The sequence below is a fragment of the Monodelphis domestica genome, chromosome 4, assembly GCF_027887165.1.
Source record: "Monodelphis domestica isolate mMonDom1 chromosome 4, mMonDom1.pri, whole genome shotgun sequence".
Taxonomy (NCBI): Eukaryota; Metazoa; Chordata; class Mammalia; order Didelphimorphia; family Didelphidae; genus Monodelphis; species Monodelphis domestica.
In genome coordinates, this window is record NC_077230.1 from 419551600 (window position 1) to 419664159 (window position 112560).

The window sequence follows — 112560 nt, forward strand, 5'->3', positions numbered from 1 at the left end:
TACACACATTTTCTGTCTGTCTGTCTCTGTCTCTCTCCCTCTCCCTCTCCCTCTGTCTCTGCCTCTGTCTGTCTATCTGTCTTCTCTCTGTCTGTCTGCCTATCTCTCTCCCCCCTCCTCAGCCCAACTACATTTATTCTGTCATCTGAGGCTCATGACAATCTGGTGGTGTAAATATTAACCTCAAACTTCCTAGCTCAGTGACTCTGGCAAGTTATTTAACCCCAACTGCCAGGCCTTCAGTGATTTGCCTTAGAACCTATGACATGTGTGTCAGCACTGACACATGTAGCCATTTTCAATGACACATGGCTGCATGTGGCTGCATACAGAGAAGTATGGGCAGCAGAAAATCTGTGTGGCCAGGTCCTACTCTTTGGGCCTTTTCTTCCTGGAGGAGAGACATTAGGAAAAGGACTCAGAATTCCCAGGGGAGGATGTTGTTTTGTTTTTTTTTTCCTCGAAGTGACCCACCACCCAAGTTATGTTCAGTTTTGTGGTAAATTTTGACACTTCAAACTCAAAATGTTGCCCATCACTGCTATACTTAGTATCTGTTCTAAGACAGAAAGTAAGGGTTTAAAAAAACACACATGTAAACAGCCAAGATGACCCCTCCTTGAGTTTTTCGGAATACCTCTCTCTAGATTTGTTTCTTCCCACCCACCCCTTTAAACCCTTGTCTTATGTTTTAAAATCAATTCTTAGTATTGGTTCTAAGGCAGAAGAGTGGTAAGGCAGGCCCTAGCAGAGTAGCCAGTATGATAGTAAGAGAAAATAACAAACGTTGGAGGGGATGTGGTAAAGTTGGGACATGAATGCATTGCTGGTAAAGTTGTGAATTGATCTGACTATTCTGGGGGCAATTTGGAATCATGGCCAAAGGGCTTTAAAAGAATGCATGTCCTTTGATCCAGCAATGCCACTACTGGGTTTGTATCCCAAAGAGATTTTTTTTTAAAACTGGGCAAGGATCCATTTGTACAAAAATATTTATAGCTGCACTTCTTGTGGTAGCAAAAAATTGGAAAATGAGGGGGTATCCCTCAATTGAGGAATGGCTAAACAAAATGTGGTCTGTGATGGTAATGGAATACTATTGTGCTATAAGGAATGATGAATTGATGGGTTCCTATAAGAACTAGAAAGACCTATATGAAATAATGTGCAGTGAAATAAGCAGAACTCAGAGAACATTGAACACAGAAACTGTAATGTTTCAAAAGTAATTGACTTTGGGGGAGCTGGGTGGCTCAGTGGATTGAGAGTCAGGACTAGAGATAGGAGGTTGTGGGTTCAAATGTGACCTCAGACACTTCCTAGCTGGGTTACCCTGGGCAAGTCACTTGACCCCCATTGCCTAGCCCTCACCATTGTTCTGCCTTAGAACCAATATACAGTACTTATTCTAAGATGTAAGGTAAGGGTTTAAAAAAAAAAGAAAAATTATCTAGGACAATTCTGTGGGACTTATGAGAAAGAACGCTATCCACATCTAGAGAAAGAACTGTGGGAGTAGACATCCAGAAGAAAACATGATTTATCGCTTGTTTATTTGAGTAGGTGATTTGGGGCTTCGATTCTAAAGGATTACTCTTCCAAAAATGAATAATATGGAAATGGATTCAAGTGATAATATATATATATATAACCCAGTGGAATTGCTTGTCAACTCTGGGAGGGGGAAGGGATGAGAGGAGGGAGAAAACATGAGTCATATAACCATGAAAAATTTTTTAAATAAAATAAAAAGGAAGAGCAGTGAGGGCTAGGTAAGGGAGGCTAAGTAACTTGCCCAGGGTCACACCACTAGGACATGTCTGAACCACATTTGAACCCAGGACCTCCTGTCTCCAGGTCTGGCTCTCAATCCACTGAGCCACCTATCTGTCTCCCTAGATTTGCTTCTTACAGGGGTGTGCCAAGGTGAGCTCTAAATTTTCATTATGAGTATTCACACCTCAGAAATCCACAACTGCAACAAACAGGGCTTTATATATGGTATTGTGGGTTGTCCAGACTTAAGAAAATGCTAATGTTGTAGTTTAAACTTAAGGGTGTATGCATGCATTCCCCACACCAGTCTAGTTGTCAAATATTTACAAGCTCAGTTCTATATTGCTCTATAAACAAGACTTGAACCCAGAAGGAGTACAGGAGATAGCTCAAGGAATGGAGTCATCACCAGGCTGGGGACCTGGTGACATCATGATGATGGTAACAGTGACAAAGATGATGGTGATGATCAATGGCATTCATATCAGACTTTCAAGATTTGCAAAGTGCTTTTTCTCATTTGAGCCTCACATCACCCCTGGCTGTTGCCCATGACCAGATTCTTCAGAGAGGGACTAGAAGGGCAGGCATTTATTTCCCCTACTTCTAATTTACAGACAAAATGCCTTTGGAAAAGTCTAGCCTCTCCAATTGAGACTGAAGAGTAGTTGGGAGCTACTCCTCAATATAGAGAGAGTCACTTTAAGCATGGGGGTGCTGATGGAGATGGGCCATCGTGGAACAAGAAAGTTGGACTTATTCCCAGTGTGTGGAGTGAGAAATTAGTGAGTTATTCTCAAGTTATTAATCATTATTAAAATCTCCAAGAAGTTAGTAAAAGCTAGTTTCCCACCCCCACCTCTCTTCAAGACAAAATTATCCCACACCCATTCTTATCCCAGTTGGACAAAAGCCTTACAGCTTTAATTGTTTTGGGTTGGGTCTTTGGAATTTGTTTAGGAACTTGCCTTAGGGAGCTGTCCCAGGCTGATCTTTTCTTAGATCCTAAAGTACTCATTGATCAAATTTTAAGTACCCTTTTGTCTTAGAAGTCTCTTCCACTGCATACCAGGTAGTAAATCCCAATGGCTGGAATGATCCTCACATCAGCCCCTTCCAGATAATCCAGTCCTGAAGTCTGAACTCCTCCTCTCTTTGTATCCACTATAAAACTATTCCACTTAATATTCCTGTTTTTTATTTCTGGATTAAAACCTTCATTTCCAACTCTTGACCATTTCTTTAAACTATTAATTTAATGGAAGGCTTAAATGTATAAAATAAGTCTATTATATTTTCCTATAAATTAGGAATGTCTCTGTAAACCTTGGAACATCTTATCAGGAACATTTTATCAGGGTCAGTCATCTCTAGTCCGGTGTTGGTGAAGATATGGCACACATAGAACTATCACTTAGGGAGCTACTCTATTTACCTTCTTCCCAGTGCCTGAGAACATTTTTTGCATGCCTCACCCCTCTGTCCAGGTGCCTAAGGCAAGCACTTTCTCCCTCACCTGTCTCCAGTAATCCAGGGATTTAAAGACAGCTTGAATTTGCTCTCTGGGCACTCAAACTCAGAAAAGGTTTGCCTAGGAGGTCTAGTCAAATGACTTGAGATGTGGCCAGATCTCTTCTCTCTCTCTCTCTCTCTCTCTCTCTCTCTCTCTCTCTCTCTCTCTCTCTCTCTCTCTCTCTCTCTCTCTCTCTCTCTCTCTCTCTCTCTCGTTCTCTCTCTCTCTCTCTCTCTCTCTCTCTCTCTCTCTCTCTCTCTCTCTCTCTCTCTCTCTCTCTCTCTCTCTTTCTCTCTCTCTCTCTTCTCTCTCTCTCTCTGTAAATCTGGGGAACATAGTCTCAGGTGTATGATGTGAGATATTGCTCCACATCTCTCAATAAATACATTCCATTTTAAAGATAGTTTTTCTCAGTCTTCTTTAATAGTGGTTAAAGAGGGTGTACCTTGATATTTTCAAGGTCCCCTTAAACTTCCACTTCCAGAAAATGCAAATCTAGACTGCTCCTTCCTTTTCCCCCTCCCCTTCCTGATCCTGGGGGCTGTAGAGGGTTGTGGTATTTGGGTGGGGAAGGTAGAGATTGGCAGGAATGACTCAGTATTGGTCCCACTCCAGGAAGGAAGTCTTTGACACTTTCACATGATAAGAGAATGGAATCTTACCATCTAAGACTAGAAAAAGTGCCAAAATACAGTACCATTGACCATGGGTTGGAACTGAATGGAACCTGGAGGCCCATTTAGTCTGACCCTCCAGTGATCCTTTCATGACATTGAGAATTGCAGCCAGCCAGCCTCCAGTGAGGAGGAACCCAACACTTCCTGAAGCAGCACATTCCATTTAGGGATGAAACTAGGTTTTAGGATGTTTCTTTTTGTATCAAGTTGAAATCTGTCCTGAAATATCCACCCACAGCCTCTTGTTCTGCCTTCAGGAGCCAAGCATGCCTAGGTCCTTTTCTACAGGACAGATACTTAGAGATAGTCATCATCTGTTCTCTCCCCTTCTCCCAAATCTCCCCTTCTCCAAACTTAACAGTCTTGACCCAGACAACCCTCCAAAGGCATGATTCCTAGTCCACTCAGCTATCTGTTACCCTACCCCAGACACTCATCAGGCTACTGTGTGATTATATCCTAGGACTATATCAACTCAACAGGGGAACAGGAAGGAATGAAATCATACTCCCCCACTTCAAAAAAATCACTGATAATTATAGAGAGCCTTAAAGTTTGTCCTTTATAAATATTATCTCATCAGAGTCTCAGAACACCTTTTAGGAGTCTTAATCTCATTTTAGGAAACTGAGGCATTAGTATTGTGCTAAGGGTTGGAGATACAAATATAAGCAAAGAGAAAAACAGTCTCTGCCTTCAGGGAACTTCCATTTTAATGAAGAAGTAAGGTATAAAAGGTACCAGTGCCTGAGAATGAAGGAGAAGGCCAGAGAAGATCAGTGGAAAATGAAGAGATGGCAAGCCAGTGGCTCTCCTTACATGGAGTCACTAGGAGGGGTCAGGGGCCTCAGGGAGGTACCCCAAGGGCCAGAGAGTTCTTCCGAGGTGTGAATTCCAGGACTTTCAGAATGAAGAGGTTGTTGGGCCCTGCTGGAAATGTTCTGAGAACCTGATGGGAAATGAGGACCATTTTACAAACAAGGAAACTGAGGCTCGGTGGTAAAGGAATTGCCCAAAACAATACTCCTAGTAAGTATCAGAGGCTGGTTTGGAAACTAGAACTTCTTAACTCCAAGTCCAGCACTCTAGACACCATGACTTGCTGCTTCTTATCAGTGTATGATTTTACTAAACTTGGCCCTATCCAGGAACTCCTAGAATTCCTCCAGGGTTGTACCTACTGCCACCTCTGTGCCTACATGGTCCCATCCTCCCCTGAGGCCTTCCTCAGGCACATGGTTCTCTGAAGGAGCTGTGAGGGGAGCTTTAAAAGTTTCTTTCCAGGAAACCCATCAGTGTCTGACTTATCACCTACCACTGGTCCTTTCTCTTGCCTCTAGGTGCACAACCTTCCTCTTAAAGGTCACAATCAGAGGGCTCCAAATGCCCCAAAACTCAATCCATCAATCATCTCTGACGTGTTTCAGGAAAAGGGGGAGTATCCAGAGAAGGTCACAAAAGCCTTCAGTTTTGCAAAACTTCAATTACTGTTTAAATGATAGCTATTATTGCTACTGTTAGTGGTAGCAGAAGTGAACTTTGTTATAGAAACACCATAGGGATTCAAGAAGTCTTAGCAAAAAAAAAAATGGGGTTGAGGGGGTGACAGCTAGGTGGCTCAGTGGATAGAAAGCCAGGTCCTGGGTTCAAATTTGACCTCAGACACTTCCTAGCTGGTTGACCCTGAGCAAGTCACTTAACCCCCATTGCCAATCACTAACTACTCTTCTGCCTTAGAACCAACTCACAGCACTGATTCTAAGACAGAAGGCAAAGGTTAAAAAAAAAAAGGTGGGGAGGAGTAACAGCTAGGTAGCTTGGTGGCTAAAGAGCCAGGTCCAGAGATGGGAGGTCCCTTGTTCAAGTCTGGCCTCAGATAGCTGGGTGACTCTGAGCAAGTCATATAATCCCAGGTTGTCTAGCCCTTGCTGATCTTCTGCCTTGGGAACCAATACTTAATATTCATTCTAAGACTGGAGGTGAGGGTTTAGAAAGAGAGAGAGAGAGAGAGAGAGAGAGAGAGAGAGAGAGAGAGAGAGAGAGAGAGAGAGAGGGAGAGAGAGAGAGAGGGAGAGAGGGAGAGAGAGAGAGAGGGAGAGAGAGATTGAGAGAGAGAGAGAGAGTGAGAGAGAGAGAGAGAGAGAGAGAGAGAGAGAGAGAGAGAGAGAGAGAGGACTTAGCAACTTGTTATTGCTATTGTTGTTGTAGTAGCCTAACTTCCTAACTGAATTCCTGGATTCTAGTCTCTCCCTTGTCCATTCTATCCTAGGCACAGCCTCTGAAATAATCTTCCTGAAGCACTTGTCACTCCCCTACTTTAAAAAAAAAAAGCCTGTGATTAGTCAGTCAATAAATAAACATTTATCAAGCACCTACTATGTGATAGGCACTGTGCTAACTGCTGGGGGTGCTGGGGCATTAGTGAATGACTTCCTATGGTACCAAGGAACTCTTCCTGTCCTGAAGGGAGGAGGAAAGACTGCCTTGTTGGACTTTGGCTACCTCAGCCTGTCTGTGGAGAAAGAAAAGCCCTAAAATCTTGGGAGGTTCTCTGTCTGACTGGAGAACGTCCAGCAAAGGATCTGACTAAACCTGCTGTGTTTTTATCACCTTTCCAGAAGGTTTTGTCTAAAATCCTGTCAGGTTGGCTTTGAGGTTCTACCTCAGGGGTCAGACCCATTGGAGGGACTTGGCCATTTTGAGAGCAATCATAATGGGTTTTGGAGACAGCTTTTGAACTCAATCAAAACAACTACTGAGTCATAGATAGGCAGCTTAGCCAGTTCTTTGGGGGAACCCCTAAGTAGAAATAGGGAGTTGGTAGGTTGGCTTGAAGAAATGGAAGACTCCCTCTTGCAAGGGATATAGACTGGGGTGGGTTGGATAGCTAAGATCCCTTGAGTCAGGGATACCTTCTTCTGATCCTCAGTTTGTACCCTCTCTTTGAATAAAGAGAGATACTGATTTTATACAGCATTGCCTCCGAGGCATTTTGCCAGACTGGCTCAGTGAGAGAAAGTGATTTGCTTTACTCTCACTAACAGGGGCTTAGAATACCCGAAGCACTGGGTATTTGGGTAGTTCTCTAAGTGGGAACTACTTCTATCCACTTGGGTTCTCCTATTAGCCTTCTGGTTTGTTAGTTACTATTCTGTTTTTTTAGGGGATACAAATGTAGCTTTGGACAAAAGGAAGCTGGGGGTGGGGAGGAGAAGAGATGGTACAGAGCCCAGGGCATTAAGGAGAAGTCCAAGAGTAAGAGATGTCCCCTAACCCGAACCAGAACCCGAAATTCACCTTCAAGAAACCCCCTGACTGGCTCTTGTCCCAGATCCCACAATAAAACCTGAAGCCCCCTTTGATCACCCTAGATAGGGTTAGCAGATATTATCAAGCCTTAAGGACTCTCTGTCCTCTTAGTTTCTCTTTTTTATCTAAGCCACTGATCCCAGGTACCCTAGCCCCTGCCTATAACATCTAGACCTCTCCCAGCCATTTTAGACCATGGCTAGGTGCTATTCCCAAGTTGATAGCAGGGCTTATGCCCTTCTCCCTCTCCAAAAATGTACAGAAGCACATGGCATTCTGTAGTCCATTGGAAATCCCAAGTCTAAGGCTTGGTGCCACTTCCCAGATTAATCTTCCTATCTCAATGAAAGATCCTATAATAACTTGGTAGCTCTGTGTACAATGTTCTCCTAGTTACTGTGTATAACTTGGTAGTTCTTTGTTTTTTTTCAAGCTGACATATGTGAATGAAGTTTTTTTCAGGAGAATTATGAACTATAAACAGCCATATGGAAGCACACTCCAAATCACTAGCAGTAAGGGAAATACAAACAGAAACAACTTGAGGTTTCCCTTCAAACCATGAAAATTGGCAAAGAAGACCCTAAAATAGGAATCAGTCAGTGTTAGGGGGTGTGGCAAGACAGGCTGTACACTGTCTAGACTCATGATGGTGAACCTATAGCATATATGCCAAAGATGGCACACAGAGACCTCTCTGTGGGCACCCAGAGTAGGTTACTAGAAAGGCAGAGTCCCTTCACCCTCTCCTCCATGCCTACCTCTCCCTCTGACCACCAATGAAAGTGCTTAATCCTTCCCTTGAGGAGTGCCTGGGCCACTCCCCTCCTTCCTACCCTTCCTACCCTTCCCTGTCTAGGGTAAAGGGGAACATTGTGACACTTGGTCTCTGGGAGGGGCAGGGCACAGCATACAGTAAGTGGGGTGGAGCAAAAGCACAAGTTCTCTAAAAGGTTCACCACCATTGATCTAGACACTAAAGCTAGGTGGGTGGAGTTGGGAATTGGTGCAGACCTTCTGGGTATCAATGTGAAATTATGCAAGAAAGGTGACTAACCTTTTGGGGGGTCCATACCCTTTGACCCAGTAATTCCACAGAAGAACAGTCACAGAATTTGAGAATCAGAAGAGACCTCAGTAGTCATTCTAGTCCAGCCTGTACATAAAAAGAATCCCCACAATATGATCCATCCTTTGTTTCCAGACCTTCAGTGATGGTTAATTTAGCACCTCCTCCCATCTATTTCATTATTAGGGAGCTTTTCCTGTCCCTAATCCTAAATTTTCTTTGAAACTCCTCCTACCCACCACCACCACTATTTCTCTTGATTCTGCTCCCTGGAGCCAAAAGTAAAGATATTAGGTGATAATATTAGCTAGCATTTATATAGTACCTACTATGTGCTATGTGATTAACAAATATTTTATTTGATCCTTACAATGCTCATGAATTAGAAGCTCTTATTATCCCCATTTTACAGTTGAGGAAACTGAGGTAGACAGGCTAAGTGGCTTGCTCACAGGCATATGGCTACTGAGGTCTTTGTAATTTGAACTTGGGTCTTCTTGACTCCAAGAGTCCTTTCATCTCTTCCCACTGTGCCACCTAGTTGCCAATGTCCATGTACCTCTATGACATGGACTCAACCTTCACCATCATGATTGTACTCCCCTGGGTGCGCTCTAGCTTACCAATGTCCTCCTGTTTTTCTGTTCAAGTGATATGAAGTTTGTGAGATGGAAGCCAGACTGTGAGATAAGGACGAGAGTGGAAAAGCTGGTCTGTCTGGAAATCAGTAATAAAAGAAGGGATGGAGAGAAAGTGGAGTCCAGGAGTCTGGAATCTGGAGACTCAGGCTGACTAAGAAAGAAAATGCAAAAGGGAGAATAAACTGTGATCTGGGAAGAGAGTGAAGGGAAGACAGAGAAATAGAAGGGGGGAAAAGGCCAATGATAGTGTTTATTATAGCTCTTCATGTTCATAAAACTCTTTACAGACATTATCCTATTTTAGAGATTACCATTCAAATTTAATAGATGAAGAAAGTAGAACTGATATATTCAGTGACAAGGCCGACAGTAAGTGGCAGGTGTTCCACCTCCAAGGACAGCTTCCTTATGTGTCATGGGAAATGGTCTTCCCCAGAAAGACATTGTACCTTGAACCCTGGGAGCTAGGGACAAGATAAGGCAATGAATGAACAAGAGAAAGAAAGAAAGGAGATCCGAGGGTCTTCTTCAGGTTCTAAGAGGATAGAGAACCTCAAAAAGAGAAGAATAAAAAGCACCTTCCTCCTTTCTTCACCTGGGTGAGGAGTAGGGATGTACTATCAGACTTCAGTGATATGTTCATTTTACAAATTCTCCCTTTCCCCTCCTCCTCCCCCCATTATCTTTCCACTTCTTTGTTCCAGTGGAAAAGGTGTCTGGAAAAGGGAAGGAAGAGAGATAAGCATGGAAATTAAGGTGATATAGAAACAGAAGATGGAAATAAAGTGTTGCTTCCTCTTTTTTCTTTTTTTAAGAGGGGGCTATTCTGGAAAAGAAGGTTTTTGCCCCTGTGGGAATCCATTAGTTCTTGGGCAGAGGGAGCAGGCCCCTAGAACTCTTTGAATAATTATTTTTCCTTACATCACTTAACATCTATCCTGAGTCTTTGTTTGTAGACCATCATCTGTAGGAAAGTCAATGTCTCCACAGCTTTCCATTGTTCATACGCTCTCCTTTGCTCTTGATCCTTTCACCCCTGAAGCACTGAATGGAGGTGCTTTGTCTCTCTGGGCTCACCTCTTCTTCATCAGCAGAGAAGGGCTATCTGAGAAGCCCTACAGGACTTTATCCATCCTTCTGGAGGATCCCAGTTCCACAGCAGAGTATCCTTCTTACTCAATGTCCTTCCTAAACCCTGCTGGCCACAACTGAACAAAATGCCCCAGATAAAGGCTGACCAGAGCAAAATAGAGCAAGGTTATTAGCTATTCTTAATTCCTTGAAACAATGCCTCTCAGTGCAGCCATATTTACATAGTAGGACTGAATTGGCCTATAGGAGCCATGTCTTCAGAGATCCCTGGGAAACTTCTGGGAAGTCCAGAGGCAAAATGACTTAGCACTTGGGTCCTTTGGGAATGACAAACTTCTGGGGTGCTTCTGGCCCTGTGGTGGCTCAGGGATGACACTATGAAATGGCAAAGCAATCTCCCTGTTTTCTCCTGTGGGCAGGAAGAGCTAATGATTCTGTGGCTATTTATAGCTATAGCTGCCAGATCTTGCACTTGTGAGGTTGATTTTTTTTAACCTAAGTATAGGGCTTTACAATTAACTTTTACTGAATCTCATTACATTAAATTCAGCCCGATACTCTCATCTGCCAAGATTTTGAGTCCTGATTCTGTCATTGAGTGTGTTAGCAATTCCTACCAGTACTGTCCATGTAGGTAAAAAACATTAAAGTCAAATATGTCCTGGGGTGTGTCTTATGCCTCAGATTATGAAAATGAGTATCATAAATTAGGACTTCGTTTATTGTTTTTTGAGAGCGTAACTCAAGAAAGTGAAGGATAAAATAGTAATAAATAAACTAAAAAACTGTGCATACTTTTCTCCCCCAATGAGAACCAGTTGTTAACCATTTACCAACACACTCCTGAATAGATAACAAAAGTAATTACAATAGTATTCTTGACAGTAGCAAGGATATTAGAAACAAAGCTGAACTAGGGAGTGACTGGGGGGGAAATTTTCATATTCAAATATAATGGAAGGCTTCTGCTTAGTAAGAAATGATAACTATGAGGAATTCAGAAAAGCATAGAAGATTTTCATGAACTGACACCAAGTGAAATAAACAACAAAGAGAACAAGATAGACAAATAACTGTAAGAATGTGAATGGAAAGAGGAGAGACTAAAAAGACAGCTAATTGAGAAATGACGTCTGGGAGATCAGAAAACCAAACCCAACCTAAGCCTTTCCTCAGAGCAGAGAAGTTGCATATTACAGGCACAAAATATGTTATGTATAGTTTGATGTGATCACTACAGCAAATGTATTGCTTAATCTTCATTCTTTTTCACAAGGACGGGTTCAGTCTGGAGGAAGGTGGGGGAAGGGTTGGGTTGTTGGAAGAAGGGCAGATTTTCTATCCCAGAAATGACTATAAGATAAGGATAAAATGAATAAGTAAAATCTATTTTAAATTTTAAAAACAATCATTTTTTAAAAGAGGTTGGGGGGGCCAGCTGGGTAGCTCAATGGATTGAGAGCCAGCCCTAGAGATGAGAGGTCCTAGGTTCAAATCTGGCCTCAGCCACTTCCCAGCTGTGTGACCCTGGGCAAGTCACTTGACCCCCATTGCCTAGCCCTTACCACTCTTCTGCCTTGGAGCCAATACACAGTATTGACTCCAAGATGGAAGGTAAGGGTTTTAAAAAAAATAAAAAATAATAAAAAAAAGAGGTTGGGATGATGGGAACCTTGGAGATAAGTGACCATGACACTATCTAAAATTTTGGATAGAAGAATAAATTTCAAAGGGTTCAGGAAAAGGATAGGAAGGGTTTGATAGCAAAAAATACTAGAGGGCATTGGTCTGAAAGAGTCAAAGCTCTCAAGAATAATAAAGGTACCTAGAGAAATAATTCCAATAGGGAGTCAGCCCATCAACCAGCACTGATTAAACACTCACTTTGTAGAGTAGGTAGGAGACGGAAGGGTGAGAAAGCAGAGTCTTAAAGAAATTCTATTAGGAAAGCAAGGACCAATGAAACAGAATGGATACATAAGCATAGCAAGATGCTACAAGGGACAGTGGATAGTTTGGAGTCAGGAAGACCTGAGTTCAAATCTAGCCTCAGCCACCTACTAGCTATGTGACCCAGGGCAAATCACTTAACCCTGTTTGCCAGAGAGAAAGAGAGGGAAAAACCCAGAAAGACTACTAAGTTTCGGGCCAAGTACTAAGGACAACCAAAAGGATCTTGTAGGCTCTGTTTGGGAGCTTAGAGGAAGGTCACAGAAGTGATGATGACAATGAGGGACAGAAGTAAGACCTTCACTTCTGTTTTCTGTTCCAATATCAGTCTCCTAAAATGAGAAGGATAGAGCAAACATGACTCACAGGAAATTGAAACTTACAATGAGGGAGGAAAAAGTAAGAGAAGACCTAGAGACCTTTGATGAGCTAGAGGCACTAGGCTAAGGTGAACTGCACCCCAGAGGACTAAGAGGATTAGCAGAAGGGACTGTTGAGTTTCTGTAGTGACCTCTGAGTGATCATGGAGAAAGGGAGAGGGGACTCAGGACTGGGAAGAGTCAACACCATCAGAATTTTTCAAAAAAAGGGAAGAGGGCGGATTCTGCCAATTGTGGTCTGGAAAGCATGACTTTGATTCTTCCTAGAAAAAAATGCTAGAATCTATTATTAGAGAGATGGTTCACGAGTATTTAGAAAGGGAAGTGGAAATGACAAAGCCAGAATGGCCTCATTAAGAACAAGTCATACCAGACTAAATTCATCCCTTTTTATAACAGGATTACTAGATCTGGCACTCAAGGGACTAGTATTAGACACTAGAGAGACTGTAGGCTGAGTAACTGTGATAAGAGTCAATGGTCATATAATATTTTAAGAATGGCAAAGCACTTGATGTGTTATTCTCAACTAAACATTTGAAAAATCTCTCGAATGCTTTCCTCCCTCCACTTATTATCTTTGCAGACTGTGAAAGGGAATTCCCTTTATTCTTTTTTGTCTATTTTAAGCTAATCAATCAGAAACACCCCTACTTAACACTTTGTTAGCCATCAAGTAAGAGAATTCACAAGTCACTTTCTTAGAGGGTTCCACCCTTCTAACTCAATCAGTCAAAAACTTGTGAATCTTTTGATAAGAGTTGACACCTTCAGAGGACGAGAGGTGGATCCCACAGATACTGTACAGTGTTAGGCAATTTGGAAGCTGTGATTGGCCCCTGTGAAGAAAGGGAAAGGAAGGGACATGGAAAAAAGGACTATAAGAAGTACAGAACTTCCTATCCTCGGGACTTCTTTGGAGGACTCCTTGGGACTTCTCCTTTGGAATTCTCCTTGGGACTTCTGACTTGCAGAGATTCCTGCAAGGAGACTCTCTCTGCTCATTGGCACTTTAGTGGAACACTCCCTTCAGCCAATTTGTTAGATGAAAGAGTCAGGATCTAAAACTTCTCAGCAGGCTTGAAAGATGAGCTGAGGGGCCAATGGGCTGAATCTAATAAAAGGACATTTGTCCAATAAACATTTATTGTCTTACTTATGCCAGGCACCACACCAGATATTGAAAACTTAGAGACGTGATAAAAATAATAACCTGAAGGCTATATCATTATATATTTCAAGGAGGATTGAATGAGTTTGATATATACATAGAAATTGCCTTGTTGTTGTTGGAAGAGAATCTTTTGTTCTGATTTTTTTTAAGCTTTTAAAAAGAATCAACAAACATTAAACACAGACTTCCTAACTGTGTTACCCTGGGCAAGTCACTTCACAATACACAATATTGATTCTAAGACAGAAGGTAAGGGTTTAAAACAAGCAAAAATAACTACACACAGTGGAGTCTCAAATTCTCTCTATCTTCCAGTCAATTTTGTGATAGTAAAGATGTGGTCCACTCTGCAATATCAGTTGTGGAAATATTCCTGTTGTCCAGTGGGATGTCCTTCAAACATAGATGATTCTCATCAAAAAGTTTCTGTAAATAGATCAATAATTATACATAGTACTTTAAGGTTTGCAGAACACTTTATATGTTATTTCATTTTCTCCTCACAACAATCTTGGAAGGTAGGTGTTATCCTTCCTAAATTGCAGATGAGAAAACTAAGACAAAAGTGAAGTGACTTGCCCAGGGTCACACAGCTGGTTTCTGAGGCTGCATTTGAACTCAGGTCTTCCTGGCAGCTAGGTGGCAAAGTAGCCAGAGTGCTGGGCCTGGAGTCAGGAAGATCCATCTTTCTGATTTCAAATCTGGCTTCAGGCACTTACTATTTGTATGTCATCTAACCCTGCTTGCCTCAGTTTCCTCATCTGTAAAATGAGCTGGAGAAGGAAATGGCAAGCCACTCCAGCATCTTTGCCAAGAGAACCCCAAATGGGTTCATAGAGACTCAGATGCAACTGAAATGGCTAAAGGAGAACTTCCTGTCCACAAGTCTACCACCCCTAATGGAATACTATTTGTGCTTTAAGAAATAAGCAGGATGATTTGAGAAAAAGCTGGAAAGATCTGTAGGAGCTGACACAGAGTAAAATAAACAGAAATGAGAGAACATTATATACAATAACAGTAATATTAGATGATGGTTATCTGTGAAAACTTGGCTCCTCTCAGCAATGCGCTGACCAGCTCCAGAGAAAGCTGTTGGAGTCCTCTTTCCCATCAGTGTATTTACCGTTGCATTTTGGGGTTTGCTCTTACAACAGCCACCAATATGGAAGTGGGTTTTCCATGACAATAAAAATTGAAAAAAGACAACTACATCCACCACCCACCTGGCTGATTTGGGGAAAGCAGACATGGAAGTTCACTTCTTCCACTTGCTTGGGGGCTTTTTATCCCATATTTTTTCCCATGCCCTTGGTATGAATCCATCCTACAATGACGTCCTCAATCATGGCCCATCCAGAACAGATGTCCTCTAGGTACGTTCTGCCTACTCTAGTCACTTTAGGATTATTGTAATCCTAAAAATCATTAACTCTTTGTTTTTTCAAACCTTCATCTTCCATCTCAGAATCCAAATGAAAGATCTATTCCAAGGCAGAAGAGTGGTAAGGGCTGGGCAGTGAGGGCTAAGTGACTTGCCCAGGGTCATCCAGTCAGGCAGCTTGTCTTTGGTTAGATTTGAACCCAGGACCTCCTGTCTCCCAACCTGATCCTCTCTCTATCCACTGGACCACCTAGCTGCCCCAAGTCATTAGCTCTTGGGGTTGTAAGTTTTGTTCTTAGAGACTGATTTGGACCTGGATTCTAAAGCTCACAGTGACCTTAAGTAAGTCAATCTCCTTCTCTTACATGTCCTCCAATCTAAAATAGAGATAATGCTACGAGTTCTACTTTCCTTATGGGATGGCTCTAGGGCTTGCTTGCCCTCGCTATTGAAACACATATGTAAGCTATGAAGAATGGCAGAAACGGACTATTAAGAATCGAAAGGGGCTTTAGGGGCCACCTTAAACGAGAGTCTAATCTTCTCCCAAAGGTGATTTGGGGTCAGATGGGTGCCTCCTGGGAGTATAGCCTTAAAAACAGCATGGCTTTCTCTTTCTTCTTCTGTTTTCCAAGCTTTGGGACCAAGAAAGTAATATTTTATACACTAGAGGTATTGGGGGGGTTTCACCAGGTAGAGGGTCTACCAGATTGTTAGGTGCTATGAAGCTCTCAGGGTACTTGAGAAGATGCTTTGACATCCCCCAGTTTCCCCAGGTGTCTCCTAGAGGAAATGAGGTAACTGACTGGGAGGTGTGCCCCGCCTCCACCAGAGAGAGAGAAAGAGAAAGAGGGAGAGGGAGAGTCAGACAGACAGAGACAGAGGGGGAGAGAGAGAGACAGAGAGAGGGAGGGAGACAGAGAGAGGAGAGGGAGAGAGATGGGGGGAGGGAGACAGAGACAGAGAGAGAAGGAGGGGAGAGGAAGAAGGAGAGAGACAGAGAGAGGGAGGGAGGGATAGGGAGACAGACAGACAGTCAGAGACAGAGGGGGAGACACAGACAGGCAGAGACAGAAAGGAGAGAGGGAGGGAAGGAGACAGAGAGAGAAGGAGGAGAGGGAGAGAGACAGAGACAGAGGGAGGGAGGAAGAAAGAGAGATAGAGGGAGGGAGGGAAGAAGAGTTGGAGAGAGAGGGAAAGAGGAGAGGGACAGAGAAGGGAGGGAAAGAGACAAATAGAGAAACAGAGAGAATTGGGGAGATGGTGGGAGAGGGGAGGAGAGGGAAAGTGAAACAAGAGGAAAAAGGAAAGAGAGGGAGGGAGAGGGAAAGAGAGAAAGAAAAGGAGAGGGAAGGGAGAGAGCAACAGAGAAACAGTGAATTGGGGAGATAGAGGGAAAGGGAAAGATAAAGAAAGGGAGAGGTGGGAGGGGGAGAGAGAAGAAGGAAAGACAGAAGGAAAGGGAGGGAGAGAGAGAGAGGGAGAAGGAGTTGGGGAGAGAGAGGGAGAGGGAAGAGAGAAGGAAAGGGAGAGGGGAGGGAGGGAGAGATGGGGAGGGAAAGCACCAACCCTTAAAGGTAGAGAGAAATATGGGTTGATAACTGATGAGAGCTTTTTATGGAGTCAAACGAAGGAGATCTGGCTGTGCCTCCAGATCACGGGATCCTGGCTTTAGCTCTTTGAGTTCAACCCACTCATACATGAGGTAGCTAAGACCTAAACAGGTTAAATGACGTTGCCAAGGTCACAAGGGGAACACAAAGAAAGCAAGTGAGGCGGAGTGTAAAGGGCACGGCCAGAGTTCGAACCTGGTCTGAGAGAACTTGGATGGGAGTTTCCTTCCCTAGTCTGGGCCTCAGTTTTTCCATCCGTACAGGGAAGAAATCAGATGTTAAAATCTCCGTCGTCCCAGAAGTGAAATAACCTGACAGTAGCCACCTCCCAGGCCTGAGCAGTGGAATGTGAGACTCAGAGGCTTCCCAGAGACCCACAGAGGAAGACAGCGGTGGCAGGTGGTCAAAGTCCCAGAACTCCCTCCCAGGCCTCGGTTTGTATTCCGGCCAGGGCTAGGTGGAGCTGTGGCAGAGGGTACTCCGAGGTCACGGAACTGCCGAACCTGCAAAGGGGAGTAAACGCCTCCTTGTGCTCGTGGGGAAACTGAGGCCCGGAGTCCCACTGAGAGTTAGCGGCAGAGCCGGGGCGGAGTTGGGTGCTTTAGGAGCAGGTGACGGCGGCGGCGGCGGCGGCGGCAGCGTCCGGGGGGGCGTGAAATTGGGCGGCTGGCCGGGGCGGCAGGTACTGGAGCCTGCAGGCTGCGCTGAGTCAGCCTGGCGACCCCAGGGGCCCCGGCGGCGGGCTCCGGACTTCGAGCCCTCCACTCGGTTTGGCCCAGGGTCGGGGAGGGGCCTAATCCCGGTGGCCTCCCGAGGCGGGGCCCCGCAGGGCCGGCTTTATAAGCGGCGCGGCCCCTCTCCCCGCCCTCCCTGCTGCGGGCTCGGGATGGCGCTGGCCACGGGAGTCGCCTCTCCGCTCCTGGTCCTGGTCCTGGTCCTGGTCCTCCTCCTGGCGCTGCTCGTCCTCCGCCAGGGCCGCCCCCGCTCCTCCCGCCTGCCCCCCGGGCCGCCGCCGCTGCCGCTGCTGGGGAATGTGGGCCAGCTGTGGCCGGGAGCACTGTACCCCGGGCTGCTCAAGGTGCCGGGGCCGCGGGGGGTAGGGAGGGAGGGCTGCCGCGCGAGGGCAGGGATCGCAGCGCTCCTCAGGCGGGGGTGGGTGGGAGGGGTACCCCAAAACAATCGGAGTGGGGTGGAGCCCAGCCATGTGCTTCCCGGTAGCTGGGGCCGGGCTGGATCTCAGAGGGTCCCCGAACTTAAAGGGGGAGCAAGGGACAAGTCGCGATCTCCAAGCCCCTCCAACTGAAGTTTAGTTATCTGAAAGAAAGCTTCTCGGGCTTCCAAGGGGATCCCTGGCGCCTACAAAAGGGAAGAGAGGCCGGCCCTCCTCAGAGGGGGGATCCTGGGTTCCAATGTGGCCTCAGACACTTCCTAGCTGAGTGACCCTGGGCCAGTCACTTCACCTGGCTGCTCTTCTGCCTTGGAACCGATATTTAGTGTTGATTCTAAGCCGGAAGGGAAGGGGTTTGTTGTGGGTGTTTGTTTTTTAAGGGAGGACAGGGGAGGGAATGATGGGGAGTTGGGAAGGACTGAGGCTCGAAGGTGGGGATGCAGAGCCCGTTGGACCCTGGGAGGTGCCGTGGGAGGACTTCTAGAGAAGGGCCGGGGATGGCCTGAGAGGGGGAAGAATGCAATAACCGGAGGAGGACAGGCTTGGAGCCGGCTAAGCCCACTCTTTAACCCCAGCGACTGCTTCTCCCTGCAGCTCAGTGCCAAGTATGGCCCTGTGTTCACCGTGTACCTGGGCTCCCGGCCTGTGGTGGTCCTGAGTGGTTACCGGGCGGTCAAGGAGGCTCTGGTGGACCAGGCCGAGGCGTTCTCCGGCCGGGGGAAGATTGCTGGGCTGGAGAAGACCTTCCATGAGCACGGTGAGGGGCTTGGAAATGTGGAATCCCAGAGCCCAGTGTAGAGTCAGAGGACCTGGGTTTGAATCCTGCTTCTGCTCCTGGGGCACACAAACCACAGCTCTCTGCTGTGAAAGAGGGGCGGCTCCCTTCCAGCTCCGAATCGGATGGTTTGCTCTGAGCTTTGGGATCCTAGAGCATATACTGGGAATCCGCAGCCTAGCCCCCTCTTAAAAGCTGACTCTGATCCATTTGTCAGTCAACAAGCATGTTTTAAGGGATTGAGAATATGCCAGGGATCATGCTAAGGACTAAAGCTACCTTGGAAGGACTAGAACACAGACCCTGCCCTCAAGGAGCTCAGTCTAATGGGAGAAGCTGCATGGAAATGGTTACATACATGCAAGATATAGAAAGAATAAATGGGAAGGAAAGGGAAGGACAGCTGGGTGGCTCAGTAGAGACCCAGGTCTGCCTGGAGAGGGGAAGACCTGGGTTCAAATGTAGCCTCAGGTACTCCCTAGCTGTGTGACCCTGGGAAAGTCACTTAACCCCCATTTCCTAGCCCACCAAAGTATTGATATGGGTTTAATTTTTTTTAAGGTAAATAGAAAGTAAAAGTTTTTGTTGTTTTGTTTTGTTTTTAAACCCTTAGCAGTACTGAGTACTGAAAGGCAAGGGCTAAGTAAATGGGGTTAAATGACTTACCCAGGATCATACAGCCAGGAAGTGTCTTGAGGCCACATTTGAACCCAGAACCTCCCATCTCTAGACCTGGCTTTCATGTCCACTAAGCCACCCAGGTGCCCCCAGGTTGGATTTTGTTTTGTTTTAAGAGTAAATAGGATAGGGGTGTCTAAATTGCAAAGTAGTTAGAGTGTAGGACCTGGGTTCCATTGTGGCCTCAGATACTTCCTGGCTGCATGACCCTGGGCAAGTCACTTAACCCCATTTACTTAGCCCTTGCCTACTATGACCAAAAGTAAGGGTTAAAAAAAAAAAGTAAATGGAAGGTCATCTCAGAGGGGAAGAGGGTGCTGGTTGGCTCCAGACCAGGAAAGTCCTCCAGACGAGATTTGGGCTGAGTCTTGAAGGAAGCCAGGAATGCTGAGAGTCTGAGGTGAGGGGGCAGAAAATTCCAGGCATGGGAGACGGCCAGGGGAAAAGCAGTCAGGAGGAGTCTCATAAAGCTCCATTACCAGGGCCGCCTGTGCCTCTGGCCTGGACAGGAAGCCCGGGATGGTAGGAGAAGACCTTTCCTACCCAGAGGGCTTCATGTTTGAACCTGGAAGTAATAGGGAGCCACGGGAACAGGCTTCAGCAAAATCGCTGGCAACTGAGTGGGCGAGCCTCGAATCATCCATTGTCGGAATCTCAGAGGGTCAGAGTACAGAGGAATCTTCAGGCCCGTCTCAATGGGTAAACTGAGGCCCGGGGAGGGGAAAGGACTCGGACCCCTGTTTCTTTCCCTTCTCCTGGGCAACGTAGCCCAGCCCAAGCCTATCCTCTTGATGTTATCATCTGAGCTTATTAGAGCCTAATCTTGGAGCTGGATTCTCCAGAAACAGGTAATTTTGATAGCTTGGATGAGCCTTTTTTTCCAACCTTGGATATTTTTAACATGCATAATGTGAAACCTTGTGTAATCCCCCCAAGAACAGAGAATTAAAGGGAAGGGAAAAAAAACAACTTGGAGCCAGGAAATCCTTTAACGGAGCTTTACCCTTTCAGCCCGAGCCCCGATTAAGAAAGGGGGAGCAGCCATTCTATCCCTTTTCCCTCCCCTGCCCTTGCCCACCCCGTTGGAAAGCAAACCTTATGTGGTTACTTCTTCACACAGCTGTGGTTCTGTTAGATAGTCTGTCAGGAAATAGAGAGCCAGGCCTGGAGACAAGAGGATCTGGGTTCAAATCTGACTTAGCTGGGTGACCCTGGGCAAGTCACTTGCCCCCCCTTGCCTAGCCCTGACTGCTCCGCTGCCTTAGAACCAGTACCCAGGACTGACTCTAAGAGGGAAGGTCCCTGTGAAGATTGATCCATTTCCTCTAATTCCCTTAAAAGAATCGCGGTGGCCCAAATGGCCTTTTTTAACTTCTTTCCTGGCTCCACACGGCCCATTTGAGAGGGAGCCTCCGCTGGCGAGGCTGGTTCAGAGAGCCTGAGCTCGAAGTCCTCTGGGCTGGCTGGGGCAGGCTTTGGGGCTGAGCGCTGGGTCATCTCTGCGGCCCAGAGGAAGCTCCGGAGAAGGGCGCGCGCAGCAGAACAGGTCCAGGCACGGGAGATCCAGGGAAAGAGGCACCCACGTCCGGGCTTGTCGGCCTCGGAGGGGCGGGGCGCCGGGGTCCCGGGCAGAGAGCCACCAACGACCTCATCCTGTCGGGAAGAGGCCTGCCTGGGGCTGGAGGGCAGGTGGGGAGTGCCTCGTGCTCCCTTGACTCTCTCCCTCTCCTCCAGGCCTCTTCTTTGCCAATGGGGAGCAGTGGAGATCCCTTCGGAAGTTCACCACGCTCTCTCTGAGAGCCCTGGGCATGGGCAAGAAGGAAGGCGAAGAGCACATTCAGGAGGAGGCCCGCTGCCTGCTGGAAGCCTTACGGAGTACCCAAGGTCAGGGGAGCCCCCGGAACTGCCTCCCCCATTCCGCTCCGTCCCTGCGCCCGGCTCCCCTCCTATTCGGTTGCCTGAAGTCTCCCACGCCCAATAGGAGGGCGAAAGGAGCTCGGGGGACACCCTGTAGCCTCTTGGGTCGTGTCCGTCTGTCCGGGGACCCACCCTGCGTCTCTGTGTCCCTCCAGGGTCCCCCCTGGACCCGTCCCTGCTCCTGTCTCAGGCTGTCTCCAACATCACCTGCCTTCTCCTGTTTGGAAAGCGCTTTGACTATGAAGACAAGAAGTTCCAAGCCATGGTCCTTGCCACTGCCGGCATCCTGACGGAGATAAGCTCCCCCTGGGGACAGGTGACTGGCTTGGAATTGGCGGGGTGGGAGGCTTTGGGCTGAACCGGTGTCCAGGGAGGCAGGCTCTTTCCTCCACCCTCCTCCAAGAAGTCCACCTGGATTGCTCTCTTTCCCAGCTCTGGGAAGCTCAGACAAAACACTGAGTCTTTCCCTCCCTTCTCCTCCTCCATCAGGTCTGCGAGATGTTCATGGGCCCCGTCTGCTACTTGTCAGACATCCTTAAATATCTCTCGGCTCCCCATGGCCGGCTCACTGGACACCTGAGCACCCTGGCAGCCTTCGTCTCAGACCAAATCCAGCAGCACCAGGAGACGCTGGACCCTGAGGCCCCCGTCAGGGACTTTATTGATGATTTCCTGCTCAAGATGCGCCAGGTATGGCCAGGGCTGGGGAAGGGGTGTGAGAGGGGGAGAGAGGCCTAGAGGGAGGGTCTGTCTACGCTCGCATCTGGGGGCACCTGTGGTAGGTAGGCTCTCTCCCTCTAGGACCCGAGACTTGAGTTCAAATTCCAGCCTCATTATTTCCTAACGAACAAATGACAGACCTCTCCAGGCCTGTTTTCTCCTTATAAAACTGAACAAAATGGATCAGCTGGGTAACACAGTGTATAGAATCCAGGCCTGGAGTAGGGAGGACCTGGGTTCAGGTCCTGACACATACTGACTTTTCGACAAGTGACTTTCCTTCCCAGGGGCCCAGACAACTCTTAAGACTGTAGGGGCAGCCCTGCGTCGATGGATTGAATCTCTGCACAGAGAATTCCTTACATCACTGAAATTTCCTTTTTGGCTCCAAAAGAAGGAACTGGACAGGAGCCTCAGTCCGCTCCTCCTGGTCTCTCTTTCTCTGAGCGTCTGTCTCTTGCCTTTCCCACCTGGGTAGGCGCCAGAGGCAGCTCGGGGCCAGCCCTTCTTTCTGTCTCCCTCAGACGCCCACCCCAGGGAATCCCCCTCGCTGCCTCTCAGCCCCCTGGGAATTCTGAGTCCTTTTCCTAATGTCTCTCTCCTCCAGGAAGAAAAGGCCCAAGGAGTAGGGCCTGACCACACAGATTTCCTGCTGACCACCGTGAACTTGTTGTTTGCGGGGACAGTAACAGTCTCTGCTACACTGAGATTCGCCTTCCTGCTCCTGCTCAAATACCCAGAGTTCCAAGGTACAGCCCAGCGCAGGGGACCCACAGCCCCAGGCTCAGCTGTCGCAGCGGAGAGAGCCGGGTCCTCCAGTCAGAAAGACCCGAGTTCAAATCCCACCTCAGACACTTACCTAGCTCTGTGGCCCTGGGCAAGTCACTTCACTTGTTTGCCTCAGCCTCCTCGACTGTCAAATGGAAATTAGAACAGCACCTTCTTCCCAGAGTTGTATACCAAGACCAAGTAGGATAGCACATGGAGTACTTCTGCAAACCTTGAGACACTCTTTATTATTCTAGGAGCACAGAAGTCGGGTTAGGATCCTAACTGCTGTGTGTGAGCAGTGAGCAAGTCCCTTCCTGAGAGAGTTGAGCTAAATGTCCCCTCAGGTCCCTTGTGATTCTAAAGCAATTAATTGAATCACTCTACATCAAAGCCCAAGGACCAGCACAGCTGATATTCTGTGGCTCGCTGCTACCTCAGGATGAGCCGATCGATGCCGATTTCAGGTGGCGTCCTTCGGTTTTTCAGTCCTGTCCAACTCCTCCGTGATCCCATTTTGGATTTTCTGGGCAGAGGTACTGGAGTGGTTTGGCCTCTCTTTCTCCGTGTCATTTAACAGAAAACACAGGCAAACAGGGTGAAGTGACTTGCCCAGAGTCACACAGCTAGGAAGTGTCTGAGTCTGGATTTGAACTCGGGGTTTCCTGACTCCCCACCTGGCGCTCTAGCCGCCTTGCCGCGTAATTCAGTACAAATGAACAAACACAAGTTTAGCACTTATTATTGGCAAGGTACTGGAGGCATAAAGACAGAAACAGAACAGTCTTCTCTTTCGGAAAGCTGGTATTCTACTGGGACCAAGAGACGTTGATACAAAGGAATTTGAAGGGAAGGAAATGGGTGTCAGGGGGCAGCAGAGGGGGTAAGAGAGGCCTCCCACAGGAGCTGGGCACCTGGGCTGTATTTTAAAAGACAACAGAGAGAAGGAGTGTGAGGGATGGAGGATGGTGGGGCCAGCGAGCAGGCCAATCTGCTGGGGAGGAAAGGACGTCAGACTTAGGTATTCTCCCCCCGGCTCCCAGGCCCATCAGTATTTTAGCAGAAGGGATGGAGCCGGAGGCATCAAAAGAGATAAAGAGGGAGATGCTGGAAGATAGCTCCCTGGGGCTGAGGAGAGACAGAGAAGGCTGGCCCTGGGGAGGGAGCCAGTGGGTCAGAGTAGAAGGGGCCTGGTCTGGGAGTCAGGAGGTTTGGCTAGAGTCCCTTTATATCTCTGAGCCTTGATTTCCCTCTTTGTAAAATGAAGGGTCAGCCTGATTGGTTTCAAAGGGGCCCTTCTGGCTCTAGACAGCTGCCTGGCCCTTCTGGGTATGGGCAAGCTGGCCCCTAGGATTTGTTAGGGAGAGGTGAAGAGAGCTGCGTGCTTGGTCCTTGGCCCAGCCTAAACATGCCTCTCTCTTCTCTTCTCTTCTCTTCTCTCCTTTCTCCCCCTGAAGATCGCATCCATGAGGAACTAAACCAAGAGCTTGGGCGGGAGAGGGCCCCTAGCCTAGGAGACCGGGGGCGTCTGCCCTACACCGATGCCTTCCTGCATGAGGTTCAGAGGTTCTTGGCCCTCATCCCTATGGGAGTACCCCGCACCGTCACCAAACCCACCATCTTCCAGGGCTATGAATTGCCCCAGGTAAATGTGAGGAGGAGGAGAGAAAAACCTTCTTCAGGACTAAAGGGAGTAGGAGAGCCCTCTCCCAGGCAGCCGGGAGCAGGGCAAGTGAGTTAGATGGAGGAGAGCTGACATTCAGGTGCTCATATAGATGTAGTCTTCTATTCTCCACCTGCCCAAATTCAGACACTCTCCCTTCCTCTATTGCTCCCTCTTCTCCCCCCGCCTTTTTTCTCTCTCCCTCTCCCTCTCCTCTCTCTCCCTTTCTTCTGTCTCTGTCTCTCTCTTGCTCTCCTCTTTATCTCTCTCTCCTTCCCCCTCTCCTCCTCTCTCTCCCTCTGTCTCTGTCTCCCTCTCTCTCCCTTCCTCTCCCTCTCCCTCTCTCTCTGTCTCTCTCTCCCTCTTTCTTTCTCTCCCCCTCCCTCCCTGTCTTCTCTCTCTTCCTCCCTGTCTTCTCTCTTCCCTTCCTCTCTTTATCTCTTTCCTTCTCTCTCCTTCTCTCTCTCTCTCTCTCCCTCTTCTCTTTCTCTGTCTCTCTTCCTCCCTGTCTTCTCTCCCCCTTCCTCTCTTTATCTCTTTCCTTCTCTCTCCCTCTCCTTCTCTCTCTGTCTCTCTCTCCCTCTCCTCTTTCTCTCTGTCTCTCTCTCCCTCTTTCTTTCTCTCCCCCTCTCTCTGTCTCTCTCTAGCTCTCCTCTTTCTCTCTATCTCTCTCCTTCCCCCTCTCCTCCTCTCTCTCCCTCTGTCTCTGTCTCCCTCTCTCTTCTCTTTCTCTCTCCCCCTCCCTCCCTCTCTTCTTTCTCTGTCTCCCTCTCTCTCCCTTCCTCTCCCTCTCCCTCTCTGTCTCTGTCTCTCCCTCTTCTCTTTCTCTCTGTCTCTCTCTCCCTCTCTCTTCTCTTTCTCTCTCCCCCTCCCTCCCTCTCTTCTTTCTCTGTCTCCCTCTCTCTCCCTTCCTCTCCCTCTCCCTCTCTGTCTCTGTCTCTCCCTCTTCTCTTTCTCTCTGTCTCTCTCTCCCTCTTTCTTTCTCTCCCCCTCCCTCCCTGTCTTCTCTCTCTTCCTCCCTGTCTTCTCTCTTCCCTTCCTCTCTTTATCTCTTTCCTTCTCTCTCCCTCTCCCTCTGTCTCTCTCTCCCTCTTTCTTTCTCTCCCCCTCTCTCTCTGTCTCTCTCTAGCTCTCCTCTTTCTATCTCTCTCCTTCCCCCTCTCCTCCTCTCTCTCCCTCTGTCTCTGTCTCCCTCTCTCTTCTCTTTCTCTCTCCCCCTCCCTCCCTCTCTTCTTTCTCTGTCTCCCTCTCTCTCCCTTCCTCTCCCTCTCCCTCTCTCTCTCTCCCTCTCCTCGTTCTCTCTGTGTCTCTCTCCCTCTTTCTTTCTCTCCCCCTCCCTCCCTGTCTTCTCTCTCTTCCTCCCTGTTTTTTCTCCCCCTTCCTCTCTTTATCTCTTTCCTTCTCCCTCCCTCTCCCTTTCCCTCTCCCCCTCCTTCCCTCCCTCCTCTTTCTCTCTTATTCACTTCTTCTTGATTTCTCTGCTCCTTCTGCTAGCTCAGATTCCCTTTCCCCATTTCCCCAAGCTCCTCTGACCAGAGCTGCTTTCTCCAGACCCTAGAGGGGATCCTGAAACTCAGCTCTAGGCACAGTTAGAACCCTAGAAAGAGCCAGATGGAGGAAGAGGGAAAGAGGCCTCCCCACCAGGTCTCCCAGTCCTTCTCAGCCATTCCCATCACCAAGTACCAGCCCGGGGAAGAACTGAGGACAGCATTCAGGATCAGTGCTGGCGGGGCTAAGGGTCCAAGGACTCTGGGGAAGGGGAAGTTGAGAGGAACCACGACTCCTTCCCATCCCATGCCTTCCCAATTTCCTAGGGTATTGAAGTCTTCCCCCTCCTGGGATCTGTTCTCCACGACCCAGAATTCTTTGAGCGTCCAAAAGAATTCTACCCAAGACACTTCCTGAATGCTGATGGCCGATTCATCAAAAACGAGGCCTTCTTGCCTTTCTCCTCAGGTATCTGCCCCCTCCCTCTGGGCAAATCCTTTAACCAGGGAAAGGGTAGGGGAACAAGACGACTGCCCTACCCCTGACTACCCCATTGGAATCGGGCTCACTGCTCCATAGGCTATCAATCAGGAGAAACCTTAAACTGTAGCCTTCTACACCTTTATGGTACAAAGGGGGGAAATAACAGTTGGCATCTATATGGTGCTTCCTCTCTGCCAGGCACTGTGCTAAGGACTTTATATGTGTCATCTCTTTTGATCTTGCTGAGAGATAGGTGCTCCATTTTACAGAGGAAACTGAGGCACACACATTTAGTGACTTGCCTAGGGTCATAAAGCTAGTGAGTGTCTGAGGGTTCAAGCCTACTTTGGAATCCCCTTTGCCTAGCTTGGTCAGGTGAGTGCTGGTAGAGGCAGCCTCTTCAGGCTCCTTCCAAGTGGGCATACCGGCTTCTCAGAGGCAAAGGAGGCAGCAGCCTTCCACTCCCCTATCCTTGGAGCCCTAGGGATGGCTACCCAAGCCCCCCCATCCACACTGGCCTGAGCCCCAGTGCCCGGCGGTCCCCTGCCTATGCCACCAAAGGGAAGCTGGGGGAAAGAAGAAAGGAGCCTCCAAAAGGGGTGCCGAGCGGGAGGAGAGTTCTTGCTATAAACGCAGGATCCTGAGTTCAGGTTCCTGCTGCCCATTTGGTACCTGGAGGAAAGGTGACGTTGATTAGGAGAAGAGGGTGACTCAACCAGGGAAGGGCTTAGGTGGGGTTCATGTGGGCAGGAGATAAGGGGGAAGTGAGGCTGGAGAAAGAAGCCGAGATGTTTCTGACTTGAGAGGGAGGAGGAGAAGAGCCAAGGAAGCCATGGACCCCTTCATCCTCGAAGTCTTTCTTTATTGGACCCCAACACTTCAGGTCCCTCTGCTGGGTTCGGGGCAGGGAGGACATACAAAATACATCGGAGGAGGCCCATCTGGGCCCTCCTATATGATCTTGCATTGGAAATGAGCCAAGAACCCAGATAAACCCAATCCAGATTATGAATGACTACATGGCACAGGCAGGGCGGAGAGCACCAGATAGCGACTCATCAGCTCCATGTTCAACTCTTGTCCCCAGTGCTTACTTAACTCTCTAAGCTCCCTTTCCCTCTCTGGGACTCAGTTCCCCCTCCATGAAATGAAGGAGTTGAGCTAGCCAATCTTCCTCCCGGCGTTGATGCTGTGACGTCTCCGCCATGGGGCCAAGGTCTCCTCATGCCCCCCTCCTTTTCTTCTCCCCAGGGAAACGAATCTGCCTTGGAGAGGGCCTGGCCCGCACCGAGCTCTTCCTCTTCTTCACCACAATCCTCCAGAATTTCTCCCTGGAGAGTCCATCCCCCCTTGGGGCTCTGAGCCTCCATCCAGCCATCAGTGGTTTCGCCAACATTCCTCCCACCTTCCAGCTCCGTTTCCGGCCCCGCTGACTGGCTGAGGGAGAGGGCAGCAGGAGACCCCGGCCCTGGGGGCTGATGAGCTGGTGCCCCAGTTGGATTGGACCTGGGAGGTTCAGAGAGAAGCTCCCTGAAGTCCCCAAAGAGCAAAGACCTAGGAATCGATTCATATATTCCAGAGACTAATTCGACGTACACCCACAGCTTTTCTCAAGGATGCTAATAGAGCAACATCTCCTATTTATTCAACGCATCCTTTATTAGCCATCTCCTATGTGTAAGACATTGTTGCAGTAGAAAAAGTCAATTTGTAGTTAAGAGATTCCGAGTTCAAATCCTGCCTCTCGGACTGTCCTACCACTGTGATCATGGGCAAGGCACTGCTCACCCCTGCCTGGAGGGGACCTTCTCTCTAAACCCACAACCACCCACGACGGCCCACAAGCCAGTGCCTTGCTTTTTCCCTCATGCACCCTAGAGCACCCAGATATAGCCTAGCAGTCTCTTGAGGGACTCCCTCACCCAACCAACTCTTACCTGAGCCAGAGTTCTGCCCCCCCCATCCCTGCCAGGCTCATCTACTGCCCTGACATCCAGGGAGGGAGACCTGAGCCCCCTCAGCACAGCTCAGAGGGCTAGGAAGGCCACGTCCCTTTCCTCCCTCTTGTCCTCCACTAGCCGGGGAAAGGCAGCACCAGCTTGGCCTCTGGCTAATTCCGCCTGCGCTGCACTTTCACCCTGTGTGTAGACTCATCCCCGAAGGGCTGGAGAGCCAGAAGTTTATGGTGGGCCCCATAAACTCTTGGGTCTGCCTCGGGGTGGGCAGGGAATGGTGCAAGAGACCCCACCCCCAGGAGGGAGAGGCTGGGTGGAGGGGGGAGGGAGCCCCCCCCCCATCCAACCCCTTATCTCTTCAGCCCTCTAATCTCTCTTATATGGGATGGAAAACAAGACCCGGATTAGGGAAGGGGCCCGTCCAAGAGCCTCCACTCACACCCCCAATTCTCCATGTCCCTCTCTGGGCCTCGGGCTCCCCCTTTGGAGGACAAGGGGACTGGGCAGAATGTCCCCCAGCCTGCAGACAGACCCCAAAGGAAGCGGAAGGCTAGGATCCCCTTTGTGGACCATCGAGGTGGCTGATGTTCCCAATGGAGCATCCAGAGGAAGAGAGCACCAGGAAGGTGGCCTTCCACAGGGTGGCCACCAGGGGGAGCTAGGATGCCATGACCCCGGAGCTGGCCTCCCCACTGGGGCTGTGCCAGTGCCAAGGAGAGGACCGCGCATCGCGCTCCCTTGGCTGCAGGGGAGCCTGGGGAATGGGGGAGCAAGCTGAGGGGCTCGAGCCCACCGGTGTTTCCTGGGCAGCCACGCTGCATTGATCCCTGGGGTGGGGGGATAAGAGCAGGCAAGCTGGCCCATGCTGCCTTTGTAACTCCTCATTGTCCTGGGATGGTGGAAGGGACCTCACAGGGTTATCAGCTCTGATCCCTCCCTCAGCTTCACAGGCGAGGAAACTGAGGCCCAGTGACTTCTCCAAAGACATACTGCTGGTAGTAGTGAATTAGAGATCTGGGGATCGACCCACACTCTCAATGCAGAGCGTTCTTTTCCTTTTGACCCAAAAAAGCATTGATGAAGTCCCTACAGTGACCCAAGGAGAGCCTACTGTGAAGGGCTGGGCCTCTCTTCTACTTTCCTTGGCCCCCAGCTCCTTCCTAGACTCACCCGTGATTTTCCTGGATTTCATTGTCTCTGGTGCCTTCTTGTACCCCTTTAACTCTTCATACACAGGTCAAGGAGTGTAACAGAGCTACCCACCAGGGAACCCTTAGGGGATTGCCTTCAGTTGGTACAGAGGAGGGGGAAGCTAGGTGGCTCAGTGGAATGAGAGCCTGACCTAGCAACGGGAGGTTCTGGGTTCAAATTTGGATTTAGACACTTCTTAGCTTGTGACCCTGGGAAAGTCACTTAATCCCCATTGCCTAGCCTTTGTCAATCTTCTTCCTTGGAACCATTACATAGTATTGATTCCAAGATGGAAGATAAAGGTTGTTTTTTTTTTTAAATGGTATTGTAGAAGGACCACACTGCCTTTGGAATCAAAGGACATGGGTTCAAAACCTGTCTAGGAGTGCTTATTACAGGTATAACCTCAAATAGGTGGATTGACCTCCCTGAACCTATTTCCTCTCCTGTAAACTGTGAGTCTCTTCCAGCTCTAGGTATATGATCCTGAGTCCTGACCCTAGCCTCAACTAACCATAGGACCCTAGTAGCAAATTGCCAAACTCTTCCTAGGTCTCAGTTTCCCCATCTGTAGATTTTTGACAACATTTTTTTTACAGTCACTGAACTGGTATCTTATTGCTTTCTGTTGCAGTAAAAGCGCTTTTCTGTCTTTTCAAATCCTCAAGCCACCAATGAAATTATCAGGAAGGAAATGCCTGTTCATATGGAGTCTGGTGTAAAGACAGGCATCTGGGCAGGATAGCCCCGGGTCCTGGGCAGTGTGGTGGGGACACTCAGGATAGGGGGCTAGGATGATTGGTCTGACGACACCTCCAAAAATGATGCCAGAGCTAAGTCCAAAGGCAATTGTCTCAGAAGGTCCTTCTGTATACCATCATTTGACTCTAGAACTTGGAGGTCCCCTAAGGGTTAGGCACAAGGGATTTAGAAGGAAAGAGAGAGCTGGGGACTGAGTGTTTAATCCCCACTCCTTCCCTCCCACCCACCTAGCACACACTCAGAAAGTCCAAACTGCAGTCAAGCTTTCCTGGTCTTGACTCCACTTTGTTAAGGGATCCAGAAAGGCAGTTCATTGAGCATTTATTAAGCAACTATCGAAGGCTGACCAGCAGTCTGCGATGTCAGGGGTTCTTTGGCAAGGTGTGATGACAAAGGCAGGTAAGGATGGGTAGACTGCTGAATGTTTCAAGCCTGTTGCTCAGACATCACAAAGAGCTGCTCCGCAAGGCACAGGGTTGTCTTTATTTTTATAGCTCAGTGGTTACATACTTTCTTGGCACACAGTCTCATTTTTCAACATACATTATTTCTTAGAGATAATTGGATATGTCACACATTAACTTTTAACAAATTGTTTAATTAACATTCTTAAAAAAAAACCTTACCTTCCATATTAGAATCAATACTGGGTATTGTTTCTAAGGCAGAAGAATGGTAAGGGCTAGACAGTGAGGGTTACGTGACTTTCCCAGGCTCACACAGCTGGGAAGTGTCTGAGGCCATATTTGAACCCAGGACCTCCCATCTCTAAGCTTGGCTCTCAATCCACTGAGCTACCCAGCTGCCCCCAATTAACATTCTATTACCATTCCACATACCATGTTGCTATAGATTCTGACAACAAACGCAAGGCTTTACTAAAGATAAATGTATTTCTCATCACAGGTAGGGGTCAGTCCCCATTAACCTGTGAGGTGCTTGGACATGCTAAGAAAATCATTGTTGTTTTTAATCAACTTACATCATCGATCAGAATTACTTAGGAGATAAGTAACAAAAACACTGCTGCTAAGTGCAGGGTCAAAAGGTAAAGTCAATACAATCCAGATTTCCAATTTTCATTTTTCTAATATTTCACTCAGGTATCTTAGAAATGTTACTTGAGTTTCAGTAAACACAACAAGCTAGTAAAGTGTGACATGCCAGCCTGTGGTCCCTGGCTTGCAGTGGGGGTAGAGAACCTGCATGTGGTTTTGTTAGAGGATTAGGCCTGGGGAAAAGAAGAGGGATTTTCCACCTAAGTGGGTACATGGGAATCTTTAGGTTTAATTCTATAAGTATGATCTTTTGGTGATATTCTAGGGGGATTAAAGTGGGATTTGTATATGAATCCTGCAAGTATTTTGCTCTCATTTTATTTTTCCTGAAGCTAAATAGAAAACAATAATCATAGCAATTCCAATAATAAAGGATGTTAGTGAGAGAAGTCACACAGAAGGGGGCTGAATGGATGTCTCCATCCTTCCAGGGGGTCACTTTGCAACCTCCAGTTTCCACGAGTGACTGTGTCAAAACATCGTGTCAAAACAAGCTACAACTATGGACCATGCATAGTATTGGACACTGGGGATACAAAGACACAAAAATTAAAAAGTGCTTGTCTTCAAGGAATTCACTGGATCTATCCCTCCTGAGTCAGGGAGAAAGGAAGAGATGGCTTAAAAGGGAAAGAGGCCATGGTCAGGGCCAAGATCAGGAGAGAACAGAGCTTCCTATTCCTGCCCCTCTGGGGCCACCAAACCTTCCACAGGAGGGGTGGGCATGAATACAGTGGAGATGACCACTGCCTGGCAGCCAAGAGACCCAGGCCCCCATCCAGAGATGGAAACTTAGCACTGTTGTAAGAGCATTTAGAAACCATCTGGTACCTCTTCTGTCTTACAGAAGGGAAAACTGAGGCTCAGAGAATTTAAGTGATTTACCTAAAGCCACACAGGAAATTAGGAACAGAAATGGCTCTGGAAACTAGGTCGTCTGACACCAGAACCAACGTTCTTTCCACTGCACCTCATGGCCTCTGCTCTAACCCAGCTGTCCTGGCTCCCAGCCCAGGGCTCTCTCCACCCTCTGGTGCTGCCTTGAAAGTCCATCTTGGAGGGAATGAGGAAAGAGCATCCAATTCCCCTTCTTCTGTATTGTCTTCTACTCCTCCTACCTGTGACCATCGTGGACAAATATTTCCCCCAATAAAAATGTAAGCTCCTTGAGGGCAAGTATTTCATTTGGTCTTTGTATCCCCAGCCATTTAGGTGGTACCTGGGAGGTGCTCAATAAATGCTCATTGACACTGATTAATTGATTTGGGATTCTGGGCTCCAGATTCCCCTTTTAGCATCACAGCTGATGGAAAAAGACTCCATCCAACCCGTGTCTTTCCACAGTGTTAGGACCAGGTATAAGCAGTGTGTGTGTGTGTGACTGTGTGCGATTGTGTCTGTGAATGAGTCTGAGTGTGTGGGTGTGTCTGAGTATGTTTCTAAGTGTGTGTCTGAGTGTGAGTGTGTCAGTGTGTGTGTCTGTGAGTATGTGTCTCTGTGTGTGAGGATCTGAGTGTGTCTGTATGTCTGTGAGTGTCTATGAGTGTGTCTCAGTGTGTGTCTGAGTGTGAGTCTGAGTGTGTCTGTGGGTGTTTGAGTGTGTGTCTCCGAGTGTGTCTGAGTCTGTGTCTATGAGTGTGTCTGAGTCTGAGTGTGTGAGTATGTGAGAGTCTGAGTGTGTGTGTCTGTGAGTGTGTGTGTGTGTGTGTGTCCACGGAGTCCCTTCCCCGTCTCCGAGATCTTTGCTGGCACCTTTCTTTCTCCAGGGTTTCGGGGTATCTGTGGAGGTCTGTTTCCTGCGGAGTGTGCAGGGTTTCCCTTCCTCTGTGCGTATGGCTTCTGGAGTATTTTAATCCTGGCGTCTGTGTGTGTGTGTGTGTGTCTGTTTTGTTTATGTTTCTCTCTGGGTCTTTGGGCATCTCTCTGGGTTCTGTCAGGGGGGCGGAGATTCCTTTGTTTATCTGGGCATCTATGTGAGAGGCTTTGGGGGCGCTGGATACCCCTGACCCGCTGGAGCCCCCTCCCCTGAGGCTGGGTGGGGAGCAGCCCCTGAGTGGCAGAAACAAGGACCCCGCCCCTGGCCCAGGCTGTTGACATCAGCGCCAGATGTGCAGAGCCTGTTTGGAGGCCCAGCCCAGGCTCAGGCCAAGCTGGGAGCACAAAGCCTGGGTTCCTTTGCTGTCCCCAACTCCCCAGCAGGCCCGAGGTCGGAATGTGAAGGGGGTGGGGGAGGATTGCTCTCTTCTCCCATCCCATCCCTGGGACAGAACACAGCGGAGCCACCCAGAGGCGCACCCCTACACACAGCCTCCCAGCCACTGAGCCTCAAACTCCCGGCACTCCTTACAAACCACAGACATCTCGAAAGCGGCAAGTGGGCCAGGAGACAAGGGGGGCCTCTCCCACACCCCCGTGTGGCCTCATGGAAGTCACTGAACTTTGCCGAGACCCCCCAAAGGACGCGGAGGAGGACTAAGGGGGCCCCAAAGTCTTCCCAGCTCCAGGGCTCTCCTATCTGTGACAGGGCTCCAGGCAGACACGCGTGTGGAAACACGCACTCAGACACATATGGCCAGACAGACAAATATAGATGCACACTTCCTCCTTCCAGCGATTGGGCCATCGCCTCTGAATTTCCCAAGGAGGGGGGTGAGGGAGAGGCTCTCGGGGCGGGGGGCCTGGGCTTGGGAGTCATGGCAGGGCCGTTTTTCTGAGAGGTACAAACACAGAGACATGGAGGCAGGCTTAGAGAACAGGAGGTGAGTCTGAGACAGAAGAGCCTGGGAGAAGGGGAGAAGGAGGGCTCTGGACCCAAAGAACGGGCTGGTGTCTCCTCGGCAGGGATGAGGGAGGAAAAATTGCAGCCCAGGGAGGGGAAGGATTGGTTCAGTCATGTCTCGCCCATTTGGGGTTTTCTTGGGAGGGGTTGGCCATTTCCTACTCCAACTCGTGTTAAAGATGAGGAAACTGAGGCCAACAGGCTGAAGTGACTTGCCCAGAGTCACACAGCTAGGAAGTGTCTGAGGCCACATTTGAACCAGTGCACCACCTAGCTGCCAACATGGAACAGGAAAAGAGGCTGTCTAGTCCAGCTCCCCACTTTTTACAGATTAGGAAACACTGACCAAAGAGGGCAAATGACGTGCCCAAGGCCATACGGCTTGCTTGGACCCAACTAGGATTAAACTGGGGTTCCGAGCAGAGTACCGCAGCCCATTCTGCCAGAGGAACTAGACTCTGGGTCTCCGGGCACCTCACCAGGCAGAGCCAGACAGAGGCTCGGGTAAAGGAGAGGAGAAGGCTGGGGGGACAGGCAGCGTGGCCCTGGGAGTCGGGGTGCCAGCCCCAGCCCCGCTCTGGGACCTCCGGACAGCTCCTGTCTCTCTCTGGACTGCAGGGTCTGGAAGTTTGCAGATCTTCCATGGTCCTGTTCCTTTAAGAAGGGGGCCGGGCAGCCCCCTCCCCTCTCCTTAACCCTTTGGGGTCCGGGACTGCTTCCCCCAGTCCAAGGAGAGGGAGGAGGGCGGGGTAGGAGGCGGGAAGGGGGGAGGGAGGAGGAGGCCCGGCCGGCGGAGGGGGCCCAGGGGCGGGGACAGCCTGGGTGCTGAGAGAGAGGGAGAAGGAGGAGAGAAAGTTTGTCCAGGAGGAGTTTGGGCCGGCCAGTCCAGGGAAGGGCTGAGAGCCAGGGGCAGGAGGCAGGCAGCGGGGCGACCCGGGGTGGGCAAGGAGTGCTGGGCGCCGTCCGAGGGGCCAAGACATCGCGCCGAGGCCAGAATCGGGGGGAGGGGGAGAACCCAGGCCCTGCCCCCCTCCCCCCTTCGCCCCCGCCTGACTGAGGCCAGAGCCGAGGGAAAGTTTTGGCCCGGATGCCTGGGTCCACCAGGATGGGCAGAGCGGGGCTGGCGTGGTGCCTGGCCCTCTGGTGCTGGGGAAGTTGGGCCCGGGAAGGTGAGTGGGTCCAGGGGGTGAGGGGAGGATGGAGACTGTCTCCCCGGGGCTGAGGCCTAGAGGGGAGCCCCTAGCTGGGCAGGCACAGGTGCCCAGCCCCCGAGGGGAGTGCGGGGCTCCCCTGCCTCCCCCACGGGCGGGCGGACTCTTCCTGCCCCGGGGTCTGTGCCTGGACCACCCGCGGAGGGCTGGGAAAGCTCCGAGCTGGGCTCCCACAAGTACCTGGGAACAGCCCGGGGGGCAGAAACCGGGGAGGGAGGGAGGGAGCGAGCCAGGGACGGGAGACCCGGGAGCCTGGGGAGGGGAAAGAGAAAGGGGCAGCGGAGGGAGGAAGCCAGGGAGAAGGGATGGATACGGAGCGGGAGCCCAAGTTAGGGAGGACTGAGAGCAGGGCCGGGGAGGGGCCTGGGGGCAGGCGGAGGGGGGCCGCTTGGCCCCGGGGCTTGACTCGGAGTGGGGAATTTCTGTGCTTAGGGAGATGCTGCTTTCCGCTTACCGTTAGGGCCTGTGACTCAGTTGGCATCAGCCCCCACCCCTTCCACCCCTCTCTGCCCTGGGTCCAGGCCAGGAAGAAGAGGGAGCTGTGTCTCAAGGGGATTCCCCTTAGGAAATACCAGGGCAGGGGGGTAGGGTGGCCCGGGCAAAGGGTGCTGGGAAGGTGAACTGGGGAGGGACACGGGGGTCTCTGGGACTGTCCCTGTCTCTTCCTTCAGGGTCTCCGGCTCCATCTCTTTTCTCCAAGTCTCTCCATCTGTCTCCGTCTCCCAGTCTGTGTCCTGTCTCCATCTCTCCCCTCTGTCTCTTGCCTCTGCCTCTGTTGTTGCCTTATCTCAGCCTGGGGCTGCTCCTGCCCTCTCTCTTTCGGGTACCCCTCCTGTTTCTTGGCCCCCAAACCCTGTCTCTCTGTTGGGCTCTCCCTGGCTTCCAGCCTCCAGGCGCCTCTGGGTATGCTGATCCATTCTTGGGCCCTCCTGATGGCAGTGGCCTAGTTCAGGGCGTGGGAGGCTACCCCAGGGCCTGGGACTTGTTCCCATTGGTTGTCTGGGCGACTCTGGGGTCCCCTGGGACTGCCCCTTTTCCCAGAAAGGTCTCTTCTTCCCCCCTCTTTGCCAGCCCTCCCACTACCCAGACTGTAGGAAGGCTTCTGCTCCTCCCTTCCCCTCCATCTTCCCCTGAAGCCACCGGGACCTCAGCCCAGGTCAAAAGCAGAAGAGAGTCCTAGGAGGCATCCCGAGGACCTCTGTCTACTCTGGCTCCCCTCGCACATTCCCATGATCCTCTACTTGTCCTGGCTTCCTCCCTAGGGCCCTCCCATATCTCCACCTGTCTGCCCCGGCTTCGCTCCTTTCTTCAGCTCCTTCTGTCTCCCCACATTCCCCTCTTTTGGCTGCAGCCCAATCCCAGTTTCTCCCCTCGGATCTCTCTCCCTCCCCTGGTGGCTGCCACCTGCATTCTTCTGGGGTGTCCCTGTACAGGCGTTTGGGACCCATTTGTGACCGGACCTGGGAATGTGACAGGGGCCAGGGGCCGAGGGGCTGTCCTTCGCTGTGAGGTGCGAGTGGCCGGGGAGGCCCCAGAGGTGAGCTGGCTCCGAGATGGGCAGGTGCTAGAACTGGCCGACAGCACCCAGACCCAAGTGCCCCTGGGGGAAGACGGCCAAGATGACTGGAAGGTGGTCAGTCAGCTCAGGTACAGTTGGAGCTCCTGCCCTCCTCTGCTGCAGACTTTTCCCCCTCCCCAGCTCCTAATCTGTCCCCTGGCTTGACCCCTGAGCCTCCCAGCTCTACTCCCCTGAAGCAGAATAGAAGCTCCTCTCTAGTTTAGACTTTGTACCTATGGGAGGTGTTTCATGGAGCATTTGAGGGATTCAATTGCCCTGGACCATCTGCCCTGACTTTGCTACCAGCCCCAGCCTTTCCACCCTGGCCCCTGGTTCATCACCTCTATCCCTGCCCTAGCCCCATCTGCTTCCTTGACTTGGTTTCCCTTTCCCGGGGCTCCATCCCACCCTGACTCTGCCTCTTGCTTCCCCTCTGGACCCTGGCCTACACCCCTGCCCCTGACTCCATGGCGTAGCTCTTATCCCTGGTTCTAACCCAGCCCCCTGAACCTCTTCCCCTGTCCGGGCCCCTACTCTGTCTCCCCAGGATCTCAGCCCTGCAGCTCTCAGATGCTGGGAGATATCAGTGCTCTGTGGCTGTGGAGGGGGAGACTTTCCTCTCACCACCAGCCTACATCGGTCTGGAAGGTAAGCCTTAAGAGCAGGGTTCCTGAGGATGGGATGGGATCGAGGGGCCAGGTAGCCTGACAAGGAGGGACCCAAGAAACATGGTAGGTCAGAGAATTTGGGATGGGGGAACCTGGGCAAAATTGTAGGTCAGAGAGCCTGGTTCTGGGAGTCTAAAAAGGTGGTAGGGAGTCAAAGGATCCTGGAAATAGGTTCAGGGATTACGGTGGGCAGAAGTCCTATGCTGAGGGGTAGGGGCTAGAGGATTTTGGAGATCTGGGAAGGTTTAGAGTAGGGTTGTGGATGATTTGGGAAGATCTAGAATAGGAGTTTGGAGTTCATGGATGCTCAGAGGGTCTAGGATAAAGATCTAGAGGGACCCTTCCAATGGGGAGAGGACCTGGGATAGAGATCTGAAGAATTGTAGGGGACTTGAGCATTGAGATGAATGATATTGGTGGTTCTATCGGGTTATAGAACCCAGGATAGGGAACCTGGGGATTGTATGGGGGCAGGAATCTGTAGGAATATGAGATCAGAGGATCTGAGGGGGAGTCTAAAGGACTGTGGATACAGAGCGCCCTCAGCAGAAGGTCTGGGATGGTAAATAAAGGACTTCAGGGATTCCAATTTAGGAGTTAGGAACTATGGAGAGTTAGAACCCTGGCTGGAGACACTCATCTGTGTAGGGTCAGGAGATCCTATTTGGAGAACACTGTAGGTCTAGGAAGGTCAGAGTCTGGATGGAAAGATCTACCAGGCTGGAGGAGAGCAGATGGTCTGGGATTAAAGTTCTGCAAGACTGTGGGAGTATTAGAAGGTCTAGAGTGAGGGACATCAGACAGTCTACAATAAAGTCTGGAGGAATATGGCAGGCATCGGGAGAAGAAAGAGAGCCATGACCCGACGGGACCTTGATCTAGGCACTCCCCACCCCCATCTAGGACTCCCCTATTTCCTGGAGGAGCCAGGAGATATGACTGTGCCTGCTGACACCCCATTCAACCTCACCTGCCAAGCTCAGGGGCCCCCTGATCCTGTAAATCTGCTCTGGCTTCAGGATGGTGCCCCCCTGGCCTCACACAATCCCACAAAGGGCCTGCTCCACCTGCCAGGTGAGTCTCTCCAGGACCTGGGACACTGGGCTAAGATGGGGAAGGAGGGGTGAGGGCTGGCCTGGAATCCCCTTCAACTACAGCCTGGCCTCTTCCTCTGTTTATTTTTGCCCTAGAGCTGGCTCTGTCTCCCTCCCAGTCTCAAAGCCTCAGTCCTTTTGTCTCTCTGTCTCTGTCTCTCTCCTTCTATCTCCCCCATCTCTCCCCTCTCTCTTGCCATCCCACATTCTGTCACTCTCACTTTCCAGCTGTCTATGGGTTTCTATGTCTCTTATCACTTCCTCCCCCATCTCTGTCTCTTATGTATCTCTCTAAATCTTTCTCCATTTCTTACTTTTGTCTCCTACCTCTCTCCCTCCCTCCCTCCCTCTCTCTCTCATTCTCTTTCTCTTTCTCTCTCTCTCAATCTCTCTCTCCCTCCCTCCCTCTCTCTCTCCCTCTCTCTCAATCTCTCTCTTTCTCTCTCAATCTCTCTCTGTCTCTCTCCCTCCCTCTCTCCCTCTCTCTCTGTCTCTCTCTCTCTCTCTCTCTCTGTCTCTCTCTCTCTCTCTCTGTCTCTCTCTGTCTCTGTCTCTCTGTCTCTGTCTCTGTCTCTGTCTCTCTCTCTCTGTCTGTCTTTGTGTCTCCCCTACCCTCCACCCAGCTCACTCTCAATAGCCTCCTTTGTTTGGGGTTCATATCTGAAGGCTGTATGTGGTCCAAGTTCATGGTCTTGGACCCTGAGGGGAGAGCTGTGGGCATGGAGAGGAGGAGGGAAGTCACAGTCCCAAATGCCCTATCTCTTGCTCTTGATCAAGGCTATTGGAAGCTTTGGTGCCTCTCTCCTACTCCTGGTCCTGTCATAAACTGGACTCTGCCACCTAGGTTAAGAGAGGCTCTCCCATTTTCTTTCCAAACAACAAAGCCAAGGGACAGGAAGAGATGTGGAGAGACAGAAAGACAGAGGGAGAAAGAAACAAATAGAGGAGGGAGAAAGGGGGGAAGAGAAAGAAGGGGAGAAGGAAGAAATAGAGGGAGGGAGAGAGGGTGAAGGAGAGAGAGAGTAAGAAGGGGAGAAAAGAGGAGAGGGAGAGAGGGGAGGAAGAGAGAGAAATAGAGTGTGAGAGAGAGGAGGAAGAGGGAGAGAGAGAAAGAGAGGAAGAGGGAGAGAGGGAGGGAATGAGAGGGAGGCAAGGAAAGGTAGAGGGAGGAGAGGAAGAGATTAAGAAAGAGGGAGAGGAAGGGAAAGAGAAAGAGAGGGAGAGAGAGAGGAGGAAGGGGAGAGGGAGAGAGGGGAGAAACAGAGAAACAGAGTAGGAGAGAAAGAAGGGAGAGGAAGAGAGAGGGAGGGAGAGAATGTGAGAGAGAAAGAGAAAGAGGAGGGGGGAGAGAGAGAGAGAGGGGGGGGAGGGAGGGGGAGAGAGAGAGAGAGAGAGAGAGAGAGAGAGAGAGAGAGAGAGAGAGAGAGAGAGAGAGAGAGAGAGAGGAACAATGAAGAAGAACTGATAGGCATGCAGAAAGACAGAGACAGAGGCAAAGGTAGAAAAACAGAATCCCAGAAGTGGAAGGAGGAGCTTGAGGGCTATAGACTTCTACCTTTTTAGTGCACATAAGTGGGAAGATGAGACCCAGGAAAGGGAGAGTTGTCAGGGCTCCTCCATGGAGCCAGAGCCAGGGCCTCCAGATTACCAGTCAGGATCCTTTCCTCGCCCTCTGACTGTGAGGTGGAGACCTGAGAGGGAGAGGGCACTAGCTAGGCGAGCTGGGAGCCTTGAGGCCTGCCCTGAAGAGCTCTCAGGGCGTTGGGAATACTAACATCCAGGCCTTTGAGGCCTGGAAGTGGGGTAGTTCTTGGGTGGGGGGCAGAGAGGAGAGGACATCTGGGAGGCTGTGCCTTAGGGAAATTAGGTAACCACATCACAGAGAGGAGACCGGGCAGGGCCTGAGCTGGGGAGGGCCATATGCGAGGACAGCGGGGGTATCGCTTGGGTGGGGTCTACATTCCCCACATTCCCGTGGGTCCCCTTTCCCCCTCCCAGGGTGAGTCAGGGGCGAGTCAGGGGCGGTGACCATGGCTGAGTCAGGCTGGGGTGGGGGTGGGGGTAGAGAGTGGACCCCCTGGGAAGGAGAAGGCCCAGCACGTCTGTGAATCCGTGTCGATCGCTCTGTGTGTGTGTGTGTGCGCGTCTTCCGGATCCCCTTAGCTCAGGGTTCTCCCTCCTTTCTCAGCGTCGTGGGCCCATACCTGCTGCCTTGTCCGTGCCCCCTCCCCAAGAGAAGGGAGCCAAGCGCTGCTTGTCCTGTCTGTGTCCCCAGTACCTCGCAGGCTGCCTGGCGTAAACAGACAAACAATAAATGTTTGGGAACTGAATCGTGTCGTGTGTGTGTGTGTCTACGTCTCTGGGTGTGTGTCTGTCTGAACGTGGGACCGTGTCGTGAGTGTGAGTGTGAGTGTGAGTGTGTGTGAGTGTGAGTGTGAGTGTGAGTGTGTGTGTGTGTGAGTGTGTGTGACAGGGTGTGCTCCCCAGCACTGGGCCAGACTCTTTCCACAACTCCTCCTCCCAGTCCCTGGAAAAGCTGGGGGCGGAGGGCCTTAGCCAAGAGCTGAGGCCGGGCTCACATCTGGGAAGCACAACTGGAGGATGTCCAGCGCCAGGCTGGGGCTAGGCCAAGGGGCTTTTTCCAAGGTCCTGAGTGAGGGGAAGAGCCTGGGCCCGTCCCACAACCCCTAAACCTGGCTAGGATCTAGGGGTGCCCCCTGGGCTCTGGGACTCCTAACATCCCCACCGGCCCCGGAGCCAGAAGCACTTCCTCCACCCTTGAGGTGACTCACAGGGCCCGGCAGGGATGGGGGTGGGGGGAGCAGGAATGTTGCGGTCGGAGTTTGGGCAGCAGCTTCCAGCCCCCTGCTTAGGGACCCCAGGGCTTCTCCTCTCAGCCCCCGAGGGCCCCTACTCGGCCCCCTCCCTGTCCTCCTTGGCCCCCTAATGTCAGCTTCCTGCGTCCCCCATCCACTTGCCATCCTAGCTCTTTCCTATGGCCTTTCTCCTCACTGTTTTTTCTGATTGCATTCTTTCCTTTTCACATGGTACTTTCTTCCCTTGCTGCCTCCTGTCTCTCCTCCTCTACCCCCCGTGGCTCTTTCTCTGCCTCCTCACTGCTTCCTCTTGTCCCCCACATCCTTTCTTTCCCCCACTACCTCCGCTTTGTCCCCCCAGTGCCCTCTCTGTCTCCTCTCTGTCCCCTCGTGCCCTTGGCCCCTCTCTGGCCCCCTGTTCTCCTCTCAAGCTCTCAGCCCTGGGATCAAGGCCCTGGGCATCTCTTTCTCCCCATCCATCCCTTGGAAAAGGCCATCAATGGGCACAAGCTGCCCCCTTCCCCCAAGTTGGCATCATGCCCGCTGATGGCAGCCGCTTGGGCATCTGACCTTGGCAGAGCAGGGGAGGAGGGTATGTTTCCGGCCTCATTGGTCTCCCTCCTCCTCCTCCTCCTCCCCCCTCCCCCCTCACTCCTGCTGACGATGAGAAACCTTGTCTGTGCTGAGAGAGTCAGAGGGGACCTGGGGGAGGAAGGCCAAGTGGTGTGGGCTGGGCTGGGCTGGGATGGAGGCCAGCTAGCCCACAGGCACACGCCCCAGGGGTCCAAGTGCCCAACCGTCCATCGGTCTCCTCCAGTCCTGAGGGCCCAGTTCCCATTGGAGGAGCCCCCAGAGACACCTGGGATTTTGACGGTGACTCTGTGTGTGTGTGACTGTGGTTGTCTTAGTCCACGTGAGTGTAGATGGGTTTGTGTGCGGCAAGCAGCATCCATGTTTGTAACTGTCTCTGCTTCCAGTGCTGGGGGGGAGGGGAGGGTCTGTTCAGCTGCCTGTCTGGGACTTTGTCGCTTTTTGTACATTTCTGTCCATGGTTCTGTGGGATGTGACTGCCTGTTTGTGTCTATAATTCTCAGACTTTGTGTGTCTGTCCTTCAAACACATTTGATTTCCCAACCCCTCCTGGAGCCCAGAGGATCCTAGGATACATGCACGTGTGTGTGTGCACACTTGTGCACACACACACACACACTCACTCCCTACGGCCCCATCTATGCCGGGAGAGATCGTCTGACATTAGCAGAAGAGCCCTAAGCCTGGGTCCTTCCTTGTTTCATTTCTGTCTTGACCAAAGATGCAGTCATAACTTTACTAAGGGTCACTTTTTGTGGGTCCCCGGGGATCGGTTTCTTGGCTTGTGAAATGGGGATAACCTTAAGCACAAACATTCTTATGGTGCTAGGAAACTCAGGGCTGCCATCATCCTAATAACTTCCCTCTCCCCTCAATGGCTCCTGCCTCCAACCAGGCCTGAATAAGACGTCATCCTTCTCCTGTGAGGCCCATAATGCCAAAGGGGTCACCACTTCCCGGACGGCCATGGTTACAGGTGACGCCAAGGGGAGCGGGGCTGCTCTGGAAGAGGGCAAGTCTTGGGTGAAGGGCTGAGGCTGGAAGAAGAACGAGATGGAGGGGGGAGCGGAGGGGGCTAGGATTTGGAGGCTCTGGGGCAAAAATAGAGGGTTTCATCCCATCCCTTGTCTGTTACCCGTAGTGCTTCCACAACGTCCCCAGCACCTCCAGCCCGTTTCCAGCAGTCCCACCACGCTTGAAGTAGCCTGGACACCAGGGGCCAGTGGGATTTACCCCATCACCAATTGTGCCCTGCAGGTGAGAGGTCTCCCAATGGCATCTTCCTGTACCCATCCTAAAAGAGGAAGTGTCTCCCTGAGAGGCCCAAGTCCCACTTCCCACTGGGGCTGAATCCAGGGCCAATGTCAAAGGGGGAAGGGGGTCACTACCATAGCAGGGAAAGGAGAAGTGGGAGTCAGGCTGAGGACATCCGTCTGTCCCTCCATCATCAGCAAATCCCACTTCCCTTTCCCCTCCATGACTGAAGGACAGAGGGCAAGACAAGGTGCCTGCCCTGCCCTTCACTTCTTCTTCCTTTCTCAAGGAGTGATGATAAGGGGGAGGGACCTTCTAAGAATCCCTTTCTGTTCAGCATCTTCCTGGTTCCCTAGACCTCTCAGAACCCAGAAAAATCAAAGAACCTTAAAACCAGAATTCTAGAACCACAGAAGAGAGAACCTTAAAACATAAGATTCATAGAATGCAGAACCTGAGAACCGTAAGGCCTGAGAACCAGAGGAAACCACAGAACACTGAACAAAAGAACCATAGAACTATAGAATATGGAACCCTAGAACCATAGCACTTAGAACCTCAGAACTAGAGGAATATAGAGGCATAGAGAGGGGCACCGAGAACCATGGAACATGGAAACTTAGAACATAAGAATCACAGAACACAGAACCATAGAACTTCAGAACCCCGTTAGAACATTAAGAACCCCAAAATTAGAGGGAGTGGCAGAACATGGAGCCTTAGAACATAAGAATTGTCATATACAGAACTTTAGAATCTTGGAACTTAGAACCTAAGACCTATCAACTTTAGACACTTGGAATTAAAGGAAATGACAGAACATGGAACCTTCGGACAAAATATTCATAGACAGTAAAACCTTAAGACAAGAAGAACCATACAATAATGAACCTCTAAACCAAAGCAAACTGCAGAACATGGAACCTTAGACAAAATGCATAGACTCCAGAAGATTCATAAAAATGTAGGTCTCCAGATGGGACCTGAGCCCTATACCTTCCTCCTCCTCTCCCCCTCTTTCTTCACCTAGGCTGTGCTATCAGATGATGGGGTTGGGCCTGGACCTGGAGCCATGGAACCCCCGGAGGAGCCACTGGCATTTCAAATAGCTGTACCACCCCACAGCCTGCACCTGGAGAACCTGCAGCCTCACAGTGCCTACCATATACGTGTGGCCTGTGCCAGTTCCCAGGGCCCCTCATCCTGGACACACTGGGTGTTGGTGGAGACACCGGAGGGAGGTAGGATGGGCTTGGGGCCCTAGCCTGTCTCCTAGCTGGCTCCCTCCCATCTTAAGGAAATGCTCAAACGGCTCTCCCCTCTCCCACATTTATTTGATGTGTACTCTGACCGGGGGCCTCTAGGAAGCACACTGACCTACATGGGGCCACGATGGCAGTGGGGAAGAATGTGTGTCAGCCTTCCTTTCCTGTCCCTCCTCCCCCAGTACCAATGGGACCCCCAGAGAATGTGAGTGCCATCCGAAATGGCAGCCAAGCTCTGGTGCGCTGGCAGCCACCTCGAGCTCCATTGCAGGGGACGCTGCAAGGGTACAAGCTGGCATACCGGGAAGAGGATGCGCCTGAGGTGGGCATGGACTCAGCGAGGCAGAAGTGGGCAGGAGAGGGAGAGGAGCTGGGAGCTCCATTCTCACTTCTCTCCTGCCCTCCCCATCTCCCAGGTGCTGGTAGACGCAGGGCTGAGACGGGAAGTGACTCTGGAGCTTCGTGGGGAGGGGGTGTTACCCAACCTAACCCTGCGGGTGGCAGCCTACACCACTGCCGGTGATGGGCCCTGGAGCGTGCCTGTGCAGCTGGAGCCCTGGAGACCAGGTACCCACCCCCACGACCCAACTCTGGGGCCACCTCCCATAGAGCCAGACCCGAGACTCCCGCTGAACCCGGAGCTGAGACCCCGCCGGTGGCCCCAGGATCCACCGCATACGTGTCCCCGAGGTCACCCAAACCTTCCCAGGACGCCTCCTACAGGCCATTAAATGAGGAACCCCAAGATGTTCTCCCCAATCCAAACGACCCATTGCCAACTAGAGCCTCTGCCTCCCTAAGACCCCCTAGTGCTCCCGTCTCCCACATCGAGCCTGCTCGCCTGTGTCCCCTTCCCTCTTCTCTCCACACAGGAGATGGGCAGCCAATACACCAGCATGGTGAGGACCCGGGCACGGCCCTTCGGTGCCCGCATCCCCCTGGCGTGTCCCCGGCTCGCCAAGATCCCCCTCCCACTCCCCAGAAAGCTTGGTGTGGCGTCTGTGTCCATTTGGCACAGCCTTGAACGCCTGTCTGGTACCTTGGCCCCCACTCTTGCTATCTCCTGGGACTGCCCGCCCAAACCCCTTAGGACTGAAGCCGTGCGCGCCCTGCTGCTCAGACCCTTCCTGCGGCCCATCCCACAGCCATGGCGTGCTCTGCCCTCCTCACTTCCATCCCCACTCCAGGGCCTCTGCCTCCCGCAGTCCCGCCTCCCGCATGGGCAGCCCGGACATCACCCGCCGCGCATCCCTGCCCGTGCCGTCCCCCCACGGCCTCCGTCCGCTCGCCTCTCGCGCTCCTTGCCTGCGAGCCCTCTTTCCTTGGTCTGGTGCTGGGGGCAGGGTGTCCTTTCGGAAGGGCCTTTGCTTCTCGGTGACGTGCCCCCACCCCGCTCTGCAGTGAAGGACCCCCCGGCCCCTGCCTTCTCCTGGCCCTGGTGGTACGTGCTCCTCGGGGCCGTCACGGCTGCCGCCTGTGTGCTCCTCCTCGCCCTCTTCCTCTTCCACCGGAGAAAGAAGGAGACCCGTTACGGGTAAGCCGGCCTGGCAGGCGTCTGAGGCAGCAACGCGACCTCGGGGGGGCTTGGCCCGACTCTCCCAGGGCCTTCCGCAGAGGGGTGACAGAGGAGCCTGGGAAGGTTCGGGCCGCAGGGGCCCGAGAGGGTCGGGCATGGAGCTCTCTCTGAGGTCTCCATCTCCGCAGGGAAGTGTTCCAGCCCACCGTGGAGCGCGGAGAGCTCGTGGTTCGGTACCGGGTCCGGAAGTCCTACAGCCGCCGCACTACTGAAGCTACTCGTAAGGGACAAGGGCTCGCTGGAATACTCCCGCCCCCATCCATGCCCCTTCCCCAACGAGACAGTCACAAAACCTTGAAGTCTTGGGCTTCTATAGCTTTAGCTTCCTAGGGTTCTAAGGCAGACTGCTTCTAGAGCCCTAGAATCTTGGCCTTCTAGAACCTTAGAATATTTGAGAGGTGGGGCAGCTGGGTGGCTCAGTGGATGGAGAGCCAGGCCTAGAGCTGGGAGGTCCTGGGTTCAAATCTGGCCTCAGACACTTCCCAGCTGGGTGACCCTGGGCAAGTCACTTAGCCCCCGTTGCCTAGCCCTGACCACTCTTCTGCCTTGGAACCATCACAGTATTGATTCCAAGACAGAAGGTGAGGGTTTAAAAAAGACCAAAAAAAAAAGAATATTTGAGAGGAAGAAATTTGCAAGAATCTTCTGCCTCAGCTTAATACTTTTCTACCTGCAGTCAATCAATTAACAAGAATTTGTTAAGCATTTACCAAGCACTGGAAAGAGAGAAAAGTTTAAACAGAAATGGCCCCTGCCCTGGAGGCCTTGGCACAACAGGGAAGAAGCAGACACGGGGCATTGGGTAGGTAACTAACTGTCCCCGAGACCAGCTCTGACTCCTGGCCCTTCCTTTCCTCTCAGTGAACAGCCTGGGCATCAGTGAAGAGCTGAAGGAGAAACTCAGAGACGTGATGGTAGACCGGCACAAGGTGGCACTGGGAAAGACCCTGGGAGAAGGTGAGCTCCCCAGGCCTTCCTGATTTTCCTTCTGCTCCCCCAACTATGATCCCTTTCCACAATTCAGTAAAAAACATGGGGACTGTGGGCCAGGGAGGCGGCTCAGTGGGTAGAGGGCCAAGCCTGGAGTTGGGAGGATCCCTATTGAAATCTGACCTCAGACACTTCCTAGCCGTGTGTGACCCTGGGCAAGTCATTTATCCCCACTTGCCTAGCCCTCACCACTCTTTGTCTTAGAATTGATACTAAGACAGAAGGTAAGAGTTGGGGGAAAAAGAACCATGGAGATCACCCATGGCCGCCTCTCTCGCTCCACTTGGGATCAGGGCCTGCCTCCCAGCATCCTCCCTCCCTCTCTCTTTCCACCCCAGGAGAATTTGGTTCTGTTATGGAAGGGCAGCTGAACCAGGATGACTCCATCCTCAAAGTGGCTGTGAAAACCATGAAGAGTGAGTCCTCCCTTCCCTTTTGGCCCCCCATCCAGAGCACCTGGAATCAGAGGGCGTGGGATCCAATCCCAGGGCTGCCACAGCCTTCATGGAGGCAGCTGGGTGGTTCACTGGGTACAGGGAATCTGACCTTGAACCGGCTATGTGGCCCTGCGCAAATCACTGACCCTCTTTCTGCCTCAATTTCCCCAACTTTAAAATGGGGATAAGAAGAGTCCCTGCCTCAGATTCTGTTGAGTCAAATATTTGCAAAGCGCTTAGAACAATGCCTGGCACATAGTGGGTGCTGGAAAAATGTTTGTTGAGGAGGGAAGAAGCACTTATTAAGTATCTACTTTGTACCAAGTCCTGTGCTGGGAACCAGGGACCTAAAAGCAAAAATGCAACAGTCCCTGACCTCGAGGAGCTTCACTGCTATTGGGAGGAAACAACGAATACAGAAATTCCATAGTTATGTCTGGCACAGTGATAGCATATCGCTTGGCCTTCTTGATGGGCGGGAGAGAAGTGGGAACAAAAAGAAATTTTTAATGAGTGTTAAACATAAATTAATTTAAAGTTTTAAAAGAAAGGAAGGGAGGGATGGAGAGGAGAAAGGAATGGAGGGAGGGAGAGAGGAAGGAAGGAAGGAGGAAAGAGAGGAAGGAGGAAAGGGAGGAAGGAGAAAAGGGAGGAAGGAAAGAAGGAAGGAAGAAGAAAAGGGAGGAAGGAGGAAAGGGAGGAAGGAGAAAAGGGAGGAAGGAAAGAAGGAAGGAAGAAGAAAAGGGAGGAAGGAGGAAAGGGAGGAAGGAAAGAAGGGAGGAAGAAGAAAAGGGAGGAAGGAGGAAAGGGAGGAAGGAAAGACGGGAGGAAGAAGAAAAGGGAGGAAGGAAAGAAGGGAGGAAGGAGAAAAGGGAGGAAGGAGGAAAGAGGAAGGAAAGAAGGGAGGAAGAAGAAAAGGGAGGAAGGAGGAAAGGGAGGAAGGAAAGAAGGGAGGAAGAAGAAAAGGGAGGAAGGAAAGAAGGGAGGAAGGAGAAAAGGGAGGAAGGAGGAAAGAGGAAGGAAAGAAGGGAGGAAGAAGAAAAGGGAGGAAGGAGGAAAGGGAGGAAGGAAAGAAGGAAGGGAGGAAGGGGCTCAGAGCTGTAGAGCAGAAAGGGACTTCCAAGGCCATCTCCATCAATCCTTTCATTTTAAGATGAGGAAACAAGAGCCCATGTAGTTTGAGTAATTTTCTCAAGGTCACCCAGACAGGATTTGAACCCAGGTCCTTTAATTTCAGAGACAGTGTTCTTCCTTCCGTCCCTAACTGTCTCAGAGAGGGTTGAACTCGGTGGGGGCCTTCACATCTATGATCCTATGACTTCTAGGGTTCATTCTAAATCTGAACTCTGAGCTGACAGCTAGGTGGTACAGTGAATAGAGTGCTGAGTCCAGAGACAGAAACTCTCATCTTCCTAAATTCAAATCTGGCCTCAGACACTTATGAGCTATGTGACCCTAGGCAAGTCACTGAACCCTGTTTGCCTCAGTTTCTTCAGCTGTCAAATGATCTGGAGAAGGAAATAACAAACCACTCCAGTATCTTTGCCAAGAAAACCCCAAATGGGGTCACAAAGAATCAAAATAAGCAAAAAAAAATGTATAGATTGAAAACCCACCTCAACTCCCCCACCCCCTGCAAAAGAAATTAATAAACCCTAAGGAGTCTGTGAGGCATCGTAGAGGAGCGGTGGGCATTGGAGTCAGGAAGACGAAAGTCCTAATCCTGCCTCAGCCTCTGCCTAGTTGTGCATCTATGCCCAAACGACTTCTTCACTGAGTCTCAGTTTCCCCTTTTGTAAGAGGGGTGTGGCAGGCTGTTAGGGGTCAGTCGCCCATTACGCCAGCAGCACTACAGAAATGTCAGCCATTAGACTGCAAGTCTCCCTCCTGTCTCCCCAGTTGCCATCTGTACACGGTCAGAGATGGAGGACTTCCTGAGTGAGGCGGTCTGTATGAAGGAGTTTGACCATCCCAATGTCATGAGGCTCATTGGTGAGTTGGAGGCCAGAGGAAGTGAGAAGCTGACCCATGGAGGATTGGGAGCCCCCGAAACACGGGGTGGGGGAAGAGAAGAGAAGGATCGGGGCTGTCCTTTAGCCTGCATGGAATTCATTCCAGGTCCTTGCACAGCCCCCTCTCATCCTCCTCAGCCCCTCTCTCCACAAGCCCCTCCTCCCAGCCTGGGAATGTGGCAGCAATGGAACCTCTGACCTCTCCCAGAAATAGCTGCTCCCCTCCGACCCCCTGGGCTCCGGAAACCAGCCCTGGGAACCAGGCTCCTTAGCTGTTAGCTTCTCGGCCCCCCGCCCCTCTCTCTGCCTGCACAGTGGGATGGGGGCCCGGCTGGGGAAGCTGGGTCTCAGGGTGACCCACAGAGCAAGTGCCTGAGGGCTTTCCCTGTGGGGTGGGCATCAGGGGTTTGCCTCCAGGGCTCGGACTGCGAGGGATTCCCTTCGCCGGTGGTCATTTTGCCCTTCATGAAACATGGAGACCTGCACAGTTTCCTGCTCTATTCACGACTCGGGGACCAGCCCATGGTGAGGGACTGGGGCTTGGGGGAGAGGGAGCAGGCAGCCACAGAGGTTAAGGGACTCATCCAAGGTCTACAGAGCTAAAAAGTGGCAGAGCCTTGCTTTGCTCCCAGGAGGGAGAGAAGAAATGGTTGGTAACTGTAGAACAGAGGCTAGATCACCAAGTCTTAAAATACAAAGCAGAGAACCCACGAGCCCAGAACTAAAGAAGCTAGACTATTAGAACACAGAATTCCATGGCTAGAATGGACCTCAGGAGGAAGATCTCCAGATCCAGACCTTTTTCCCCCTTAATGAGTCTGGGATTTCCTAAGAAACGAGGGACCCTTCCATCCATAAGCCTGCAGCTTAGAGTATTCCAGAGCTGTCTAGAGCACTGAGAAGTTAAGTGATTGGGCGGGAGTCACCCGGCCAGGATGTGGCTGAGGCAGACCTTGAACTCTGACCTCTCTGCAAGTTCAGAATCTGGCCCTGTCTTCACCTCAACAATTACTCCTTTCCAGCATCCAGAACTCCCGGTGCCTTAGTGTCCTCACCTCCCACTACCTCTCTGTCTCCTCCCCCCTCTGCCTGTCTGTCTGTCTCCTCCATCTCTCCCTCCCTCCCTCTCTCTCTCACCCTCCCTCTGTGGGTGTGTCTGCCTCTGCCTCTGTCTCTCTGCCTCTTCCTCCCTCCCTCCCTCTCTCTCTCTCTCTCTCTCTTTCTCTCTCTCTCTCTCTCTCTCTCTCTCTCTCTCTGTCTCTCTGCCTCTTCCTCCCTCTCTCCCTCCCTCCCTCTCTCTGTCTCTCTCTCCCTCCCTCTCTCTCTCTCCCTCTCTGTCTCTGTCTCTCTCCTTCCCTTCCTCCCTCTCCCTCTCCCTCCCTCCCTCTCTCTCTCCCTCCCTCTCCCTCTCTCTCTTCCTCTCTATCTCTTTCTGTCTCTCTCTCCCTCTCCCTCTTTCTCTCCCTCTCCCTCTCTCTCTTCCTCTCTCTCTCTCTATCTTTGTCTCTCTCTGTCTCTCCCTCTCTCTCTGTCTCTCTGTCTCCCTCTCTGTCTCTCTCCTTTTCTCTCTCTCTCCCTCTCTCTGTCTCTCCCTCTTTCTCTCTCTGTCTCTGTCTGTGTGTGTGTGTGTGTCTGCCTCTGTCTCTCTCTGTGTGTCTGCCTCTGCCTCTGCCTCTGTCTCATCTTCCTGGACCAAAACAGAAGTACAAACATTCCCTCCCATACTCTCGAGGGGGCCCCTGTGGCCTCAGGTACCAGCATTCCTTGCTCCCTCTCTGCTGAGAAGGGCCATCCCAGAAAGCCAGTTAGAGCTGGCAGAGACCTTGGAGCTCTTCTACTCCAGCTCCCTCATTCCCCAGCTGAGGAAAGCAGAGCCCAGAGGGGCAGACAGGGTCTGGGATGGAACAAGACAAAAAATAAGGAAGTGGGTTGGGAGAAGTCCAGTGGGGAGGAGCACTGGGAGTGGGGAGCCCAGATCTGCCCCCTCTCACCTCCTGCCCAATGCCCCCTCCCCACTCCCCAGTTCCTACCTACTCAAACGCTGGTGAAGTTCATGGCCGACATCGCCAGTGGGATGGACTACCTGAGTACCAAGAGGTTTATTCACAGAGACTTGGCTGCCCGGAACTGCATGTGAGCCCTCATTCCAGGGAGGTGGGCGGGGAGCGTCAGGGACCCTCACTGAGAAGCCAGACAGTGGGAGGCTGGGAAATGGTAGGCTGGGGAGAGAAGATGCTATACCACCCCAGGCAACCCTGAGAGATTGGGGGGGAGAGAAGGAGAAGGAGGGAGAGGGGAAAGAGGAGGGGAAGAGAGAGGGAGGGAAGGAGGGAGGAAGACAGGGAGGGAGGGAGGGGGAGAGAAGAAGAAAAGGGAGGGGAGGGGAGAAGGGAGAGAGCCAGGGAGGGGAAGGGAGGGCAGAGAGGGGAAAGGGAGGGAGAGGGAGAAAGCAGAGGGAGAGAGAAAGAGAAAGGGAGGGGGAGAGGGATGGAAAGAGACAGAGAGGAAGGGAGGGAGGGAGAGAAAGAAAGAAGGGACCTGGGAAGCCTGTCCTGGGAGGCTGGAAGAGCTCTGGAAAGGAGCCATTCTTGGGGCCTAGAGCAGTCTCAGAGGTCTTCTGGGCAAGGGGTGCAGGGGAGGTTCGGAGAGGAAATGTCCCCAATTAGGGGAACTGCGGGTTAGACAGGGTTAGAGAGCTGGGAGAACTCCATGGGGCGACCCTGGAGCTCGGCACGAAAGCCTGGAGTTCTTTAAAGGCTCCCAGCCCACTGTGGTCCCCACCCTGTCCCACAGGCTAAATGAGAACATGTCCGTGTGCGTGGCCGACTTTGGCCTCTCCAAGAAGATCTACAACGGGGATTATTACCGCCAGGGCCGTATTGCTAAGATGCCAGTCAAATGGATCGCCATTGAGAGCCTGGCTGACCGTGTCTACACCAGCAAAAGTGATGTGGTGTGTAGGGGGGCATAGCCTTGTGTGTCTGGGTGTGGGCACCCACCCCTGTTGCCAAGGAGGAAGGACGGAGGGATCCCACCAATCCCCACCTTCTTTCCTGCTCTCTTTGTCCCCCAGTGGTCCTTTGGGGTAACCATGTGGGAGATCGCAACTCGAGGCCAGACACCTTACCCAGGGGTAGAGAACAGCGAGATCTACGACTACCTGAGGCAAGGCCATCGCCTCAAGCAGCCACTAGACTGTCTGGATGGACTGTAAGATGTTCCTCTGCCCCCTCTCCAAACACCCCCTTATTCTGAGTACTTTCCATTTCCCCACAAACCCTGAATGTCCCCCTAATATCCCGAAATGCTTGCTAGAGCTCTCTCAGGCACACCTGAACACTCCCCAAACACCCAAGGCCCCAGGATCAAGACCCCTAAGCCATCCCCCCCAAGCAAACAAATACCCACCAAAATGAGAAACCCTCCAACCCTAGAACCTCCTGAACACTAGTGACACACTTTCAAGACTTCCAGACCCCCAGGGAATATACTAAACACCTGGAGATGCCCTGGAAGCCTCCTAAGAGGCCCCCCAAAACCTGGTGACCTCGCAAAGAGTTACAAACTCCCAAGACTCCTCAAGTGCTTCCAGATTTCTAAGTCTCCTCAGCCTCTCAGCCCAGATCCCAATTCCTCCTGAGCCTCCAATACCTTCAGACAAGGAAATCTCATCTCAGATCTTTACTTACCATCTAGTCTTGGGGAAGTTCTTTTCCTTCTATGAGCCTCAGTTTCCTCCTCTGTGAAAGGAGTTTGGGGGACAGGTAGGTAGCTAGGTGGATGGAGAGCTGGGTCTGGAGATGGGAGGTCCTGGGTTCAAATCTAATCTCAGAAACTTCCCAGCTGTGTGACCCTAGGCAAGTCACTTAATCCTTATTTGCCTAGCCTTTACCACACTTCTGCCTTGGAAATAATACATGGATTGATTCTAAGACAGAAGGGAAAGGCGTGTATGGTTGTTGTTGTTGTTTTTTTTCATTAAGTTTGGATTTTGTGTTTCCTTCCAGCTTTAAATGCTGTGATTCTAAGGATTCCCCTGGATCCCAGTATTACCCCCCCCCCAATATCCTGAGGCCTTCTCTAGGCTCCTGAGACCCAGCCTGAATCTGCCAAAACTTCTCTAGATGCCCCCAAACCTCAAGCTGAGGCCCCCTTGGGCCACCTTCCCCTAAAGTGCTCCAACCTTCTTAGAGCACCCCCAAACCCTCCTCTTCCTCAGCCTAAACCTGTTCCAAGTACATTTCTCCTTCATCCCTGCCTTGCCCTTATCCTCTGAGCCCTCCATTCCCCAACCACTGATTCCCCACCAGGTATGAGCTGATGTCCCGTTGCTGGTCCCTGAGCCCCAGAGACCGGCCAACCTTCGCAGAACTTCGAGAAGAGCTGGAGATGACACTGAAGGGCCTTCCCCCCACCCAGGACCCTGAAGAGATCCTCTATGTCAACATGGATGGGGAACCTGCTGGGGCAGCTGGTGGTACGCCCCAAGCCAGCCCCCTGCCAGTCCCAAAGGCCTCCTGCAACTGCAGCTGCATCACCTCTGCCGATGTCCACCCAGCCGGACGATATGTCCTCTGCCCCTCCACAGCCCCCGGGCCCCCAATGCCCACAACCAGGAGGCCACCTGCCCCTCCTGGCCAGGAGGAGGGGGCCTAGGTGAGGCCCCTCAAACCCCACCTCAAGCTAGGCACTGCCACTGGGGCAGCCAGGGAAGTTCACTCCTGGCTTCACCCACCCAGCTCTGACCCCTGGGCCCTTCCAAGCCCTGCCCTTCAGAACCCTTGAAGCCACCTCCATTCCCTGACTGCACCTCTTTCTCCTGTCTCTTGCCTTCTCTCCAGCAACCCTCGTCTTCCTCTTTCCCCAGTCCTCCACATTTCCATTCCCCAGATCCATCCCTTTCTCCATTGCTTCCCATCTCTTTTTCCATCCTCACTCCAGCCTTCATTCCTTCTTTCCTCCCTATTTCTTCCTGGCCCCCCCATGTCTGTCCTCCCCTCCTTGACTCTCACCATCTCCGTACCCCTTTCCCCATCTCCTTCCATCTTTGTCCACCTCCTTCTTTCTCCCCGTTTCTCTTCCTGACCCCCAGAGCTCCATTCCTCCTTGGGGTATGCCCCCCCAGCTCTGTGCAATGCATTAGGGATGACCTCCCCCCAGGCCATCCTGCCCCCCTGAGCCAGCCCCTTCCCTCACATACAGAGAATTCATACAGTGTCCGATCTCTCCCCTTCTCCCTCGCTCACTTTCAGGGCCCAGTTTACCCCCATAAACATTTTGTACCAACCAGCATCTGCCTCCTGTCTTCCCTGCGCACACACACGGCCTCCCCAGAGAGAGAACCTAAAGAGACACACAGAGACAGGAGAGAGAGAGAGAGCTGACCCAGAGATAGAGACAGCGACACATCTATGCCCCCCCAAAGGCCTGGCAATAGAGGCACACAGCGAACGGGGATTTTCTGAGCTGGGGACACAATTCAGAGTCCGGGCAGCTAGTCAGAGAGATCGCGTCACCCTCAGAGGCGGGCACAGAAATGGAGCGAACATTCAGAACGAGGGACCCCCCCACAGAGAGAGGCAGACACGTCCCGGGAACTCCAGAAAGACAGGCAAGTGAGCCTGAGAGCCGAGGACAACCTGAGCCAGATATACAGAGAGAGGAACAGAGACCTTTCTAGAAAAGCGTGCAGAGATGGAGGCGCCCTGAGACACACGAGAGACCCTCACGGCAGGCACGAACCCAGAGGCCCCCAGACCCAGGTGGACAGCCAGCCATTCACATTCCTGGGGGTGGCCAGAGGGGGAACAGATTGCCAGCACCCGGATGCCCTCTGGTGGTGTCCAGAAGCAAAGAAGATGCAGCGTTGGTTTGGGTGACTAGGAGGGACTGCACTGGCTGGCTTTGTGCCTAGGGCCATATTGGTGCAGTGGCCTCTTGTCCTAGAGGATCTGAGCCCAATGTGGGGCTTGAGCCTGAGGAGGCATCAACAGGATCTGACTTGACCCTATCTTTGCTCCAGTCCCCATAGGCACTTTGTTGTGCACCTCAGATATCCAGAGTATGGAAAGAAAGCTCAATCTGGTGTCAGGAGAGACCTGGGTTCAAATCCCAGCTCTGGCAGCAAGAGTTATATGATTCTGAGCAAATTGCTTCATTTCTGTAACCTCAGTTTCTTCATCTGTAAAATGTAGGTGGCAATAGTTTCGTTGCCTTGGGTTGTATGCCCCAAGCGTAAGAAAAAGCCTCCAAGCAGGGCAGGCAGCTCAATGGACAGAGAGCCATGCCTAGAGTCAGAAGGTGCTGGGTTCAAATCTGGATCCAGATATTTCCTAACAGTGTAACCCTGGGCAAGACACTTAACCCATTTGCCTAGCCCTTACCTCTCTTCTGCCTTAGAGTTCTTATTTAATGTAGATGCTAAGGCGGGAGATAAGAGGTTATATTTTTAGAAGGAAAGGCAAGGAAAGCCTCCAAGCGCCATATAAGTGAGTGATTGTGATTGCTGTGTCTTTGTGGTTTCTAAGCAGTCTCCTGCCTATCTGAGGGTGTTCTCATTGCATACCTCACTGGGCTGTTACCTGGAGGAGAGGGTTTGGGGGTCTCTGATCCATCTTCTGTCAGAGCCGCATTATATTCCCGAATGGATATTGCTTTGGATTTTATCCCTTTTGTGGCCCTGAGTCAACATGGGTCCCTGTCCAGCCACGGTGTCCATTCAGCAAACCTTTTGGAGCCAGGCACTGAGCCAAGTGCTGGCAATACTCAGAAAAAGTGAACAATGGTCCTTGCCCTTCAGGAGCCTCTGTTCTACTGGAGAGAAACAACATGCACATAGATAAGTGAAAACAGAGTAACTGCTCTTAAGAAAAAAAATAGAGGGGGCAGCTGGGTAGCTCAGTGGATTGAGAGCCAGGCCTAGAGATGGGAGGTCCTGGGTTCAAATCTGGCCTGAGACACTTCCCAGCTGTGTGACCCTGGGCAAGTCACTTGACCCCCATTGCCTAGCCCATACTGCTCTTCTGCCTTTGAGCCAATATACAATATTGATTCCAAGATGGAGGGTAAGAGTTATAAATAAAAAAAAAAAGAGGCACCCCTATATAATCCATATCAAATTTTTGACTTCTCTAGAAAGGAGGAGAAAGAAAAATTGGTGGATATGGCCCCAGGCCTGGAGTCCCAGGAGGACCTCAGTTCAAATCTGACCTCAGATGCTCACTTCCTAGTGTGACCCTGGGCAGGTCATTTAACCCCAATTGCCTAGTCCTTGCTGTTCTCCTTTCTTAAAACTAATACTAGACAGTAGGTAAGGGTTTGTTGGTTTTTTTTTTAAGATGGGGAAGAGGGAAGGAGAGAATTTGGAACTCCAAATTTTAAAAAATGAATGTAATTGGAAAATTAAAATTTTTAAATTAAAAAAAAATAGAGGCAGCCAGGGGGCACAATAGATATATAGTGCTAGACCTGGCATCAGAAAGGCCTGAATTTAAAACTCAGTGTAAACATTTGGCCAGAAGGTAAAAGTTTTTTGTTTTTAAAGCATCCTTTAAGAGGCAGCACCTGAACTGAACTTGGAAGGGAGCAAGGTATTCCAAGAAATGGAAGGAAGGAAGGAATGCATCCTAGGCAGAAAGGACAACATGTGCAAAGGTGCAGAGGTAAGAAATGGAGTGTTCTGGACAGAGGACAGGAAATAGGACAATTTGCCTGAAATACAGAATTCATGAAGGGAAATATTTTGTAGTAAACTTGGAAAGATTATCTGGAGTCACTTTGTAAAAGATTTTAAATGCCAAACAGAGGAGGGTGCATGTTATCTTAGAGGCACTAGGGAGCCATGGAAAATTACTGAACAGGAAAATGAAATGTTCAACTATATAAGAGAGAGAGTAGAGAGGAAGCAGCTATTACAACAGGTCAAGCAGGAGGTGATAAAGGTCTATATTAGGGCAGTGATTGTGAGTGGAGAGAAGCAGGGAAGGGAAGAAGAATAACCATGTACATAGCATCTAATATGTACCAGGCCCTGTGCTAAGTACATTAAATAATTTCTCATTTGATTCTCACAACAACCCTGGGAAGTAGACTGCTGTGATTTCCATTTTTCAGGTGAGGAAGCTGAGCCAGACAGAGGCAAAATGACTTGTATATGGTTACACATTTAGTTGTGCATGAGATTGGACTTGAACTCAGGTCTTCCTAACCCCTGGCCCAGTGATTTATCCACTGCACCACCTCGCTGCAAATAAACAAGACTTAGTAACTAAATAGATATGAAGAATAAAATTGAGGGAAAAGTCAAGGATGATGAAGTTTCGAAGCGGGGTGACTAGAAGGATGGTGGTATCTTTAGTAAAAGGAGCAGAGTTGAGAGGAAGGGCGGATTTATAGAGAAAGGGAGTAAATTCTCTTTGAGATACGTTGAGTTTGGGATGTCTAAAGGACATCAAGATGGTTAGTGATATGGGACTGGGTATCTTGGAGTCATTTATCTCCATGGAGAGTATAACTAACCTCATGGGAACTGAGGTCACCAAGAGAAAATGTAGAGAGAAAAGCGAAGAGGGATCAGGATGGAGTCCTGGATACGGGTTGGGATAATGACCACAGTCCCACAAAGGAGAGTGAGAAGTTAAGATAGGGAGGAGGAGAAACAGAAGGGAGCACCTAGGAAGGAGGGAAAGGATGCCCAACAGTGTCACACGCAACAGAGAGTTTGGGAAAGAGGAAGTAACCTTTGTCAAGGGCACACACTGGCAGTTAGAGACACAGGTACACCGAGAGGCAGATTTATCCAGAGAGGCAAGGGCATACACTCATCAAGAGACACATGGAGAGATGGGAACATGATTACACACTCAGAGACACATACAGGAGGAGAGCTACAGGGAGCTCAGGAAGGATGAGGACTAAGAGAAGGCCACTGGCTTTAGGAATCAGCAGATTATGGGTCACCTCAGAGAAAGCAGATCTGGATGTATATTTAGCTGTATGTTGGGCACTTTTGTTGCCTATTGCTGGTGATGCTGTGTATCTGAGACATCCTTTCATCGTACATCTCCGAAGAGAAGCAAACAGGATGTATGTGATGCTACGTTTGTGTATCTCATTGGGCTACTATCATGTGGCTGGTGGGGGCTGCCACCCATCACATTTGGAGTTGGGAGACTCACTGGTGCTTTTTTGACATCTCCAAATGTCTCTAAGGGCATTGTTGAATGCTGTGAGGGATGGGTTATCCCTTGACATCCCTTGATAGCTGACAATGTCTCATTTGAATTCAAAAAGGATTCAAGATTATTTTGCAGAAGCACATTGCATAGTCTAATCAATGAATGGATCAACGGGCATTTATGAAGTTTACTAAGTTTACATTTGCTACATGCTGGGCACTGAGCTCTCTTCCCTGTCTCGTCTTAGTCTCTTAGCTAACTAGTTCAACTCTACATTATTCTCTTCTCTTGAATCTCTACCCCTGATAGAGCCCTGCCAATCCTCAGACTTGAATCATTCCCACAATCCACTGCCTTCACTCCTACATATATGTACGACTAAATGAAGATACAGAAAATCACACAACTCTTTTGACTGGGTCCAATACAAGTTTTGCTGCATAATCTCAATGGGGACCTCACTGCTGCTTGGCAATCCCACTCTATCTCCAACTCTCCTCAGTGGTACTTCCAACCTTTTCACCCCTCCTCACACTTCTCATGGCCACCCCTCCTCCCCTCCCCTCTCAGCCAAGAACCTTGTTTCATATTTACAGAAAAAAAAATTGAAGTCATTCATTCACTATAAGGTCCCTCCCTCTTCCTTATCTCTCCTCCAGCAGTCTGTCTCACATGAAGAAGTAGCCTTACTCCATAGCAAGGCTAATGCTACCTTGCACAAGTGATCCCATTCTATCCCATCTGGCTTCTCCAGCAGATTTCCCCCTCTATCATCCCTGTTCTCACTAATTTTCAATCTTTTCCTATCTACAAGTTGCCTCCCTCCCTCCCTCCTCACTTGATCTATTCATCCACATTGGTTTTCATCCCATATTTCTCCTCCCTTTTGTGGCTATCTCCTCTAAGTGTCTACATCTCCTCTCCTGTTAGTCTCTTCCCAACTCTCTATAGCCGTGATGTTGAATCTATGGCATGTGTGCCAAAAAATACCCTTTCCATGGGTACTCCTGCAGTCCCCCACCAGAGTTCATTACTAGAAAACTAGAGGGACCCAGGGCAGTGCAGTTACCCTCCCCCTCTCCATGCTCCTGAAGACATTTCTCACTTCACCTGCCCCACTGCCCAGCAGCCCAATGGGAGTACTTACTCCCTCTCCTCTCTGAGATAAGATGCTGGGTAGGGAGGGGCTCACATACTGCATGAGGGTGCAGCACAGATGGCAGCACCTGTTGAGTCTGTAGTGAAGGTGATTCCCGTGATGGCATTAGAGAGGAGCTAGGTTTGAAGTGAGAATAGATCATAGCAGGTCACATAGCTGGAAGGGAGCTAGCTGGAGGGCAGTGGAGTGCTTGAGCCACTTTCCTCCCCCTTTCCACATGTGCCTTTGGAATCACCCACTCCCCCTGCCCATCAGTCCAAAGGGAGTGCTTCTTCCCTCCCCAACCTGGGGTAAGGGGGGCCAGGGAGTGAAGTGAGGCAGGGCTTTTTACTTGGTCTGGGGGGGGAGGGGCAGGCACAGTATGCCATCTCTAAAAGGTTTGCCATCACTGCTCTATAGTCTGATTTCCCACCTCATCATGTACTGAAACTGCTCTCTCTAAAGTTGCCAGTCATCTCTTAATGGCCAAATCTAAATGCCTTTCCTCAAACCTCATCTTTCTTGGCCTTCCTGAACCTTTGACACCATGGATAGCCCTCTTCTCCTTGAAACTCTTTTCTCTCAAGGCTTTTGGGACACTACTCTCTCCTGGTTCTCCTCCTACCTAACTACTCTTTCTTTTTCCTTTTCTAGATCTTAACCAAGTTGCACATACTAAGTGGCTTTGTCCTAGACCACTGATGGTGAACCTGCTGCCACCCTCCCTCCCCAAGTTTGTTACTAGAAAGGTAGAGGGATTTGAGGAGAGTTGCTTCCTCCTCCTCCCCTCTCCACCATGACTGATGACATTTTTTCACATCACCTGCCCCTCTGCCTGGCAGCCCAACAGGAGCACTTCCTCCCTCCCCTGTGTGGAGTAAAGGGGATGGGGCATGCCCGGAGGGGGGGGAGTGAGGGGCACAGTATGCTATCTGGGGGGGGCACAGCACTTGGTATGGTAGATGGGGTGAAGATGGGACCCATCGCTCCATCTCTAAAAGGTTTGACATCACTGTCCTAAACCCTCTTCTCCCTCTTTCCAATAATTCTGCTTGGTTATCTCATCAGCTACAGCAGATTCAATTGTCATCTCTATACTAATCATTCCCAGATCTATTTATTCAGCCTTGACCTCCAGTCTTGCATCTGCAATTGCCAATGGGACATCTCAAAATGGCTCAACATATTCAAAACGGCATTCATTATTCTTCCCCATCCACCCCCACCTCCCACCCCAAGCCCTTCCCTCTGCAAGCATTTTTACTGGCTGTTCTCCATGCCTGGAGTTCTTGTTCTCATCTCGTTTTCAAACTCTCAATACCTATTAGTGCTTTCCCTCTATTGATTATCTCCCACTAATTCTGTAGATATCTTTTATCTGTAGGAAGTGATTTGTACATTTTCTCCTCCATTAGACCGAGTTTCTGGAGAGCAGAGACTGTTTTTTCACTTTCTTCTTATCCCCTGGCACATAGTGCCATTGTGCCTGAAATATAAGAAGTGCATAATAAATGCTTGTTGACTGACTGAATAGTATTTCTTTTTTTAATTCTTACATTCTGTTTTGGAATCAATCCTGGTTATTGGTTCCAAGGCAGAAGAGTGGTAAGGGCAATTGGGGGTGATTTGCCCAGGGTCACACAGCTAGAAAGTGTCTGAGGCTAGATTTGAACCCAGGACATCCCATCTCTAGACCTGGCTCTCCCAGCTGCCCCCACTAGTATTTCTTCCACATGAGTACTCCTCAAATACTTTAAGCTGTCTTCTAGGATCATCACATCTCCCCAAAGTTCCTTCAAGTTTCAATGGCATAATCTCTAATGGTTTTGCCATTTAGGGCTCCCTCTTCTGGAAACACTAGAGAATATCATCTCCCTGGAACACTGGTTGGCTCCATGCACCCTAAGATTGGAGTAGCTCTTTTGGTTTGCCTATCAAACTGTTGATGGATCTTGTGTTCCATTAAGACACCTCCCAACCCAAGTCAAATTATAGGAAGTTGATAACCAGCCAGGTCTTCTTCATCTTTGCACCTGTGAAATGGACTTTTTTGAACCCAAGTACAAAACTTTAGGGCAGCTAGGTGACAGTGGGTAAAATGCTGGATCTGGACTCAGGAAGACATCTTCTGAGTTCAAATCTGGCTCAGACACTATCTGTGTGATTCTGTATTAATCACTTAACCTCAGTTTCCTCCTCTGTAAAATGAGTCAAAGGAAATGGCAAACCACTCCAATATCTTTGCAGAGAAAACCCCAACTAGGGTCATGAAGTTGAACAGGACTGAATAGCAACAACAAAACTCTACATTAATCCCTATAGAAATTCATCTGGGGAGATTTGGCCCATGATTCCATCCCACTTACATTAGCGTACATGTCTCATGTCTGACTTTTTCTCTTGTGTCTAAGTGTATGTTCTGGGTATCTGTTGTGCTCCCAAACTGACAACAGTTAACTATTATGTGTGTGTGTGTGTGTGTGTCTATTTGTGGATCCAACTGCTTACTGTGTGTTGTTGCTATCCACTAAATTTGGTGTTGCAGAACTAAGCTGTGATTTTGCCATGACTCCAATTGGTCTATATTCTGAGCCTTAACTTTGACTCTTTGGGAACACAGAATTTCTATTGCATTGCCATTTCCTTGAGGTGATAGCTCCACTGATGGATCTCTTTTTGTAGATACAGTTGTAGATTCAAGTTGTAGGTTCAATTCACTCAAATGAGCATATTTATGTGATGTGGGAGATGGTCAGGGCTAGGATTTAGACAGATTAATGTGATGGAACAGCTGAATTCAAATCCCATTCTGTCACTTTCTACCTTTGTGACCTTGGACAGATAAATCCCTTAAAGTCTCTGACTAAGCCTCAGTTTCTTCATCCCTGAAACAAGGGGAATAGATTCAACAGTTCCTGGATGTCTTCCAGCTCTAAAAGAACAACCCATTGCTGTCTTTTTGGTTGTCAACTCTGGTGTCCCTAGAGGTCTTGAGGACCTTCCCTATTGATCTCCAAGAGGAGAGTTGTCATTTTGCTGCCCTCTATGGGCCCATTCCATATCCTGGTAGTTGTGTTAGGTGGTATGTGGTGGCGCTAGTGAAATGATTGTGTTGTGTCATGGTTATATCTCTATAGGATGGTTGTGAGCTGATGGTGGTGGTAACCCTGGCATGTAGTGGTTTCCTATCTTGTATTATGCACAGTTCTGGTTTCATGAGGAATGACTGTAGACCTGCAAACTTCTTTTGGCTTGTGTACCTTGTTGTGTTGTGTGGTAACTGTTGTGTTACATGGAATAAGTATAGCCATGTGTGGGGCGCAGGGGGCACAGATCCACACGCAGTTAAAGCTGCAGGTTGTGTGGGTTGATCGCGGTACTCTGAGTCGCAGCTGTAACTTAGGATGGTCTGGGTTTGGGGCCCCAGGGAAGGGTGCCATTTGTGCTGGCATGTGGTGAGGCTGAATGGCAGCTGTGGGGCCAGTTGTATGGCCTAGTAGTGGTGTGTGCCATGTTTTGTGTAATGCAGGGTTGTATCACAGTTGTGATGCTGTTGTGTGATCACCACTGGGAAGAAGGATGGAGGAGGAGATGCGTGTGCGTATGTCTCCCTCGAGGTAGGGGGAGGGACCTAACTACTTCCCGGGGGTCTCGGCACGGGGGCGCCCCCGCCCCTCAACCCGGCCCGATGACGTCACTTCCTCCCGGAAGACTCTATGGTAGCGCGGGCAGCGTCATCGCAACGTCAGGCTTCGCCACCATAGAGACGTCGAGGGGAGTGGAGCTGGCTCGGAAGCCGCAATCGAGCGCGGATCTCGGGCCGCAGTGGGGAGGCGGGGAAAGGCGGCCGGCGGAGCGAACCACTGAGGGGGAGCTTCGTGTGCACCTGCTCTGCGGTTCCGGGCTTCGCCTCCCCGCCAGGCCTCCTCGCGGCTCTTCATCTGCAGACTCGCTCGTCCATGGACGCCAACGAGTATTTCTCAGGTAAAGTCCGCAGTTTTCCCCGTTGTCTGCGCCGTGGCCCAGGATTCCTCCCCCTGCCGCTGGCCGGAGCCGTCATCTGGGATTTAACCAATCCGATCCGCGCTCATTAGCATGCCCTGGTTGTCGAACGCCTCCGGATGAGTCGGTCGTGCCGATTGGTCCGTAGATTAATGGAAGAGGAATGGGAGTTGGGGATTTTTAGATCTTCTTGAGGGGTTTTCCTTTTTTAATTGTTGGCGATTGTGGTGGGGCTTTTTTGGCGGCGCTAGGAAGATGCAGGCCTCTTAATCAATCAACCTCCTTCCGGGTCCTCAGTGGCTGAAAAGCGCTGTAGGGGGCGGGGCTCCCGTCTCCGCCTCGTCCATTGGCCGAAATGGCGTCCCTGGCTTGGCCATTCCTTCCGAGGGGCGGGAGAGTCAGCCAATCGAGGCGCGCGTCAGCGAAGCCAAGTTGAAAGTTCGAGGGGCAGCTTTGTGGGCTAGGAGCCGGTAGGCGTTTCGCGAGGCAAGCGTGGATTGGTCGCAAGCGTGGCATCCCGTTCTCATTGACTGCGGGTGGGCGGACTCCCGCCAATCGTAACTCGACCTAACGCCCTTTCCCCTTCCACGCCCTAAGGGGAAAGGGGCCAGGAGAAGGGCGGTGTCGGAAATGGAGGGCGGTGTCGAACAGTGTCTGGGGCTCCCATTGGCCGTCGTCTTCCCCCCGCGCGCCGGCAGCCCGGGCCGCGGGCCAATCAGGACGCGCGCCGCGGCGCGCGGGGCAGTGGGGGGGAGGTGGTGGCGGCCATTTTGAGCCGCTACCGCCGTCGGTAGTGCCGTCGTTGCCGCCACCGCCGTCGGAGGCCGTCCCTGGGGCTGGGGCTGAGGCTGAGGACTAGGCAGGGTCCAGACGGGACGCAGCAGAGGAGGAGTGGAGTGGAGCCAAAAGTGAACCCCGGGCGGAGTGCGGAGAAACCGCCGAGGGCTCGGCCATGGACGTGAAGCGGCTGAAGGTGAACGAACTGCGGGAAGAGTTGCAGCGGCGCGGGCTCGACACGCGGGGTCTCAAGGCGGAGCTGGCCGAGCGACTGCAGGCGGCGCTGAACGAGGCCGCTGCTGCTGCTGCCGCCGCGCCGGAACCAGAGCCAGAGCCGGAACCGGAGCCCGAAGTAGAGCCAGAGCCGGAGGCTCAGCCCGAGCCGCCTGCCCCTGCCCCCGAGCCGCCGCCACTGGAGCCCCCGTCGGAGCCGCCGAAGGACGACCAGGAGGCCCCCCGGGCCTCGCCGCCACCTCCCTTTCCGAAGACCGCGAGCCCCGACGGATTCTGCGAGCCCCAGGCAGCTGCAGAGGGAGGGCCCGGCCCGGAGTTGGAGCCCGCAGGCCAGAAAGGCAAGGAAGAGGCGGTCCGCGACCAAGGAGGGACGGGAGCGCGGGGTCGGGAAAGGAGCCCAGGCCGCAGGGAGAGGGGAGAGAGATGAGGGGACGGAAGGGTCTGCTCAAAGAGGATTTCCGGGGTCTCTAGACGTCGGTCCTCGGCTTATGGAACCGAAGACAGCGGGGGGAGGGGGGGGGGTTGGGCCTGCGCCCGGGGATCAGTCTCCCTCCCTTTGGGCTGGGCCTCCGCTGCTGGGGTGCCAGGAAGGGGGCGGGGCTTCCTCGGGCCTAGGGAACTTAGTGCCTCCGCAGCGGGCTGTCCCCCAACTTCTGGGTGATGTCATCCCGGGCAGGGAACCCTCCTTGCCTTGGCGGGGCCAAGGGATCCCAGGAGGGGCTTGTGGAAAACTGAGCCCCGGCTCTCCGGGGGACTACCAAACTCCTCTTGGAATCGGACTTCTAGGCCTCCCTTTGCGTGGGGGTGGGGGGAGGTTCCTGTTTTTGCATTTGTGTTTTGGTTTGTGAACCTCTTAGGAGTTGGGGGTACCAGCCTTGATATTGGTACTTTGATAGAAGTTAAAATTTCACCCTGTGGCTTCTGGTTTCCAAGTTCAAACTTCGGAGGATGTTTTGGGTGACTCCTTTAAAAGTTATGAGTTTACTTCGTGGTCTCTTTGGTATGCCCCGTTCTGAGTTTTTTTGAAATTGGTCATTATGGTTTTTCATTTTATCTTGGCAAGATTTTGCAGGCCTCAGATATTAACACGTGGGCCAATTTAGGGATGAGGAGAGTAGCACTGCTGGTCGAGAGAAATCACTGCTTCCTGCTTCTCTTATGAGATTGGCTTGAGACTTTTGTTTTAGGGTCTAAGTAAGCTCTTCACTAATTCTAGACTGTGAGCCCCAAAGGAACTTTCAGAATTTGTACATGTCGTGAGAGAAACCTAGAGAGGGGGATTTGCCCAAGTTCAAATCACAAACCAGTGCCAGGATCAGCACTCTGCTATAAGTACTGTTGTTCAGATGCTTTTACTTTTTAATTTTGTCCACAAACACCTTGGGGGGGACTAGGTTAGGTGGTCGCAAAACTTACTTGTTCCAGAGTCTCTGGGACTTTGCCACCCTAACAACCCCCTTCTGTTTTTAGATGTCACTGGCAACACTGCAGAACAGAACCAATATTATGAGACCACAAATGTTCATCAAGAGAAGAAAACTGGTTATGAGAGTAAACCTCCAGAGCTGGAGCTGGAACAGCAGCTGACTTCCTACCCAGGTGAGAAGGTTAGGCTTTTTGTCTCCATCTGCTGGAAGAACATTTGAATGCCCAGATATAACACTTGGTGTGTCTGACTCATTGGACAGTTAGTTCAAGCCAGACAGGGCACTTTGTGGGGTTCAGGCATCTGTTTTGTCTTGACAAGCTAAATAGTGGCCAAAAGAAGGCAACCAGGATAGGGAGATGACTGAGGAGACCATGCTTATTTGCACACTATTTCAAAGGACTGCCTAGAGAAGAAATCTAGGAGGAACTTCAGCTTGCCATTGAGAGACTCATGTAAAGGACAAGTTAGATTTGTTCCTCTTCGACTAAACTAGTAGCATTGAATAGAAGTTACAGAGAGGCAGATTTCTACTTGGTGTGTAGAAAAATGTCCTAACATTCAAAGCCATCCAAAAACAGTGAACTGCCTCCGGAAACCATGTAAGCCTTTGGTCGAGGCCAACCTGTGCTCCACCACCAAAGCCTACCATCTCAACACGCCTCCAAACCATGCTCCAAGGCTGGGAATGGGACAGCGGAACTGTCTCAGGAGAATCCAAATGATCAGTGGTCAGACACATGTGGAAACAGAGACATTGTCGAGCATGTTTTAAAAGGAAGACCTCCCCCAGCCCCTTGTCTGAGTTTTGGTCATTAGAAAAATTGTAAATGACTTGTGGACACCCACAGCTTTGTATGTTTTCTTCTATGTGAGTAGTAGACGATCCCTGGTGAATAAAACTCATCCCTCAAAGATGGGTGGACTTTGTGGAAAACAGTGTGCCCAGTGGTTTGGGCCTGAGTTGCAGGCAGTGTCCAATAGGGGCCAAAGTGCCTGAATTACATTACTGTACTGTACTATATTATACTATACTATGCTATACTATACTATACTATACTATACTATACTATACTATACTATACTATACTATACTATACTATACTATACTATACTATACTATACATACTTAACTGAATCAAGCAGCAGGCATCTGAGGCACCATTGTACAAGGGCCTCCTAGTTTAATGAGGGAAGCAGCAAAGACACGTAACAACATACACATAAATATCAGGGGAACAAATGCAAATAGATACTAGGTGGTTTGGGATGGAGGTACCTAGCAATTATGCAGATGAAGTTGGTGGTAATAGAGCTGCTTCATCTTAAAGAAGGCAACTCAGTAATCAATGGAGAGAATGCTGGGTATTGAGTCAGGAAGACTCATCTTCATAAGTTCAAATTCAGCTTCAGACACTAGCTGTGTGACCCTGGGCAGGTCACTTAACCCTATATGCCTTAGTCCACTGGAGAAGGAAGTGGCAAACTATTCCAGTATCCTTGCTAAGAAAACCCCAAATAGGGTCACAGAGTCAGATACAACTGAACAATACAATAATTTCCAAGGAGAGGCACTGCGTTGCAATTGCATCAGTTTAGGTCTTCCAGAAGTCATCTCTCTGAAGAACCTAAAAGTCTTATGCTGGGTGTCTTCCCTTGGCCATTCTAATATTTTAGTAAGTGAGAACAGGAACTGGAAGGACCCTCTGAGATCAAGGCAAACTACTTCTCGCAGGAAAGAAAAGCCAATAATTCGCTCCCAATCCCAGAGGTAAGAAGTAGCAGCGGAAGGATTTGATCCCAGACCCTCAGCTCAGGTGCAGGATCTCTCCAGTGATTCTTTTTATTATCTTGAGGATACCCATGCAGCACCCCAGGACTTTTATCTGCTGGCATGATTAATTGAAGCCTCCTTTTCCAGGCGTGTATGTCTTTGAAAGTATCTTATGCCACTTAGCACACATAAGTTTTCTTTGGTATAAATGTATTGACACCTGTTCATAGCAGAGTGTGCCTGGCTGTTACCCTTTGGGCTACCAACAGTTTTGATTTTTCTGAAAAGGTTTGGTTGTGTGATCACTAGCCTTGGAGTATCACCAAGAAAGTTGGTGTTTAATAGGTGATGGGCTTTGGTGACTGAGAGCAGCTTGGAATCCTTTTTTTCTCTTCAGTTATGAACTAGGCTAATCCATCTACAGCACCTTTCCTAGTTAGAGTTTTGATTGTGATTAAAGGTAGTTCTTCAAGTTGACTGTCTAAGAAAACCCTCTAGGCCAGAGGTGTCAAACTCAAGGCCCACAACACTACTGAATGTGGCCTAAATCAGATTAAAATGTAATTGGGAAATATTTAACAAAATAAGTTTTTAAAACACTATAAAACAGATCACTAATTTGTACAGTGGATAGAGTACTGAATCCGGAGTCAGGAAGATTTGAATCTGGCTGTGTGCCCCTGGGCAAGTCACTTTACCATATCAGCTTGTTTCCTCGACTATAAAATGAACTGGATAAAAAAATGGCAAGCCACTCCAGTATCTTTGCCTAGAAAATCCCAAATGGGATCACAAAGAATAGGACACAACTAAAAATGACTGAATGACAACTATAAAACATGGATTATGTTAATGTGTAGCTCACAGGGATCCTTAGTGGGGTGCCTCCATGGTGCAATGCCCCCATCCCCACACCCATTTCTATTTGAGTTTGATGTCTCTGTTCTAGGCAGCTTAGACTCTGGCTAAGAATACAATCGAATTTTTGTTTCTGCCTTAGTTTAATTCTTGTACAATATATTTAGTTTCCCTTGCTATAGAAAAGCTATTTTTCCTATAGATTTAGGAAGGAGGGCAGAGAATAGCAAGCAACCCCTAGCCCAAACAATTGTTTCTTAGGCCACTGAGATAGAGAGATTCTTTGTTAGAGCCCAAGTGAGTATGGGAACCCTAGCTCCCTAAGAGGAGCAGTGAGGTCTGGGTATCTGTGGCTAGTTATAGTTCTTTCTCTGTTTTATAGGACTCATTCTGCAGGGGTCCTTTATTTTTTTCTTGGACCCCTTTGGCAATCTGGTAAAACTCCTCAGGATTCTTCCAGATGTGTAAAATAACTTACATGGGATTACAAAGACAATTGACTGTTGAAATGATCACCGGAATGTTTTAAATACAAGGTAGTGGAGCCTGAGCTAAAGAACACCTGGTCTTAAGAACTATGATAACAACTAAAGTTTGTCTGTCCCTGCAGTTGAAGGAAAACCTGGGATCAAGAAGGAAGACTCCTTTGCCAGTTTCCCTACATCTAATCCCTCACAGCCTCATCTGTCAAATAGACATCACTACCAGGGTCGGAAGAGGCCTTTTGAAGACAGCCGGGGCCGCGGTTACTATGAACACCGAGAGGAAAAAAGGTGGGGAGGGGACTCCCTTTGGTGCCCCAAATGGGGGGAGGGGGACACGACTTTAACCTAACAAAAGTCTTAGTTCAAGAGTTAGAGCTTTTAAAGTCGAGAACTAAGTCACTTGAATCCTTGTTAGTGCTGCTTGTGAGCATGGACATCCTTTGAAAAATCCCTGTATAGCCGCCACGTCTCAATGCTTGGGGCTAAATCCTTGTTCAGTAATAGCCTAACACTTGGCTTCTCTTTCTCCATTTCTATCGGTCACCTTTGAGACCAGCTCACTTACCTATTAACACCTCTACCAGAAGACAGGCAGGGGTCCCTCCCAGGTTTAGTCCAGTGGTCCTTCTCAATAGCTGCTTTGGAGAAGGATTTGGAAATAGGAAATCTAGATGAGTTCATGGTGATTAGCCTGACATCTGGAGAATAGTCCTTTCTGCCAGTGAACAAATCTCCCAGGAAGCTTTCCTAAGTTCCCCCTTCCTTCCTCCTGGTGGCATTCATGAGCTATTTTTGATGGTCTCTCTCTGTCACAGGGGTCGATCGCCTCAGCCCCCTGCCGAAGAAGATGAGGAAGAATTTGATGACACCCTTGTGGCCATCGACACGTGTGAGTTCTGGTGAATAGCATTTCCTTTGCCCTTCATAGGGTTCCTGTCACACACTACACTGCCCAGTAATCCAGCTACTTCCTAGTCTGGAACAGGATTTAATTTTCACTTCCAAGAATGTCTCCTTCCTTTACATGGAGGTCCTTATGTCTCAAACTTACACTCACATTTGGGGCAGGCAAGACTGGACCTTGTTGAGACATTCCAGGTTGGGAAAACATCCAGAAAAGAAATGTTCTGGTGGGATTCTATAGGGAATATTTGGAAGTCAGTCTAGTGGGGGTGAAGGGTTGACTGATTGCTGGGAGTCTGACACTGTAGCTGAATTGGTCCTGGGTTTGCTCATGGCAGATACATAATGTTTGTTGGATTGCATTGATACATACCATCTCTGCCCAGTGAGCCTGGTCTGTGGGACCAGCTAGGAGAGAATTCGAGCCCTGGTTGGCAAGCCCTATGGAGGAGCTCACTGGCCCCTGGTTCTAGCAGTTTGCACTGTCCGGTCATGTTTCTACTGAAATCCACACCACCAGAGTACCCAGAGGGACCCTTGGTGTTGGCTTGTCTGCAGTATTCTTGCTGTTCAGTCTTTACTCAGTAGAGAAGGGCTCTTTAAAATCCACATATCAGACATTTGTTGGGTGCTTCCTGCACACTGCTGCAAATGCTGGGGATACTATCAAGACAAAAGATAGACCAGCAACTTAGAATCTACTTGAGCAAACAACTCACCAATGCCTGTAAATTGCATCACTTTATAAGAGTGTGATCTCCATGATGAGTGTGATTTATTGTCATGGGTCCCCATGGCCAACAGCCCCCCAGCCAGAGCTTGTGCTCTGCTGGCCTAGCTTTCAAGGGCCCAAGGCATGGGGGAGGGCACAGAAAACTTTCACTCATTTAATGGTGAGCTGTGCTGCGAGGAAGTACATCAATCCTAGATCCTGTTCCTGTGGCTATTCCCTCATACCTTGACAAAGTGCTTTTGTCATAGCCCTGTGAGGTTATGTCGTACATTGATAGAGAAAGTGACACCTCAAGAAGAGGGAAGCATCTTGCTCAGCGTCACCTAGTTCTCACCACTGAGCCACCCCAACTCCTGCCACAGAGATAGGAACAAAGCTTGGTGGGGCAGGGAATACAGCACCTGAAGACCTGAGTTCAAACCTTGCCATAGATATTTCAGAGCTGGGTGAGCCCAGGCAAGTCACTTTTTGATTTGACTAATCTTTGCTCCCTGGGCCTATCCCATCTAATAGATATCATTTGCAGCAAAGTAATCAAATGCTATATTAACACCAGAAAGGTCCACTGAGAACATGGTCCCTGAATGGTGTTGCTGACATTCAGTGGAGCGTGTCCATGTTCAAAAACACTTAGATAGGAGTCTGTAGTCATATCTGAATGGCACAGTGATGATAGCCAGGGTGCTTGATCATGTGAGAGCAAAGACACTTTATTGTTGTTGTTGTCATCATCACTTACATGCTATGTTCTGGGCCTTGTGCCAAGTGCTAGGGATACTCTGACCTCAAGGAGTCCTCAGTCTAATGAGGAAAGATAGCAAATAATCATATATACAAGGTACATAGAGTGTAAGTGGGAGGTAGTCTCAGAAGGAAGGCACTAGTAGTGGCAGAGCAGAAACTCAGGAAGGACATAATTACAGAAGGTAAGATCTGAGTTCACTGTGAAAGGAAGCCAAGGGGGAAAGCATTCCGAGGTGGGTGTAGCCAGTATACAAAGATACAGAGGAGGAAGATGGGACGATTTATGTGAGGAACAGCAAGGGGACCACTGGATCAAAGTGGGGAGCGTTTAGAAGTCAAACAGGGTAGGGAAGCTCTTGGAGAGGTTAGGGAAAGACTTTGTTATTAAAGCTTTGATTTTGGGGAATCTTTTTGGCTGAATGGAAGATAGATTTAAGGGAGACCAACCAGAAAACTGTTACACCACTGTAGTAAGCGTGAGGAGATGAGGGTCTAACCCAGTGAGGCAATCAGATGAGGGGGGGAAGGGAACAAGTGTGAAGGTAGATATGGTGAGACTTGACAATGGATGGGATTAGGGGATTGGGAGATGAGTTGAGGGTGAGGCAGACACTGTGGTGGGGAGCTGAGAATGCCCAGGACAAAGGCAAAAGGAAAAGGCAGTTGCAAGGGCAAAATGATGGTTTCTGGTTTGGAAAAGTTATGTTTGAAGTCCAAATGATAGTGGCTTCTGGGAGATGAGCTCAGGTGAGCTGGCTGTAAAGAATTGGGAATCTGCTTAGAGATGATAAAACTCATGGGAGTGCCACTGTGATCCTCCCAAGAGAACTTGACTTTCACAGAATGGGACTGCATGTCATTGTTATACCTAGGAGTGTTTCATTCTGCTTTCCTTACATTGGGTCACCTATTCCTTTTTCCAGATAATTGCGATCTTCACTTCAAAGTGGCCCGGGACCGAAGTAGTGGCTACCCACTCACCATTGAGGGATTTGCATATCTGTGGTCTGGTGCCCGAGCCAGTTATGGGGTCAGGAGGGGCCGTGTGTGCTTTGAGATGAAGGTAAACATTGGCAGTGGCCACCATAGTGGCTGATTGATAGGAAGGGGATAAGAAGACTGCAAGAAGAGTTGGGTTAGTTTGGGCCAGTCACTTACCCCCTGGTGACATTTGGTTAGGCATTCAAATAACAGAGATTAACTTTATTTCTGGTATCTAGAGAGATGATGGGTGGTGGCAGGGGGTGGGGATCTGTTTATCATATCAGGACCCCATTGTGTTTGATATGCAGCATCGAATGAGGGTATCTTTTTGTTGAACAGAGATGTTTGTTGTAGAATTTGCCCTTTACTAACAAAATTGGTTTAGATATATCTTTGCAGTGAAATTGGGAAATACCACTTAGGGAAAATGTGGTGTATAGATCTTAGGAGGTAGCGCCATCAGAAGGTGTCTACTCTTGCCTTGATAGGGAGGAACAAGGGTGATAACAGAGCCTAAGATCTGATATCAGGGTACACTGGTTACTATTCATGTGATTTTGGGCAAGTTATTTCACCTCACTAGGCATTGATTCAGATGATCTCAACGGTTCTTTGGAGATCTAAATGCTATATTTGTGATCCCTGCTAGGTGACTATCTAGCATCTGACTGAAGACCTCCAGTGAGAGTGGTTTTATTACTAGAATGTCTTATGTGAAGTTTCTACTTCTGTCTCCTGTGGTGCCTGATTATTTCCTGACAGAAAAAGATGGGTACAGTGAAAGACTGTCTTCCCAAGCTGACCAGGCCTCCAACATGGTTCTGTAACCAGCAAGGGAGTCTTCATGCTTGCTGCCTTCTGATTATGAATGACAATGATGCTTTTTTAACATTTCATCATCTTTCCTCTGCTCCTTGAAGTCCCATTTCACCAAAGTGCAGACCTTCCAACATTCCATGCGTCCCTGAATGGTCTCCCTCACTCCAATTTTGTTTTGTACCCTCCCTACTCACGAAGAGGATAGGGTCAAAATGGGAGAAGAATAAGGATATGACAGCTTGAACAATTGTTTAACTTGGTGATTTTAGTGTGTGTTAGCCAAATATTTGTGTATGTGTCATTGAGACCCTCTTTTCATATTACTCTGTGATGCTTGACACCCAAAAGAGAAAATCTTGGGACTGCAGGATATCGAGGGTGAGGTCGAAAGTGTTCTGGCTGTCCTCCAGTCTGGCCAGGCAGACTTCATTTGGAGTGTTGTGTTTGGCTCACAACTCCCCAAAAGGTTTTGTGCAACTGAGCCCTGAGAGTGCACATGGGAGGGTGACTATGATGCCCAGAAGCTTGGAGAGTATACCAGGCAAAGATTGGTCGAAGGCTCTTGGGATGTGCAGCCTGAGAAAGGGGAAATAGAGAGCTGTTTCCAAGTATTTGGAAGACCTCCAATGGAAAATGGTTCAGATTTCTTCTTGGGACCCATAGGGCAGATCCAAGAGTGAGAGGCAAGTGTTTGGGCTTGAGGTTAGGAAAAACCTGTAAGCAGAGAAAGGAGTTGCCTAAGGAATCGAAGGGATTCTTTATTCCTGGAGATCTTCACAGAAGCTAGGGGAGCCCTTGTCAGGGATTCTTGTTCAGAGATAGGTTGGATTTGATGGCCCTTGAAAATTCCTTCCCCTTCTATATTTGGCAGTTAGATGCTTTTCATCCATTAGCATTTGGCTCTTTCAAGAACTTTATGAATAGGTGATATCCCTATTTTGCAATTAAAGTCATGCACCTAAAGAAGTGAAAATACTTGAATCCAAGTCTTCTCACTGTATATCTAGTATCCTTTTCCTCAGGAAATCAGCTTGGACCCAGGAAAGAGCACCAGAATGGGCCTGGGCCATGGGCTGGCTTTGGGTGTCTGTGGAGAAGGAGATGGTTGGTCCCCGAGCAGCATCTGCCTTCAATCAGCCCACACCTTCTCCTACTTCCACCTTCCTCCATTGAGGTGGAACCTAGATGTTGGCAATAGTGGCATCCTGGTACTTCTTAATTTTTGACCTCTTGATTCCCTACTTAGAGGGGAAAGCAAATCCTCCTCCTTGGAATTATAATTTCTGAATTCATATAGTGCATACTGCCTCATCTCAGTGGAGTGTAAGCACAGGTATTAATATTCCTATTTAATGAGTTAAAGAAACAGGCCAAGAGGCCAGGCAGTTGCCCAAGTTTACATTCCTATTGAGTGACAGCTGGCTCTAATAAAAGGCACCTAAAATTAATCACAACATGGTTCTTTCTGAGAGATGGAACAATTGCATGAGTTTAGTCAATGGGTATTTTTAACTCCAGGCCCCATGGTTTCTCTTTCCTCAGATCAATGAAGAAATCTCTGTGAAGCACCTCCCTTCCACAGAGCCTGATCCCCATGTTGTCCGTATTGGCTGGTCTTTGGATTCTTGCAGCACACAGTTAGGTAAGGATAAAGTCCTCTCCCTAGGTGGCATCTTAAATGGATGGTCAAAAACCAATTCCCCTGAGCAGTCAGCTTTGACTGGAGCTAGTGCCCCTCTCCTCCTCTAGGGCATTGTTGGGGTACACAGGTGAAGGAGTAGGCTCCCAGAGACAGAACTAGGAGAATGGGAAGAGCACTAGAATAGAAGCCAGAAAATATGTTGCCAAATTGCTGTACCTTTCTGAGTCTTAGTTATCTTTTCTTTCAAGTGTGATTCATAATATACCACTTCTTATCTCACCTGCCACAAGCTTGGCTTAGAAGATGGATTCAGTAAACCATAGATCACTAATCACCATTCTAGGGGTGGGAGGTGGGAGTAGATATCCCAGTACATCTGTCATCCAAATAAACTCTTAGAGCCTTTCCCCATTGGATAAATTGTCAAAGGACATGAATAGGTGGTCTTTGGAGAAAGAAATGCAAGCTGTCAGTAGCCACATGAAAAAAATGCTCCAAATCATTGGTAATTAGTTACATAAAGTGAACCAATTCTGAGCTACTACCTCATCAGATTGGCTGAGAACAAAAACAAAATTGCCAAATGCCAGTGAGGCTGTATAGATGCATTAATGCCCTGTCAGTGGAATGTTCCGCTAGCTTGGTCATTCTAGAAAATGCTTTGGAATTAGGCCCCCAAAACTACTATGGGGAATCTGTGCCTTTTGGTCCAACAATAGTAACCCTAGGTCTACCACAGAAAATTCAAAGAAGAGAGAAACAAACTAACAGACAGATGCATTGGTAGCAGCTCTTTCTGTGGTGGCAAAGAATTGGAAACCAAGGAGTTGCCCATCAACTAGAGAATGGCTGAACGTGTAACAGTCTGTGAATTCAGAGGAACACTGGTGCTGTGAGGAGGGATGAAGAAAGAGGTTTCAGAGGATCCTGGAAGGTCTGTGAGCTGATGCAGAGGGAAGGGCACAGAACCTGGAGGGCAGTTCATACAATGACAGTATTCCCATACACGATTTCATCTTGGAACTTGTGAGGAAATATTCCTCCCAGCCTTGACAGGCATCTTTTGCATTTATCCAGTGAGGACATTTGTTTTGCCACTAGCTATGAGGTTGTGACTTCTTGTTTTCTGATGGCAGCAGCTAGAGGGAAAAAATGTTTTGGTCTGGGGTAGGGGATGGTGTAGAAAGTTCTTTGCTGTGCTGCTGTCACTGAAAAACATTTCTAGGAATTGGGTTGTTTCTATCAATATCTCATATTTTTTTCAATTAGCAAAAAAACTGCCTTCACACCTTCCCTTCCCTCCTCCCATTAAAAAAAGAAGAAAAAAAGTTTGTGACAAATGTGGATAGTTATCAAAAGAAATCCCCACATTGACCATGACCAAAAGTATATGTCTTCATCTGCTCTCAGGATCCATCCTGTCTGTCAAGAAGAGATTGGCATGTTTCATCATGATTCCTGAAATCATATTTGGTACTGGTCAGGTCTCTTAAGTCTTGTTCGTCAACTCTTGTGGCACAAGAGTTTCTTAACACAGTCATGTGCCATCATTCGTGCCATCATTCATTCGGTCTTTCTCAGTTGATGGACATCACGTCAATTTCCATGCCTTTGCCACTATGAAAAGAACTAATATAAATATTCTTGTGTGTATGGGTCCTTTGTTCTTTCATTGATCTCTGGGGCCTGGGCCCAGTAGCAGTATCACTGGGTCAGAGGTTTAGGAATTTGGGGACATCATTCCAAATTGCTTTCTAGAATGGCTGGAGCAGTTCACAGCTCTACACCAGTTAGCATTAATGAACCTGCTTTCCTATATCCCTTTCAGCATTTCAGTTTCCTTTTCTGTCATCTTAATTAATCAGATGGCTATGAAGTTGGACCTTAAAGTTGTTGCTTTTCTTGAATTTATCTTAGTGATTTTGAGCAATTTTTTTAATATGGTTGTTGACAGCTTGGATTTTTTCCTCTGAAAACTGCCTATTCATGTTCTTTGATCATTTATAGAGTGGCATTTATTCTTCAAAATTGGCATAAATATTCTAAGTAGCTCAGAAATGAGACCTTTTATAACTTGCTGCATAGATTTTCTTCTCTCATTTATCTGTTTCTCATCTAATTTTAGCTGTTACTGGTTTTGTTTGTGTAAAACCTTTTAATTTTATTTAATCAAAATTGTCTGTTTTACTTTGAGCCTTTCTGTTTCTTGTTTAGTCATAAACTCTTCTTCCTTTTCTCTTAATCCTAGTTGAAAACAAACAATACTTCTTTTGTGGGACATCCATCTCTATACTTAAGAGTTCTGAAGGCTGTGGGTTTTAAAATTAATAATAACTACATATCATCTTTTAAAAGTTTTATTAATAATAACTAAAGCAAAAGAACTGCCTGACTTCAGCCCGGTGGCAGGTCCAAAAAGAGGAAGAGGGAGGAGTTACAGCCACTTAAATATAATCACGCAAAATGCGGGTACACAAGAAAAGAGGATTTTGGGAAATACTAAGGGACTTCTGGGGGATGACATCCAAAGGCTCAAAATCTTCATTTATACAAGGCATATGAGTCTTAGTCCCCTCTGATTCTGGAGTTCTTACTTAGATTATAGAATCTGATTCAGATTGTTAGGGAAAGAGTAAGAGTTTTCATTCAGTAACCATTTAGGTCCCTCTAAAAGGAAGAAAAGTTGAAACTTTCTGCAAAAATGATCTCAGGATAGGTTTTCTCTGGACTTTTCTCTTTCTCCCAGGCCCTTACACCATAAATCTAGAGCTTGGAAGGGCTTTTTTATGTAATGGTCACCTAGGTCAGCTCATTCTATAGAGGAGTAACTGAGTTTCAGAGAAGTCGATAAGTGACCAGGAACTGTGATAAAGTGACCACCGTGGGTTTAATGTCCTTTACAGGTGAGGAGGCATTTTCTTATGGTTACGGGGGCACTGGAAAAAAATCCACTAACAGCCGATTTGAAAACTACGGGGACACATTTGCTGAGAATGATGTAATTGGCTGTTTTGCAGTGAGTATGAATAGATATCCCATATCTGGTGGGGCCATGTGGATGAAATTAAGTGCTTCCCAGCTGTGGGAACTCCACAGATTCTGTTTAAAAGAAGTAACTCCCAGGTGTCCTGGGCACCAGGGATGTTAAGGCAAGACTACCCCTTTCCCACAAACAGCTTCCATTCTGCTGGGTAGATGCCTCATGTAGAAAAGTAAATGAATGTAGAACTTACAGGAATGATAGTGGAGAGAACAGGAAAGGCCTCATGTAGGAGGAGGATATATGTGAGGTGATCCTTTCAGGAGCTTAGGATTTTGCCATGTAGAAATAAAACAGGTGATGCAATCCTGGCATAGGACATAGGTTGAGTAAAGGCCAAAAGATGGGAGGTACTCTGCAGGGAACAGCAGGTGAGCCAGCTTCCTTGATGGAATGTCAGTTGTACAAAGAGAAGCAATGTCTTTGACTTGAGTGTGTCTCTACTGAAGGTAGAAGGGAAAGAGAAGACATAGCCTAAACATTGGTTTGCAGGGCCATCAGTAGCAGAAGGATGATTTGGGGTAGCAGAACCGAGCAGAGTAAGGAGGAAAGAAGCTCCCAAGCCATAGGCACTTGGCTGGCCTCTATAGAATTGGGAAAAAGCCAGGCAGGCTCACTGACCCTGGAAGTTGCCTGGTCCTTGATGTGGGCTGGTCTATCATTTGATGATGGGTTGTTCCTAATGGCACTTAGCCTTCACCTATGTTGAACCAACTAGATTAGAGGAAAGGAGGAGCTCATTGCTTTTCATTTCCTTCAGAGCTCAGAGAATATATCCCCCATTCATCCCACTGCTTGGGAATCTTCAGGCGCCCAGAGATCATTGGCATATATTCCACATCTCCTCTGGCCTCAGACTTTGTGACTGGAGGAGGATACCAAGAGACATTGCTCTGCATTTCCTCTTATAGTTCATCAGGCTGTGCTTAACAGATCTCTCTAGAGGCCACTTTTTATTTGTGTTATCAGGCTGGGTGCCAAACCTAGGTTGCCAGCCTCTGCTACTGGCCTTGAGGCTGTACCATTGGCCTGTCTGAATCCTTGTTTGCCTGGAGTATGGAAGAAGCAAAGAAGCCTGGAGAGCCCCCAAGCTCTCTTCTGAGCCATGGTTGGCTTATTTGTCCAGTTTTGCATTCTCTCATTTTGTTGTCGTAAGCTCAGCACTCGGATTTTATCATCTCCTCTCACCTCCTTTTCCAGGACTTTGAATGTGGGCATGAAATAGAACTTTCTTTCACCAAGAATGGGAAGTGGCTGGGCATAGCCTACCGCATCCAGAAAGATGCCCTGGGAGGACAGGCACTTTACCCACATGTTCTTGTGAAGAACTGCGCAGTAGAGTTCAACTTTGGCCAGAGGAGAGAGCCCTACTGCTCTGTCATCCCAGGGTTCACTTTCATCCAACATGTGCCTGTGGGGGAGCGGATTCGGGGTACTATCGGACCAAAGAGCAAAGCGGATTGTGAGGTAAGGGGGGCTCAAGGCTAGCACCAGCCCTCTTTGGAATTAAGTGTCAGATTTGGAGCTGAAAGGGTAATCAGCAGGTACAGCATGATTTTGTAAATGAGGAAAATGAGTCCCAAAGAGAGGGTGGTGTCGAACTATAGCAAGCATTTTGTTGTTTTACCTGTCAAAGGTCACACAGCAAGTAAACAAAAGAATCAGGATTTGAAGCTGGCTTCTTTTTTTCTAAATAAACCTGTATTACGGGGGGGGGGGGGGGGGGGGCTTCAGATCAACAGCTTCAACAGCTCCTGCTTTAGACCAAAAAGGAGTTGGGGATAATGGTTGTGCTAGAAAAGGGAATAAGGACTTCCTTCTTAAATGAAGTTTAAAGGATGCTCTCTTGGAAGGCTCAAAAACTGCCACATCCTTTTCTCTGATTGATAGAACTTTTTTCTTTAGATTGAATCAGCTACAAAGAACCTTCAACTGTGTAGTTTCTTGTGATCTTCCAGAAGGGTTTGCCATTTCCCCACTTCTCTGTTATCACACCAGGCAACTGGCTGGAATGATGAAAAAGAGAGTAGAAACATCCTGGGATGGGGAGCCAGGCCTGTGTTCATGCAGTTTTGTCTTGGCTTATTCTGGTTACCTAGAACACCTTGGGCCAATGATGGCAAACCAATGGCATAGGTGCCAAAGATGGCATGCAGAATGCTCTCTGTAGGCACTCATGATGCCCTCCCTCCCCACCCCATCCCTGGAGTTCTGTACTAGAAAGGCAGAGCTGCTCCCTTCCCCCTCTCTGCTGTGCAAGAAGACATTTTTTTCACTTAATCCACCCAGCAGCCCAATGGGAGCATTTCCTCACCCTGTGAGGGGATGGGAGTGGGGGGGGGGAAGAACTCCACTTCTAAAAGTGGAAATCCCTTTCCCTTGAGGAGTGACGGTTTAAAGTCTCTCAGTTCTCTGGTCCTATGACTCTCTCCTTCCCCCTCCCCCCCCCCCATCCTTTGCCCTTTTGGGGTTCAGTTTCCCCATCTTTCAGGAGGGGCTCCATGATTCTGCTCTTAAGATAGGTGACTGCCCTTTCCACCAGCCCTTTATGTTGTGAGAGTAAAAATGAATGAATACTTCAAGTATTTAAGTTTATAGGATTTAATAACAACAAAGTGAGAGAGAGAGAGATTCCTTCAGCCAAGTAAGCAGAGCACAGAGCCCGAGACCCACACCTACAGTGCTTTATCAAAGCAAAAGCCCCAAAAGCACTGTAGCATGAGTTTCAGCAAAATTTATCTCCCAAACATCAGGACACAAAGTCAGGACATAACTTAAAAGGATGCTAGGTAAATGTAGTTCAGGTGTATCAAATTTCTATTTGCACAGTGTTCAGTGTTCTCCATTGGGTTTTCTTCAGATCCTAATGATGGTTGGCTTACCAGCAGCTGGCAAGACGACATGGGCTGTCAAACATGCAGCTGCCAACCCTACCAAGAAGTACAACATCCTGGGCACCAATGCCATCATGGATAAAATGCGGGTGAGTGTGATGTGGCCACCATCTTTACCTCCCTCCCAAACTTCAGATCCTCAACAGGATGCTTTCCTCATGACTACACAGAAAAGCCACCAATCTGTCTCTCCACTCCTACCCCCTCCAGGTGATGGGCCTCCGCCGACAGCGCAATTATGCTGGCCGATGGGATGTCCTCATCCAGCAGGCCACTCAGTGCCTGAACCGCCTCATTCAGATTGCCGCCCGCAAGAAACGCAACTACATCCTGGATCAGGTACTTCCCGGTCATCCCTGCCACCTCCGTGGGATCGGTAGGATTAAGCACCCACAATATCTTAATGGTTTTAGCCTAAATATACTACCACCTTCACAAGTGCAGGCACACTTCTAAGCCCTTGTCTATCTTTGTGAGAACATAGAAGCTTTACTGAGTTCGTGGCTCTGCCCCATAAAAACCTTTTTTCAACAGCCACATGCAGTAGGGGAGTATTATGAAAGGGCAATGAGCTGGGAGTCAAGACCCTTGCTCTCATCTCATTCTGTAACTCGCCCTCCAAAGCTATTTCCACAATTCAGCTCCAAAAAGAGGATTTGGCGCTTTGAGTGGAAGAAAGGCAGCTTCATCACAACTCAATTGAGCTTCCTTCTGACAACAACCTCAGAATCCTTGACTATTTCCTGGTATTACCAGTTATGGGGTGTCTTGGAACAAGTTCCATTAAGGCTCTGCTCAGTGTACAAAGTATCCAGAACCTGCCTCCAAGCCAGGGAGGATACAGAGGAAATTAGAGGGAGGGGTGAGTGTTGGAAACAGTTGTTCTATGGCGAACCTTTTAGAGACTTTGTGCCATGCTCTGAAGGGAGAAAAGGAAGGGTAGTAGCCCTTGCCTTCTCTCAGGGGAGAGAGTAAGCACTTCCATTGATCTAGGCAGAGGGGTGAGGAGACACAGTGGAGAAGGGGAAGGATTCAGTTTCTAGTAACTAACTCTGGCAGGCAATGGCATGTGTATTCACAGAGAGGTCTCTGCTTGGCATGAGTGCTCTAGGTTTGCCATCATGATTCTAGGGAGTCCTTGTAGAAAATGGTTCACAGGATGTAGAGTTACTTGAGAGTGGTTCTGTCTAAACCCAGGTGACTAGAGAGTCATTGCTCTCAGCTTCTTGGAGGGTCAGATAAATATGGGTCAAGTGCAGTCTTCTATGAGGGCCTGGGGATAAGTATAAGAACTTCTGGTTGAGTGGTGATGTTACTTGCCATAAGTGACACTTAAAGGACAGACAAGGAAGTACTTGAGGAACTAGTTCTAGAAAAAGTCCTTCCACTTAGATACAGTGCTGCATTGTAGACAAGCTCAGGCCTCATGACCCAGGGGCTGCTGGCCAGGTATTCTCCCTTCTATCTGATAGTCTCTTAGATAAGCACTAGTTTGTGTTCATTCACATTTGGCTCTGGCTGTAATGCCCTAGTGACAGATGGCACCAATATAGACTCCCTTACCACCACTGCCAGCACCACCCCTATACACACCCTTACCTCCTCCCACCCCCACTGACCCCCCCAAAAAAGAAGGAAAGAAACCACTTGGGTCCATAAGGGAGGACCAGCACCATTGGAATACCCAGCAACTATCCTTCCACCACTGAGCTCACCCATGACTGCTTCTTCTTCTTCTTCTATGAATAAACCCAACTTGGTGGGTTTTTTTTTTTCTTTCCAGAGCTGGTTAAATCAGTAGTGAGATCCGGGACCCAAATGGATTTGGGTAGAATCCCCACTTAGGGCAGAGGCTTGGGTCTCCAGCTTCTGTATGTGCTCAAAGCACCCAGACTGCTTTCCCTAATAATAGTACCTTTGAGGAAACACAGCCTATTAGGATATCCTGGAGGAGAAGGCTAACAGGCCACTGTTGTGAGCCAGTGTCTAGCTTTTACAGTAGTAAGAAGAAAGCCCTGATTTCATGGAACTGGGTCAAGGTGAGAACTGCTCATCTGTCAGAAGCTGGAGCCCTTGGGAGGGTGTATGTGTTGGGGTTAACAGAGACTTGGTGTCTGGGTACCTGAGTTCAAACTTAGCTTCAGACAAGACTTTCCTTTTCTGGCTTTCCATTTTCTCATCTGTAAAATGAGAGGGAAATCCTACAGGTCTGCAGCCCTCTGATGTGGGTTCAAATCTCCACTTTGCTGCCACTTTGAATGAGTTGTGACCCTTCTGTGCTCTTTTTTTGTTATGAACCCAGAGGCATCCCCAAATGCCAGTGGCCTCTTCAGGTTTGTGTTTTCAGATGCATCAAATAAAATGCACAGGAAATCCGTTCTCTTGAAATAAAGACAACTTTTTTTGTTCTTATCCCAGTTCACCATCCACCCCATCCCAGGGGTCTTTGGCCTCTGGAGTCCAAAGCTTAGGTTTCTGGATCTGTGAGAAGCAGCCCAGGACAATGCCCCTTTGGGGCTTTTCCACTCTTCCTCAGGCCCTCTGAAGACACATTTATAAAGGGGGACTTTGAGCTGCTTTCCTACAGATTACCAGGCAGCCTCCACCTAAGCTGGCCAGCCATTGGCTGTGTTACAATAACACAATTAGGACTGAGGGTGGTCTTACGAGGAAGCTGAGTCCCCACATGGAGTCTAGCACTGGCAGGTGCCTCTGAACCTCAATTTTCCCCTTCTGTAAGATGGGGATACTATACTTATCTACTACTTACCTCACTGGGTTGTAAAGGAAATGTTTTCTAAGTACTTAAATGCTCTGCTAGATGTTAATAAAATCTACCCTTAAGGGGTAGAAGGACAGATAATCTAACCACCTTCATTCGCAAATGAGGGACTTGATTTAGCCAAGATCTCTCAGATGCTAGTTTTAAGATTCAAATCCTAGACCTTTGGTTCCATCCTCAGCTTCGTTTTATAGATGACCAGAAAAGTGGGGGACTTTCAGGCCAACCAAAATGGGGTCAAATATTCAAGAGCCTGATTCTCCCTCCATCCCCAAGGCTCTGTCAGCAAGTCTTAACAGTGCTGGCAGATATTTCTCCCTTTCCAGGAATAACAGCTTGATGGCTGCTGCTTTAGATCACTGTGAGCACCGCCCTCTGCTTGGGGGTTGATGGGGAAGCCCCTGTAGGGCACCTCCTAAGGTGGGACAGGAGCAAATCTGATAGTTCTCTCCCTGCTGTTAAAGTGCTGAGGGGGTGGGAGGGGTACTCATAAACAGGGCATAAGTGGGATGAACAGTGACCACACCTTGCCTTGAATCATAGCATATTGGAAGAAAACACCACCACCAAAAAACCCAAAGCCCAAGGTGTTATCCTTCACACACTGGGAGCAGAGCCCAACCCTAACACAAAGTTAATAGCCAGAAATTAGGCCATTAAGAAAATAAACAAGACTCCATGAAGTAGATTATTCTCCTACTGCTCCAGAGTGGAAGAATTACTCAAGCTCAGATCTGCCTCTCTTCATTCTACCTTCTGACTTGAGTAGAAAAACCCTAAATCTCCATCCCCAATCCCCTTCTCTAATTATCCTTAGATAAAAATATATGGGCTTCTACACCCTCACCCCCTCCATCAGTCACCTTATTTAGTAGCCCAGATTCCCAGTCTTGGTGGCTTCATTTGGCATGAAGGAAAGATGGAGGCTGAGAAGGAAAGTTTGACTAAGGCTCCACATGAATGACCACCTTTTCTCTCCCATCTCTCCAAGGGCTCTTGGTAGTAACAGGAATTTACATTTGATAATGGGATTGGGGAAATGAGTTTGGAGATGTTATTGAGACCCAAAAGCCTCTTGTCTGAGGAGGCCCTATTAGGAGAGAAAAAAGGCTGGATCTGACGCCTCTAGGGCATGTACTTTTTTTTTTAGAAAGGGGCCCAGTTGTGGTTTTTGCTCCAGCTGTCCCCTTCTTTCAGCTGAAACGGAAACTCTAGGCTCAGAAAGAGCTGTGGCCAGGAGTAAACTCCTGACAGCTGTTGGCAAGGTTTGCCAAAGGAAAGTGCCATTCATACACATGCCCTCCCAGGCCCAGCCTGAGCCTCTCCACATGGGCCATCTTTCCACCCCAGACATGTGATTCCACCAGGAGTTGAGAACAAGCCAAGTCTTGTTCATTCGATATTAGTTTCCTTCTTATTTAGCCTCTGTGGAACCAAATAGGCCAAAGGCATAAATCACCAGAGTCCCTTACTCTGGGTCCTAGAGTAGCTACCCTAAGGGGAACCCAATGAAGCAACCATCTCAGAAATATTCTTTTATGTATCTGCTGTGGGCAGAAAACTACCTGTGATTGGTATATATTGGTGCAATCGGAAAAACTAAAGGCCACAGCAACTGGATTACTGTGAATAGAAGAGCCAAGACAGCAGGCAGCAGCTCCTGCAATGCAACTGTAGTGTAACTTAGCAACCAGCACTGGTGGTCCCTTGATGCCTGCAGCTGAGCCAGGTTTGGCGTGGCCCTGGGCTTAGAGTGTATTTGCTGTAGCAACAGCCTCTGAACTTGAACCATTTCCTCCAGAGGCCCTATGACCCAACAAGGAAAAGCCAAGAATGGGGCTGCTCATGGTAGTTTGCCTTCCCTTTCCCAGGTGGGTAATAAAGTCTCAGCTCCACACTTCGGGCCAGAGTGAGTTTATATTCTTGGCAACATGGCCATTTGATTAATTTTATAGTATTTACCACCATTGTCGCTAAGAAGCACCTCAGCTTGGACGATTCTCAAACCAAAAAGTGGCCTGGTTTATTCCATCTAGCCACAGAATTGGGACTGTGGTCTTCTTCCCCATGCCCAGCACTCCTAAAGCAGAAAAATAGTTGCCGTGTTCGGCCACTCTTAAGAGTCTCCACCCCCACCCCAACTCTTCCACAAAGACCACAGGAACCCTAGACCAGTGCATGTCCCTTCCTAAAGGGAAACCTCAGAGGTATTCCAGGACCTCAAGTCTACCCAGATATGACACCAGATGGAAGGAAAGTTTTTCTAGAAATGCCTGGGCCCCAAAGTGAAATTCAAAAAAGATGGGTAGGAATTAGACCCCTCTTCTAGCTGGTGAAGATAGCTATTTACTGGTTGTTTCCCATGCCCACTGGTACATGACATTGGCACAGTCCTAGATTTTTTCTGCTGTTGCCAAAACCTCTGCACTTCAGCGGGTTAAAGAGAATAAGACAACTTCTTGGTCATTTGAGGAGTACAAAAAAGCTGTCCTGTGACCTGTAGACTATGCCAAGATCGTATTGATGAAGGGTGTTGGAGGGCTCTAAATGGTGACAAGCAGAGATGGTCCATGACCTGATTTTCTGCTAAGGGAATTTTGAGTTGTTAAAAAAGATTGCTTCTTTGTTGGACCAAAGAGAAGTGCTTTTAATTAGGGAGATGGGGGAGGGGGTACCTACTCTAGGGTTGATTCCCCCAACTAATATGAACCTTCTGCAAGGCCATTGCCATGGAGAAGTGAAATACCATTTCCCTTCTCGCCTTCCTCACTGAACCCACTACCCAGGGTAGCTCAGCTAGAGGCAAATTTGAAGATCAAATTCCCGTGGATTTTTTCAGAGGCAGAAACTGGCCCAGAAAAAGAATTGGATGACAGCTAGAACTGGAACCCAAGTCCCATTCCTGGTTTTACCCATTGGTGTCAACCTGCCACAATGATTTGATGCCAGAGCTTGTAGTGGAGCATGGTGGCTCCGACAGCCAAATTCCTTTTATAAGGCCGTCAAAAATCACCCATCAGTTGGATTCCAATCATTTGCTCTATAAGCAGAGCATTATAGGACCTTTATGTCCCAAGAGCTCTGGTATCTTTAGTATCTTATGATTTGCTTTGGGCTTTCTTCCCAAAACAATGTGAAGTAGGCAGTGCCAGCTATTTCTCTTTCAAAAAAAATGCAATTTATCTCCATTTGCATGGCTTGCACCCAAAGGGCATTCCAAAACGGGCTAAGTGACCATTAGAGTACATTATAGAGGAAATTCTTTTCAGGTACATATTAAACTCCAGGGAATTTTTGATCACAGGTTTTTGTGCATGTGCCTTATCCATATAGAAAGGGCTTCCTGTAGAAGATTGGTGATCTGGAGAGCACACCCTATTTCCCATCAACTCTCATAGCCCTGTGCCATTGTCAGAGCCAGCTTCTTGGGACCATGACTCCAAGGGACCGTGAAGTTTGAGTGGAGGATTAGTGAAGTGGCAGCAAAGGAGAGGGAAGCCCTGGGGTTGGGATGAACGGGAATGGCCTCTTAAAATTTCAGCACCCTGCTACCTAGATGGCTCCTGATAGAATGGAATCTCTTTGAGAGTAATTCATGGCCTTTTGTGTTTTCTATCTCCACCACCTAGCTTGGACCCTGGCATACGATGGGCCCTAAATGAGTGCTCATTGTTTGCAACTTGCTTGAGTGTACTCTATGACCCACTTTTCCCAGGAGCAAGTCTTCCCTCTCTCATCCATTGCTAGCATACTCTCTTTGCCTTGACCCAACTCTGTAATTGCCACTTGTGTGTATTTTCCCCCTTTAGACAGACTGAACATGCACATAGGTCAGCATCCTAATTGACCCTTAGTCCAGAATCATGGGGGTGGCTGGGGAGAGCTTGGAGGTTCCTGGAGACGTGAAGCCACACTTTCCCAGAGGTCGGTTAGGGCTCCAGAGTCACCTAGAGGACCGTCATGAACCAAAGGAGGCTCTGGCTCCAAAATCCACCCGACACTGCTACTTCTGTGGCTTTAGGCAAGTCGCTCAGCTTCCCTACCCTTCCAGTTCCCTGAAAGCTTCCTGTGGAACTTCTGTATTAACCTCCCCGCCCTACCAAACTAAAGAATGTGTAACAAACAATTACCTCTTCTCTGTCACTCATTGCTAGACAAATGTTTATGGATCAGCCCAGAGACGAAAAATGCGTCCTTTTGAAGGTTTCCAACGCAAGGCTATTGTCATTTGTCCTACGGATGAGGACCTAAAAGATCGGACAATAAGACGCACAGATGAAGAGGGGAAGGATGTGCCAGATCATGCTGTGTTAGAAATGAAAGGTAGGAAAATGAAGAATGAAGAGCAGCTAGGTGGCTCAGTGTGTAGACAGCCAGACCTAGAGATAAGCAGCCCTGGGTTCAAATCGGATTTCAGACACTTCCTAGCTACAGTGACCTTGGGCAAGTCACTTTGATCCCATTGCCTAGAACTGATAATTCAGTAACTATCCTAGGACAGAAAGTAATGAGTTTTGGGGGGTTTTTTATAAAGAAAAAAGGCATCTGGCCCTGTGGTTTTTAGGAGAACATGTTTATAGAATGCCCCTCTGGTTAATTCTCACACCCACACACTTTTTTTTTTTAACCCTCACCTTCTGTCTTGGAGTCAATACTGTGTATTGGTTCCAAGGCAGAAGAGTGGTAAGGGCTAGGCAATGGGGGTCAAGTGACTTGCCCAGGGTCACACAGCTGGGAAGTGTCTGAGGCCAGATTTGAACCTAGGACCTCCCGTCTCTAGGCCTAGCTCTCAACACACTGAGCCTTTTAGCTAATTTCAGTTAGTTTTCTTTCTACATTTCTTTCTGCCCCTTCTTTTCCCCATGGTCACCTATAACCTTCAGTGAAGACATTCCAATTCAATAAACTGGGACTTGTTTATTTTTTAATTTTATTTAATTAGATGATTTAGAATCATTTTCAATGGTTATAAGACTCATGTTCCTTCTTCTCCCCCCACCCCCCTCTCGTATCTGATGCACCATTCCACTGGGTTTAACATGAGACCCATTTCCTTATTATTAACATTTGCACTGGGGTGATCTTTTGGAGTCTACTTTCCCAGTCATAGCCCTACCAACCCATGTGATCAAGCATCATCGGGGACCATACAAAAGTCACATGGGAATGGAGGGGTTGGGGGCTGGTTGAGGTGCATTCATAGGTTTTTTTCCTTGGATTTCTTTAATTCTCTTACTGCTCCCCAGTATGTTTACCTTCCAGTTCTCTGACAGTTGGGTGTTCCAGAGGGCCCATCTAGGGTAAGCCTAGTTCTTGGAGGCTCTGGAAGTAGCTAACCATGTCTCCTTTCTCCCTCTCTCTTCCTGCGCACACCCTGAAGCCAACTTCACACTGCCCAGTGTCGGGGACTTTCTCGATGAAGTCCTTTTCATCGAACTCCAACGGGAGGAGGCCGACAAGCTGGTGAAACAGTACAATGAGGAGGGCAGGAAGGCTGGGCCTCCTCCAGAGAAACGCTTTGATAATCGTGGGGTCAGCAACTCAGGAGGCTTCCGGGGCCGAGGAGGCACTGGGGGCTTCCAGCGGTACGACAGCCGAGGACCGCCTGGGGGCAATCGAGGGGGCTTCCAGAACCGAGGGGGCAGCAGTGGTGGTGGCAGCGGCAACAGTGGTGGTGGTGGTGGTGGCGGTGGCGGCGGCGGCGGCAGCTACCGAGGAGGTAATAGCTTCCCCCACCTCAGGTCAGCACAGCTGGCTGATTCCCTGGAACATCAGGGGGCCATCATGTCTTCCCCTCTGTCCATGGGCAGGGTCTCCCTTTTGTCCAGCCCAGCCTAGGGGTGATCCTATCTGAAGGACTGCTCTGAGATATGCCCCCAGATCCCAGTCTGAATGAGGAGGCTGTTCTGCTCTGGGCTGTGCCCAAGGAGTTCAGGGGTGACCACGAGGGGTGGGAGTGTATCTAGTTAGGAAAACCAAAAACACATGACTGAAAAGGGGTGAGCCAGTCTCGGGACCAGGAAGACCTCGGTACAAACCCTGCTTTTGACACCGCTATGGAGCCCTGGTTGAATCACTTTGCAGTGTTCCAGGGCCCTCTCATAAGACACTCAGTGGCAGAGAAAGGCTCTTCTACATTGAGAGTTTACTCACCTGGGAGATGCCTCCTATAGAGGCCAGTGGCAGAAGTGAACCGGGAAAATTTTGCCTCCGAATCTGGTAGAAGCAGCACTTGTCCTTAGAATCAGAAGACTTGCTCATAATCTAATCCTTCACCTCAATTTTCTCATCTGTAAAGTGGCATGATCAGTGTTTGCACTGCTTATCTCTTAGAAATATTGAAGGAAAAGCCTTATACTGTGGTAGTCATGAACTGTCAGCCTGGAAGGGTCCTCAGAGGTCTCGAGCCTCAGTTGGACTTGCCTCTGCAGCCTGCCAGCCTTCACCAGGAGTGACTTGGAGCCGAGTCTGCCCTGTAAACCAAAGCAGACCAGTTCCAACTCCTTGTCTGTGTGTCAGGAAGAATATAATCTATCCCTCCTCTCCATTCCCAGTTCCTTCAGCCGACATCGAGATGTCTGTCCTCTTAAGTTTACTTGTCCTCGTCACCCCCATGGATGCAGCCCCTCCGGAATATGGGACATGGGCAGAATCCATCAGGACCCTTTGGGGAGGCTGGTCTTTGGAACACAAAGAACTTGAGATAAGCCTAAGACTTTCCCTATTAAATTTCAGTTTTGTCCATTCAGTCTGTCCTCCAAGCGTGTTGCTATATCATAGCTTTATCTTAGGTATATATTCAAGGACAGTCTATAATTAGTGAGGTCCCATCGAGCTCTGAGGCCTCGTGCCATTCATCCAAGAAAGTGAGCGGAATGTTCAGTACCACATACTGAGCCAACAAGAGTCTTGGGAACGTCCTCAAGACTTGACAGGTCAGGCCATTAACGATGGCTTCTTAAGTCATCTGGCCACATTTCATTGAACTGTATCTCTTCTGCATACTCCACAGGAACTCAACCAAACATGAGACTTTGTCATAACCTTTCCCTGATTTGCCCATCTAACCAATAACCCTCCCCAAAATGGACATGAGGTTAGTGTGACACGGCCAGAGAAGCTCCGAGGTGTCCCAGGTTCCCTTCACTTTCAGAAGAAATGGTCAAATTCTTGTCCTTACGAAGTTAAGTACTTTGGATTGTTAATAATTTGCAGCCCATTCTGTGAGCTCACAAAGATGTGCATGCCCCTTTCTCCAGCCACATCCAGGAAAAGACCAGCCCTGACCAAAACTCCAGGCTGGGTTCATTTAACCAGACTCAACAGGGCAAGGTTTTTATAAACAAGGGAGCTTGAAGCTTCCACAAACATCAATCGGTCTTAGGGAGGGAAATGCCCTCACCTGCACCAAATTGCCAGTTATGTAGAAGTGAGAGAAGGGCATTTGATTTTGATGAGTCCCATTTCTTTAATATGGTATGGTGCTGGGTCCGAGTTGTTTGATTCGTGTGTGGCAGCCAGCATGAACTTTGCAAACATGATCACACATGGTTCTCACAAGATGTTATTCATCATATCCATTTTACAGTTGAGGAAATGGAAGCAGGTAGAGGTAAAGTGACTTGCCCAGGGTCGTCATACAGCTAGCCAGTGTCCAAGCCTGGATTGAACTTCAGAGTCTTGCCTCCAGGCCCATTGTTCTATCCTCTGTACTGTCTGGCTGCCCATTAGTCCAGCTCACCCAAGCTTGTGTAGTTCCCCAGCTCCAATCTCTGGTTTTTTGAACATCACAGAGAGCAGCTCAGCCTTCCTCCACAGTTGACTTAGTACCTGAAATGCTGTTCTTTGGGCCAAACCTGGCCACACAGATTTATTGAAGTTTCCCCAGTTGTCAGAGACTGACCATCTCCTGCTTCACTCTTGGGCTTCCTTGACCAAGAAAAGAAGCCAAACACACCTTGACGCTTCCTTTCCTCTTCCTGTGGTCAACCATTTCTCTTGTTTCCATCATACCACTTTCAAGCTGTTCGGTGTCTGTCATGTTCATCACTAACCACTTCAGTAGTCCCGAGACTAATAACAGCTGAGAAGAGCGTGCATTTCAATAGAGCCTCTTAAGTACGTGGCACTGTGCTATGAAGGACTTCACAATTAGTCTCTCATTTGAATTTCACTGAACCCTTGTGAGGAAGGTGCTTTTATCCCCATTTTACAGATGAGGAAACTTAGGGCAGACCAAGGTCACACAACCAGGAAGTATGGACCACACAAGCAGCCAGGTTGGGCAGTGCAAGAGCACCTGTCCGGGAGTCAGGAAGCTCTGGGCTCAAATCTGGCCTCAGACACTTCTGGTCATCCATTTTTCTGCCTTTCTTTCCTCAGCTGGAGAATAATAATGCTTCCTTCCCAGGGTACAAAGGAGATCAGGTTTGGAAAGCACTAGCTAGTTATTCTTACTCCTCTTCAAGGATGGTGCCACTGTCTTGGGAGCCTCCATTGTTTAAGTTTATCCTTGTTTTCTGGGATAGCCATCTGCCCCTCCTTGCACCACTCTGGACTCCAGGTTCCTTGTCTATAGAATGAGGTGCTTACACTGGACATTTGGGAGCAAAGGGATTTCTAGGGCAGCCCCAGGGATGGCCAATCCCCGTCCCATTTTCTCCCTCAAGACTGCTTATGTGTCACTGATCATTTCCCAATTCTGGGGGTCGCCCTGCCTCTGCAGGCTTTAGCTATGGATTTATGGCCTTCTTTGAACTCCTGGAAGTAAGTTCAGGGTCTGGGTCGGACTGTCCTTCTTTCCCTCTGTGAGAAGGCTTATTTCTGCCATTTTTGCTTCAGCAAACACTTCCTCACACTTGATCAGCATCGAGCTTCTTGTCTCTTCAGAAGAGTGAAATGATCGTGAAGGCTTGACAGGCTGACCAGCAGCCCTGATGTCCCTTTTTGGCATAGCCACCCCTGCCTGGAGAAACCTGTCCTCCTTCTCCCCGTGCCTTGTGTTTCTTGCTCCAGTGGGCTACCCTTATTGTAGTCCTAGGATATCGGGGTCCTGATGCAGAAGAGAAGGGATCGTCTTCTCTGCTCAGCTCCTCTGTCTTCCCAGTCTCTCTCCGGTCCCGTTACGTCTGTGCTGCCCCCATGAACTTGCCCTTCTCCTTTCTGCCTTGGGAAGTTTCTCTCAACGTCGGCTTTTGAGGCTCTCCCCCCGGCCTGCCACCAGGGACCTTGTCTCAGCTTTGTAGCTAGGGGGACAACTCTAGTCCCTTTGTCTTTCGTGCTCCACACTTGGGCAGCCACTGAAGATGTTTGTCCAGTGGATAGAGGAGGACAGACAGTGGCTGCATCTTACTTGGCTGAAGGGTTTATCATGCAAAAGGACCCGAGAACCCGGCAGCCAGGCAAGAGCAACTGACCAAGAGGCCTGGGCTTCGAGCCAGGCCTGGCTCCGCTCCGGGCTTCTGTACTAGCCCTAGTTTCACCTCTGCTGTCTGTGAGTGAATTGAATGACTGGCCAACCAAATGCCCTTTTGCCCTTTCTAGGTTTCAACCGAGGTGGGGGTGGAAGCAATAACAGCGGCGGGGGCTATCCTCAGAGCCGCTGGGGCAGCAATAACCGGGACAACAACTCCAATAACCGAGGCGGCTACACGCGGGCCCCTCAGCCACAGAGCTACCCCCCTGCCAGGAGCCAGCCTCCCCCCAGCAGTGGTGTCGGCGGCGGCAGTAGCAGCACCTACAAAAGCAGCAACATCCCCACCTCGGGGGCCAGCAGCATAGGCAGCACCCCTCCTGTCAGCAGCTACAGCCCCCCCCAGGTAAGGGCAGCCGGTGGGGCACTGGGGACATTGTGCACAATACTCAGCTGTGTGACCCTGGGCAGGCCGTTTAACCCCGACTGCCTAGCCTTTGCCTTGGAACCGACACTGGGTGTCTCTTCTAAGACAGACGGTAGGAGGTTTTTATAATAGTAATAAAGCTGAGCCGGGAGAGAGGGGCTGCCCGGTGACGCCTGGGGAGCCTTTTCAGAAAAGCCGTTGAGATACCTAGAACGAGGCCCTGGGCTACAAAGAAAGCCTCCAGGGAGACTCGGGAGGAAGTGGATCCCGGCGCCCTGGGGACACCCGGGAGGACTGGCCGCTTTGCGCCCCTGCCTCCAGCAGTTGGGATGAGCCCAGATTCTGTGGAAGCGTCCCAGGGACGAGAGCCAGCAGATCCTCTTCTGTAGATGACAGCCGGAGCCCAGAAAGGGGAGGAGGGCGTGCCGAGCCAGACCCCTTCTAGGGCTTCCCTCCCCTCCCTCATCCGGTGGCCTTCTACGAATCCTTCTCTTTTCTTTGCAGCCGACCTATACCCCCACCTACAATCAGGGAGGGTACACCCAGCCAGCTTACACCGCCCCTCCTCCCCCGCCACCCCCACCCCCTCCCACCTACAACTACGGGAGCTACACCGCCTACACCCCCACCTACACCACTCCTCCCCCGCCCCCCACCGGACAGACCTACAATCAACAGAACTACAACCAGTATCAGCAGGTAGGTCCCTCCTTTCCATTCTAGGCAGACAGGCACAGACTGAGCCCTAGTGGTGTGTCCCTGTGGTCCGGGCCCTCGAAGACCTTGACCAGATTGTGGGAAAGGGGAAGAGTTGAAGTGAGCTCAAGTTCTGGTCTTCGAGGGCAGCTGGGTAACTCCGTGGATGGAGAGCCAGGCCTAGATGTGGGAGGTCCTGGGTTCAAATCTAGCTTCAGACCCTTTCTAGCTGTGGGACCCTGGGCCAGTCACTTGACCCCCATTGCCCAGCCCTCACTGCTCTTCTGCCTTGCTATTACTTCTAAGACAAGGTAAGAGGGCAGGGGCACAACGTGTGACTGAAGGAAGTCAGGCCAGACGGCCCTGGACCCAATGCTTATGCCTGTGTTTTCTCTTTCCTTCCCCATCCCCCACCCCTCTCCAGTACGCCCAGCAATGGAACCAATACTACCAGGGCCAGTGGCCGCCCTACTACGGCAACTATGACTACGGGAGCTATTCGGGGAACACACAGGGGGGCTCGAGTACGCAGTAGCTGGGGCTGCCCCGGGCAGAGACCACGCCCTCCAGCCTGGGCTGGCGAAGGGCGGCTGCCGCTTTCCCTACTCTGCGTCCGTCCGTCTGTCCGTCCGTCCTCAGTTTCTGCCTTTCCTGCCCATCCTCCCGTTGAGAAGGCGCGTGGTGCCTCTGTGCTCTCCCATTCTTTTTCCAACGTTCCAAAATGCAGCAAAAAAGAGAAAGAAACCCCTTGGCTTTTTTTTTCTTTTCTTTTCTTTTTAACTTACAAGCACCTACCCTGTGCTGGCCTGCTCCTTCCCCACTCCGAGGACTCTGAGGCCTCAGGCTCCTCCAGTGGAAAATGTTCAGTAGCTAAAGGGGTCGAGGAGACCCTGGTGGCCAGAATTGCCGCCCTCCATTTCTCCTCCTCCCCCCTCAGCTTTCCAGGCCTTCTTGAAACCAATCCCTTCTGAAGATGTTTTATTGTCTAATACTTTACAGAAAAACAAAAACAAAAAAAAAAGGAGGGAGGAGGAGGCAAGCCAGATGTTTTATGGTAATTATGCTCTGTTTTTTAATTTTTAGAATTTATGTCAGTTTTTACTGTGGGACGGCTGTTAATATTTCATCAAGGTAACAATTTCTTTGCTGAGTTCAGGTGACTGAGGAAGAGCACGCATCCACTGGGGAAATGAAACCACAAAATCATCTTTAACCTAACTTTTTATACAATGTCTAAGTTCCCGTAACTTTGCACACACGCTTCTGTGTTGAGTTGAATTGTAACTGCTTTTTGTATTTGGAGAGAGTGACTATTGAACTTTAAAACTTTTATTCTAGGCGTGCTGGTGGTCTCTTGGGGAGGGAGGGAGCACTGAACAAAGTTTAGGGAAGAGGGCTCAGCCCAGGGTCCCATCAGGCCTCAGGAAACAGCATGGTTCCCCCAACCCATTTTTCCCTTGGAGTGTCGTCTCACCTGTGCCCCAGATCAGCCGAGACATACAAGGCCTCACTGTGTGGCTAACCCTGTGAGGAAGACTAACCTCCCATAGACAGGACAGAACCAGACCCAGGGAGGTTCCGCGTCTTGCCCTAGGCCAAGTCCAGTAGTCTGGTACAAATGCAGCATTCCCTGGCAGAAAGGATCTCCAAGAGGCTTTGAAGGGGAGACCCTCAAAGGAGCAGGTTTAGGGGGGCTGAGGGTGGAGTAGGAGCCGGTGAGCAAGGGAAGGAGAGGACAAGCTGGGAGTAGTGAGACCCAAAAACCCCGGAGCCCAGTGAAATGGCCCCTGGGAGGAATTGACCCTGCTCTTCCAGTGAGGAAACGGTTCAGGCAAAGTGACAGCCCAGGGTCCCAGTAGCAGGTGCCTTCTGCAGCCCTACACCCTGTGAATTAAAGCCTCCTGGTGGGCTCCTTTGGCAACAGCCGCAGGGACCGAGGAGCCAGAACCGACTTCTGCCAGGGAAACAGGCCTCGTGTGAGGTGGCCAGACAGGGCTGGCTGAGGGGAGCGAGCCACTGGCTTTTGGGTGGAGGGAAGGGGAAAGGAAATTGGGGGAGCCAATCATAATCCACTTGAGAGGTGCGGTTGGTCATCCAGGTGCAAGGCGATGAGGGCCAGGCCTAGGGTGGAGAGAGTAGAGGACGGACAAAACCTGACAGCCCAGTGACTGGAGATTCAAAGAGCTGGGGACATCTCCCAGGCTGCAGATGCTGCAGGGTCCTGGAAGGCTGGTAGCGCCCATGACAGACATGGCAGGGTTGGGGGGGGGACAAGTTGGGTGGAGGTCAGGATCACTGGGGGGAGGACAAGGGCTATCTGGGCCTTTTCCTGGTTCCTGGCCTGTAGCGCCTCCTGCTAGTTTCTCCTCCTCTGCACATCCCAGCCAGGATGGAGATGGGGAGAGCCAAATTCAGTCATGTTCCTCTGGTGCCTTTAGGTCAGCAATGCTTTGTTGCCACCCTTTGCAGAGGGGGAAAGCAGCCCATGCAAACAGTCCTGGCCGTGGGAATGAGAAGAGGTGGGGACTAAGGAATTGGATCTTCAGAGAAATGGGTGGCCACACTTCTCCCACCCTGCCAGTGCCCTCACCGGGGAAGACAGAGGCCCCCTCTCCATCCCCCTCCTGCAGCTTCCCAGTGCTGGAAACTGATGAGCTATTGGAGCTGTCATTGGCTTGGCTGCCTCTACAACTGCCCATGTGCTCATCTGCTGAATTAGTATAAAAATGATGGGAATTGAGCTGTTTGGGGAATAGTGTCCTGAGGAGGGCAGAAGGGCCTCCACTAAGAATTGGCTCAGCTGAAAAGCTAAGATTCACCAAGCGAGTGAAGGGTGGAGGGGAGGCAGGTCAGAATCGCCCCTGGGGCTGCCAGTTAAGTGGTGGCCATTGGACTGCGTGAGGATCCCTGCAGGCAGCATGTGTACACGGATGCCTCCTGGCCCTGCTCATCCCACTCAAATGTGTGAAGGGTGGTCGCCCAGCCTCGTTCTCTGAAGAATGCTCTTGGCCCCCCCCTTCCCCAGAGGGTGATGCAGCAGGCCCCCCACATGTCCTCATGCTTGTCAGTGGCATCAGTGAGATGTAGTTAGTGCCCAGAGCCGGGGCTATGGTGTCAGTGCCAAAGCCAGGAAGGTCAGTGGTTCAATTGTACCTTATTCTCTGTGACCCCATCTGGGCTTTTTGTGGCAGATACTGGACTGTTTGCCATTTCCTTCTCCAGTTCATTTTACAGGTGAGGAAACAGGCCAGATTTGCCCTCGAAGTCTTCCTGACTCCAGGCTGAGCATGCCATCCACTGTGCCACCCAGAAGTACCCTCTATTCCAAGCACACCAGTCCACAGAGATGAATTTCTTCCTGCTTTAGGCACAAAATTGGCTGGGGAGTGCATTGCTCCAAATGGGGACTGAGGAGCCCAAAGGCCAAAGGAAGCATAACTTTCCTCTAAACACTAGATCTCTCATTGCACCTTCAGGTTGCCAGCTTTTTGACTGGCTGTTTACTCACTGCCTCATAGTCTACTAGAGTCTAAGCTATAAGGCACCTTGGGGCAAGGTGAGGAAACCGAGGCCCAGGAACACCAAGGCTTACCCAGGGTAACCAATTCACTGTCGGTGATGGGATTTTAGCTGAGATCATCTGACTCCAGAGAGGATGCTTTTCCCCCAAAGCTTCCCAAGGATTCTGTAACTGGATGATAAGAACTGGCCCTTCCTTGCCTGTTGTATTGGGGCAGGTCATCAAGTCTACCCAACTCAAAGTGAGGGGTTCATGGACTCTTTCTTAGGCTTCAGAGCTGAAAGGGGCCCTAGAAGTCATGTAGTCCAGTGCCTCTCCTTTTGTAGCTGGGGCAGAGAAGATGCTTTTACCAAAAGACAGGCAGGACTACGGTGAACCTTAGTAAGAGCTCTATAATGGGTCGGCTCTCCTTTATCTCAATTAGGCTCTCATTGCTACACGGTAATTCCATTCTTCCCTGATGTCATAGAACTCCACTCTTCCATATTCTTCCCTCCTTAAGGGGTTTCCTGCCTTCTACTTTATTGAGAGAAGAGACCCTCTGTCCTCTTTTCACCTCAAAACTACCCCAGGCCCTGGTAAAGAGGTGGTCTGGCTCTGTCAGAGCCAACCCTTGATGCCTCCCTCTCCTATCCTAGTAGTTTTCCTGCCTCATCAATCACCCCTGCTAATTTTCAGTCTCCTTATAATAGGACTTCTTCCCTGACTGGTAACACCTTCTCAAGTCTTCCCCATTCTTAAAAAAAAAGAAAGAAAAAAGCCCCCACCTGACCCTATCATCCCTTCTAGTTATCCCCTCTATTTCTCTTCCACAGCTAAATTCTTATTAGGCAAAGCCTTATACACTCCTTCACTTCTTAACTCCCAGCAATCCGGCTTCTGCCCCCGTTACTGCTCTGAAGCCTCCCCAACTTTATATTGATTTCATCATTTCTAAATCTGGTGGCCCTTCTCAGTCCACACCTTGCTTGTCTTTGTATCTCCACAGTTATGCTTTTAACAAATGTTCAAAGAAGTCTTAATTGCTTCAAATGTTGGCAATTGACTCTGCCTGCCTCCTGGACACTCTCGACTTCTTTTCTTTTGTGATGCCTCTCCACATTCTCCTACAGATGTGTGACCAGCCCTTCGCCTTCATTGCTAGATCATCATTCATGTCCCTGGACCATAATTGTAGCTAGTATTTCCAGAGTGCCTACTATGTACGGGGCACTATTAAGCGCTCCATACCTCTCCGTTGATCCAGATAAACAACTCTCCTTTTTTGAAGGCACCCTCAGATCTCATGGGTAATGATCATCTTTAATAGATCACATCTCTGCTCACTCCTTTGCAGAGGTTGAGTGAGGAGGGGAAGTCCATGAGTGTGGAACACTATATATGATGTTAGGGGGTTTTTGGTTTTGTTTTTTTATAACCCTTACCTTCCATCTTGGAGTCAATACTGTGTATTGGCTCCAAGGCAGAAGAGTGGTATGGGCTAGGCCATGGGGGTTAAGTGACTTGCCCAGGGTCACACAGCTGGGAAGTGTCTGAGGCTAGATTTGAACCCAGGACCTCCTGTCTCTAAGCCTGGCTCTCAATCTACTCAGCTACCCCCATGATGTTAGTTTTTTAATGTATTGACTTCACTTTTTTCCTTTTTTAAAAAATTCTATTACTGAGAAATGAGGATGAGGTGGGATACCAGAGGGAATCTAGGCATTTTTTTAAAAAGTCAATTTAAAAGTTCTTTTTTTTTAACCTAGCATCCCTATGCAGCTAATATCCAGACCTGATCTCTCTCTCCAACTGTCTGCTGAACACTTGTCTTGGGCATCTCAAAATCATGATGATGAAAAAAGAGGAAACCAATAACATCCTACCCATATTTCCAACCCCCTCCTTTTCCTCTCATTCTTCTGTTTCCCCTTACCAAGCCTGGTCAATCCTACCTCCACAACAACAAGACTACTGGCCTAGGTCACGACTTTATCACCTCTGATCCGTGCCTGCCTGGTTTTCCTCCAGGCTCTCTCCTGTGTGGTTCATCCTCCACAGCTGCTAAGCCATCTTTCTACTGGCCTGACCACATCTCTCCTTGGGTCAAAAGTCATCAATAGCTTGTGCTAAAAAGCAAGTTTCTCAGCTTGGCAAAGGCTGGCTCCGGCTTTCCTGCCCACACTTAATTCATGATTTCCCTTAACAAAGGCTCTGTTCCTTTCAAAAAGGGGCCACTAGGGCTTTTCTGAAGTCAACAATACCCCTGCTTCCTTTATCCTTGCTAGCAATAACAATAACAGTCTTACATTTGCATAGTGCTTCTGCACTTGGTAGAAGTGTTTTACAGATGTCTCGTTTGATGCTCACAACAACCTTGAGAGGTTGGTACTATTTGGATCCTTATTTTACAGGTAAGGAAACTGAGGCAGTGTAGGTAGTGACTCAATGGTCAGTCTGAAAGTGCGCCACCTAGCGGCCTCAGTGGGCAGCATCTTTAGCATCTCGGAAGGCTCGACTCGTACGGATCCCTTAAATCCTCCTTTCAGTAGAAGACCGAGTTTTTCTCCCTTTTACACTCACTTGGGGCCCCTTCGGAGGTATACAGCCTTGGCGGGTTTTGCGCGAGCCGGAACCGCGGGCCAAAGAGCGCAGATCGAGGTAGGGACGGTTTGAGCGCCACACTCGGGAGCGCCGGAAGTGGGCTCCGAGAACCCGGATCTCGCCCGAGCGGACTCAGGATGGAGACGGAAGCGGTTCAGGGAGCCCGAACAGGTGAGAACCGGACGGGCGGTGCAGGGGATGGGGTACCAAGGCCCTGCGGCTTCCCTGGAAATAGCATCTCTCCCACCCCGGAGCCCTCCCCGCCCTGTCCGCAAGCGTTTATTCAGAAGCTACGTGGGGCAGAAGCTGTCCTCGGGGAGGCTCCCTGCCCCCGCTCTCTTTAGCGCTTTGTCCGGGGACAACCGGACCCCTTCCCCCAACCCCGCACTGGCGGCGCCTGCGCATACGAGCATTCCTGCCTGGGCTCTGGTCTTGCGCCTGCGCACACGGAAAGCCCGGGACCCGCGCAGGCGCCTGCGCATATGGGCACACCTGTCTCGGCTCCGGCCCAGTTCTAGGGTTGCCTGCGCACATGGCCTCCCCTCTTTCCGGGTACCTGGCTTGGTCCGTACCCTTCTCCACTGAGCCTGGGCTCCGTGAGCCCCCGCGAAGAGCGGAGCAAGGAAGAGAGGGGACGGATTTAGTTTAAGGAGCTGGTTTCGAATCCCAGCTTTCCTTTGAAGGTATTGATTTTGTGGAAATCAATTCAAGTCCCAGCCGCTGGGCTCCTGCCCGAAAAAACGAGGGACTCGGGCCCGTAACGCCCAGGCCTATGGAGCGGAAGCAGCCTGAGAGCAGGCGATGCCTAGATAGGGGACGGGAGGGACGGGGCGGCTCCGCCCAGTGGGCGTGGTCACACTTCTTCCCCTGCAGCAGCCTCAGCAGCCTCAGCTTCAATCATCTCAAAGCCAGGCTCGGGGCTGGCAGGGGGCGCCCTGCACTGGGGGGAGCCAAGCGAGCCACAGGCCCCCAAGGCCCCCCAGAGCCGGGCCCCTGCCCAGCCCGAGGAGGACGGGCAGGACGAGGAAGGCGATCGGGAGGACCCTGGTGTCCGGGCCATGCTGCGCGCTGTGGCTGGCAGCAGCCACGTCCCCGTGCAAAGCCAGCAGAAGGATGAGCCCGACTTCACTGAGAGGGAGAAGGTGGCCATCCTGGGCCGCCTCTACCGGGACAAGCCCCTGGTCTTCCTGGAGCGCTTCCGGAGCAGCCTCCGCGAGGAGCACCTGGCCTGTTTCCAGCACCTGCGCGGGGACTACCGGGCCGACTTCTATTGCGCAGAGGTGTTGCGGGGCAGCAGCGGCCGGGACAGGGCCTCCCGCACCCGGCTCAGGAACCGGCGCTATGCTGCCCTCCAGGAGCTCATCAGGGGTAGGCCAGGGCACAGGCACACACCCTGGCTCAGTGATGGGGGCAAGCACCCGGGCAGAGATGGGCACAGAGTGCAAAGACTAGGGACAGCATGCAGGCTGGGACAGCCACGGGCACAGGACCAGGGCAAACACACACACACACAGCCCGGGCCTCTCTAGCACACAGTGTGCCCACAAACACCCCTCCCAGTCACTCCCCTACAGAGCTGTACTCCCAGGTGGTGAAGAGGGTCACTAAAACACAGCTGGGCCTCTTTCTGCCCCCCTCCCAGGAAGGCAGGGGATTGTGGGGAAGAGGCAGGGAGCAGGGGGGGGCCAGGAGCGGGACTGCAGGGAGAGGGAAGGCACCCTTTGCCTTTGGGAGGATGGGCCATACACCTGGCCTGTCGTCTTCCCCCAGGTGGGGAGTACTTCAGCGACGAGCAGATGCGGGCGCGGGACCCTCTGCTCTATGAGCAGTACATTGGACAGTACCTGAGTGAGGAAGAGCTGGCTGCCACCCGCTGCTCTGAGAGCCTGGCCCCTGATGGCTGCCCCCTGGCCGACCTGCTCCTCCAGTCCTACCAGGAGGGGATACTGCAGCGAAGGCTGCTGCAGCAGCAGGAGGAGGAGGAGGCCTGCTTGGAGGAGGAGGAAGAGGAGGAAGAGGACGACTGCGAGGAGGAAAGTGAGAGAGGGGCTGAGCAGGTTTAGGGGAGGCTGCTGAAGGCTCGCCAGGGCAGCCCCCTCAGCCGCCACCTGAATGGTCTGTCCAACAGATTCAGGGCCGGGGCAAGAGGAGGAGGCCTGGGTCCCCGACTCCGAGGAAAAGGTCATCCTGAGAGAGGAGTTCACCAGCAGAATGCACCAGCGCTTCTTGGATGGCAAAGATGGAGACTTTGATTACAGGTGGGTCCGTCTCCCCCATCCCTGCCCCCCACTTAACCAAAGTGCAGCCCCCCTTTCACTGCCGACGCCTAGAAAGGTGGAGCGGGATGGAAGACCTCCTGAGGGAGGCCTGGAAGCACTGCCCTCGCTGGCTCCCTTGGCCCAGGCCAGACTGAGGAACCAGGCTGGGTGCTGGCAAGCCCTGATGGCCTTCCCTCCCTCCCTCTGCCGCAGTAAGGTGGACGACAACCCAGAGTTCGACAACTTGGACATTGTGAATCGGGATGAGGAAGAGCGCTATTTCGATGAGGAAGAGCCCGGGGAGGTGCTGAGCACGGAGCCAGAGCAGGAATAGCCGCCCTCCCCACCCCCACCCCCGTAGCTCGGCTGGAGTCTGTGACCCTCTATGAAAGCTGCTCAGCGGCTCCGCGGCTCCCTCTCTTTGTTCCTCCTCTTCCCTGCCTGGCCCGGAACTCTGGAGAGAATCTGCCTGCCTCTGGCCAGAACAGAAAAGAGGTGGCCCCCGGCTCCCCCCAGTCCCCAACCACAGCCACAACTTTCCCTTCCTTCACTTCCTCCGGGCCTGTTTACACTCCCCAAATACTTGCAGCCTGTTATCATGGCCCTGAGTCATCCTTCGCCTCCCCCTCCCCTCCCCCACCAAGGCCTTCCCGCCCCCTTCGGGGCCAGCCCGGGGCCTGCCTGGGTGGGGGGCACAGAGGGCTGGCCCTGCCTAATGGGAGCCAGATGACCCTGGTGACTCAGCCGCTTGTGTGGGAACCCAGGCGTCCTGCCTTCCCAGGCCCCTGGCTCCCCTTCCCCCAAAGGAAAAGAAGGCTTGGATCCCCCGCACACACCAAGCCCTGGGGAAGGAGACCACCAAGCCGCCTCACCCTCCCTTTCTCCCTTCCCAGTGGGGCTTTCCTGCTGAGTCACAAGGGGGAAATGGGGTGAGTAAGGGCTGGGGAGACGTGCCGCACCCCTACCCTTCTGCCTGCCCCGGGGAACGGGGCAGGGGCAATGGGGTGAGATCCCACGGAAGGTAGAGCCCTGCCCCCCCGCTCCCGGAAGAACCTGCCAAAACGGACACAAAGCCGGGCTCAGCGGAAGTCCCCTGAGCCAGCGAAGTCCGGAGGGAAGAAAGGCTATAGGGGCTTCGGAGACCAAAGAGGGAAACTGAGGCCCCCAGGACGCAGCTGGGAAAAGCCTGGCCCCTCGGCCGCCAGCCAGAAAATGTCGGTGGAGGGTCTGAGGGGGACCCATGGGCTGCCTCTCCCTCCCCTCCAGGACCGTCTGGGTAAATCCAGGTCAAGGGATGACTGGTGTCCCCCCACTGGGGCCTGAGGGGTCGTTGGGCTGGTCAGTCTGTCTGCCTCTCCCTGTGGGGGCTCAGGGGAGTCTGAGTCTGCGTCCCGGGCCAGGCCCTGTCTCGCCCACGACCCGAGAGTCAGAGAAAATATTTGTGTTCCGGGCTGCCCCCTGCCGCCCCCTCAGGGACCCAGGCATCCCAGCGCGGGGCTGGGGAGAGAGGAGTCAGGGAGAAGGCGAGTGTCTGGGGCGGCCCCCCTCCCCAGGCTGTGTACCGTGTAAACACGGCCCGGGGATATTTATATAGCGGGCTGGGCCCCGTGCCAACGCCCACCGCAGCCCCTGCCCGCGGGCGCCCGCCTGCCACCGTGGCAGGCAGAGAGGCCCCGGGGAAGGGGAGGGGGAGGGGTGGGCACACGAACGCACACCCCAAGCCACAGACAACACAAAACATCAGCGAGAGGGAAAACACCCAGCTCCACGACGCAAATCCACCCACTCGGCTGTCGGCTGGGCCGTCGGACCCCCTCCGAGCTCACACCCGGTCTCAGAGGAGGGGGGGGTGACACGGGCGGAGAGACAGGAAGGGTCCCTACCGCCCTCAGTTTCCTGCCCCTGTGGGGGCCGGACAGGAAGCCGCGGCGGAACCCAGCCATGCCCCCCTTCACTTCCCTCCGGCCCCAGCCTCAGGGGAGGGACCCGGGCCTTTGGGGGAGCAACCACCTCCGCGGCCCTCCTCTCCCCCATCCCCCACGCGCCCAGCTGAGAGCAGCTTCGGGCATGGGGCGGACGTGCCCCGACTCGGCCCGGCCACCCAGCCGGGGCCCCCAGCAGGCACGAGCCAGGGATGGGGCAGGGCCCTGGGTGCGAAACGGGGAGGGGGAGGGGCTCTGGAGATGCCAGGGTGGCACACCAAGGGGTGGGGCTTCCCCCCACCCACCACCTCTCCAGAAAGGGGAAGGTGCTTAGCTACACAGTTTCTCGGCTCTGCTGGGCAGGGCGGGCACCCCGGAGGCCCAGCCCCCTCCCCTTGCCAGCTCACTGGGCATCCCTGGCCCGCGAGGAAGGCAGAGGCATTCCCCTCGGGGTATGTGGACACAAATGAGCTCGAGCTCCGCGTTCTGGGGTCTGCCCGGCTCTCCTTTGAGGTCGCCCGGTGATCCCTGCTGGGGCACGAGGGTCTTCACGGGTCTGAGTCTGCGTGGCGGCCACCGCCGCCGCCGCCGGCCCAACCCCCACACTCGCCCCTGGCCCAACAAGTCCTGACAGTTCCCCACCGCGGCTCCCCCAGAAATAGCTGGGGGAGGAGGCGCAGACGCGCAGTACTTGGGCCTGGGCAGACCCTGCCTGCCCCAGCCTGGCCCCGGCTCGACGCAGCAGTCGCCCTTAGTGGAGGACCCCGAGAGAGAGACAAAGACAGGAGAGGTGGCAGAGAGGCAAGGGGCGGCTCCCGAGCCCCTCCAATAACGCACAGACCCCCGGTTCTCTCTCCACCTTTAATCGGGCCCCAGGGAGGTTGGGGTCCGGGTGGCCTTTAAATACCACACGACCCCCCCAGGCCAGGTCCCCCTTCCCCTCCCATAAGGGGCCAGCTGGGGGGAGGGGGAAAGGGAGGGGGCCGGGCCTGCCGGGGGATCCCCGGGAATGGGGCGGGGGTCTCAGCTGCACTTGCAGGAGCGGACGATCATGTTGGAGAGCTGCTCCACCTTGGGCTTCCGGCCCACATAGTAGACGATGGGCAAGGGCTCCAGGGCCTGGGGCACACAGCACGGGTTCACCGAGGCCCCGGGGTTGTGCTGGTTGTAGAGAGCCAGGACCTGGAAGGAGGGAGCCCACAGCCATGGACCTGGTCCTCCCTCCCTGCGGGCCCCCCTCCCTCCTGCCTCCCCCTGACCCGGGCTCACCTTGCTGTACTGGTTGTCCAGGCTCCAAATGTAGGGACAGGGCCCCAGGCAGAAGTTGGCATGGTAGCCCTTGGGCTCGTGGATCCACTTCCAGCCCAGGTCCTTGCGGAAGTCGATGTAGAGCTGCCGGACACAGCAGTTCTTCTCCGTGGAGCTGCGGGAAGCGGGCTGTGAGCTAGGGGCTGCAAAGGCGGCGGGCGGGGCGGGGCGGGGCGGGAGATGCGCCAGTCTTACCTGAAGCAGTAGTCGGTGTCCAGGGCCCTTCGGCGCCTGGAGCTGTGCAAGTTCTGCGCGCGGTCCAGCGGGGTGGCCATCAGCAGCAGGAAGGGCCGGTTTTGGTTGTGAATCACGCCCATGTCGCCCCGCAGGTTGTTCAGACCTGATCCAGGGAGAAGGGCAGGAGTAAGCCCAAAGCCGCCGGCACAGGCTGAGCCCGGCCGCCCGGGTCAGGACTCACCGCTCACATCCATGTGCAGCTGGGTGTCCTTCTGGTCACAGGAGCAGTGCGCGCTCAGGCGGAAGGTCTCCGTCTTTTCTGGGGTCCCAGGAGGAGAGAGGTGAGGCGCATCCCGGCATTCTCTGGGTCCCCCAAACCCCCCCTCACTTTCCCAGCCTCACCTTTGCTGCTCAACCACTCGTGCACCACATTGGTGACATCAAAGGACAGCCACTCCATGCTCTGGCTCGCCCGCACTCGCTGGCTCGTCAGGTAGCGCCAGGAGCCGTTGCCGTGTTTCTTGGGGAGGGAGGAGGGAGGTCAGTGAGGCCAAGCACCCCGACTGCTCGTGGGCCCCGTGGCCAGCCCGTGCCCTGCTCACCTGATAGAGCTCCACATGCTGCTCCTCGGCCGACTTGGTCTTCATGAGCCGCAGCTCGGCTCTGGAAAGCAGAGCTGGGTTAGGGACCGCTTCCTGCAGCTGGCTGGTGTTGAAGTGGAAGTAGAGGCTGTGGGGGCTCTTCTCCACGTCTGAGGGCACACAGGGAGGGAGCATGAGGCCCGGGGGAAGATGGCGATGGAGGCCGGGAGCCGGGGTGGGCACCCGCTTCCCCCACCCAACCAATCTTTCTGCGGCAGCCAGTCCCCAAACCACAGACTCAGTCCCTGGGTGGCTAGAGGCCGAGGGCCCACAGGAGCATCCATTGGGGGCTGGAGGACCGAGCAGGGACCAGGGAGCTCGAAACAAGAAGTGATTGGCCAGGTAGAGGACGGCCACAAGTCCCAATCCAGGGCGATGGAGGGGGGGGGTGGTAGAGAGCAAAGGGCACAGCCTGGATGGGGAAGGGAGGAGACAAGAGGCCAGGCGAGGCTGGAGCCGGCAAGGACTGGCGCAGGGTCCCCCAGGTACTAAGAGTGGCATGGATAGAGGAGCCTGAAGAGACCAAGAGAAGGACCAGGAGCCCTTCACTAGGGAGATGGGCTGGGCGGGAGGCCCCCCGGGCCTGGGTCCTGGAGAGGGGCGGGCCGCTCCGGCCCCGGGCAAGAGGGAGGGACGGGGGCCGGCCTCCGGGGTTTCCCGGCCGGCAGAAGGATGCCCCGCCCACGGCGTGTGGCCGCCCTCGTGGGTCTGGCCGGGGCTCCCCCTCCTCCCCCGGCGGCGAGCGGCCCTTCCGCAGGTGCCGTACCCTTCCCCGAGGGCTCACCCGGATTCTGGGGCAGCATGAGGACGCGGGTGACCTCCTTGGCGTAGTAGTCGGTCTCGGCCTCGGGCACCGACTCGGGCACCACGCGGTCCCGGGTGCTGTTGTAGAGGGCGAGTACGGCGTCGGGCAGCGGACCCGGCGGCACTTCGCTTTGGGCGGGCGGACTGTCCAGCCGCAGCTTGGACAAGATCTGCCCGCGGATGGCCTCGATGCGCCGCCGTTTCACCAGCTCCATGTCCAAGGTCTTGCAGGTGGACATGGCTGCAGCCGGCCGCGGCGGAGCCAGGAGGACGGCCAGCAGCGGCACCAGGGCAGCCGCCGCCCGCAGCCCCGAGGGCGGCATGTGGGAGGCGGCACACGCGGCGGCGGCCCCGGCCTCGGGGAAGAGAAGAGGGTCTAAGCCCCGTAGGACTCGGGATCCCCAGCAGGAGAAAGCTAAGGCTCTTCCGGGCGGCTGTCGGAGCTCGAAGGGGAAACTGAGGAAAGAGGGCGCCCGAGGTGCGACCGCTGGGGGGGGGGGGGGGGCTAGAAAAGAACAACGAGCCGGGGGGATGCGCGGGGTTTCCGGGACTCGGGGAGAGCGGCGGGGTCCGGAGTGCCCAGGGCGCGGTGGCCCTGGCTCCGGGGGCAGGCAGGGCGCGCTCCGGCTCGGCCGGTGAGAAAGTCTCAACTTCTGGGCAACAAGTCCCGTCCCTCCTCCTCCTCCTCCTCCTCCTCCTTCCCCCCTCCCCTCCTCCCGGCGGCGGCGGCGGCTCCTGCGGCTGCTCTGGAGACAGCGGCTCCTGGGCCCCCGGCTCCTCCTCGTCCTTCCTCCTTCCTCCCGCTGGGGCCGGCGGCCCGGACCCCGCTAGAGCCGGGGGGGTCCCGGCCGGCCCCAGGGGCCCCGCATGGGCCGGGCCGGGGCGGGGCTGCTAGGCTGCGGCGGCGGCTCGGAGCGAAACGAGGCGGGGGGCACCCACGGGGGCGCAGCTCGGACTCGGGGGCGGCGGAGGGCAAGGGCAGGGGGCGGGCGGTGGGTCCGGACGGGCAGCCGGGTCCGGGCTTCGGAGCTTTTTGAAGCAGCTGCGGCCCCACCCAGGAAGCGCGCGCGGGGGCCGAGGAGGAAAGGCGGGGGGAAGAAGAGGAGGGAGGGAGAGAGGGAGGGAACCTCCGCTCCCCCACCACCAGCAGCCGACCGGAGACCGGGGGATGGCGCCCCGCCCCCGGGACCCCGGCATCCTCACTCCCCACCCCCACGCCGGCAATGGAGGCGGGGTGGGAATAGCGGGCCGGCCTAGGGGCTCCCTCCACCCCCAGCCCTGGCGTCTTCCTTGGCCCGGGCCGCCACGGGGAGGGGCCGCCGAGAACTCACCCCCCCCCCCCCCGCAATGGCGCGCCCACGGCCCCCCAAGTTCAGGCAGACGCACACCCCGGGGCAGGCTGGGAAGCAGGGCGGCTGCTCTCACCCCTCTAGACTGGGAAGTCCCTGAGGGCCGGGAGCCAGGCTCATTGCCCTGGACGACCCCAGCCCGGAGTACGGGGCTCCTGGGGAGGTGGAGGGAGATGCTGGGGCGGGAGGTTCGGCCTCCTCGCGCGCGGGGGGCGGAGACGCGGGCACTCAGGACTCTACACGGAGAAGACACCCATTTCTGTATTTCCTTAGCTCCGGCCTGGCCGGCCTGGCTCAGCACTCCACCCCGTAGCGGCCAAAGTTTCTCAGGATCAGGTTGAGCTCCATGTACACGGTGCCGGCCGAGGCCGTGTGGAGCCGGTACCGGTCCGCCCCGCTGTACACCACGTCGCTGTGCAGCAGCTGCGGCCCGCCACCCACGAAGGCCCTCGCCAGCTGCTCCCGCCAGCCACCCAAGGGGCGCCAGGTCACACACTCGATGCTGTGGGTCCCGGGGCTGCTGGGGACGTGGCAAAAGCCGTAGCCGGCCAGCTGGCAGCGCCCAAAGCTGTCCTGAGACCACACTTGCAGGTGAAGGCGAGGCCAGCCTGGGCAGAGGGAGAGGGAGAGCGGGGCCTCAGCCCGGTCCGAGCCTGGCCTCCTGGCTCCCCTCCTCCCAAGGGCCTTCTCCCACCACCGCTACTCCCCCCCAAGCTAAATGCCTGGACAGCCCGCCGCTGCCCCTTCCCTCCCTCCCTCTCAGGGCCCAGGCCGCTCTCCCATCGGAGCTGGGGGGCTCGGCCTATTTCTGGGTGCTTCTCTTCCCTGCTCCCCTCCTCCCAACCCTGGGCTCTGCCCTTACCCTGGAGGCCTTTGGTGGCAAAATGCAGGTCAATTGGATGAGCCCAGTAGGCCATGTCGCCCAGTTGAGGGGTGTCCACTTGCGTCTGGCCCTCCCGGATACCGGACAGCAGCTTCCACGCCCCCCCTGCCAGTGGGGGAAGGAGGATCGCTGAGGCGGGCGGGGACTGAAGGAAGGGGCTCTAAGGGGCTTGGGGGAACCCTGGACAATACAGCAGGAAGCCTGGGGTCAAGCTGCTGTCGGGCCACTCACTAGAGTGGGAGGAGCCTCATCGGGCCTCCGTTTCTTCTGCTGTAAAAGGAGCTTCTGGGCTGCGATCTCTAATCGAGTCAAAAAGAAGGTGAGTCACGGTTGGGGTCCCATGCAGGAGGAGGGGGCCTCCTTGGAGCTGAGGGGTTTCCCCACCCCCCAACCACTCCTTAGGTGGGCAAGGCCTGTCCCAAGAAGGGGGAGCTCAGCACTCTTCTCCCGTCTCTGTTCTCTCCAGCTGTACACACAAGGAGGGCCAAGTTGCCTGCTGGGAACCCAGGGCTCCTCGCAGATGACATGGGGCTGGCCCACACACGTACCTGTATGGATACCCCACTTACAGAAGAGGCTGCTTTCAGAAAAACCCTTCGCCCCAATGATCTGCCCAATTACGTGGACCTCAGCCATGGCCTCCTAGAGGGGGGAGGCCAGAAACCCCAAGAAGGAAGCCCTCGGAGCTCAGCACCAACCAAACTGCCGTTGGACCTTGGACATGTCTCTGGGCCTTGGTTTTCTCATCTGCAAAATGAGCACATCATGATTTCAGCAAAGTAGCGCAGTGCGTAAAGCACTGGAGTTGGGAAGACCTGAGTTCTAATCCAATCTCAGATACTTGCTAGCTGGGTAACGCTGGAGAAGCCGCTTAAAATCTGCCCGCCTTGGTTTCCTCCACTGTAAAATGGGGATAACCATAGCACAGACCTTGTAGGGTGGTTATGAGGCTCAAACGAGATATCTATAAAGCACTCTGCAACCCTTAAAGCATTAGATGTGTGTGTATGTGCGTATATAAATACATATATACAAACACATACTGTTACATTCGGGTTATTACCTTCAAGCTCGATGGCTCCGCCCATCCTTATAGGCCCGCCCCCTTAGAAGGCTCCTATCCAAGCCCCGCCCCTGCTTTCAAGTTGACATGCGCGGTAGCCGTGGAACGGAGCAAAAGGCTCCGAGCCCCAGGTCTCCAGCAGGAACCCGCACAACTCTACTAGGACAGGTTCCCCTCGTCTCTTGGCGCCTGACTTCCATTTCCCCTGCCCATAATTCACCCGAGAAACCTGAAGACTTCGGGACCGTAGGCAGGCTAGACCGCTTCAAGGGCCTGTTCCGACTGTTGCTGCGGTAACCGAGGTTCGGTCTTTCCTCCCCAGCATGCGTGCCCTCTCTCACGCTGCTGATTGGTCTTCGGAGAGGAAATGGGGCGGAGCAGTAGCTATCTCCCGCCTTCTCCTAGTGCTCGGCCCTGATTTGTCCTGGGAGAGGCAATAGGGCGGAGCAGAAGCTTTCTCCCGCCTTCCCCTGGCGCACGCCCTGCACGCCACTGATTGAGTCTCAGAGACAGAAGTGGGCAGGGCGATAATTAAGGCTCTCCCTTTCCCATCCCGGTCGTTTCGTACGTACCCGCCCAGCACGCCGCCTATTGGTCCTTGCCTTTCGGCCTAATGTCTTCTTTCCTAGAGCCCTTTCGCCCACCTAAAGACCGGTTTCTCTTCCCTCTTCTTCCCGCCTTTTCATGAAACGTTTCAGCAGAGGCAGGGGTGGGGTGAGGAAATATAGCTTTCGGGTGCCATGTTGTGTGTGACAGGTAGTGGGCTTATCTTGCGGCCATGTTGAATGTGTGGCTCGCTTCCCACCCCCATTTCTTACTCCAAATAAAGAAGAAAACCCGAATCTCCGACTTCTAGTAAAACCACTTCTTCCAGTGTAGTCATCCTCCTGCCTCAGACCCAGAAGTCCAATCTAGTCAATGTAGCCATCCTCCTGCCTCAGACCCAGAAGTCCAATCTAGTCAATGTAGCCATCCTCCTGCCTCAGACCCAGAAATCCAATCTAGTCAATGTAGCCATCCTCCTGCCTCAGACCCAGAAGTCCAATCTAGTCAATGTAGCCATCCTCCTGCCTCAGACCCAGAAGTCCAATCTAGTCAATGTAGCCATCCTCCTGCCTCAGACCCAGAAATCCAATCTAGTCAATGTAGCCATCCTCCTGCCTCAGACCCAGAAGTCCAATCTAGTCAATGTAGCCATCCTCCTGCCTCAGACCCAGAAATCCAATCTAGTCAATGTAGCCATCCTCCTGCCTCAGACCCAGAAGTCCAATCTAGTCAATGTAGCCATCCTCCTGCCTCAGACCCAGAAGTCCAATCTAGTCAATGTAGCCATCCTCCTGCCTCAGACCCAGAAGTCCAATCTAGTCAATGTAGCCATCCTCCTGCCTCAGACCCAGAAGTCCAATCTAGTCAATGTAGCCATCCTCCTGCCTCAGACCCAGAAGTCCAATCTAGTCAATGTAGCCATCCTCCTGCCTCAGACCCAGAAGTCCAATCTAGTCAATGTAGCCATCCTCCTGCCTCAGACCCAGAAGTCCAATCTAGTCAATGTAGCCATCCTCCTGCCTCAGACCCAGAAGTCCAATCTAGTCAATGTAGCCATCCTCCTGCCTCAGACCCAGAAGTCCAATCTAGTCAATGTAGCCATCCT

At 51.2% G+C, this 112560-nt stretch overlaps 6 protein-coding genes and 1 long non-coding RNA gene across 12 annotated transcripts; 4 read left to right on the forward strand and 3 right to left on the reverse strand.

Annotated features, from left to right (window-relative positions):
* The first annotated feature begins 17132 nt into the window (after positions 1-17132).
* Positions 17133-27973, forward strand: LOC100018994 (cytochrome P450 2S1-like). Its single transcript, XM_056796228.1, has 9 exons — positions 17133-17656; positions 18341-18503; positions 20934-21083; positions 21272-21432; positions 21606-21806; positions 22444-22585; positions 24062-24249; positions 26082-26223; positions 27490-27973. Exons 1-9 carry the CDS (start codon positions 17465-17467, stop codon positions 27669-27671), a joined length of 1521 nt encoding a protein of 506 aa, XP_056652206.1. The 5' UTR covers positions 17133-17464; the 3' UTR covers positions 27672-27973.
* Positions 27974-34762: 6789 nt separating this feature from the next.
* Positions 34763-54745, forward strand: AXL (AXL receptor tyrosine kinase). 2 transcript variants are annotated; one of them, XM_001371970.5, is made up of 20 exons: positions 34763-35152; positions 36628-36841; positions 37300-37400; positions 38324-38494; positions 42817-42897; positions 43063-43178; positions 44206-44416; positions 44623-44762; positions 44857-45007; positions 45313-45339; positions 45842-45974; positions 46145-46236; positions 46878-46973; positions 47345-47422; positions 49343-49435; positions 49859-49980; positions 51479-51588; positions 52249-52408; positions 52529-52665; positions 53766-54745. In XM_001371970.5, exons 1-20 carry the CDS (start codon positions 35071-35073, stop codon positions 54109-54111), a joined length of 2661 nt encoding a protein of 886 aa, XP_001372007.3. In that variant the 5' UTR covers positions 34763-35070; the 3' UTR covers positions 54112-54745. The 2 variants fall into 2 exon arrangements, with proteins under 2 accessions (XP_001372007.3, XP_056652205.1); XM_056796227.1 differs by lacking the exons at positions 34763-35152; positions 36628-36841; positions 37300-37400; positions 38324-38494 and adding an exon at positions 42020-42203.
* A 6115-nt stretch (positions 54746-60860) lies between these two features.
* Positions 60861-63793, reverse strand: LOC130453939 (uncharacterized). The gene is made up of 2 exons (XR_008911617.1): positions 63656-63793; positions 60861-61255 (listed from the first exon to the last, which is right to left on the reverse strand). It is a non-coding gene; the product is annotated as an uncharacterized LOC130453939 (long non-coding RNA).
* HNRNPUL1 (heterogeneous nuclear ribonucleoprotein U like 1) lies at positions 63621-95733 on the forward strand. Of its 3 annotated transcripts, none has more exons than XM_007491943.3 (15): positions 63621-63753; positions 66253-66381; positions 69451-69613; positions 70141-70214; positions 72629-72768; positions 75051-75150; positions 78054-78166; positions 79391-79657; positions 81051-81173; positions 81295-81423; positions 88021-88189; positions 89247-89585; positions 93410-93684; positions 94210-94404; positions 94826-95733. In XM_007491943.3, exons 1-15 carry the CDS (start codon positions 63729-63731, stop codon positions 94934-94936), a joined length of 2352 nt encoding a protein of 783 aa, XP_007492005.1. In that variant the 5' UTR covers positions 63621-63728; the 3' UTR covers positions 94937-95733. The 3 variants fall into 3 exon arrangements, with proteins under 3 accessions (XP_007492005.1, XP_007492006.1, XP_056652204.1); XM_056796226.1 differs by lacking the exon at positions 63621-63753 and adding an exon at positions 64709-65120; XM_007491944.3 differs by lacking the exon at positions 66253-66381 and having other exon boundaries at positions 63623-63753.
* A 4642-nt stretch (positions 95734-100375) lies between these two features.
* On the forward strand, positions 100376-103358 carry CCDC97 (coiled-coil domain containing 97). Of its 2 annotated transcripts, none has more exons than XM_007491945.3 (5): positions 100376-100675; positions 101378-101872; positions 102275-102541; positions 102633-102762; positions 102976-103358. In XM_007491945.3, exons 1-5 carry the CDS (start codon positions 100642-100644, stop codon positions 103094-103096), a joined length of 1047 nt encoding a protein of 348 aa, XP_007492007.1. In that variant the 5' UTR covers positions 100376-100641; the 3' UTR covers positions 103097-103358. The 2 variants fall into 2 exon arrangements, with proteins under 2 accessions (XP_007492007.1, XP_007492008.1); XM_007491946.3 differs by having other exon boundaries at positions 100397-100675; positions 101381-101872.
* A 2173-nt stretch (positions 103359-105531) lies between these two features.
* TGFB1 (transforming growth factor beta 1) lies at positions 105532-108555 on the reverse strand. Its single transcript, XM_007491983.2, has 7 exons — positions 107595-108555; positions 106772-106920; positions 106572-106689; positions 106411-106488; positions 106188-106332; positions 105954-106107; positions 105532-105866 (listed from the first exon to the last, which is right to left on the reverse strand). Exons 1-7 carry the CDS (start codon positions 107935-107937, stop codon positions 105708-105710), a joined length of 1146 nt encoding a protein of 381 aa, XP_007492045.2. The 5' UTR covers positions 107938-108555; the 3' UTR covers positions 105532-105707.
* Positions 108556-109206: 651 nt separating this feature from the next.
* On the reverse strand, positions 109207-111281 carry B9D2 (B9 domain containing 2). Of its 2 annotated transcripts, none has more exons than XM_001364606.4 (4): positions 111130-111281; positions 110395-110593; positions 109826-109951; positions 109207-109571 (listed from the first exon to the last, which is right to left on the reverse strand). In XM_001364606.4, exons 2-4 carry the CDS (start codon positions 110480-110482, stop codon positions 109258-109260), a joined length of 528 nt encoding a protein of 175 aa, XP_001364643.1. In that variant the 5' UTR covers positions 110483-110593; positions 111130-111281; the 3' UTR covers positions 109207-109257. The 2 variants fall into 2 exon arrangements, with proteins under 2 accessions (XP_001364643.1, XP_056652207.1); XM_056796229.1 differs by having other exon boundaries at positions 111139-111273.
* Positions 111282-112560: the final 1279 nt, after the last annotated feature.

What these genes read in the sequence shown, in the direction of transcription:
- LOC100018994 (XM_056796228.1), top strand. Translation starts at nt 17,465, where the DNA reads ATGGCGCTGGCCACGGGAGTCGCCTCTCCGCTCCTGGTCCTGGTCCTG. An exon ending in TGTACCCCGGGCTGCTCAAG is followed by an intron (nt 17,657 to 18,340) that starts GTGCCGGGGCCG and finishes TTCTCCCTGCAG; the next exon opens with CTCAGTGCCAAGTATGGCCC. An exon ending in TAAGCTCCCCCTGGGGACAG is followed by an intron (nt 21,433 to 21,605) that starts GTGACTGGCTTG and finishes CTCCTCCATCAG; the next exon opens with GTCTGCGAGATGTTCATGGG.
- AXL (XM_001371970.5), top strand. Translation starts at nt 35,071, where the DNA reads ATGCCTGGGTCCACCAGGATGGGCAGAGCGGGGCTGGCGTGGTGCCTG. An exon ending in CCGCACTACTGAAGCTACTC is followed by an intron (nt 46,237 to 46,877) that starts GTAAGGGACAAG and finishes CTTTCCTCTCAG; the next exon opens with TGAACAGCCTGGGCATCAGT. An exon ending in GGCTGTGAAAACCATGAAGA is followed by an intron (nt 47,423 to 49,342) that starts GTGAGTCCTCCC and finishes CTGTCTCCCCAG; the next exon opens with TTGCCATCTGTACACGGTCA.
- HNRNPUL1 (XM_056796226.1), top strand. Translation starts at nt 64,724, where the DNA reads ATGGACGTGAAGCGGCTGAAGGTGAACGAACTGCGGGAAGAGTTGCAG. An exon ending in GGAGCCCGCAGGCCAGAAAG is followed by an intron (nt 65,121 to 66,252) that starts GCAAGGAAGAGG and finishes TTCTGTTTTTAG; the next exon opens with ATGTCACTGGCAACACTGCA. An exon ending in TGCTGTGTTAGAAATGAAAG is followed by an intron (nt 88,190 to 89,246) that starts GTAGGAAAATGA and finishes CACACCCTGAAG; the next exon opens with CCAACTTCACACTGCCCAGT.
- CCDC97 (XM_007491945.3), top strand. Translation starts at nt 100,642, where the DNA reads ATGGAGACGGAAGCGGTTCAGGGAGCCCGAACAG. An exon ending in GGTTCAGGGAGCCCGAACAG is followed by an intron (nt 100,676 to 101,377) that starts GTGAGAACCGGA and finishes CTTCCCCTGCAG; the next exon opens with CAGCCTCAGCAGCCTCAGCT. An exon ending in GATGGAGACTTTGATTACAG is followed by an intron (nt 102,763 to 102,975) that starts GTGGGTCCGTCT and finishes CCTCTGCCGCAG; the next exon opens with TAAGGTGGACGACAACCCAG.
- TGFB1 (XM_007491983.2), bottom strand. Translation starts at nt 107,937, where the DNA reads ATGCCGCCCTCGGGGCTGCGGGCGGCGGCTGCCCTGGTGCCGCTGCTG. An exon ending in GACACCGACTACTGCTTCAG is followed by an intron (nt 106,108 to 106,187) that starts GTAAGACTGGCG and finishes CGCTTCCCGCAG; the next exon opens with CTCCACGGAGAAGAACTGCT. An exon ending in TGGACAACCAGTACAGCAAG is followed by an intron (nt 105,867 to 105,953) that starts GTGAGCCCGGGT and finishes CCCTCCTTCCAG; the next exon opens with GTCCTGGCTCTCTACAACCA.
- B9D2 (XM_001364606.4), bottom strand. Translation starts at nt 110,482, where the DNA reads ATGGCTGAGGTCCACGTAATTGGGCAGATCATTGGGGCGAAGGGTTTT. An exon ending in TAAGTGGGGTATCCATACAG is followed by an intron (nt 109,952 to 110,394) that starts GTACGTGTGTGG and finishes CCCCACTGGCAG; the next exon opens with GGGGGGCGTGGAAGCTGCTG. An exon ending in TGCCACCAAAGGCCTCCAGG is followed by an intron (nt 109,572 to 109,825) that starts GTAAGGGCAGAG and finishes CCCTCTGCCCAG; the next exon opens with GCTGGCCTCGCCTTCACCTG.